We start from the raw sequence: 139,365 nt of genomic DNA, 5'->3' as shown, positions 1-139,365 counted from the left end.
TGGGGATCTAGAAAGCCACATACATACATGTGCAGGGCTGTGAACATGCTCAGAAAAATCCTGTGAAGGCTGTAATCTCTCACCTCTGCTTGACCTTGAGGCTCCATGCAAACAGGGAGTGAAGGCAGAGGCAGTGTTGCAAGCTGCTTGCTAGAGCACTGAAGGCATTTCCCAGATGCCACTCAGAGCCTCTGGGCAGATTGGAAGACTTGTTGGTTCAAGGTATTTAAGGAAATCCCAATCCAATCATTAGCTGACTGCTAAGGTAACCTACTAGAGACTTCAATGGCTACACACCAACTGCAGACTTTACAGGATTCATTTAGGAAAGTCACTAAACAAACAGTAACAGTAACAACAAACAACAACAAAAAAACACTCTGGAATGGAAGGAGGGGGATCATGTGAGAGAATTAAAATTTAAAATAAAACTAAAGAATATAAAATGGAGAATTTCACTCATGTGCCCTCAGAAAGACAAAAGTTAAGGATTAAGATATTGATTCCTGTAAATGCCTGATTTACAGAAAACTGATAGTGTTGGAATTTTCTTGAATGGTGAGAGGGTGATCAGAGGTTGTCTTATATCAGGGTCTCTGGGTGGTTTTGTCGGTTAAGCATCTGCCTTTGGCTCAGGTCATGATCTCAGGGTTCTGGGAGGGAGCACGTGTCAGTTTCCCTCCTCAGCAAGGAGTCTGCTTCTCCCTTTCCCTCTACCCCCTCCCACCTGCTCATGCCCATTGTCCCTCTCCCTTTCTTTCTCTCTCATAAATAAATAAAATCTTAAGAAAAATAAGAAGTTGTCTTATATCAACCTTGGGAAGTTTTTCCAGAGGCATGAATGGGGGATGACCCAGGTCAGATTGATCTCACACAGTGGGCTGAATTGAGTTTTGTGTATTTGACTGGACTGATTCTGGCTATTTGGGAAATTTTCAAGGCTGGTCTCCATTTGTTTTTGATTTTTAACTGACTCTAAGTGAACTGTTCCTTTACATTCCCTACCTTAGCAGACTCACCAATAGCTTGCTACAGTTCACCTGTTCTGAATTGCAATTCCTCTGCAATTCCCATATAAACTCATCTCTTTGAGTTTGCCTCAGTTTACCTCCTTATTTAGGTCAGCACCAATTTCCAGAGTTGACATAGTATATTACTTATATGTTCAATTTTCAACAACAACAACAAAAACTGGGAGGAATGCAAAGAAACAGGAAAGTGTAGTCTGTACACAGGGAAAAAAATAGCAGTCAATAGTAACCCTGAGGAATACCAGATGTTGGAATTACTGGACAAGGAGTTTAAATCAACTAGTATAAATATTTTTAAAGAACTACAGACAACTGTTTAAAGAACTAAAGGAGAATATGAGAAAAATGCTCAACAAATAGTGAACATTAATAAAGAGAAAATATAAAAAGGAATGAAAACAGGAAGAGAGCAAATGTGTTCTTTAAGAAATACTAAAAGAAGTCAGTCTTTCAGACTGAAATGAAAAGACACTAGACAGTAACTTGAATAAAGAGCATTGGTAAAGACAACCGCATTGGTAAATCTAATGCAGCTTTTGTTCACAAGTCTCTTTCTTCTATCTGATTTAAAAAGCAATTGCATAGAGGCACGTGGGTGGCTCAGTCTTTAAGCATCTGCCTTTGGCTCAGGGTGTGATCCCAGGGTCCTGGGATTGAGCCCCGCATCCACGTCATCGGGCTCTGTGCTCAACGGGGGGTCTGCTTGAGGATTCTCTCTCCCTCTGCCCCTCTCCCTGCTTGCACTCTCTCTCTCAAGTAAATAAATACATCTTTATAAAAAACCGTAAGGAAGAGAAAATGTATTTATAGCACTGTACTGTATTTATAGGAAAAAAATCCATGTATAAGTGGGCCTGCATAGTTCAAACCCATGTTGTTGAAGGGTCAACTATAATTACAAATCTGTACTATGAGCACACAATTATATAAAGATGTAATTTGTATGATGACAATAACAATACTAAGGAAAGTGGAGGAAATGGAGCTGTATAGGAACAGTTTTTGTATAATATTGAAATGAAGTTGGTATTAATTTGAACTACATAGTTATAAATTAAGACATTGTGTATCATTTTCAGGGCAACCACTAAGAAAGTAACTTTTAAGCAATAGTACAAATTTTTAAAAAGGGAATTAATATAGTATACTAGAAAATACTCAACAAAAAGGCAGTAATAGAGGAATAGAGAAACAAAAGACATAAGATGTGGAAAGGAAATACAGCAAAATGACAGACATAAGTCCTGTCTTATTAGTAACTACATGACATGTAAAAGGATTAAACAGTCCAACCAAAGGCAGAGACTGGCAAAACAGACTTTTTTTTTTAAGTTTGGGGAATAATGGCAAAATAAAATTAAACAGATTTCTTCACTTTTCAGAACCTTGAATAAGCTTCAGGGTATGCTGGTCTCCATCATTCTAATGAGTAACAAATCCTATCTTGAAGTCAAATCTCTTGCACTTCTGGTCAATTTTGTGTGAGAAGTTGTTTGTACACAGCATTGCAGATTTTGTTGTCCAAATCTCCTTGGTTTCTCTAACACAGTGATTGGGTTTCTGACTTTCTCCCTTGAGTCTCCCACATTTTGGCCACTAGAAAAAGATTTCCTTGAGTGGAACACAGTATCTCTCTCTTTTTAAAGATTTGTTTATGTATTTGTCAGAGAGAGGGAGAGAGCACTCGTGCAAGCAGGGGAGTGGCAGGCAGAGCAGGCAGGGGGAGAGCAGGCTCCCTACCGAGCAGGGAGCCCGATGTGGGGCTGGATCCCAGAGCCCTGGGATCATGACTTGAGCCGAAGGCAGATGCTTAACCGACTGAGCCCCCTGGGCACCCCACATTCTCTCTTTTAGTTCTCCTAGGTTCTTTCCAGTGGCGTAAATAGGAAGGCAAGGAGTCATTTAACAGTAATACTCCTGATGATGAGAATAACCTGGGGATAATTCTTAACTTTTCATGTCTCTGTTATAAAAAGAGATTTTCACTGTCAGCTATCAAGGTGTGACTCGTACATGCAAACGTTTCTCTCCAGCTCACTGAGACAAGGTATTAGACGAGAAGCCACAACTCTTTTATTCTAATTTTGTTATTTACCAGCTGTCTCCGTTCATTCGGGCTGCTGTAACAAAATACCATGGGCTGGGAACTTTATAAATAACAAAAATGTATTTCTCACCGTTCTGGAGGCCGGATGTCCAAGATAAGAGTGCCAGCCCTCTTCAGGGGTGCAGACTTCTCATTGCGTCCTCACATAAAGGAAGAGGCTGGGGCACTCGGAGGGGTCTCTTTTATAAGAATACTAATCCCACTTGTGAGGTCTCCACCCTCTAGTCACTTCCCAAAGGCCCTACCTTTTAACACCATCACACTGGGCATTATCATTTCAACATGTGAATTTGGGCAGGGGAGTGGAGCACAAAAATTCAGACCATAACACTAACCACGTGACTTTAAGCAATTTACCTAAGCTTGCCGTGCCTCAGTTTCTTTACATAACGGAGATCATCACGGCCTTAAGAACCTCACAGGACAGTTATGAAAGCAAAATCAAATAATACACAAAGCTGCCTTAAATTAGGTTATACTATGCAAATGTAAGGGTTTATTTTTATTGATGATGATAACCATGATGATTAATCACTGATTGGCTACAAATGATTGTTTAGCTTAAGAAAGCATGGTTATTCAAGTGACTTACCCTTTTTTGTTTTTTTAAGATTTTATTTATTTATTTAAGAGAGAGAGGGAGCACAAGGGGGGGGTTAGGGAGGGATAGAGGGAGAGGGAGGGCAGACTACACCCCTCCCCCACCCCACCCCGAGCAGGGAGCCCGACACAGAGCTCCATCCTAGGACCCTGAGATCATGATACAAGCCGAAGGCAGACGCTTAACCAACTGAGCCACCCAGGGGCCCCAAGTGAGTAGTCCTTGATTAAACAGTTTTTTTTTTAAGATTTTATTTATTTATTTGACAGAGAGAGAGACAGCCAGCGAGAGAGGGAACACAAGCAGGGGGAGTGGGAGAGGAAGAAGCAGGCTCCCAGCAGAGGAGCCTGATGTGGGGCTCGATCCCAGAACGCTGGGATCACGCCCTGAGCCGAAGGCAGACGCTTAATGACTGAGCCACCCAGGCGCCCCTTGATTACATAGTTTTAAACCCGGTTCTTGGGGTTACTCATTACCACTGCCATAGAATCATCAGTTATATACTAGGATGGTGGTTCTCAAGCTTCCGTGTGTTTTGGAATCACCTGGAGAACTTGTTGAAACACAGAGGTCAAGACCCCTTCTCCACAGTTTCTGATTCAGAAAGTCTAAACTGTGTTTGAAAGTCTGCATTTCCAATAAGTTCCCAGGAGATACTGATTTTGTTGGTCCAGAGACCGCAATTTGAGAACCATCTTGCGGGATAGGAAATTTTCATTCTTGTTACAAATTGTTACAAGTGCCCTGAAGTAGAATGATAATATGAAAGCATTAAAAAAAGAAACTGGGGCACCTCAGTCAGTTGGGCATCTGACTCTTGATCTTGGCTCAGGTCTTGATCTCAAGGTCTTGGGTTCAAGCCCCATGTTAAAAAATAAATAAAAAGCTGTCCTCGTTTGGAGGGATCCCAGAAGCCTTTGAGAAGGAAAGGGCATTTGAGTTGAAATTAGACATATGGGTGGTAGTTTATCAATGTAGAGGGGTGGGGAGTGGGAGAACTGCTAGCCCCAAGGAAGAGTGTGTCAAAGACTCTGAGGCCTGATAGAGCTTGATGCTGCTGGTGAAGGGAAAGGCCAGCACGCCTGAGTGCAGGGGAGAGGGGAGAGGAGGCGCCAGCTGAAGCTGGGGAGACAGGCACAGGCCAGACCAAGCAGATTCTGAATTTCATCCTAAGAGCAAAGGGAATTCGTTGAAAGATTTTTCTCAAGGGAATGAACAGACCAAGTTTGTATTTTTTAAAGTTCTCTCTGCTCACTGCATGGGCAAATGGTTGCAGGCAGGCAAGGGTAGAAATGCTGTGACCAGCTGGGAAGGTCCTGAAGTTGCCCAAGGGAGCTGGTGGCATGGGCTGAGGCGGTGTAAGTGCAGTGGGGGGAGGCTGTGGCCGGGGTGGGGGGTGGGGTGATGCACTGGATGCAGTGACAGGAGAGAGGGCTGTCAGCATGCCAGCTGGACGATGGTTCTAGTTCACTGCGCTGGGGAGTCCTGGGTGGCAGGGGGCCATTGTGTGATGGTGGTCACAAACAGTTGTGGATACTGGATTCAGTTCTGGGCATATTATATCATAATTTTTAAAAATTGACATACGGTGACGTTCAGGGATTTTTTTTTTGGGGGGAGAATATACGTTTGTTTGTATTTGGGCAAATGCATACGTTCACATAACCACCACTACTATCGGGTTACATACTAATTTCAGCTCCAAAACTTCCTGCTTGCTGTTCTTTGTAGTCAAATCTTTTTCACTCCTAAAACCTGGCAACCCCTGATATAGTCTTGGGTCTTATAATTTTACCTTTTCAAGAATGTCAGATGACTGGAATCATATAGTATACAATCTTTTAGGTCTGGCTTCTTTCAGTTAGCGTAATGCATTTGAGATCCATCCGTGGTGTCATGTATCAATATTTCATTAAAAAAAATCCTTCTTTTTTTACGTAGGCTCTACGCTCAGCATGGAGTCCAGTGCAGGCTTGAACTCACGGCCCTGAGATTAAGATCTGAGCTGAGATCAAGAAGTGGATGTTCAACTGACTGAGCCACCCAGGTGCCCCTAAAAAAATTCATAAGTCGTATTGCACTGTATGGGTTACCACAGTCTGTTTAGCCACTCACCCATCAAAGGACATTTGGGTTTCCAGTGCGGGGCATTTATGAATAATGCTGCAAGAACGATTCGTGTACAGTTTTTTATGTGAATATAGGTTTTCATTTCTCTAGAGTAAATGCCCAGCGTTGGGGTTGCTGGCTAGTATAAGGGTGTGTTTAACTATAAAAAGCTGCTAAGCTATTTTCTAAAATGGTTGTATCATTCTGCATCCCCACTAGTGAAGTATGAGAGTTCTAGTTACACCACATCTCCGTCACTACTCGGTATTGTCATTTTTTGTCTTTTTAAAAATGTGCTCATTCTAATGGGTGTTTAGTGCGGTGCCTTTCATGGCATTGAATGTGTTTTCATGCGTTTATTTACTGTGTCTATCTTCTTTGCTGAAGTGTCTGTTCGGATCTTTGGCCTGATTTTTAATCAGGTTGTTTGTTTTCTTATTGGTGAGTTGGCCATTCCGATGGGCCAACTTTGTGATAGGTGGCTGATGATGCCGCCCATTGGATAGATAAGCTTGGGGTTCAGAGGAGATGTCTGGTCTGAAGATATTCATTTTGGAGTCAGTGGCATATAGTTGCTTGAAAGTCCAACGAGTGCTGATAGAACTCAGTCTTGGGGAAGTCCAGCTCTCAGTGGCCAGGGGAAAAAGCCTGCAAAGGAGACTGAAGACAAGCAGCCGTAGACGCTGAGGGAAACCTGGAGAGTGTGGTGTGAAGGCAGCCAGGTGAGCGTGTTACAAAAAGAAGAGCGAACAACAGAGCTGAGTGCTGGTGAGTGACCATGCAATAACAGACACTACAGAAGGCCCATTTGGCTTACCAGCTCTGCTCACAACCCTTCTGACATCAAGTGTGTGGGTTTTCCATACCATGCATTTCTTGAATTCTCTGTAGACACCAACGGGTTGTCCTGCAATTTAATTCAATTCTGCTAACTACCTGGAGTTAACAGACCCCTCAGGTGAGGGGCTCAGTCCCACACGACTGCCTCACAAGACGCTAATTGCAAGTCTGGGACTCCCCTATTCTGACCAACTGGCTACAAATCAGGGGTTCCTGTGACTCTCTCCTTTGGACTGATAATTTTCTACGATGGCTCACAGACCTCGAGGAAATAACTTACAATTATCAGTTTATTCTAACGCATAGAACTCAGGAGCAGCCAAATGGAGGAAATGCATGGAGCAGGGTAGAGTGTAGGGGCATGGAGTTTCCACGGCCTCTCTGGGCATGCCACCCTCCCAGCAGCTCCAACCTGGAAGCTCTCCCAATCCCATTGTTTAGAATTTTTATGCGAGTTCCAATATTAGGCATGATTGATTACATCACTGGCCATTAGTGATTGACTCAGTCCCCACCTCCTCTGCCACTCCCCAGACATCAGAGTAGGGCTGGAAGTTCCAACCTTCACATCAAATGGTTGGTTTCTCTGGTAACCAGCCCTTATTTTCGGACTCACCTCACTAGCACAGGTGCGGTTGAATGGGACTCAGGAGCACCAAAACACTCGTCCTGTCCTCCTCATCACGCAGGACATTACAAGCTTTTGGGAGCTCTGTCCCAGGAACCAGAGACCAATACCAAGTTTGCATATTTCACAATATCATACCAACTCAGAAGTCACTGGGAAGCTTCGGACTATTTCCGTGTCCCTAAGGGGATAAATGTCAGATTGGAGCATGATGAGAAAGGGAGTGCGAAGTGAGGAAAATGGAGTCGGTGGGTCATTTCTTTAAATAACTTTTTTTAAAATTTGAGTACAGTTGACCCACCATGTTACATTAGTTTCCTGTGTACAACATAGTGCTTCAACTTTTTTTTTTTTAAAGATTTTATTTATTTTTGTGACAGAGAGACAGCCAGCGAGAGAGGGAACACAAGCAGGGGGAGTGGGAGAGGAAGAAGCAGGCTCCCAGCAGAGGAGCCCGATGTGGGACTCGATCCCGGAATGCCGGGATCACGCCCTGAGCCGAAGGCAGACGCTTAACAACTGCGCTACCCAGGTGCCCCAGTGCTTCAACTTCTTTATACATTGTGCCGTGCTCAGCACAAGGGTAGCTCCCATCTGTCACCATACATCACTCTTAAAATACCATTGAAGCAGCTCAGCTTTTGAGATTTGGTTTTGAAGAGGATCAAGGAAACTGTGTTCTTATGCTTTGCCAGAATTTTAGAATTTCTAAATTAAGACTTGACTTTCGATTCACTTACTCAGCATTTCTGAGGTCCTGCTATGTTGCAGGCACAGTGCCGCTGATGCAGGCAGGCTGGGTCCGAGGATCCAGAGGCGGTCCCACAGGACCAGTCCAGAGGGTCTTTGGCTATGTGCAGGATAGAAATCAAACACGAGCCAGCACGAAGTGAGAGCAAGGTTTACTGAAGATAGACAGCAGATACATAGAGAGCATCTGGGAGACGCAAAAAGGAGGAGTGAGTCTCATTTTTGTTTGGGCTCCGGGGTTTTTATGGATGACTGTGCTGCAATGCACGAGTCCTCTCAGTCATCCAGGAGTCAGAACAAGGTCAAGTGCTCAAGAGTCTAGCCCCCTCTGTCACTTATGCTCTGGAGCCCGGGATCTTGGGTCAAGGTGGAAAATGTACATGATGACCTCGCCCAGTCACTCCTTAGATGGTATCTATTATGCTGGAGGACTCCTAAGAGATCACTAACTCCTTGACCTCTACAAGGAAGACCTGCATTTATCCGTACCATAAGCCACATGTGGGGCAGGGTGCAGGTCCTAGCAAGAACGGAAGCAAGAAAAGGAGCAAAAGAGCAGTTTTTTGCTCAACATCATTAGCCATCAGGGAAATACAAATCAAACCCACATTGAGATACCACCTTACACCAGTGAGAATGGCAAACATTAACAAAACAGGAAACAACAAATGTTGGAGAGCATGTGGAGAAAGGGGAACCCTCTTACGTTGTTGGTGGGAATGCAAGCTCATACAGCCACTCTGGAAAACAGTATGGAGGTTCCTAAAGGTGTTAAAAATAAAGCTACCCTATGACCCAGTAATTGCACTACTAGGTATTTACCCCAAAGACATAGATGTAGTGAAAAGAAGGGGTACATGTGCCCCAATGTTCATAGCAGCATTGTCCGTGATAGCCAAACTGTGGAAGAAGCTGAGATGCCCTCCAACAGAAGACTGGATAAAGAAGATGTGGTTTATCTATACAACGGAGTATTAGCCCCACTTGCATCGAATTGATGGAACTGGAGGAGATAATGCTAAGTGAAATAAGTCAAGCAGAGAAAGACAATTATATGGTTGCGCTCATATGTGAAATATAAGGAATAGTGCGGAGTACCATAGGGGATGGGAGGGAAAACTGAAGGGAGGGACATCAGAGAGGGAGACGAACCATGAGAGACTATGGACTCGGGGAACAAAACTGAGGGTTTCAGAGAGGAGGGGGATGGGGGGAGGGGGTAACAGGGTGATGGGTATTAAGGAGGGCACGTGTTGTGATGAGCACTGGGTGTTAAACGCAACTAAATGGATCATTGAACACTATATCAAAAACTAATGATGTACTATACAGTGGCAAACTGAACATAATAAAAACGATTTTTTTTTAAAGAGCAGTTTTTTTTTCAGGGGGTCCCTCCCGCTTCCCTGTCTCACTATTTGCCAAGGAAACAGCTAAATATGATTAAGGTCCCAGGTGACGTGCAACTAGCTGTATAGACGGTGTCCGGACAGAACAGACAGTTCTGTGCACAGCATTAAGGTGTAAGAGCGCTCTTCCTAGCAATGTTTTTCTTGTGTAGAAATCGTGAATTGTCTCTTGCAGGTTTTGAGGTCATAAAATATTGGAGCTGGAAGGGAATGGAGAGATCATCTAATATAACCCCTTCACCTCGCAAATGTAGACATTTGAGTCTCAGAGAGGCTAAAGGGCTTGCCCAAAGACACACGTCTAATAAGTGGCAGATTCAGGGAAAGAGCCCTTATCTGCTGCTTCCCAGATCAGGAAATTTTCCACGACCCCTGCAAGACCATACACACAAGTGTCAATTTCTGCATTTCTGAATTCATATAGCTTAACCATTACTTTAAATGATAATGTTAATGAATTCCATGAGTCGGTACTTATTTTCCATATTCTGCCAATTAATTGTGGTCTGGGGGTAATCCATTCCAAGGCCCTGGATTTTAAAGTGCAGTGTCAGCTGCTTTTTCAAGGTAATTCATTCCAAAACTTGGACCAATTACACCTCATACAGTTGAGAGTTCGCTGAATGTGTTTCTAAATGTCCTTGAATTAAAAATCAATAGTCCTGTTTATTTCCCCAATAGCAAGGCGACAGGGAGCAATTTGCAGCACAGGCTGCGCCCACAAAACCCGGAGAAGAGAATACTCTGGCCGATGTTAAGGGTCAGGCTTGAGGCGGTCCCCCTGCTGGTGGATGATGTGGGGAGTGACTATTCGGGGAGTTGGCCTTTCTTCATTGTTGCAGTCGGAGATGACAGCAGGAAGAACCTATGGTGATTTCTGACCTCGACTCCCCTTCAGCAATCTGGACTGGGCTCTTACCATCTGGGAAGTATCAATTTCCTTTGGAACCAGGAACATCTTCTACCTCGTCTAGAACTGGTTACTCCTCCAGCCAGCAGCATGTCAAAGAGAAATGGGGAAAAAGCATCCATTGTACAAAACAGCCATTTTCATGTCTAAGTAGCGTGGCCTTGGGCAAGTGATACCGTCATTAAATAGCAGAGCTGGAAAGCCTTTCTCAGCTCCCATAATTTGCTAGTACAGACAAGAAGGCCAGGTTTAGACAACTGAAACATTTTACATTATGCTCATTTGTGGTGTGCCTGCCTTCTCTGCTGTCAGCTTCCGCACCTGTAAAATAAGGAGGTTGAACAAGATGACCTCTAACATCCTGTCCTCTGACATTCAATGCTCTGAAAGTCCTTCAGAGCCTTGCTACTTGACATGGGGTTGTGGCCGATCAGCGTTGCGGCGTTGCCGGGGAGACAGACCTGCAGAATCTTGGGTCCCACCCCAGACCTACTGTGCGAGCAGCCAGGTTTGAACAAAACACCTGGGGGATTCACGTACACATGACGGTGGACTTAAAAATCTAGTGGATTTTGACCCTAGACATTTGGTTCTTTCCCTAAGGCTTTCAGTTCCCATTCTCTTGTTAGCCTGAAGATGTCACCAGAGAGCCAACAGTGGTCTGACGGAGAGGAGGGAAATACAGACCGCGTTTCTCTCCCCTTCTCTCCCCGTTTACTTGCTATCTACTCTATATCTACTCTATCCTCCAGCCCATCAGATTCCCTTAAGCTCTTTGGCCTGTTACCCAGTGAGCTACAGAAAAATGGGCTACCAAGGGTATTCTGAAGCTGTCCACACTACAAATTCCTCAGTGTCTGCTTTTCCAGAACAGAACTAGACCCTAGGGGCCCTCTTGTCTTGAGTAGAGTCCCGCAGAGTGATTAAAAAAAACTCAAAATCCTGTATTTGCTTAATAATTCTGGTAAATATGTGATTGATATCACCACGCTAACAATGCAATACAAGGAAATATGGTTTGTTTTGGTCCCGGAATTTATTTATTTAATAAGGCATTTGTATCGTATCGCATTATCCATCAATTCCCTGTAACTTAAATCAGAATGACCACCCTTCCAGTAAACCAAAGGCCAAAGTCTTCCAAGTTATTATATAAATGTCACTATTTGCACAGCCCTTTAGATTCTGTAGAAGACTTGCAATTTAACCTGTCTTGCTTGATCCTCGTAACATAAGGTGTGTAAGAACGTCCTGGCACATAGCTGCCGACCCTGGGGCTGGGGGTTCACTCAGTAAGTTGAGGAACTAAGACTTGGACCCAGGTCTTCTAACTCCATATTCCATAATCTTCCGATTTACCAAATGGCCTCCCTAATTACAATCAAATTTCTGCCCCACGAATGATGTCAAACTGTAGTTATTCACCATTGACATGTTTTATTTGGGAATTTTAACATTTCTGCCTACTGATATTTTTTTCCCAGCAACGCAATTCACCAGTAACAACAGATTAGATAATGGAATTTCTAGAGAAGATCCCATTATGTCTGTGGTTGGGAAGCTGCTACTGGGCAGCATGGACTTTAGAAATAATAATATTCTAAAATACTGTGGGATGGGAGTGTTTCCCCGGAAAGTAAAGCCCACACCGGCTTCTCCCCCTAAACATCCGTCTACCCAGCCCCCAACATACAGTTCTCTTTCTTCTCTCTCTAGTGCAGAAAGATTTGTCCTCCTCCCTCTCCACCTTCCTTTCTTTCTCAGGTAGTGAGCATCCAGTATTTGTCAGGCCCTCTAGCAGGTGCTAATGACACAGTGGAGAACTAGTTCCTGCCCTTGGAATTAGACAGTGCGAATGGGAGCAGTGATATGGAAGGGAAAGAGCAGGGAAGCAGAGTAACTGATTATAAAGGGGGCATACTCTAGGGTGAGGATCAGGGAAGTCTCCCCCAAAGTAGTACATAGGCTGAGACCTGAAGGACAGTACTAGTGAGGGGTAGGAGTGGGGCAGTGGGAGGAAGAACTCTCTCTGCAGAGGCAATGGCATTGGGCCTGTCAGATAGACAGAGTGGAGGGGGGCAGGAGAGTGGGCAGCGGGCCACGATGCAACTAGAGAGATGGCCTGGGGCCACTAGGCCGAGGCTTCATGGGCCCCAACATAGTACTCTGTGCTCCAGAGTGATTGGCGATGGGTCCATCTGTTTAAACATTTCATGGAAGCAATCAGCCACTGTTCATATGTTTTGAGGAACTTAAAAATTAACGCTGGATTCTAATTTTTCATTTTTTTAAAACCTCAGAATTAGGAGTATACCTGAAAGTGAGCAGACATCAGAATGAAGGACTGCACGTTTACCTCTCTTTTTGTCTCCACTTAACTCCCATATTAATTCTAATAAATTGTCCATAGTCTGGGTTTTCTGTGTATGAGATCGTATCATCTGCAAATACCTAGCTTTGTTTCTTTCTTTTCAGTCCTCACACCTTTTATTTCTTTTTCTTTTCTTACTGTGCCGGCCAAGATGTCTGTCGCGTTGCTGAAAGTTCGCAGAGATAGCTGATATTTTTACCTTGTGTTTGATGTTTAAAAGGAAAGGTAGCGATATTTACATTTAAGTATGCATGTTACAGACCTCTGATGAATACTTTTAGGAGAAGGTCCTATCTGTCCTTGTTTGCAGAGAATTCTTTTTATTAACAAATATTGAATTTTCTATCATCTACTGAGATAACCATGTTTTCTCCTTTAATCTGTTGATATGATGATTACATTAATAGATTTTCTAAGGTTGAACGAAGTTTGCATTCCTAGGATAAATCCAACTTGCATGACGTAGAATGCTTTTTACATTCCGCTGGATTCCATCTGCTAATGTGCTGTTAAGGGTATCCGCATCTATGTTGATGGGTGAGATTGGCCTATAATTGTTCCTTTTTCATATATTTTTGTCTTGTTTTTGTCATGAAGGTTGTCCAGGTTTCATCCAGTGAGTTGAGGGAGTGTTCTCTCTTTTTCCATTTCTCTGGAAGTACTTGTGTAAGACTTGCAAGCTCTGTTCTTTGAATGTTTGTCCAAGCTCACCTATTAAACCATGTGCAGATTCTATTTCTTTAGAGATCATTGCACGATTCAAGTTCTTGATGCCTTTTTGGCATTGAAAATTTGTCTTTAATTTCCCTTCGCTTTTCACCTAAATTTCATCCAAGTTTTCCAAAAGCCCTAACACAAAGGCAGAGGAGTCTGTACCACGTGACCGTGGTCTCTCGTTGGCTCCTCTAGCTTGGCTACGGCTGCTTAGACCAAGTAGTGAGTGGCTCGCATGCAACTCTTTAGATGAGCCAGTTAGAGTGGGTCTCTTTTTTGCAATCATTTGAGATCTGGCTGGAGCAGACTGTCTTTTATAACTTATGTCTCCGGAACCCGGTAGAGTGCCTGTCTTAAGGGAAAGCTTCAATAAGCATCTGGAAGTGTTATTTCCAGCTATGGTACAAATTAAGAAACTTGAAAGCAGGCCATCATTCAGTTTCTTAATATAAATTAGGCTCTTAATATAAATTAGGCACAACATAGGCTGTTTGGGGGAAGGAAGGAGAAGAAAAGAAGGGTAAGGGTCAATTAACTAGGTGGAAGAGATCTAGGGAGCCCTTGTTGTATACTTTGAGTAGATACCTATGTGGCCTTGAATGTACTTGTTCGGAAGACTGCTCATTTACTAACGGGCCTGCCTCGCCTATGGAGCTCAGAAGGGCTTCTAATGCAGGGTGGGGTTTTCAGCACCTCCATTCCCTAATTCCTCCCTACTTTCCCTTCTGGCAGGGAGGGGATCATTTCACATCGTACCAGCATTATGCTCTGAGAGGCAGTCAAGATAAACGACAGAGATTTGTTGGTATTCGAACTCCCTGCAAACATAAGTAGTGAGCATGGCCATCCAAGAGAGTCTCGGTCCATGCAGCACCAATTGGATGAAGTGAAGACAGGCTTTGCAGCAATACTTGGATTCGGGGTGTATTCATGATAGGTTCTGAGTTAGAGTGGGATGGACATACCATAGGTTGATAGACATACTATTCACTAGTGAAAAAGGAGATTTCGAAAAGAAGCAAGGAAGTCCAGCTAAGAGAGTCTTTATAAAAATAAGGTCAGGAGGCCATACGGGAAGAAGAATTTATGCACATCCTCATAGGAAGATCTATGAACTTCTAGAACTTTTGAGCCAGCCACAAGCCCTCAGCCTGGACTTGACTTCCTCCTTACCCTGGCAATCAGATCATCCCCATTCTTTACTCAGAAAGGGATCAGTTCACTTTCACAAGCTTCAGTCCCTCATTTGCATATTAGCCCAGCCAACCGCACTTCAATCCCTGTTTTATGTAGCAGACCTGAGCGAGAAGTACTCTTGTAACCTTTTGCCTTTATTACTCTGCCTCTCTCTGGCTTCCTCAGAAACAGTTTAGGTTTCTACCTGACTCTGTGTCTCCTGAAATACAATTCTGATTGCCTAAATAAACGCCGTTTGCATACATTTTCGGAGAGTTCTTTTTTAATCTATATTTCAAAGCACTGAGGAACAGGGGCACCTGGGTGGCTCAGTCAGTTAAGTGTGTGCCTTCGGCTCAGGTCAAGATCCCAGGGTCCTGGGACCTTCTTCTCCCTCTGCCTGCTGCTCCCCCTGCTTGTGCGATCTCTCTCTCTCTGACAAATAAATAAATAAAACCTTAAAAAAAAAAAAAGCACCAAAGGACAGACTAGGTTCCCCCCTTCTAACGTGGTAACATGAATGTCAGTAAGAGAATGAATCTAATTTTCTTACCCTAAGGAATTCCTGTCTCCTTTCTTTGTAAGCATCAGCAGTGTGTCCGAGACACCCATGAGGCACAAGACGGTTGGTCTATAAACTTCTTATCTTTCATTTCACTTTATGGAGAGCTGGAAGCATCCAAGAGTAAGCATCGTTTCCTAAATCTCTGAAGTCCAACATCTTGTCTCCAGGCCTGTGGCCCTGGCCTTAGTCTAGACAGGAGCTTAAACCCCAACTCTACCCCTTAAGAGCTGTATGACACTAGGCAAGTTACTTAACTCCTCTGGACTGCAGTTTTTACATCCGTAAAATGGGAATAATAATCGTTTACTCGTCATGGGGTAGCCGTGAGGATTAAAGAAGTCAATGTAAGTGAAACATGTGGCACTCTGTCTGGCACTCTTAGGGATCCAATAATATAATCTCCTTTCCTTCCTCGATGTTTTCTGTTTCTTTTCTTTCCCCCTCACATCGCACATTCTTGTTATTCCGTAGAGTCAAGTACCAACTGCTAAAGAAGAGCTGGGAATGACATGTTTGTGCAAGGATCACCGTCCCTAACACCAGCCAGAAGAAAGGTCCATACTCACTCCATCGCAATTTCCCCCACTCCTTGGGCTTGCACTCATTAAGACCACATTGGCATTATCTTGTCTTTCCCACTAGACTGAGAGCTTTCTGGAGGCAAAGAAGGCCGCTTTCTTCATTATTAAGACCGGCTTTCCTGTGTTCTAGAACTGCACCCTATGTCTTCAGTTTGAATTAACTCATCTCCCTGCCTTTGTCAAGGGTGGCTATCTTCAAAGGAGGGAGTCCCTGGCAATGATTTTTTTAAGCTTCGATTGCTGTTATCAATCAGGGTCCCGCCAGAAGGCAAAGCCACACCAGTTATTTGAGAGAACATTCAACATAAAGAGCTGTTAACTAGAAAACTGAAAATGCAAAAGGGGAATTCTATGAGACCACGGTGGTAGCAATTGTAGGAAGCAAGCACCATCCCTGTAGCTGGGAGAACCAGGGGAACTAAGGGGGAGCCTCAGAGAAAGGTCCTGGGGAGCTGCAGCACAGAGTCCTAGGCGGGATGCCGGTGGCCGGTGCCGGTGTCTCTGGGAAGGGGGCATGATGAGGCTGCTTCTACAAGGGTTGGGGAAACTGCAGTCTGGATCCAGCTGAAGCTACAGGAAGGCACCTCAGATGCTACGAGATGATGTCCTGCTGGGGTGATGCTTACAGAAACCTCAAGCAAGCAAGAAAAGCTCACAGAGGGAACAGCTTTCTCCCTGGAGCGGCAGAGAGGAGCAGACAACATCAAGCCCTTCTCTGTCCTCCGCCTCGCAGCCTCCCTCTGGTGCTGCCCACGTGAAGAGTGCAACGGGGAGCCCACGGAGCAGAAGGACAGTCTGCAGAGTATCGCAGAGTATCACAAAGCTGAGCATCAGGATGGATTTGCAGTTGAGAGACGATGAACTTGATCACGGACACACACGTTCAGAGCGGCCATCGCAAAGTACCAAGGGCTTTGGATGCCAAGCTGGTCTTAGCCCAGGACCACGGGTTCAGGGCTTTGGACTCCAAAAGAAGCGAGGAATGACGATGGAATCTGCGCAGAAGGTTAGAGTTTGAACTGCCATTACGCCACACAGACAGAAGTAGGTACTTCCCTGGACAGTTCATCCAATTGTTACGGTCACCATTTTAGTAAAATGAGCAGATATTGTATGTAACTGTCGTAATGAAGCCTACTGGTTTGACGTTTACTGGAATGAGTAGAAAGTTAATGGTGCTGGATTTTATCCTGCCAGTGTCGTTCCAACGAAAGCGCATACGAATGCATCTGAAGGGAGACGACTCTAAACCAAGGCACGTGCCTGAGGAGGCTGGTCAGCTAAGTATGCGGAACCACCACCAAGTGACGGGCTCCAACATCCTGTTTCTTACACGAGGACTCTTGCCATCAGAAGATACTGCTGCCTGGAATTGTAGAGAAGAAGTTGATTACAGGAGAGCGACCCCCGCTATTTGTAATAAGAGCCCTGATTCTAATTGCTTTTCCCTGGGTTTGTTTGTATCACAGAACCTGAAGTTTCTGATTCCCAACTTGAAACTCTAATTCTTCATAAAAAGCTCGGAAAAGTTGGTTTTGTCATTTCTTTTTTTTTAATAATAATTTTTTAATTATGTTATGTTAGTCACCGTACAGTGCATCCTTAGTTTCCGTGATTCATTATTTGGTTTCGTCATTTCTAACAAACCCAACTCCTGTCCTGATTCTCCTACTGTAAGTCACCTTTATCCCACACCACTTTTTTTTAAAAAGATTTTATTTATTTGAGAGAAAGAGAGAGAGAGCATGAGCAGGGGGAGGGGAAGAGGGAGAAGCAGACTCCCCGCAGAACAGGGAGCCCGATGTGGGACTCGATCCCAGGACCTTAAGATGACGACCTGAGTCAAAGGCAGACGCTTAACTGAATAAGCCACCCGGGTACCCTTCCCCCCACCGTTTAACCTCATGTTCTAGTCTGACCCCACTCCCTTCTGACACGCCCTCGCTCTGTAAATGGGGAGACATCCCACCTGCCCTTTGCCTTCTATTGCTCAGTAATAAGCTACTGTGAAGGATCTCAAAAGACTGTCCTTTAAGAAAGATTTCTCAACTTTCTGGTTTCCTATGCTCATGTGTAGCTCTGTCTCAGAAACACGGGGAAGAAATAAGATATTTGTCTGACTGGAGCTGGATAGCTCAGGAAATCTGTTCCGCATAAATAGTAAATGGCTCTTAATCTTGATTCGGGAAATGTTACCCCATTTGCTATGTTTAGCATGTGCTGTGGTGGGACCTGCCTGACATTCTTCTTTGCGTAAAGTTATACAGCTACGAATGTCAAACAACTTCCTCTTCAGTCTGATTTGTGATACAAGAATAAATAAATATGTCAAATGATTTTAAAGAGGGAGGATATGATACTCAAAAATGATTTGGGTTGAAATCCTTTGCTTACAAGGGAAGATTTTAGGAATCATTTCAGAGAGACTAAAGGTGCTGAGTAGAATGGGAAGAGAAAGAGAGACACTCAAAGTATTTTGGACCAACAGAAGGACTCCTTTATGATGTAGCAGAAGAGAGCCTAGGGGCTCCATAACTTCACTCTTGACCGACTCCTTCGAATGCTCTGAAAAGCTGAGATCTTCCACAATCGGCCAGGAAGGGGGAGTCTCCAGCCTCTTGAGAGAGTCCGTTGGGGGTCAGAGGGAGAATGTGATTGTTCTGTGCTGGTTGGTCTTTGTTAAAGGGCTTGCTGTGGGTTCCCTCTATAGGCGATGTGTGTGGATCCTTTCAGCGTAGGTAACCCAATACGGACTCTTTACTTCAGTAAGCAGGTTAACAGGACTCAAGGGCTGGAATACTGTGTATTCGTAACTGCTCTAGGATCTCCATTTCCCCCTTCTTCAGATTAACCTCTTCGAATTCTAGTACAATGCCTGCTTGTGTCACATAGGGTGCTGTGTTTAAGATTTCTTGGATTCAAGTCCAAACTTTTCCAAGGGGTGATGCTCCCAGGACCTCAGTCTCCCCTCCACTCCCAGAGAATTGGGATGATTAGAACAGAACCAGGGCTTATAAAAATTTAGGGAGTTCATTCTTGTAAAGCCCTGAGAGTCTGTCGCATGGTAAATGCTCCAGGGAGGTTAGCTGTGGTTTCTCTCATATGATTTCTGCTTATCTGCTATGATTTTGAACGCATGGCCATGTCTACTTACCGTTAAATCGTCCCCATTTCCTACTGATGGATGTTTGTATAAGCAGCTCCACCTGTGCTACTGTTCTCTCACTAGCAAGGAAGATGATTTTTTAAACAATTGAGCTATTTGTGTTTGCGTAAATAGCTTGGCAAGCAACCGCCGTCCCTTTCACCTGTAGACTTCTTATTGCGGGACATTATTATTCTTGTGTGGTTAATGTCAGGCCGGAAGCCTGTAAAAAGGATTAAAGCTAGAATGCTAGTAAGCTCCATGAGGGTAGGAACCAAATGGGTCTGGTCCACCGCTGTTACCTCCTGCACCTAGGACAGGGCCTTGCCCATGGGAGACAGTCAGGAAATACCTATTCAATGAACATGCATGCGAAGGAAGACCTTTGTCACGACTGTTCTCCTGTGGGCAGAGCGTGAGTTTCCTCAGAGAGGAAGGGGATTCTCTGTGCCTGTTAAAACTGATCTGAAGCCATCAGTTATGGGAGGGAGAGGTCTTTCCCCCAGACCTAGAACAAGTTCCCCGTGACTGGAGGCCTCGTAGGCATCAGAGCCAGCACACCCTTCTGCTCATCGAGCAGAACACAAGACGGGGTTTGTGGACATAGGTGGGGCTGAGAGGGAAGTGGGCCATGCCAGGAGCCAGGCACTGTTTCCCAGCTCTCTGGGACTACAACTCAAGTAGTTATTGAAGGGTCCAAGACTTCTGTTTTAGAGACTTGTCTGTTTTAAGGCTGTTGGCTATTTTTCTGGAATCATTGCTTTGTTGCTCCTCCTCACTTAACTGGGCCAGTACTAGGAAGAGCCCTCATGGAGGAGGGCTGTGGTCCCTCTATTTCTGCCCTGTCTAATGTCTCTAAGGCACCACTATTGTCCTCATCTCAAATGCTGGTGAGAAACCAACCTCTGGGGCTTACGTGTGCTGTAGTTAAGCCAGCCACTCTAGTGGACTCGATATGTGGAAAGGAGCCCAACCTTTCTCCACCATAAGCATCCCTTAGTTTCTCCAGTTGCATTGTTTTAGGACAGTCATGCTCACATGTCTATAAAATGTCAAATGTGTGAATCATTTGTCTTTTTCTTGGAATGGTTCTCCCTTCAACCCTCCATAGAATACCCCTCTCCCTTCCCTCCTTTACTTCTCCTTCCCTCCACTTTCCACTCCTTTTTGGAGTGGAGATGGGGTTTTGACTGCAGCTTTGTTATTTCTCCCTCTCCACCAGCTCACCCCGCTCCCTGAATTAGAACAGGCTAAAGAGCTTTCAAGGACTTTCAGTCCCCTAGGTAATTCTCCCACTCAGCCTGGAAGGAACTCAAATGATTCTCAGCTCTGCCTGAGCTCTGATAATGGCACTTTCCTCAGAGGTTGTTTTAGCTTGCCTCATGGACTTCATGCAGATTGTTATTCAGCTGACAACTCAAGGGAACCTCTATGAACCTTTCTGGAACTTTCTCTGTATTGTTCTCTACCCGTGAACACTGCGCCCTGCAAATTCCAACCACCTTGGCCTCCCCTATCTCCAGTCTTTGTTTCTTCACCTTAGTGAGATTCCTGGATTCAGGGCTCCCCTCAGCTGTGCCACAGTCAGACAGAGAGCCTAAGCCAGGGTGGGCTCACCTCACTAGTTGCCTTATCTCAAGGATCACAGTCTTGTGTTACATGTTGTCCAATGTTTGCAATTATATGTCTCAAGCACTTTGGCCAATGTTGCGGTTATGACAGAGGGAAGATCATTATAGTAAGTACCCTTTCATTCCCAAGTAAGAACTCTGGGGGCGCCTGGGTGTCTCAGTCGGTTAAGCATCTGCCTTCAGCTTGGGTCATGGTCCCAGCGCCCTGGGATTGAGCCCTGCATCAGGCTCCCTGGTGAGCCTGATTCTCCCTTACCCTCTGCTGCTCCACCCCCCGCCCCGGTCAAATAAATAAATAAAGTCTTAAAAAAGCAAACAAACAGACAAACAAAAAACCAGAAAACCAAGTAAGAACTCTGGAGATGTGAGGAAATAGATAGGTGTTCTTTCCTTGATTGAATAAAAATGCACATCTCCTATAAACTGGGCCTTGACTCTTCTGTTGCCTGGGACCCTTACCTTAGTTTACCTACTAAGACTTGAGATGTCATGTTCCACCGTGTTCTTGGTCTAGACTGTGTTTATTGTCTTCCAGAAGTATGAAGACAACTCTCTCTCCCTCTTAAGAGAGTGATAGAGAGTGAGCGGGGGAAAGGGGAAAGAGGAAGAGAGAGATTCCTGAGCTGGCTCCACACGCAGAGCAGAGCCTGACATGAGGCTAGATCTCACAACCCTGAAATCATGACCTGAGCTGAAACCAAGAGTCAGACGCTTAACTGACTAAGCCACCCAGGCGCCCCTGAAGGCAGCTTCTCATAGCTGCCCATTCTACAAATCCTCAGTAAGAAATAACCTGACCATCCGGTTTTTACCAGTCCTTCCCATGCTCGCCAGAATTTCAGGAGAAAGAATGTGACACAAAACTTGTTAGTGACATGTTCTTAGCTTTATTGAAATTCTTTCTTACAAAAGGTCTGATGTATTTTAGGCCAGGCCTAATGTCTTTTAGTCCCTGAAATCCAGGTCCATGGTTATTTCCATGTCCTCTTAAGTAAATATGTAAACTAGTAGACTTTTTGATTAAGGATCAAACACTTATCATTGTGATTTTTATTTGATGTAAGACAAGACTTGCATTTCCCCAAATGGAAAGACCAAGTAAGAAAGTTATGTGGGTCTTCATCGATGGGATAACTGGTTTCTTTGCCAGAACTGACTTGGATTTTATTTTGTTCAATGTGACATCTTTCCACCTTCCGTATTTTCTTTTTTTAATGCAAACTTTGCAATGCTCTGAGCTATGAGTAAAGAGTGCCATGTTTATATATGCATACATATATTGATTCTGGAAAAAGATGCATGAGTACATGCGTGTTATGTAAACATAGCAATTGACCAGGAGAGCCTCTGATCATTAGGACATTAATGGATAACAAGCATATTGTAAGCCAAAAACCACCAATAGCATATATTGGTTTAGTTGTCAGCCAGGAACTTTGCTGGTCCTACACCTGGAGGGTCCCAGGTGTCACTTTCCCCAGCCAAGCTGATGCTCACCCCATGTGACAGGTGTTTGTGTATCCAAGGCCTGACCTCAGTCTATGACTTCCCAAGGGAGGTGAGTCTGTGCTCGCTTACTCCCGTGTAGCTTCCCTACTCCTAGAACATGTCTATGGCCTGGTTTGACCTCCTCCTCCTGTCAAAAGCAGAATATGATCTCCCTGTCCCTGGGAGAGGGGTGAAGATTGAGGACTGGCAGAGCCCCAGGGCTCCCTCTTCTGCCAGAGGTTCTAGGGAATCCTCATTTCCCTACGGGACCCATCAGGACACGTGTTCTGATCACAGGAGCACACCCAAAGAGTCCTGGAAGGTTCAATATCATTACCTCCAAACAGCTCCGAGACACAAGTAACCCTGACTGCCAGATGAGCGAGTGTTGGTCTCAGGTTAACCCAGACAGCCCCCATGTCACCCTCCAAATCAGCTTTCCTATGTGGGTGGTTGGCCTGGAAGCCAGTCCGTGTCTGATCTTATCCTCTGTAGGTTAGAAGTATGGAACCCCGTAGTCCCACATGCCTTGCACCCGAGCTCCCTGCTCAAGCCCAGGAAAGACACGCTAAGATTCAGGTAGAAACAATGGTTACAGTCATTCTCAATCTTCCGGCTTACTGGCCAGGTGAATGGGTCTGCTGAGTGCTACCTGGAGGTAAGCTCTTACCCCGGCTAACAAGCCTTGTAGGAATGCTGCAAAGGGGATAAATGAGTTTAGCATCCAAGATGCTAAGTAGTACACACGGTAGTCACTCGATGGATGTCAGTTTCACTCCCCTTCTCCAAAGCCAGGCTGTCTCCTGCAGGGGCTGCGCATTTCCCGCTCACTCCTACAGCGGGCCGGCCTCTATGTCACTTCCCCAAACTAACGGTGTGCAGAGGCAGAGTAAAGAGGGAAGAACGAATCATTTGGTATTGTCTCTTGGTGGGAAGGAAGACGTCAAAACTCTTGGCCTAACTAAGGGAATTCTCTGAAGGGTAAATGACCTGTTGATCCCATCTCCACCTGCAGCATTTCTCTCCAGCAGACTCTCAGCACTTAACCGACGCACCAAAGGTGAGCGTGGCTATTGAGTCCTGACGCGTGGTGCTTGGAAGGCTGGGCAAAATGACGATCCAGTGCACCAGGGCTTCACCTGCAGGGACCCTAGTAGAAGGGAGAGACAGGCAGTAGATCCCAGAATTGCACTTTGGAGTTGATGTCCAACAGGAGAATGACGACAGGCCACCATGGTCCTGGGACAGGGATATGGGGGCTGGGGGGGTGCTGGGCTGGGCAGGGCAGAGGCGAGGTCCTGCGCGATGCTCCCACCGCAGGAACGCAGGAAGGAGGCTCGGCAGCAGGGCCTGGACTGTGGACCGTGCCCATTTTCAGTATCTGTTGCAGGTTACCCCAGCATCCTCAGCGTGCCCGCAGTTTGTCACCCCCCATTTGGAGAAGCTGCAGCGGAAGATGGACTCTTCGGTGCCCTTGCAGGCGACATCGTCCATCCAAATCCTCCCTGTGCCTGTGGGGACAAGTCAACACGGTTTCTTAGCAGACGTGCAGGAGAGCAGGACAGAAGACAAACAGAGCACTGCTGTGTCTGTTCTTGGCCAGGCTGTCCTGGGCTCTGCTGGCCCCTCACCCCACCAAGACCAAACACACAGTTGCTTGAGGCCAGGACAACAATGACTGTGGTGATGGCAGTATTTATTGGTACTTCCTACGTGTCAGACGTCTCACGCGTATGACCTTCCTCCACCCTCACCATGGCGCTGTGAGATAGACATTAATACACCCATTTTATAGATGGAGGCCTGAGGCTCAGGATGCAGTCAGTGCAAGGCTGCTCAGCTCGTAAGTGGCAGAGTCTGAACTCAAGATCAGGTTGGTGTGGGCCTACACTTAATAGGCGACACCTCATGGCTTTTGAGATATAATCTCTTGCAGTCTTTGTTGATGAGACCTCAAGCACGGCCTAATCCGAGGGACAATGTCGGACAGACCCTGGATGGGACAGATGCAGTGCCCCATAACCGAGTAGGTCAGTGCCAACATTACCTCTAATCTTTTGAAATTTAAAGCAGATGGTTCCATCCTACAAGCCCAAAATAGTGGTGCTAGAAGGGCAGGGGACCCCCGAATTTAACATGATAGATAGATAGATAGATAAATAAATATATTTAATAATAGGCAGGAGCATCCCTAATCATAAGTAATTAGGTTAGTTCCCAAAGTCTAAGGTCCCTAAGACAATCTACTAGAGTTTTCCCCAGACCTTAAAGGGACAAACCTGCTGGTCTGATAGCACACTTTGGTTGGCTTTCCCAGGAATGTCCCGGAGCCTTGGCAGGCACAAACTTCGCATTGAAGTTCTTCAATGAATGTCAGAGCAATAGGGCAGCTAGCTGGGTGTGGCTCCAGGAGGGAATAGAGAGGGCTTGTCTGGGGTCAGAGGGGTCAGTGGAGGGAGGAGTGGGCTGCACCACAAGTCACCCGGAGCCCCACTGGTCAACTGGCAGGACCATCGCACTCATGGTTCTGGTGTGTTCTCTGTGCTGATGGCCATGCCAGGCCCCAGATGATGGGAGCCCATTTGGGAGCCCTCTGGAAACCTGAGTGAGCTTCAGGACACCCACAAAAGCGGTGGCTTAGAGCCTTGTTACTACAAGTATGGTCCTGAACCGGCAGCACCAGCATCACCCAGAGCTTATTAGAAATGCAGACCTTCGGGTCTCACCTAGGACTACTGAACCAGAGTCTACCTTTTAACTGAGAGGTTATGCACTGAAGTTTGACAAGCACCGATGAAGCAGAGGAAGTAGGGATTTACAACAAGTAGGACAGGTCTTGATTCCACTCCCAGCCCCACTGGGGGACCAGTTCAGTTTTAAAACAATGTGAGGATGTGAGAATTTCGGTGCTAAAACCAGGCACCTTCTGGATAAGCCAGGAGTGTTGGTCACTCCAGGACCCTAGCTTGTTAGGTCTATGAGCTGGCCTCAAAGAGCATGAGGTTAAAGGTCATGAACTAGCTGTGTCACCCTGGCGAGTCAGATGAGGCAATAAATTGTTCCTGATTTTTAAGGGGCTTTGAAATCTACCAAAACCCTATAGAAAATCTACCAAAACCCAATCCTCAGGGATTGGCACCACACCCTGACCCTAGCCCTGTCTCCTGTCCCATCTCTCAGTGTCCAGACAACTTCTCCTTTCAGAGGAATTGTCGGGACAACTATAAAAACCTTCAAACCACCACTCGCTCTTGACCTGCCTGGGAGAATTCTCTTTACGAAGAATGCCCACGAAACATCAAAACCATTTTGCTGCCCACAAAGTCTACTGCATGAGCTGTGTGGTTGAGACATATTTTCGTTTTGCAGGGTTTTCAGCGTCTGTTGCCACAGCATGGCCGAACGGTGAATGTGGGGACAGAGCTGGGAGGAGGAGAGGCCTCCTTCCGCTGGCTTGGCCTTTGCTTCTTCACGAGAGTCTCTGCCCTGGCCCGGATACCCTGTGCGTCTTACACAATAAGCCCTTTGAGGCCGAGCAATAATTCGCAGATTAAATGTCTCCTGGAAAACACATCAGTTTACAAATTACCCAGGAAAAGCCTGCAGGCCCAAGAGCTCTGTGGGATTAGTCACACCCAAAACAAGTTAAGACGCCAGTAAATGGAACTGACAAACACAGAACAGGCCCAAGGTAACCAGCTCGAATACGTATAGAAGCTCGCCAGCCTCCAAAGTCTAGTGCGTGTTTTTGCCAGGGAGTTCGGGCTATTGTTCAGTCATGGAAGAGCTAATAAGTAAGAATAGGGTCATTTAATCAGCAGTGCCGGATAGCTGCGGTCCTACAGCATCGTGGGGCATCGCTGAGCAGCCGGTCAACCCATGAACCAGCCCAGCTGCTCGCCACGTCAGAGAGCCTAGAACTCCCACTCTATGCACCAATCATCACTTTAGCTTTCAAACTGACATCTGAGGACTCAACGTGGGGCCCCAAGACCAGGAGCGTCAGCATGACCTGGGAGCTTGTTAGAAATCCAGAGGCCTGCATCCGCCCAGACTTGAATCAGAATGTGCATTTTAAGAAGATCTCCGTGATTCATATGCACATTCAAGTCTGAGGAGCCCTTCTCTAGATCAGGTCTGTACTTGCACAAAGCTATCTCGGCCAGCTCCCTAACAAAGCCCTGGGACAACTAAGCAGGGTAGGTATTCCGCTTCCCGCTGTTCGGATCAGAAAAAGGAAGCAATAGGGTGACGCTTTATCTTGTGGTGGCAAAACTGGGACCAGAGGCCAGGTCTTCTGACACTCAGACAGTAGGGGCTGCTTGAAGGTGATATTGTTGGGAATGAGTAAGTGGAGATTTTATTTTATCTTCCTCATTCATTCAGTTGTTCATTCATTCATTCAACATATATTTGAGGGCCCATTCCATGCTCAGCGCTATTCTGGGTGTTTGGACTACATCAACGGACCAAAAAAATGATGAAACGCCAACAAGAATCTCTGCCTCACGGAGCTAACGTTTGAGCTTCTCCATGTTTATTTGGAGTAATATTAATAGAATAAGTTACACTGAATCCTCCAGGCTCCCCTCAGAGCCTCACGCAGAGGTAACCAGGACAGTTTATCAAATAGATATTTGAGAGATGGGAAAACTTGGAAAGATTAAGTGACTTGTCCCATAACGACTAAGGGACAAGAGACCATGACCCAGGCCTCGGACGTGCAGGCAGTCCAGGACTGGTGCCTTCCGGGGACGCAGTGCACAGCATGAACACCAGGCCAGGGGTGGCAAACTGTGTGCCAATTGGGCCCACTGTCTGCTTTCGTAAATAAAATTTATTGGAACGCAGCCCCACTGGTTGATTATGTTTTGTCTATGGTTGCTTTCGTGCTACAAGAGCAGGGTTGAGTAGTGAGATTAACCTTTGGCCCACAAAGCCTAAAATATATACTGCCTGGCCCTTTCATGTTTGCTGACTCGTGCACAATGCCACCTTCCAGTATTTGGAGTTTATCTTAGAGGTTATAATAATATGATTAGAAGTGAACACTCCCAGTTCCATCCCTCGTACTCTCACCTACAAATCTGTCTGCATTTGTACCCATCCTCACCTTCTTCTGTCTGTCTGTCTCCCAGAGAGATCTTCCCTGCGGATCCAAGGCTACCTCCCAGCTGGGCTACATTTGGCTCCCTCCCCTCTTCCTAGACTTCCTTCCACCCATCACCCACCATCTGCTCCATCTGCGTTTCCTCCCTCTCCAACAGCTCTTGGACCCATTTAAAATTGAAAAACACCTTTAAGTCTCTCCCATTTGGCGCTTTCCTTGCTTTTTTCCCAGAGAAACAGATACTTTGATGATTGAGCCCTGTCCAGGGAAACTTTTGTGGTGCCAGACCCCTAAGAGAACTGCCAAGGATTGGAAGTTTCTTGTATTCTACCGGGGGAGGACTCAGGTTAGGTGGGTACAGAAGTTCCTTCCTTCTTTCCTCCTTCCCTTGTCCCCTCCATCCCCCCTTCCTCCCTCCCTCCCTTCCCTCTCACATTTAGTTGGTACCTATGAAGTCCCAGGCACAGTCCTGGGTTTTGGAGCTGTGAAGGTAAAGCCCTCGAGATATTCACACACACATCAGAGCTCAGGAGCGCGTGAGACGTGCCATGATAGAGATACCACACCAGGGGAGCTCGGAATGGGGTGGGGATGGAAGCTGCCAGCAAAGCCCCCTCAGGAGCTGATAATTGAGCTGACTTTAAAAGCTGAATAGGAATTAGCTAGTTGAAGAAAGAGGAAGACCATTCCAGACCGAACTTAAGAAGACACGGAAACGAAAAACAGCCATGGGAGCTCAGAGAACCCAAGGGTCCGCTGGTGGCTGAAGGGTGAGAGGGAGGTGGGAGGAAGAGTGGGAGGGGTCTCGTCTCAGAAAGAACTCTGGCAGCCACAAGGAGGAAGGGGATGGGAGCCAGGCTGGAGGTGGAGGTGAGGAAGTGGCTCATGGAGGGTCATGGCCACCACCGCACCCGCACCCACGTTGACTGGCAGCCGACCTCCACCCAACGTGCAACGGAGGAGTGAACACACCAGGGCCGGCCCCAAGTTTACTGCTTGGCACATGTGATCTCATTTAGCGAATGCCATCATCCTTCAAACGTGGAAGGACTCAAGCTAGGGGAGGTGATAAAATCTACTCCGGGCCACCAGCTAGAAGTGGCAGATTGAAGACTCTAACTCGGGTTGGACCCACAGCCTGAGCTCCTAACCACTGCTCTACTCTGCTCGCGCTCCTAAGGCAAGAGCAGTGAGAACAAAGAGGAAGGGACAGAATCAAGGGACACCAGAGAGTAGACACTGGTAAAATCTGTGGGACCCGGGGACAGGCCAGATGAAGAGAGGGGGAGGGGGAGAGGGCGGGGTGCGGGACAGGCTGGCAGTCCCCGGCCAGTGGGGTGGGAAGCACATCCAGAGGGCACAGAGAGAAGCCAAGCCATGGAGGGAGGGACCGGGGCGTGGGAGACTGAGGCTGGGGATGGGCCGACCGGGATTAGGAGTCGGGTCCTAGTGGGGAAGGGGGCTGTGGTCAGACGGGTGTCCCGATCTGAGGCACAACCCTACTGCTGCCCGGGGAGGCGGCATCCCCTCCCCTCTGCCCCCATAGCCACCACCTTCCCATGCTGTTTAGAATCGGTAAACACGCCTGCCTTTCCCACTACGCTGAACCTGTTGAGGCTGGAGACGAGGGTTCCTGGACTCTGTGTCCCAGCACTGAGCCTAGTGCCCACCGACGGGCAGTGCCTAGATGCTGCTGAGGAAGCAGGCAGTGCAGCCCGGCTTAGGAGCAAGGGCTCAGAGAAGGCTCGGCTGGGTCAGCCCCTTCTCTTACCCCTGTGAGCCCGTTCGTAACGCCTGGCTGGCCTACCTGTCGAGGTCTCCCATATCACATAAGATGCTAGACCGCAATGGAAAATGACAGTGCCGATGTGGTATGTACGGGGAAGGGAGGCGGGTTTTGCACTGATGGTTTAAAGTGATGATTTCAGGGGCATCTGGGTGGCTGAGTCGGTTGAGCGGCTGACTTGGTTTGGCACAGGTCATGATCTCAGGGTCCTGAGATCCAGCCCTGCATCGGACTCCTCGGTCAGCGGGAATTCTGCTTGAGATTCTCTCTCTCTCACTCTCTCCTTCTGCCCCTCCCCCCTCAAATAAATAAATCTTTAAAAAAATAAAGTGGCAATTTCAGAGCTTCCCCACATGTCACATGTTACAAAAATCAAGGGGGAGTAAAAGAGGCCACGGAGTCTCAGTTTGAGACGAACTCTGCCCATGGCATTCAAGCAACTTGTTTTGGCTTCTCTAAGTTTCTGATTATTTTTTCCCCACAAGGTTTTACTTCCCCTCACTAGGAGTCCTCCCTGAAGCCAAGGATGGAAGAGCAAGGGCTGTTCCTCCAGTCCCTGCTTCTCCTGTGAACAGAAACGGCGTTTTCCTTGAAGAGAGCAGGCTCAAATCCGGCCCGACGCTTGGAGCCGGAGCAAAGCGCTCTGCCCCGGTGGGCTGCCCTCCCGGGAGCTGGACTCTCCGAACTCCCCATGCGGCCGGCCTTCGGTGGAGAGGCCAGGACGGGCGGGGTCGGGCAGCTGCTCTCTGCCGGCTGTCACAACAGATTTCCTCCGGAGTCACTTTCCGCCACTGGGATCGTCATCGCTGCTCAGATGGCTGGAACAAAGTACCATTGACTGGAGGCTTCTAAACAACAGGCACTTCTCGCTCTCAGCTCCCGAGGCTGGGAGTCCGAGATCAGGGTGCCCGCAAGGCGGGGTTCTGAGGACAGCTCTCTTTTGGGTTGGAGACCACCTACTTCTCTGGGTATCCTCAGGGAAAGTGGAAGAGGGAACTCTTTGGGGTCCCTTTTGTAAGAGCACGAGTCCCATCATGTCATGACCTGATCGCCTCCCAAAGACACCACCTCATCCTGTCACGCTGGGGTTAGGATTTCAATATATGAATTCGGGGGCGACACAAGCACTCCGTCTGTACAGTGCCTGAGGTCTAAGGGCCGAGATTCTGAATCAGCTGGTGGGATGAGGTGAAGAGTGACTGAGCAGTGGAGGGTGCCACGGGCATGTGACCTGCCTCTGTTTCTCTCTCTGGAGAGGCTGTGTCAGCCCCTCCTCTCACGCCACACCGTGAGTCTTTCAGCCACGCAGCACGGTGGGTCAGGCAGCCACGGTGTCAGGCGGACCGTGAACATGCCTGGCTCCCCTCCATGACACAAGGAGCCCCCACAGCCGGGCCAGCTGCTCCCCTGCAGGTCACAAGGGGGACCTGGCAGCTGGGTGTGAGTGGATCGGTCCAAACCCCTCCCCACACCTGTCAGAACTTGGGTCCTCATGACAGGTGTGCAGGAACATTCCAGATCCCAGGGGCTCAAGCGGGAAGACACATCACAGAGTCTGCAAGCCCTTTTAAGTTACAGACAGAGGCGCCAAGACCCACAGTGAAGCAGCCACAAGATCACACGGCCGGGTCAGCCCGCCCTCCTGCGGGTGTGGGGGGCCTGTGTTGGTGCAAGTGGACTGTTGTTTCAGTTGTGAGTCAACACAGGTTTCTTCAAGGTCTGATGGAGGGAAAAGCGTGTGTGAACGTGAATTTTGTATTTGAGTGTGAAAGTGTATGTGGGGCCACGGATGTGTAGCCCATGTCGGTAGGTGTGTAATGAGTGACCCCATTTTGTGTGTCGCTTGGGCGGTGGTCACAGCAAGCATGCCACGGGATAGCGAGTGCTCTGTGCTGAATTGTGCTCCCTCAAAGTACTGCGCTGAAGTCCTAAGCCCTGGCACCCCGGAATGTCACTGTTTGGAGGTGATTAAGGTAAAGCGAGGCCATGGGGAGGGAGCCCTAATCCAAGATGACTGTGTCCTTAGAAGAAGAGGAGACACAGAGACACACAGAGGGAACACAAGGAGAAGACGGCCACGTACAAGCTGAGGACAGAGGCCTCGGGAGAAAACCAAAGCCGCTGACACCTTGGTTGTGGACCCTCCAGCTTTTAGAACTGTGAGAAAACAAATTTCTGTTGCTTCAGCCCCACAGGTCTGTGTTATTTGTTACAGCGGCCGAGCGGACTGATGCAAAGAGCCAGCCTGAGGGACAGACACAGCTGTGGATGGGGACTGGAGCCGGGGCAGAGCTAGCCTCCTCGAAGCAGGAAAGGGATACGTGGTTCACATCAGCCATCTGCCCAGAGGAGGCCTTCACCCCTCCCTCACACTGTCTCGTACCATCTGCAGGAAGGGAGGTGGGCTGGAGCATGCTGGAAGGAAAGCAACCAAAATGGTGAAGGCTGTTGAAATCCTGTCACATGAAGATGAGATGGAGTTCCTGGAAATATCCACCTGAAGAAGAAAAGCCTCAGAGAGGGTCAGGGACAGCTTGCAGAATGGATGAGAGCCTGGCCTCCTAAGCCACCTGCTAGCGTCCGAACCCAGGCTCTGCCATTTGCTAGCTGTGTCACCTTGGGCAAGTTATTCAACCTCTCTGTGCCTCTGTTTCCTCATTTGGAAAATGGGGATGATAGCTGTATGTACTTCCTAGCATTGTAAGGGTTAAATGAGTGCATATCTGTAACGTGTTTAGAACCGAGCCCGCACACAATGGGCGCTATGTAAGTGTCCAGCCCTCGCTGTGCTCCATCAGGAAAATGTAAGAGCGTTAAGTGGGAGTGGGTTTGTGCCTGAGACGCAGGGCTGAGAACGAGAGCCCACAGGGGAATCCGACAGGACTCAAGAAACAAAAGGAAGTCAATTCCAGGAACGGAAGAATGTTCTAATAACCACAGCTGCGTGAGGACATGCCAGCCTGTCTGGGGGACAGTGAGCCTCCCACTGCAGGAAGTACAGGGGGCAGAGGCCAGGTGACCCTGGCGGGACTGCTGTGAGGGGGCCTCGTGCTCTGGGGAGGAGACCTGACGAGGATTCCTGGGCGCTCGCCCGGGTCCCTTTCCCCCAGGGGGCTTACCTTGCCCAAATCGAGCTGTCCGGTACACCTCCTCCACACCGCGGAAGCCCAGCATGCGGCACACCACGTCGCCATCCTTCTTGTCCCAGCCGTCGTCGCACACGGTGCCCCAGCGCCGCTCGTGGTACACCTCCACGCGTCCCTCGTGCGGCCCGGAGCCGTTCACCAGCCTGACCATCACGGCCTCCACGCTCCCTGCTGGCAGCAGCCCACAGTCACTGCTGTGCGCTGGGCTCGCCGCGGCCGCCCGGGGACCTGCCCTGACCTTCCTCTGCCCCCCACCGCACCCCCGCACGGGGCAGAAGGGGCCCGGACCATGAACAGCAGAAACCCTGGGGTCTCACCCCTGCCCTTGAGCAGCCTGGTCTCTCTACCTTGTCTTTTTGTTTTCTTTTAATAGACTTTATTCTGGGGGGGGGGGGCGCCTAAGTGGCTCAGTCGGTTAACCCCCAACTCTTGGTATCGGCTCAGGTTGTGATCTCAGGGTGGTGAGATCGAGCCCCGTGTGGGGCTCTGTGATCAGCGCAGAGTCTGCTCGAGATTCTCCCCCTCTCCCTGGCCCTCCCCTTCTGCCCTCTCCCTGCTTTGGCTGGCATGCTACCTCTCTCTCAAATAAATAAATAAATAAATAAATAAATAAATAAATAAATAAATAAATAACATCTTTAAAAAAAGATAGACTTCATTTTTCAGAGCCAGTTCAAGTTCACAGAAAAATTTCCTATAGCCCCTTTGAGCCTGCACAGCACAGCCTCCCGCACTGTTAACAGCCCGCCGCAGAGTGTTGTATTGTTATCAGGGGTGAACCTACACTGACACGTCATCACCACCCAGAGTCCACCGTCTACCTTAGGGCTCCTTCTTGGCGTACATTCCACGGGTTTGGACAAACGTCTACTGACACGTATCCATCATTACAGTACCCTACACAGTAGTTTAACTGCCTAAAAATCCTCCGTGCTCCTCCTAGTCCTCCCTCCCACTTCCCAGCTCCTGGGGACCTCTGGTCTTCTTACTGTCTCCATAGTTTTGCCTTTTCCAGAATGCCATGCCGTTGGAATCATACTGTATGTAACCTTTCCAGATGGGCTTCTTTTACCCAGTAATATGCATTTAAGTTTCCTCCATGTCTTTTTGTGGCCTGATAGCTCATTTCTTTAGAGCACTGAAGAATATTCCATTGTCCAGGTATGCCCCACTTTATTCACTTCCTACAGGACACGTGCCTCCAAGTCTTGGCAATTACGGATAAAGTGCTATAAACCCTCCTGCGCAGGGTTTTGTGTGGACATCAGTTTTTAACTCATTTGGGTAAATCCCAAAGGAGTGTGATTGCCTGATTTCTCTCCACCTTTTGGGACCTGGTGACCAGCAGTCATACCTGCCAGGGAGGCGGGGGGAGGGGCAACGCAGAAAACCAAGCAAGGATCTGACTCTCCCAGCAGGTGGCCTTGCTGAGCAGCTCGATAGGTGGGGGAGGTGCCTCGGGAGTGTCTCAGCCCTGAGTTTAGAGTTCCTGCCGACTTTCCCACGGGGCTGTGAGCACGAAAGTGTGAAGCCAGACAGACCTGGGTGTGAATTCTCTCTGCCACTCACTGTCTGTGAGTAGTTCATCAAATCTAAGATGCTACTTTTTGTAAGGCACATCGCTATCTTATGTGCTGCTAAGAAGGAAAAAGTTCTGCCAGTGACAGTGGCAAATTACGTCAATCGCAAGATGCTTCCAGACTTCAGAGATGTGAAATTGTGTGTCACAGAATCAGGGAGATGCGGCAATCCATGAAGAGCTTAGAACAGTACCTGGTACATAGAAGGCTCTTCTCTCTACCTGAATGAACTTAAGAGAGACTCACAGCCTCTCTAAGGGTATGTCCCCAACTGTGACATGGGGACAACACGTGGGGCTATTATGCAGACTACACGAAATCATGTGGGGAACCTGGGTGGTTCAGTCAGTTGAGCGTCTGACTTGATTTTGGCTCGGGTCATGATCTCAGGGTCGTGGATTGAGCCCCACATAGGGTGCTCAGCACGAAGTTTGCTTGTCCCTCTCTCTCAGCTCCTCCTCCCGCTCATGCTCTCTCTTATTTTTTTTTATTTTATTTAAATTCAATGAATTAACATATAGTGTATTATTAGTTGCAGAGGTAGAGGTCAGTGATTCATCAGTTTTGTATAACACCCAGTGCTCATTACATCACGTGCCCTCCTTAATGCCCATTACCCAGTTACCCCATCCCCCATCCACCTCCCCTCTCTCTCTCTCTTAAAATAAATACATACAATCTTTTTAAAAAATGAAATCATGTGTATAAGGCTCCGAGCATGGTGCCTGGCACACTGTGGACCCTCAGCAAATCCAGGGCTGCTCCTCCTTCTCTCACGGCTGAAACTCTATCACATTCATCTCTAAGCTCCATTTAGCACAGAGCCTGGCTCTAAGAAATGAACAGTAAATGTGCTGCACAGCTGAATGAATGAAGATTCATTCCCTTGCAGTACAAAGCATTGCGTTATTTCTCCAAGGGGATATTTTGGGGACTCAAAGAACACGGGAGCAGCTGAAACAAGCCTTAAGATCATCTCAAAGCCAGGGCCCGGCTGGGAAGTCACAGTGTGGGGCCATACACGCTGTTAGTGTCAGAGGGGGAGTGAGAGCTTGGGTCCCCTCATGTGTGTTCTAAGGTCCTCTCACCATCCAGGGGTTGGGTAACAATCTTTGTCCCTTGGGGACCAGAACTTCCTCACTTGACAAGATATTGGAGTGGTCGTTGGGGCTTAATCTGGTCACACCTCAAAATCATTAGGCATGCCTGTGAAATGCCGATTCCTGGGCCTACTCGGACCTACTGGATCAGAGTCTTGGTGACTCGAATCAGGGATCTGTATTTTTTACAAGCGTCCCACACGATGTCAAAGTAATACATAAATGTCAACAGGCATTTGGGAGTGACGGGAGTAGATGCTCTCCAAGGTTTTTGCCAGCTCCAGTGTTCAGTGAGTCCAAGGCCAGGGAAGAGGTGGAAGAAGTCAAAGGTGTCTCTTTTTTGTTTTTCTTTTTGCAGCCAGAAACCACCTGGGACATGTAGGGTGGTGGTGAAATCACTGTACTGTGACATGGTGACACGTGAGTGACATGATGCAGAAAAGACCTTTATGTGAACTGCCAGAGAAAACAAACAAATCTGATCAAGTTCTGTGCCCAGTAAGTACTGTACTCTTGGACAACTTTTTTCTTCATTTTTTGGCCAAGTGGGCTGGGGCATCCCCCTTACAATGACTGTGACCTTCACAGGCCCCTGGAAGAGATGGCAGGATTGATAAACCCCACATCTGTACCACATGAGAAAGGAGAGGAGTTAGAATTGGCCACACGTCTGTGATGTGCTGCTTGGGCTGGGGAAACCCCAGAATATTCTGTACTGGGGAACCAAAGAAGTCACCAGAAAACCACACCATTCCCGAAGCGCTAAAAGATCACAGATGGATGACTCTGAAAGGCTTCTTGAAATGTTAAATGGCATTTTCCACACATCCTTCATTCCTGACCGTTCTCTTCATATGGATTTGCTGAAAACACAAGCTCATACCAGGCTGTCTGGCTGGGGATGAGCAAGAGAACACAGGAATCCTGGAGAAGGAAAACACGGAGAGAAGCTGGAAGGCAGAGACTGGGTCTGAGACAGAGAAACTCCTCAGGGAGTGGAAATGACAAGCTAACCTGGAGCCAGCAGCAGCAAATGAGGCCTGGCCCCTGGCTGGGGGCTTGCCCTGGGTGGGTTGGCCGAAGCTGAGATGTCAGCCCTGATTTCTCACAGACCTGCCTTGCCTCTGTCAGCAGCCTGTCATGGTGGCAGTGGGCCACACCAGGCCAGCCTCCAACAGAAGCCTCAGTGTGGGGTCGTAAGTAGAGAGAGAGGTGACAGGAGAATGTTGTGGGTCCCAGAGCAGGCCAGGCAGAGTTCAGGGTGTCAGGTCAAAACAATAGGAAGAGGCTGGCTGTGACCCAGGAAGCCAAGGCTGACGTTCAGAGATTCCCTCATATCCTCCCTGCTCGGGCCAGCCTGAACTCACTTCATTCATGTCTTTGTTTAGCAAAATAAGTGACTAGCCATCTGTTAAAGGCCTGGTCCTGTTCTAGGAGCTATGGATACGTCCATGAACAAAGTCTCTGCCCTCAGGGACAGGTATTTTAGTGGAGAGACTAGCAGTAAAGCTAGGAAACAAAAATTTAACTATGGCCAGGTAGTGATGAGTGCATAGACAGGAACAGAAGCACAGAAAGGGAAGAGAGACTGAGAGGAGGTGCCATCTTAGATGAGGAGACAAGCAAGGAAATGGAGAGTGAGGGGAAATGCCATCTTAGATGAGGAGATAAAGTGAATGAAGAGTGAGGGAAGGTGCCATCCTGAGCAGGGACACAAGGAAGGGAATGGAGAGTGAGGAGATGTGCCTTCTTGGAGAGAGAGACAGGGAAGGGAATGAAGAATGAGGGAAGATGCTATCTGAGAGAGAAAGAGAGACAAGGAAGGGAACAGAGAGTGAGGGAAGGTGCCGTCTTGGAGAGAGACAAGGAAGGGAATAGAGAGTGAATGGAGGCACCATCTTGGATGGGAGGGAAGGAGGAAGACCTCAAGCAGAAACCTGAATGAGCCAGAGGAGTACTCCAGAGATGGACTCCCCCATCTCAAAAAAACCCCTCTTTGTATTCCGGCCTAAGGTTTTCTTGTCCTTTAAATCGCAGCTTACATGTCCCATCCCCCCAAAGGCCTCCCCATATCCCCCACACCTGGCCAGGGCCTCTTCTTTGGACGTATGTATCACTTCATCTAGTAATAGCCTATCTGTCTTCTCTGGACGCCATGAGCATTCCAGGGACAGATCCACGGCCTGACACAGTGCCAGTACCTCGAGATGCCCAAGCTGTGCAAAACGAAGGCATGCACGAATGGAGGAACTCGGACAACACAGACCTGGGTGGACGGTCCTGCCTCTCGGACATAGCTCCTGAGAGCCTCCAGCTTTGGTATGAGCCTGGAGAATCAGCCATCGGGCATCCCACGGTTCCAACACCCCCTTTATGACATCAGAGCCTCTTCTACTCACTCATTCACTGATGGCTTCTTTTGATGGAATGGTCCTGGGTTCTGGAGCCCAGGGCGAGGCTCTTGGTACAATGACCATACATTCCAAATGAGAAAATAGGGATGTGGTCTGTCATATGATATGGTGGGTCCTGCAAGAAATCTGGAAAATGTCATCTGGATGCTGAAATATTGGAATTCCCAGGAGGCTTCGATGTATATGGAAGTGGGAAAAGAATATTTGGAAACAGGACAACTTCTAAAAATTGGACACATATGGTAACCACAATTACGAGACTCACAGCATCAGTTTCATCTGGTTTATGTCCCATGATGCCCATAAACCCAGCAAAGCTGTGGCCCCCAGGACTACCCCGCTCCCAGACTCTAGGTTGGCTCACTGAACAGAGGAACCTGTTCCTTGTAACTTGTTCCCAGATCCTCCAGATTTAGGATTTCTCCTCAGGATGGAGGCTGAACATGGTCACCTGCTCATGGGGTGCTGCGTGCCCCAGGAGAATTTAAATGACCTCCCCTGGACTCATCCAAACGACATGGCACATTCTGTCTTAGTTCTATCTTACAGACCCTGCCACTCAGGCTGGCTTTTGTATCCTTTGCTCTCCGCGTAATAAAAGCTCAACTCTGTGGATAATTCCCTTGGGAAAACCATAGGCTGAGATTTGATCTGATTATGATGCAAAGGGGCGCACAGTATCTCCAGCCTTCGGAGGAGCGGCGGGGGAGGCCATGGGCAGGCATTGCCACAGGCCTGAGCAGCGACGCCACCTCCCGCATCGCATTTGGGGAATCGCCAAATGACTGCAACAGTGCCCCCCTCTCTGGCCTGGGAAGGATGTCATGACTCGGTAAGAGTTTGGGGTTTCTGTGGGCAGAGGGTTTAAACTGTGCTTTTTCCCAGCAGCTTCGGCCCCAGGGCAAAGCTTTCCCACCAAGCAACCAGCCACCGCTCTGAAACGCTCTCACCCCACAGATGGTGTCAGCACCGCCAGATGCGGTGCCTGAGGGGGGTTTTCAGCCTCGTTTGTGACCCTCCCTCCACCCCTTCCAGAACACTTCTTGTAAGTCCAGGGAGCGTCTTCCTCAGACACCCGCCCAGAGTGGTTCCCGAGGAGCGCGTGGGTCACTTGAGGTCAAGGCGATAGCTCTCTGCACATGACAGGAAAGGAGAATGGCAGGCAGAGATTTGGGACTGCACAAAACTCAGGCATGCTAGACCAACAGAAGGAGGGCTGGCCTGCTGGGAGGGCAAAGGGCAAGAGTGCTCATGGTGACCTCAGGGTTTTGTAACGGCATGTGACTGCCCTTAATAACTGCTTTTGCATTGTCTGACAGGCCCCTTGACCGATCTTTCTTTCTTTCTTTCTTTCTTTCTTTCTTTCTTTCTTTCTTTCTTTCTTTCTTTCTTTCTTCTTTCTTTCTTTCTTTCTTTCTTTCTTTCTTTCTTTCTTTCCCTTTCTTTCTTTCTTTCTTTCTTTCTTTCTTTCTTTCTTTCTTTCTTTCTTAAGATTTTCTATTATTTATTTGAGAGAGAGAGTGAGCATGAGCAGGGGGAGGGCCAGAGGGCGAGGGAGAAGCAGACTTCCCACTGAGCAGAGAGCCTGATATGAGCCTCAATCCCAGGACCCAGGGATCAAGGCCTGAGCCGAAGGGTGACGCTTAGCCAACTGAGCCACCCGGGCGTGATTCCCCCCACCCCTCGCCCACCCTACCACCACCCTTTACCTCTTTCTTTGCATCCCACCTCCATGGGCCCTGGAAAATCCTTCCGGAGCAAAATGAAAATCAGCAACCCTGCTAAAAACCCTGCCCCCCCCCACCAATCCCCATGTGGATATCCGATTTTGATTCATAAAGGGAACCCTCTAAGTCAAGAGAATATCAAACTCATTCTCTTGTTCTGGGGTCTCTACCTGCAGCCTGGGATCCACTGGACAGGTGCCCATGGCTTGCAAGTAGAGAGGGCAGTACTGACCACAAGGCTGGCCCCCACCCAGCTCTTTGCAAAAGGAGCCCTCTCTGGAAGATTCGAGGTTAAGGGAAATACCAAGGAACTGTTCCTCATCAAAAACATGGAGGAAAACCTGGAGAGTTTTCTGACTTGACAGCTTGGCCCAATCCCTGGCCCAGTCAATCTTGAGCAGAGCTTCTCCTAGTACTCTCCCATAGCAGTGACATCCAGATGTTTACAGGATCAGGCCTCTGTGTCTTTTGGCCCTGCTGCCCAGATTTGGGATCAGAGGGGCTCTCCTTTTATACAGAGAAGCAGACAGAGAAGAGTCCTTTCAAAAAAGGCTCACATTGGAAGTGGCGACTTCCTTGTCTGGCTGGGTAACCCTAGGGGAGGAAGTGGATGAACGGGAACCCAGGGCAGAAGACCGGCCCTCTCCAGCTGGGTAGCCTCCCCGCCCTCTCCCAGATCGAAAGGATCAAGCGTTTCACCACCAAATTTTCCATCAGTGGTTCTAATCTCTGCTTGGAGCTTTCTGCCTAGCCACAGCGCCAGACCACAGAACCCACGTCCTCAATCCCTGACCTGCTCTACAGACCCTGCCCATTACCCAGGCCACTGCTGGGACCGACCACCAGACCCTCATTCACCCTCTTGCGGGAGGACCCCAGACCCACTCCAGTCCTGGCCTGGCCCCTCCGTAAAGAGGGTGGGGCTGAGGCACAGATGGGGTCCGAGCGTGGAGAAGAACAAGGCATGGTGTCCGGAGTAGGAACTTTTACATTTTCTGGGGTTTTCTCTAGTAACGACTTCCTCAAGCTTAGCAGGGGCTACAGACATCACCATTACTTACTGCATAGAGCTACTTTTAGTCACATAGTCTTTAGGCTTTTCTAATCATCACAAATGGTGGAGAAGCCTAGAATTTGCCAGCTGCCAGGGACGTGGAGATCACATAGTGCCAACTGTTCATGTGATACTTGAGGATACAGAGGCTCGGAGAGGTGATAGATAAATCTTGTCCACGGTCATCCCACAGTTAGGAGTAAGTAGAAGAGCTGGGACCTGACCTTGAGATTTAACCCTTGAGCCAATTCTCCATCTATACCTTTCTTTCGTCATTTTGCATAAGATCCCTCATTCTTTATGAGCTCTCTGGGCAGGGCCCACTGGTTCTGCTTCACGACTCTGATGCAAGATGCCTTTTGATGGAGTAGTCACATTAAAAATAATTACTTTCACCTTTGAACTTCTACCCTCAATTCATAGAAACAGCTTGGCTTCTCCTAAGTCTTTATGGGAGGACCGAGAATGCAGTGATGCCTTGTGAAGCATGGCTGTTGCTGAGTTTGTATTTGAAAATGAACGCGTCTCTGTTTCCGGGCAGGGGAAAGATAAACCAGCCTTAGCTTTTGAGAACAGTGCTACTATGTACTGAAGTCCAGGGTGATTCTACCGTCTGTGCACAGATTTGGGGTGCTGAAGATGCATTCTCTTTATTACTTCTTTATACATATCTTGATCAATGTATGTATTTCTCTTTTTTTTTTTTTTTTTAAAGATTTTATTTATTTATTCGACAGAGATAGAGACAGCCAGCGAGAGAGGGAACACAAGCAGGGGGAGTGGGAGAGAAAGAAGCAGGCTCATAGCGGAGGAGCCTGATGTGGGGCTCGATCCCATGACGCCGGGATCACGCCCTGAGCCGAAGGCAGACGCTCAACCGCTGTGCCACCCAGGCGCCCCTGTATTTCTCTTTTTAATTATTCATTTACTTATCCAACCAGATGCACTTCTGGAATCCTACCACATTCCAGAATTGTACTAGGGGCTAAGGATGAATAAGTGTCATCTTTGCCCTCAAAGCTGTCTAATGAACTGACGGCCTACAATGGATAAGAACACAGAACGTCAGAGCTGGCAGAGGCCTCCCCCAGGTCCAAACTCTCATCTAGAGATGAGAGAACTGAAGTTCCAAGAGAGGAAGGAACCAGCAGTCACTGGAACACCAGCTCCCTTTCTTTCTAGACCACCGCTCCTTCCAATGCAGGCCACCTTCAGTACCTCCTAAGCCACAACACAGAGTTAAGCTGGTCTGAGGTTAAACCAGTAGAAGCCAAGATGGCGGCAGGCGGGTGCTCCCCAGACCGGGGCACTGTTGAGAGAGCTCAAGCAAAGCTCTCGATCTCTGAGAGTTATAGAAACATATCCCATGTTCCCCTGGGCAGAGAAATGGTGTTTGTTTGTTCATGATCTCTCAATACTTAATATTGTGCCTGGTTGGCTGAAGATGCTGATTCAATGTTGGATGGGATGGAGGGCAGATGGGTGGATGGATGCATGTCTCTGTTAGTGAGTATGATTGGAATCCCCAGCTGAATGCCTCATGTTTCCTGTATCTCTCGGGATCTTTCCTGTATCTCTGGTTCCAGTCTTAACCTTCAGTGCCTGACTGTTCAGAATGGGCACTGTGCCCATCCACTGATCCCACCAGCTCAGGCAGGAATGGTGCTGTCTCAGGATGGAGGCCATGCACTCTCTGTGCACACAGTGACTGGGGGCCCTGACTCTCGGTTGCATCTACTTGGGCTGTCTTTCTGTAGTTCATTCCAGACTCCCCATTGCTGCTTGATCTCTAAACAAGTATCGACCCAGTCCTGGTGACAAAGAGGTTTATAACCGTGCTTCTCCTCGGGACACAAAAATGCTATGAAGCAATTCCAGGCCATCCCCACCAAGCACCACAAGAAGAGATCCAAGGCAGGTGGTGTGGCCTGGTGAGGAGTAGGAGGGGCCTAGTGGGAGCTGGTCAAGACATAGTGCCAGTGTTCTTAAGTCTTCTTTACTTGTCATACTCACTTCCCAGAGTTGTTGAGGGGATCAGTGACAAAGATTCTCTGCTTGATCAAACCCTAGCCAGGCTCCAGAGCCCTCTCAATGAGGCCTCAACTTTGACCCATAAAGTCTTGAACAAAACATAACATAATTTCTAACTGTTCAAGGCCATATGCCTAGAATGACCCTCGCCTCCCTTAACATACCTGTCTGAGAAAACTCAAGGCTGCCAAAGGATTTACTGTTTGCTCCAGCCAACACCTGAAGATAGGGCCCTGTCTCCCAGCCTCTGTGGGAGGGAAGGAGCCTAACTTGGATAAGAACCAGTTAGCAAACCCAGATGGGTTTCCTAGGGACCAAACCCCTCCTGCTTTTTATCATTTTTCACTTTCCTGACTCTACTGAATCCCCACTCACTCCCCTCCCTCTTCCCTCATTCTCCCTTTAAAACAGCCAGGCACCTCTGTGCAAATGGAAGTTGAATTCGGTTCACACTGGCCTCTTTTCCCTATTGCAAGAGTATGCTACTAATTTAAGATCTAGCATCCAGCTTTGTTTATCTCTGACATCAGATGTCATAAGACCAGCATTAGACAAGGTCAAGGTGTACGCCATGCTCCCAGCCTGTGAGCCCTTCCTTACACATGGGTAATGCCATGAATGATTGGTTTGGCTCGAGACCTCAAACCACGATGATGGTGATTAGCAGGATCACCCAGATTCCCTTAGGAATGTGAGTTGGGGGCAATATGGAGATAACTGAGCAGAAGCTTCCTCAAAAAGAGGCAGGGACAGTGAAATTAACAAGGCATGTTGGAGAGGAGACACTAGACTGAAGCCACGAACCCCAACTGCTATGGCCCCCAGAACTGCCTTGGATTCTGGATGACATTCGCATTCCAGGCTCAGTGAGGCCCATTTGTATTATGACTCCTGATCTTCCAAAGTCTTCCCCGGTGTCCTTACGATAAGCCCCCATTACTCGAAGTGACCCAATGAGCCTCTGGTCCTTGCTACCAAAAATGCCCAAAGAGAGTACCTGGGAAGGCCAACCATCAGTCTAAGGGCTGGCTAGCTACTTGCTTCTTGGGTGCTGGGTGGATTTGGGAATTAGGATGTAGGAAAACACAGTGGTGATAATCCCTGTGGGGAGGCGATGGCAGAAAGTAGAAAGAGCCTGGTTCTAGACTCAGGAATAGGGTTCAAATTCTGGCTCCACTATTGGCCAGATTCAACCTCTCCACACCTACTTTCTTCTTAAAATGGGTATAATGGTGGTGGTTGGGAGCATTAGCACATGTCAAGGACTTGGTACATCAGGGGCACCCATCGCTGTGAGCTCCCCCCACCCTGGCTTTCTCCAGCATTTCGTCCAGCAAACTGTGGGTCAACTCTGAGAGGTCTCCATGGGTTGCTGAGGATGGCTGGTAGACAGTGGCCTGAGCAGGGATCAAATCCTTGAAAGCTTCTTTGCAAAGTAATCCTGCTGTGTGCGGAGGGGGGCAGGGGGGCTCACCCCTCCAATTGGATTAATCTCCTGACTTCCTCTGCTCTCCCTGGAGCACAGTTCCTGGCTTCTTAATATATTAAGGGAGAGGGACAGGGGCGTCAGCAGCAGGCTGCCTCCTGCTGTCAGCAACTTTCTGCTCACTCATGCGAGCTGAATATGACCCTCCAAGCAAAGCAGCTCCAGAATGGTCCAGGAATGTAGTGCTCTGGCTGAGGCCTCTCTGGGGCTGCTACCACAGACCTTACAAATCTAATATGTGGGGTTTCTCTTCTTGAAACAAATGTTTCTTTGCTCTCTTTGCCTTGTAAAAATATGCGTATGAAAAGCAAGGTCCCATACAAAGAAGGCTGGGTCTAGACCAGATTCCCCTGGCCCTGAACCCCTGAACCCCAGAACTGGAAGGAGGCCTGGATGTCAGTCTTGAACCCCCCATCCCACTTTAAACACAGGAATCCTCTCCACTCTGTACCATCCCTGACAGTTGCTCGTCCTGCCTCCTGTGGGAACCCATTCCAGGAGTTCACAGCCAGCATCTGGTTTCATTTACAGGGTGCTGGCATCTCTGGACGGCTCCAGGGGTTCTCATCCAATTATTCCCTACCTTGTTTTTACTCTATAGGCTTCAGGTTTCACAGTTACTGGGAAGCAAGAGCCAGAATATCTTCCTCTTTCTCCATCATCTCGTGGGAGCACAAACAAGGGAGGGGCTTCATCCCTGGGTCCCTCAGCGGGTCTGAGGGGACAGCTTCATGGCCAGTGGCTACCACCTCATAACCGGTTTCCAGGGCTGGATTAGCCTTAGAACTGTCTACTGCCCGTGGACCTTGTCCACCTCTGGCTCAGAACTGCCCCAAACCCAACTACAGCCAAGCCATGCTCTGGACACCATCCAGGAGATCTCAAGTCAAGGACGGGCGCTGAAGGGAACTAATGTATACTCAGTTCCTCTGCCACACCAGACGCGTGCGAAGTGATTCATACATGCATTCTCTCATGATTCTTCACGACAGATCCATGAGTGTAGTTATTATAGATCTCACTTAACGGAGAAGAAAATGGGCCCAGAGAAGTCAAGCAATTTGCCCAGGGTCACACAGCTGCTACCAGGTAGAGCCAGGGAGAAGAGCAAAGGTCTTTCACTTTCAAACCACAGAGCCGACTATCAGACTGAATACTTGAGACAAATATTTAATAATGGCTCCCTTCATACAAAAAGTGTCTTTCACCTACTGCCCAACAGCCCTGCAGCGTCTGCAGGAATTTGTGTCTTTAAAAGTAAGGGAAGGAGCCTTGGTGTTAAGATGGTTCTCGGGCCTGGGCTGCAGCTAGGAATCTCAGGGCGGGGGGGTGCTTTAAAATCTAGCCCTGCAGGGGGCACAGCTTTGAACAGTTCAAGGGTGATGTCAATGCACCTTGGGGTGGAGAAGGTCTCCATGAAGGGACCGATCGGGGATCAAGCCCCGGGCAACACAACTTACCAGGTGTTGGACCTTGTAAGATATGTAGGGATCACCTCCTCTGGCAGGGTTTCCTGATCTGTCGTCCCAACAAGCACTCCCCACATATGAGAAATATTATACCATCATTCCCTCTTTCAGGTCTGTGTGTACTCATCAGGGTAAGCTCCGTGAAAGCGAAAGCCATTCGGCACCCTTGTGGTCCCCATCTGTGGGAAATGTGGTCGGTCCTCACTTGCCGGCAGTCTGGCGCATTGCAGTGCTTAACCCATTGTACCGAGTGAGTGAGTGATCGGACGTATGAATGGGATTCACAGCCTTCTGCTGGGGCTCTAGGAACAGAACGGATCCCTCAATATACCAGACCCGGCTTGGCTGTGCAACAGAAGGGCCCCCGAGCCCAGGGCACTTTGCTTCTAAGACTAGGAGAGGAGGGAAACCCAGCCTAAGCCCGAAACATCACAGCTCCCCTCGATTTGTTTATCCTGCCTTCCAGGCCAAAGCAAAACAAGTTAAAAGAAAGGAGGTTGTGTAGAATAGAAATAAACACATGGGGCTGGGAAAATAGGCTCTGATTTTCTGCAGCTGCAGAGTAGAGCCCGGGGGATAATTTGGACCATCTGCCCATTAAGGAAGTTGAACTTTTCATTCTCTTGTGAAGAAAGAACTCCCCGTGGCCCCCGCTGGCCCGCAGCACAGGGGCTCTGCACCCCACCTCCCCGAAGTGGGGGACGCTGGGCTCCAGCCTTCTCTAGACATGACACTTCTCTCTTCCCTGACATCTGTGGGAAATGTGGTCCGTATGGGAGGGACAGAAGCCATCCCACAAGCAAACTAAGGAATTTCTGGTCAGGCTCTGCTGGAGGGCATCGTTTTTAAAATGTGGTCTGGCCTGTGGGTGCGTTTTATAAAATGCTACTTCCCAATGGTAATCTGCTCTTAACTTAATATGGTGCTTTGTGCCTCCTTCAAAGCACTTTTGTTCCTGTGGTTTCCTTTTGATCTTTGTAGCCCTCCTCTTGAATGGGTGGTACTTATTATACCCATTTTACAGGTGGGGAAGCTGAGAGCAGAGAAGGAAGGGTTACATGATAAATTGGCCATACTAGGGTCCATCTCCAGCCCCAGGGGCCACTGTCCTGTGTCTCTGATCGGGGCTCACATGGGGTGATTGGTCCTTTGCTGGGTAGAAAGAGCAGCACAAATACCTCCCAAGTTAGGACTGAACTTAGCACGCTGGGTTGTTGTTGTTGTTGTTGTTGTTTTTTACTGTTTTCAACGTTGGTCCCCCCAACTCTGTTGCCTATTCTTTTGGAAACTGGGATTTAGTCTTATCTGATTTTGTTTCTCTAATGCCTTAGTCGTGGTTTCCCTGCTCCTTGTAGAGGCTCGATATGATGTGTCTGATCACATTATAAATGCTTTCCCTGCCCAGCCCTGAACCAGGAGCCCATCCCATTGCAGTGGGAAGATATTGCTCATGTCCAGAGCTCGATTTGTGGGAATTTACTGGGCAGCCCAGTGGAGAGGGGTAGTCCTTTGCCTTGCTTTGCTCTTGGGCTTCTCAAAGGCCAGTGAGGGGTCAGTGAGTGGCAACAGGCCTTTAGGAGGAGAAAGAAATGCAGTTGAGAAAGGAGACAGCCACCGAACTCTCATTTAACACGCCTGCAGCTGTAAGAGGCTCTAAAGTTTATATGGCAACGCTCTAAAGTCTTTGTGGACCTGCCGCCTTTACCTCCTAGTCCCCTGTCCAGGATGGGTGGCCTTTGTTAAGAGGGTACTTTCACCTTCTGCCCTCACCCACACTGTCCTCACCCTGCCCTGTCTCCTCTCTCAGTTCCATTCTCCTTCAAGTTCAGGGTCTGAGAGTCCTTGGCTGGGAAGCATCGTATTATAACTTCTTGAAGGCAGGACCCGCCTCTAACACCAAGTACACCACTTTCTAGATCTGTGACCTTGGGTGATTGATTTCACCTCTCAGCAGAGTTTCTCCATCTGTTAAGTGGGATAATGACACACGCCTCAGAGAGGTATTTGGAAATATGGGTGAGCTCCATGACCGGGGTGGTCGGTTCTCAAGAAATAGTGTTGAACTCAACCTAAGCCCCAAGGATCGTGCTGGGGGGTTGGGGGACCGAGGCACTGCGGCAAGGGACTGGCCCAGTATTTGACTCAGTGAGGAAACCAGCCATGAACCCCCCACCACAGCATCCACAAGACCTCCCAGGATGTCCACAGGCTTGGCCTCCTGCTTTCATCTTCTCTTTCTCCCATTAGAGCTCTACAACAGCGCCCTTTGTGAGACAGGCAGAAGTCCAGCACTCGGGGGAGTCGGTCCCTCTCCATAACTGGTTCCAACTGGTTCCAAGGACACCCCCAACGGTGTTTGCCATTGTCTAAGGGCAGGACGGAAAGGGAGCCATGCATTGAATGCAGTCCTAGCCAAAGCTGATCCAGGTCGTCACAGAGGCCCCGCAGGGCCTCCCGGGTTCAATCTGCAGTGCCTCCAGCATGTTTTACCCCCAACACCAGAGGAGGGAGCGCAGAGTGGTGGGGAGTAAGAACAACGCCTAAGTTGGAGCTGCTCTCTCAATAAACAGTTTAACCACGCCTGGTTTTAATGTACGTCTCAACTGAAAACTTTCTTCATACGAAACCCACATCAAAGACCAGAACTTCAATTCTTCGGTGGTTCCAAGGTGTTGTTTTCATAGGAAATTCCCTGTTCACCTTCAGCATGAGTTGTTATCACTAAAAGAGTTTTCTTCAGGGGCGCCTGGGTGGCTCAGTTGGTGAAGCGTCTGCCTTTGGCTCAGGTCGTGATCCCAGGATCCCAGGATCCGGCTCCCTGCTTCTCCCTCTCCCTCTGCCCTCCCCCATGCTCTCTCTCTCTCTCTCTCAAATAAATAAAATCTTAAAAAAAAAAAAAAAAGAATTTTCTTCAGGGCAAATCCCAGAAGCCACCATGTGTTTGCCAGGGAACTGGGAATGCCATCCTTGTGGGGGTCGCTTCTAGACTCCTCTTGGAAGGGTGAGGACAGCAGTGTCAGCTAAATGTGGGCAATGAGAGAAACAAAGGCTCAGCATGTGACCCACTCCCTGGCTCACTCACCGTGAGAAGAGTAGGTGCCTAGGGACCACACCGGTTACCTCTGCTCACAGTGTGAAAGCGCCCCGCACACAGATGGTCAAAAGAAGCAAACCTTCCCAAGTTTCACTTACATACCTCACCCCAACTTTTTTTTTTTTTTTTAAGATTTTATTTATTTATTCGACAGAGAGAGAGACAGCCAGCGAGAGAGGGAACACAAGCAGGGGGAGTGGGAGAGGAAGAAGCAGGCTCATAGCGGAGGAGCCTGATGTGGGGCTCGATCCCATAACGCCGGGATCACGCCCTGAGCCGAAGGCAGACGCTCAACCGCTGTGCCACCCAGGCACCCCTCACCCCAAATTCTTAACACTCGCTCCAAACACGGGCTTGCTTCTGTTCCAGCTCGCCCTTGGCATGGGCCCTCAGTTGGCTCCTGCTTTCACTTAGCACACATGCAGAATCGGGGTACAGTTGACCCTTGAATCGCGTGGGTTCACTTATACGCAGATTTTTTTCCCCTAAATACAGTACCATTCCATGTATATATATGTTTATTCTCTTCCTTATGATTTTCCTAATAACATTTCCTTTTCTCTAACTTACTTTGTTGTAAGAATAGAGCATATAGGGGTCCTGCTAATGACCTCTTAGCACCCCCCTGCCTCTGGGAGAGCACCCATCCCCCATGGGGGCTCTGCTCCTCCTCACCTAAGCAGGTTTTCCTCACCAGGCCCACACAGCAGCCCTTACTCTCTTCCCTTTTAGAAGATACCAGCAGCTCCCACACCTAGCACTCTCAGGCAGCTGCCCCACCCCCACCACACCCCCCACTCTACCACCTGGCTTCTTAAAGCAGCCAGGTCTTTGGTTTTTTCCAGGCCCTCTTGAATCTATTTTAAGCCGCCACACCAAGGGCAGCACAGATTAATCAGAGCTGAACTGCTTTCTGCACATAGCGATTTAAAGCTCTCCTGGAAAGGGGTCACTAGGAAGCTTTCAGGGAAAGTCAGTAGATTTGTTTTTGGAAGGCTTAAGATAAACTCTTGGCAAACCAGAATGTCTGGTGGGCCAGATCCCATCCTCTGCACAGAACAGGAGGTAAAAATAAGAGGAAATTGCAGCAGGGGAGGCTGAGGGCCTGGCCTCCGTGCCGCCTTGCCAGCAGGGTCAGAGGGGACGTGGGTCTCAGGCTCGCTACTCCACAGCCCGTGCTGCTTCTCTAGAGCTCACATCTCCTCTTCTTCTCAGGAGGACTTTCTAGAAGGGGGGCAGCTCAGCCAAGAGAAGAAGCAGGAGCAGCCGAGAAACGTGGACTTGGAATGTGGACCCTTCTAGGGGGAGGGAGAGTCTGCCTACCATGTGCCTGGCCTTGGTCTCAGAGCTGGGGCTCACCAGGGATGGCTGAGGCTCTGTTTTCATGAGCTTGGCTGCTCACCCCTTGCTCCCGGCTCCAGCCTGCTTCTCCCCCTGGTCAATCACCTCCTGTCGCGGCTGTGTCACTCCCTGCTGACAGCCCATCCTGGCTTCCCAGTGCCCAGAGGTCAACCCTAGATTCCTGGCCATTCACCCCCCCTCCCCCCGGCCGTCTACCTCGCTGGCTGTATTGTTTTTGTTTCTTATATCCCCAAACCTCATCATGCCAAACTATTTGGGTTTATTGTTCTCTTTACCTGGGACACCTCTGCCTTCCACACCCACCTGTCGGACATCATTTTGTCAAAGACATCTCGTCAAGTGACTCCCACCGGGACAGGCAAAATTCGCCCCTGTACACACGTCTACGATAGCCTACGCCACACTCCACTGTGATCCTGTGTCTATGTGTCTTTCTCACCTGCTAGACAGTGAGCTCCCCAAGATGAGGCCTGACTCATCTTTGGTTCCCCAGCTATCAGCCAGTACCTCAACACCAGCGTGCCAAAGAAGAGAATAAAGCAACGCTCTCCTCCCTAAACGTTTTCCTTCCTGCCACATTTCTGTCTTTGCTTGATGACAGAAGTGAGGGAGGCCAATCTGTCTCGCCTCTCCCCTTCCACGGCCAGCTCCATGCCAGCCCCGGCTTCTGACCCATGGGCTCTTGGCCTTTGCTGTCTCTGCTGTTTCTATCCATTCCCACGTGCCTAGTCTATCCACGTCCTGGCTGCTCATTGCTGGCTCTCCGGCACCTCCCACTCTCCTCCAGCCCGGACTGGAAGCAGCGTTTGCCACGGGACAACTTTTCAAGGGAACTCTGTGTCCCTGTGTATTTTCTGTCACTAGACATAAACTCAGGGGAAGAGACACTTGAACACTTGACCATCTCCGCACACCCTTTAGGGATCTCATCTGTCTGTCCGCACTGTGTGAGGATAAAGAGAAGGAACCAAGGATTGGACGAACTGAACAAGTGTGTGAGCGAACACGGCCAGCTGTGTGCGGGTGCTGCCGCGGGCATTACCTCGGTCAAGCCCATGGGCTTGGGTGACCCAGTCCCAGAGAACGGGGGAGGCAGGCCAGGGCACGGCTCCGCTGGTAGGTGCAGAACAGTGGCCAAGTCGTCCAAGGCCAGAGAGAATAAAAGATAGTCCCAGGATGTAGCGAAGGAGGGAGAGTGGGCTCAAGGCCAGACAGGCCTGACTTGGAGCCTTGACCCTGCCCCTTATGTACTCTGATGACCGTGGGCACCTTTCTTCTCCTCCACCATTAGCTTCCCCCTCTCTCGAAGGGGACATAGCCATACCTCTCGAATGGTCCTGTGAGAATTTAGTAAAATAATGTGCACAGAAACTTGACTCCTTACAGCACCAGCTACGTACGCGGTTGCTAGTAGTAGTATGTGAGTGGTTAATTTTTCTTAGAAGTATGGTTTCCTTTTACAGCGTGTTGTTGCTGGGGTATTAAGGTTGTATAAGGAATTATATATACACAGTTACGTTAATAAAGGAATATATTTGCATGTAAAAAGTCCAGTAGCTCTGTCTCTCCAGGCCTACAAGAATGCTAATTTCTGGCACCAAACGGATTCCCGGGGCGCCCCGGTGCAGCTAACTGTAAGTGCAGGGATGGAGAAAGGGAATTCATGCACTCTGAAGGACTCTTTGCATTCCTTCCTCTAACACAGAGATAGAAACATTTCAGCAGCGATGGGGAAAACACCCTCTAGAAATCACCCCCCTGATAATTTCTTTTGAGCTTACACTACACGACAGGGTGCCCACTGCTCTTCCCCCCTACAAACTTACTTCCCTAACTATTGAAAACACACACAAGGTGTTAAACGTTTTTCAAGTTTTCTGAGATGCCACTGAAAACCCTCAACAAGCACTGACTTAGAATTTACCCCTGGGTCATTCTGCATATTTTTTTCCACGTGAAACCAAATTGAGGAAAAGGTTTTAAACAATCTGAACTTATACCCTGCTTTAAATTCATGCTGTGGGACTTAAACAAAACCGGATCCTTTACCCGCCCCTGAGCTGCAAAAATACTATTTATTTTTCCTGCAAATGGACCATATATGAGAGTAAAACAAATGTCTTTCTGTCTTGAGATATGTACATGTAACTTTTTTTTCCTGGCCTAACTCCCAAAAGCCAAACATCTAACAGAAAGACTGATATCACCCTTGCCTAAAAAGAAAAGAAAAGAAAACTTTATCTCTTGTTAAGCAGAAATCAGGAGATCTGGATTCTAGACTCGGTTTGAACCATGACCTGGCCGTGGGACGTGGGGATTCTCTCCAGCTCTCTGTTCTTGGTCCCTGTTCAATGAACTGGGGGTGAGAGGGTGGGGGGCTCAGGAATGGGAGAGGAGTTGGCCTGAAACCCCATTTGGCTCTAGAATCGTATGACTCCAGATCAAAGCATGGGTAAACAATTGCAAGATCCTATTCTGAAAAATATTTTAATATTGACTCAAAACACAGGTCCCAAGAAATTCTCTGTAACGCCCTCTTTCAAAGGAAAGCCCCCAGCTGCTAATTCTGACCTGAGGGGTGTGTAACTTGGGTCCCTCATCAATTCCTTTATGTAGTAATATCCCCACCTGCTGGAACTTCAGGTTTTTGCTGCTAAAGGTGGGGGGTGTTTGGTAAATGTTCCCCAAGCTGAGGAAGGTTCTTTTCCACAGTGTTGCTTTGTGGAGGAGGGCAGAGCTCTGGTGCTGAGTCCTTTCTCCCACCCGTTAGATCTTATGGTGGGACTGCCCTGTGCTCTGGGAATGACAGAACCTCCCAGAAGCGGTCACTCTATGCTCATCAGAATTTCCACACTTTTCTGAAAGATGATCCTTGGCTTCCTCCTCAGAGTCTGGGTCCCAGGGATCCAGTCAACGCCTCTTGGACTGGAGCTCCTTAAAAACTGAACCCGGAGTCTGACCATAGCTTGAGTTTGGTGTGGTCAGAGGCAGGCCAGGGGGTGGAGGCCGTGGGAAAGAAGCCCCCTGCATGGGGCCACACCGAATTGCTTCAATGGTTTCCTTAAATCCGTATCTCCAGGTGAGGGACTCACTAGGGGTTTTAAGGAGCCCAGGCTGACTCTTCAAGATGGGGGGCTCAAGATCTCATTCCAGAGTTAGAGAAGCCAGAGTCCTGGGTTTTCTGTTCTGCCTCTGCTCCTGCCTTGGGAGAGTCCGCCTTCCACTGAAAGCCTCTGAAAACAGGAGATAGATGGATGGCCCACCAGTCATGGCCTACGATTCCTTTGTGTCTCCCGTGTTTCTCTGCACGCCTAGTAAAGCCTCCCATCTGTGGAGCTGTCTCTCCTGAGCCAGCGTACTTTCCAGGTCCATCACCCGTGAAGTTATTCTTTGGGTCCCGTCAGGAGACTGCAATGAAAAGCTCAGAGCTTTGTGTCAAGGCCACCGTCTGAGCTCTGGGCTCCTGGGAGGGTGTAGCCTCTTCAGGGCAGGAAAGAACGCTGTCATTCCCTGGGGAGGGGCTGTCCCGAGCTGACATCAGCCTCTTGCGGTGCGGTCCGGAGACTCCAGGACCAAGTAGATGCGATGCGTTTCTCCCAAGCTCCCCACCCACGCCTGTGGGAACCCCACACCACTGTGGCTCAGCCCCCCATACTGTGCCCTCAACCTCGCAGCCCAGTCCCACTGCAGAGCCCAGCCCGCCGGGCCCACAGAAGCAAGGGAAACAGTAATGAAAGTGTCCTTTTTTGGATTAATGGTGACTGGCAACCCCCACCTCTTCCCAGGCTAGCAGAGACCTCCTCTCTCCTCTCAAGTTGGCTGAGCAATAGTTGCCAAAGAGTTCTTGACAAGAACCCCCTGGTATGTGGGCAGCATTTCCAATCTCCCTCTCAAAGGTCATCTTTCCACAGTTCCTCCCTTCCTGCCACCCCGTCAGGAATTTTTTATTTCACAGAGCTAAATGCCACAGTCCTCCTCAGCTACGTTGGCAGCCTTCCATCAGAAAGCAGTCAACACGCAGAGCCGAAGGCAGCACCCCAAAAACAAAGTACAGTGCCCAGTCCATTAGATAAGTGTGACTCAGATCTGTCACAGATGTCCTAGATCATAGCCAGACTCCCTTCTTCGGTCTTCGAAACTCTCCTTTTGGCTCCTAGCAAAGTCCACCAGGTCTCCTCAGCTAGCCAGGACACTCCCGGTTAAACCCTCGGCTGCCCTAGAAAGGGACTAAGGACAATGCTAGAAAGACTGCACCACATACGTTGTTTTGTGGATTCGAGTGTCTAAGGCGAAGTGGACGTAGCGAGTCCAGGGTAAGCACAGGCATATCTCGTCCTCAGGTACGGCCACCACTTTAGAGTGACAAAGTGCCGTCACATACATTTTTCCTGTTTGATCTTTTTTTTTTTTTTTTGAAGATTTTATTTATTTATTTGGGGGAGAGAGAGCACGAGCAGGGGCGGGGGAGGGGCAGAGGGAGAGGAAGAAGCAGACTCCCTGCTGAGCAGGGAGCATGACCTCAATCTCAGATCACGACCTGAGCCAAAGGCAGACACTGCATTGACTGAGCCACCCAGGCACCCCTCCTGTTTGATCCTGAATCCTACCCTGGGAAAGAGAAGTCCAGAGGAGGCAGGAGACAAGTTCAAGTTTCAGGAGACCTTGGAAAAGGGTGCTACTTAGGAGAGAGGTCTCCTTCTTGGTCCTGCATGATTGGGATGGAAGTATCATTTTACTACTAGAACCAAAGATCAGCCTTAGGGAAACCCTTGGTCTGGGTCCAATGTGTGAATGTGCAGTGGTGTTGGTCCCTGAATGTCAGCAGCAGAACATGGGTGCAGGTGCTCTTTCCCCAGGCCCAGTCTTCCTCGAGAGCCAGGACTGGAGCAGATGCCCTAGAAGGGGAAAATCTGCTCATGGCTTCACATGGAACGGCAGCAGTTCAGAGCCCAGCAAACACTGTACACTAGTATTTTGTTGAAACTTGGCTAGGAGACTCACTCTTCTCTGACAACGTCTCTAAGCTTCTACATGTAGCCCTTGGGGGATAGGGGGTAGAAACCCTAGAAAAGAGAATCATAACTAGATAGGCTGGCTTCCCTTGTCAACATGTTAGGGAGGACCCTTGTTGGTAAGGCTGCCATTTCTAGACTTGGTGCTCTGCCCAAAAATGAGATCCCCAGCATTACTGCTCAGTTCATGGCAAAGGAGGAAAACAAAACGGATTCTGCTCTGTCTCTGCACCTTTGCACATGTCAGCATATCTGAACTAATGTATCACACAGAATAACAATATTCGACACTTACTGAGTCCTAACCACAGTCCAGGAACTGTGATAAGCACTTTATGTGAATTAACTCATTTAATTCTCACAATGACCCTGTGAGGTAAGGATTCCTCTCATCCCCATTCTACAGATGAGAAAATTGAGGCACAGAGATTATTTAGCTAGCTCGTGAGGCAGCCAGGAGGGAGCACAGGCAGTCTGCCTCCAGATCATTCCATACAACCACTGGGCTTATACCACATCTGGGAGGGCCGATTGTGCCCCTGGAGTCTAGCTCTCTCTTGCTGAGCCAGCAGAGCCTTGGAACAGGAAGGGAGTTCCTCTGACACGGGAAACCTGGCCCATGGCTCCAGACTCTGGCCCCTCAAACATGTGGGGCTGCTCGGATGCCAGCTGCCACAGATTCCAGTGACCCCGGTAGATTGTCCTTACCGGCATCCCCCGCTCTGTCCCCTTTGTCTCCTTTCTCTCCTTTTGGGCCTCGGTCACCTGGCACAGAGGAGGAAAACTGGCATTAGAAGCGGAAACAAATCCTGACCATGAATAAAATATTACCTGCAGGAGATGTATCAACCCAACACCCAAGAAACTCTCAGCAGGAGCCCCCAGCACCGGAGGGCCTGGCAGGGCAGGAAAGATAAGAGCTTGAGTCAATTATGCTGCATGTTTTGGTCACCCCAGGAAGGAGGTCAGGAGGTCCAGCTGAGAAGTTTCGTTCCCTCCTAATTAAAGTGTAGAAGAGCAGGGTCTGCCAGCACAGACTAGAGTACGTGGTATTCAACAGGAAGAAGACGGGGCAAAGATATTCCTAGTAAGTAGTCAAGGTTTTAGAAGTGCACGGCCAAGTTTGCTCTAATAAGCACATGAGGAAAAGATGGGGGAGGGGCTTTGGTTACTTAGGGAGGACAAAGGTTATATGTCAGGCAGATTTACTTGCGGGGGGGGGGGGGGGTTTGAGGGAGACTATGAAACATGAAGGAGAGCTTTCGGGGAAATTGTAGAATTTCCTTCTCAGGATACGGTGGAAAGAACAGAGCTCTTTTTCCAGCCAGCATCTCGCGCTTCAAAGAAGTAGAATGTCCTGACACCACTCAAGGAGGCACTAAAAGGACCAGGGGATTCTATTCCAAGTACTTCCGGAAAGATATCTGCAAGTCAAAAGCCTATGGCGTTTTCTGGTGCAAAGAGCAAGCCAGCAAGTTCCAGGGAAGGATGCTTAATGTGATCCAAGTTTTGAAAAAAAAAAAAAAAAAACACACACAAAAAAACCAAGGCAATCATATACGTAAATATGAATATGCTTAGAAAAAGATCTGGCAGGATGTGCCCCAAAGTGTTTACAGTAGTTCCTCTAAAGAGTAATAGCATAAGGGACTAAAGGGGAGGGGAATCTCTTTTTAGTTTATACCTTACGTACTTCTGTATTGTCAAATTTTTTCAACAAGCATGTGCTGCTTTTGTAGTCTGTTTTAAAATAATTTTTAAAAAAAATGATAAAAGGGAGGAAAACCTCAGCCTGTTTAATCACTAGAAAGTAGCCTGAAAGTTCCCAGCAACCTAAGACGCAGAGACCATCCTAGACACGGGATGGGAATGATTAATAGTACTTTGTCTTTGTTTTCATTTTCACAAGTGAGGAGGTTAACACTGGGGAACCAGCACCAGATTTCCTCATCTTGCCTGCAGTTATGGTAGAAGTCTGCACGCTCTTGAAGGGAATGCAGAAAGCCAGGGACTGACTAATAACGTGGATGTCCTTAACGATGAACAAGGTGACTGCTAGCAGAAAGAAAACCAATGTAGGAGGAACACTAACGGCAACGTAAATCTGAGAACCGAATTAAAGTTTCAAATACTGGGGGAGTCAAAAGCATGGGATGGACTGTGGGGAATCTGGGGGTCTAGGAAGGAGGTGGCTGTCCTGGGTCCGCAGCCCCTGTTTCTCCCTGCCAGGCTATTCCACCAGCTTGGCTTCCTCCGGCTACACCACTGAGCCACAACTCCCAGGGACGCTGCCTTGACTTTCTGCAGCCCTGGAGAGTTGACAAAAGGTTTTCACACATCCATGACCCGTGTAATCCTCATGACAGCCCTGCGAAGTGTGGTATCATGAGGATTTCTGGGTTTTGGACAAAGGAACTAAGGTTTAACAAGGCTAAGTGACTTGCCCAAGGTCACTGAGCTAGCTGGTCAGTGGCACAGCCTAAAGGCAAACCCCGCGCATCGACTCCAGTGCCCGCGCTGGTGCCCAGGGGCGGGCGGCGACCGGCGCTACATGGGTGCTCGGAGATTCATTATTACCTTTGAACCCGCGTATGCCCATGGGTCCTGTGGCTCCCATCTGCCCATCATCGCCCTTGGGGCCTGGCAGTCCTGGGGTGCCTCTCTCCCCTGGCAGACCTGGGAAGACAGAGGACAAGTTGTGGAGCGGCAGACTCCGAACTGGAAGGGCCCCTGCGGGTCATTGTCTGGCCCAGCAGTCCGCCTCAACCAGGCGTCCCCCTGCAGCTTTTCCTTCCCGATTCCTTCCGGTTAACTTAAAGATGCTGCAAAGCTGTGTCCTAAAGGTCAGCACAAGCCTTCCCCACTGGCACCTGTTATCCCATTAGGCTGGACCGCTCCCCGCCCCCTGAAAGGTCCAGTCCTACTGTGAGTGATGGTGGTGCCCTCTCCATTAGGGAGATGTCCCTTTACCTCTAGCTATGCTGGGGATTTAAATTCAGCACTCATTATTTTTTTTAAAGATTTTTTTCACTTATTTGACTTAGAGAATGAGAGCACAGGCAGGGGGAGCAGCAGAGGGAGAAGGAGAAGCAGGCTCTCTGCTGAGCAGGGAGCCTGATGTGGGGCTTGACCTCAGGACCCTGGGATCATGACCCAAGCCAAAGGCAGATGCTTAACCAACTGAGCCACCCAGGTGCCCCCATTTTTTTTTCTTTTGAGTACTTTCTGTGTCAGACACTGTTCTGGAGTCTTCTCATTAAGTATCTCATTTTATCCTCACAATAAACTGAGGTATTATTTCACCTATGTTACAAAGGAAGAATCTGAGGCCCAGAGAGGTTAAGTAACCTGCCCACGGTCACACAGCAGAGAGGGTGTTGGGGGCGGGATCTGAGCCCTGGCCTTCCTGGACGGAAAGCCTGTGGTCAGTCAGCTTCATCTCAAGCTGGATGAAAAGAGCTTACTGGTATTTAGGGTAGGAGGAAGATGAGACAGCCCCCCATCCTCTTTAAGAAAAAAGCCACGAAGATGGCTTCCAAGCTGTACGTCCGGGGAGGTATAGCAAAGGGGATGGTGGGCTGAGGAGGCGGGAGAAGGTCAGCAAGGCCAGTAAATGGGATGGATGACTTGCTGGCAGATCAGGCCCCAGGGCTCCTGGCCACAAGGCCCCGTGGCCACGGCCGGCATCTCACCATGGAGAGCCAGAGTCAACAAATGCTTTCACCCAGTGAGAGCCCTGTGCCCCCAGAGGCCTGACCTAAGCCCACAGTTATCTCTGTAAAGCAGAGAACTCTTAATTAACTGATTACTTGTTCTTTCCTGCTTTGAATGTGAGTTTGTGAGTTGGCTTTCTCTGCTCTTTTTCCGTGACTTGGAAAAACCTGTCTTCCAGTAATTATTTCTCCAGAGCTAACGTCAAATGTCTGGAAGAGGCTGCGTGGCCCTAGAGGATGGTGGGACCTCAGATAAGGGCTGATTGGTTTCTTTCTTTCTTTTTTTTTTTCTTCCTATTGTAAGGTACCAGTTTGGAGTCCAACAGCCTTGTTGCTGCAGAATTCTAAATCTAGTACGAGCTATGCCCAGAGCACCCCGTCGTATAATCTAATAAGGGAGAAAAAGAGCTTTCACAGCCCTGTGAGTGTCTAGGCATCCTTGGTTCTGAATTTGGGGAGTTCGCCCGGAGGGGAGCCAGGCGTGGAGGCCAGGCCATGGGCTCTCCTTCTACTAGCTTCTGCCCCCTCTCCTGTTCACAACCTCCTCGAGATTTAGGAAGGGGATGGTTTAGAGATATAATTCCTGACATAAACAGACATCTTCCCCAAATAAACTTCCCCTTTTCTTACATCGTTTAGAAGGTTTTGCACTCTTCTAGAAAAATGCTGCTCACAGCAGAGGCTCAGAAGTGAACAGACTGCAATGCCAAGTTTGATAAAGTCACAGAACGGGAACTTCTGAGACAATGAGTCAAAAAAGAACACCCTCTTTCCGGAAGGCCAGAAGTTACCCTCCCCAGCAGCCCCTGGCTCTTCTGAGCTGTCACTAGCGTATTCATTGATCTGGGCAGAATCAGCAAGGAGGACAGAGCATCAGGTGTCTGGTGACCCGGGAAACACTGAAGAGGAAAAACAGACCTGTGGGACACCCTCCATTCCTTCTGAAGGCCTTGTCATGTGAACCCTGACTGCTGGGGTGAGAAGTGGCTTCAGGGAGCTGGGAGCCTCTCACGCACCCTTTTCCTTCAGATCCTGGTACTTTCTGGGAAGAAGTATTTGCTCCATCCTATTGTTATGCCTACAACCTATCAGTCTCTTGACAGAACGGGGCATTTGAAGATAGGCTGACTGGGCACTCTCCCAGGGAGCCCCATCACCAGTATCAATAAGCAAATACAGGGTGAGCGGTGGATTAGGGGCACCCCCCCCTTCTTGGTATGCCCAGCTTCCTCCTGGGGCTTCCCAGTTACCTCGAAGTCCAGGTAATCCAGGGATCCCAGGTTCTCCTTCCTTTCCTTCATCTCCCGGATCACCTTTGGGGCCCGGTGGTCCTGAAAGGGTTACAAATGGTACCAAAGTTAGAAGGTAGCTTTCTGGAACATGACACCTGTAGAGAAAAGAAAAACTCCCTCTTAAAGAGAGGAAGGGTCAGCATTATGCTTTGGGAGCACACAGGGCTGCACCTAGCCCAGTCTTGTATGTGTGGAGGGGCAATCAGGGAAAGCTTCCTGGAGGAAGTGATATCTAAAGTGAAATCTTAAGGAGTAACAGAAGGCAGCTAAGCCAAGGGAGGACTGAATATATCTGACCCACCCCCCCACCCCCCCAACAAATGCACATGCCATGGCCCTAATTCTCAATGTGATGGTATTTGGAGGTGGCCTTTGGAAGTGATCAGGTTTAGATGAAGTCATGGGGATAGAGCCCCCAATAAGAGACACCAGACAGTACTCTTGCTCCTTCCTTCCCTCCCTTGTCGTGCTTGGGGTGGTCTTTCTCCGTCACCCTCTCCCTCTCCCTGTGCCATGTGAGGACACAGCAAGGAAGTAGCCACCTCTAAGCCAGGAAGAGGGCTCTCCTCAGAACCCGACCATGCTGGCACCTGATCTCAGACTGCCAGCCTCCAGAAGTGAGGCATAAAGTTCTGCTGTTTAAGCTGCCCCGGGGCCATGGTATTTTGTTACAGCAGCCTGGACTGATTGAGACAGAATGAAAGGGAGAGCGCTGGGCAGAGGGAACAATCCCTGCAAGAACTTAAAGAAAGAGATATGTGAGCCCCAGTGGGATTAGAAGCTGGGGCACATAATAGGACGAGAAGGGGAGCAAGTGGGAGTCTTGGAGGCCTGGCCCAGGTGTTGGACTTGACCCTGAGGCACCCGAAGCGGCAGCAGGGCCTGAGGGAAACAAGAGTGTGATTAGATCTGCACACGAGGAAGACGGCTCAGGCTGCCATGTTGGAAAATGGCTCAGGATGGGAGGGAGCGCAGAGGCAGGGAGGCTGTGGGTGGGAGGCGGTGCAATCCTGAATTAGGGAAATGGTGGTCGGAGGGACGTGAGTGGCTGTGTGGAGGCAGAACAGACAGACTGGCTAAACGTAGGTGAAGGTGGGGAGAAGACCAGGATCATGTTCAGATTTCTGGCTTGAGCACCTGAGGGAAAGATGGGCTGTCTAACTGCTCCTGAGTGGGGTTTTCTTCCACGGCCAGGCTCCACTGTGGCAGGGATTCCAGTCTCTGTGACTGGATTCAGTCCCACAGCGAGGCTGGGTATCGAAGCCGCTTGTCTGAGGCCATACAACCAGGTAGAGAGAAAAGGAGCGCAGCTTCCAACTCTGGTCTGTCTGGCCCCATCCCTGCTGCCTCACTTGTCACACGAGATGGCTCCCCGTTCCCAAAATGCAGTTAGACCTTTCTGCCCTCCAGCCTGCTGCCCACCGGGTCAATCTCTTATGCTTTCCTGTCCCCACCCCCACCCCAGTTGGCTCATGGCTGCCCTCCTGGCCAGAGCTTCTCTGAGCCAACGCTCCTGCTAAGGATGGGCATGGCCCATCAGAAGGGACATACATGGTGCCATCTGACACTTATCTCGCACTGCCTTGTCCTCGACTCATAGCTGTACGTGTTCTCTCTTTCCTAACAAAATCGCCAGCTCTGTCCTTGACATCCCTGCCCCAGCTGTGAAGATCCAGACTCCAAGCTCCCCACTCCTGCTGCCTTGTGACAGAAAAGGAAGACCAAGGAAAATGCCAAAACCATATTGTAGTGAATTGAAGAGCGTCCCTTCAAAATTCATGACCACTTGATATCTCAGAATGTGACCCTATTTGGAAATAGGGTCATTTGCAGATGTAATTTGTTAAGAGGGGGTGATCCTAGAGTGCGGTGGGTCCTAACCCAATGGTCGGGGTTCTTAGAAGAAGATAAAGCACAGACAGACACACAGGGAGAAGGCTATGCGACAAGGGAGGCTGAGTGTCTACAAGCCAAGGAATGCCAAGGATTGTCAGCAACCATCAGAAGTTAGGAAGAGGCCAAGAAGAACTGTGTCCTAGAGCTTACAGAGGGAACATGACCCGGTGGACACCTCGACTTCAGACTTCCAGCCTCCAGCATGGTGAGAGAATCAGTTTCTGTTGTTCTAAGCCACCCAGTTTGTGGTCCTTTGTTATGGCAGCCCTAGGAAACCAAAACATGTACGCTCACAGCATTTCAGCAATGGATTGCACAATAAATATTTGATGAATGAATGAGATCAGAGGCTGTTAATACATACAAAACAACCAGCCAAGATCGAGATGTACTGATACATTCCAAAAGTTGGCACCGTCCTCAGACCCTAACCCAAGTTGACAGCTGTTTAATGATTCAATGGCACATACACAGGGAGAAGGCAATCAACAACTTAAAAATGCACGCGTGACACACAAATCATTTAAAGGGGACCGGGTTCTGTGGCCATCTTCCTCTCCTCTGTGAAGAAAAGCAAAGTGCGCCTGGCTGTAGTGATCCCAGTTTTCAGACGACAGCATTAAGACACAGAACCAGCTGAGAACACACCTCAGCTTCCACAGCAAAGGAAAGGCGTGGTGCAAGGAGGAGACGAGCTTTCCACCCCCATTCCGGCAATCTGTCAGGTCGAGGGCTGCCTGGATGTCTGCGCTCCACGAGCTGTTCCTGGGAAGGACCTCCTTCTCCCGGTGCCCTGTCACTCTTCTCTGTCGCTCCGTCCTCCCCACGTGGAACTCAGTGCTTCTAGAACCGGGCAGGGTCGAGGAGGCCATGGACTGAACACTCGAATTTGTTCTATTTGCTCTCGTGTGGGCGTGACTCAACGTATGGATCTTCCCAAGAGTAATTCTCGCAAAGGGAGGATGCTGCGCAGGGAATGGCCCTGGTGGCGGGGCATCAGGGTGGCAGACATCATCTGGAAGGTAGGGGTTGAGTATGGATATGGAGTGTCTTGGGCTCAGATCCTGGTTCTATAAAATCTAAGTTAAAGTTCCTTCCCCAGACATCTGAGGACTAAGTGGATTACATGACACGCTGGATATAAAGGGGCTTAGTAACCTTTGAGTGGCAAGGCCGTCCTGACCATCTGTCCCCCACCCCCTTTCATAATGCTTCATCGGGACTATTCCAAGATCACCATGGATAGTCATTCTGAGCTGCCCCTGAAATTGCCTTGCCAAGCTTGGCTGGCTCATTCAGGGAGACGCAGGTCTGGAAACATCCTACACGTGGGTTCTTAAAAAAGACACAGATAAGTGGGTTATAGAAGGCCTTTACTGGAGATGAACTGGGAGGAAGGTGGCGGGGACAGTAGAGGTGGGCGCTGATTTCCAAGCCTTAGTCATACCCTCATCTGGCACTAGCCCCTAAGGCTCAGAAGGACCTAAACAGTGGCCAGTGCGAGTCTCATGGGTCCGGGCTGCCGGGGGCTCCGACTACCAAGCGCTTCTTCGAGACCCTGCTGCCTGTGGGTAATGCACACCTGGGGTCTGACTTTTTATCATTTTCCCAGGAATCCAGGCCAGAAATCTTGAGCTTGCTTTGACTCCTCCCTTTTCTCTGTTCCCCACACCCCCTTGCTCACCACGGCTCATAGTCGAGGTGATTCCCATATCACGTCTCCTCCGCTTTCCTCACGACTCCCACGCTCATCCAGGTCTTACTCCCAGCGTTTTTAAAGACCTCCCTGTCTGCAGTCTCTCTGAAACCCATTAATCTCATCAGAGTCTAGTGATCTCACAGTCTCTGAGGGCCCTCATAGCACAAGGGGCCACAGCCCCCCATCAGAGACCCCTGCAGACCATTCCCCACCTGACTCCTTCCGCAAACTCACAGTCTGATGCTTCTGGACACAAGCTCTCTTTCACCTCAGAAAAACATTCTCATGTGTCCCCAAGCATCTGCCAGATCTTTTCCTTTTCAAGAGCCCCGTCCCTCAGGCCTGACCCTCACCTCCATGCATACCATTCTGATCTCTCTGGGCCCCTCGCAGAACCCCCAGATCTGAGAACTGGAAGGTCCTCAGACATGACTGCACAAAGTCCTCATGGGAGCACCCCAGAACCTGGGCAGGCCCCCATCGGCCCACTCACTGGGCCCTGTCACTCATCCTGCACCGTGGTCCCCAAGGAGGACAGGCCCTGTCTCTGCCACCCTGTGCCTCACACACCGTAGACATTCTACGAATGACTTCTGGGCAGTCATAGAAGCTGTTACAGTATCAGTGGTCCTAATGGTACCCAGCTGAGCTTTTTAAGTTCGACTCTCTACATTTTGACTTGCTCATCTTTTCTGTCCCTTGAGCAGGCCAGAGCGTGGAGGTGGTCTGGGACAGGGAGGAGCGGGGCCTACTTCTCCTCCACTGGGAAAGCGTGTCCAGAACCCCCTCTACTCTACTTCCAGTCTGTGGTGCCAGCTTCTCCGTCAGCCCACCTCCTACATGGGGTATGGGGAGGAGAAGGAGGGAGAGAACCCTCCGGCCCTGTGCCCTGTGCCCGGGGTCCCCTCTCAGAGCCTGCCCACCAGTCCAGTCCTGTCCTCCCACACTGCCCCCAGTACAGCTCTGCCCCCGAGGGGGCTGCCCCGGAGCTGCACCAGCTGCAAACATCTCCAGAACAGAGATGCACTGGGTTCTCCTGGGACCCAGCCAACAGGGAGGGAGAAGCAATCCCTTCTCCCTTCTAGGATCCTGGCAGGAGCGATGGGGTGGGGGACCCGCCTGTGCTGGAAACAGGACAGGGACAGCCAATGAAGTGGGCCTGAAGCCAGCAGAATAGCGACCCAAATCGTAATATAGACACCACCCCCTGCACCACACTCATCCCAGCGAGGCTGACCAAGGTGGAGCCCCTCAGTTAATTGCCCTCCTTCCCTGCTTGACGTCACTGGGGCCCTGGGCTGTCAGCTTCCCCTCTATAGTTTTGCACGCTCTCCCACTTCCTTCACTGTGTGTGTGGGGCAGGGACTGCCAGCTGCGTTGCCCAGCCTGGGGGACACTCGGCCCAGAGCTGTAGGGGCTCCGCCCGGCTCTGGCCCACCCTGCCAGGCCAGCTTTCCTGGGAGCCTCCTGGGCTGAAGGGCAGTGGGCCAGGCTTGTGCCACTGCTCTTTTTCAGGGCATGCTCTCCACTCCCTTCCCAGCAGAGAGGCTAATGTGGAAGGTGACAGGACAGAGTGCCCTCCGGCCCAGGGAGCCGCCCGCCCAATCTCGGTTTCCCATGCCTCGGTGGGGCAGAAACACTATTTACATATGGCCCCATTCACAGACATGCTTGACCCCTCCCACACGTCCCTATGCACTAGAGGCCAGAGTTGGACCGAGCCTCCCTCTGTCAAATCAGCCCATCATAAACACTGCTGGGCTCTCCACTGCGCGGTGTGCTCGCTTGAAAAGCAGCTCACAGATAGATCTGCCCTGCCAACTTGTTTTCGTGAACTGAGAGCTGGATTTCAGAGTCCCAGATCGGCCAACAGCTTGGGATTTGACTGGGCAAGTCATAGCCCCTCTCTGGGCCTTGAGTCCTCAACTGTAAAACAAGAGGAGGGGACTAGCTGATTGCAGAGCCTGTTATTACCAAAACATTGCGTGATTCTGGAACCGTCCATCTAGCAAATAGGCCATCCGAATATGGCAGAAAGTCCTGCCTTCCTGCCTGGCTCACACATTCCCCCTCCTGTATGCCTTCCCTCTCGGGTTATCTCCCCGCTCCTGGTATGCTTCCCCTTTGGTTATCTCCCCCCTCCTGGATGCCTTCTCTCTGGTTATCTCCCCTCTCCTGGTATGCCCCCTCCCTAGTTATCTTCCCCCTCCTGGTATGCTCCCCCTTTGGTTATCTCCCCCCTCCTGGATGCCTTCTCTCTGGTTATCTCCCCTCTCCTGTTATGCCCCCTCCCTGGTTATCTTCCCCCTCCTGGTATGCTCCCCCTTTGGTTATCTCCCCCCTCCTGGATGCCTTCTCTCTGGTTATTTCCCCCCTCCTGGTATGCCCCCCCCCCCGGTTATCTCCCCCCTCCTGGTATGCCCCCCCCCCGGTTATCTCCCCCCTCCTGGTATGCTCCCCCTCTGGTTATCTTCCCCCTCCTGGTAAGCCTCCCTGCCTCCCCCCTCTGCTTATCTCCCCTCTCCTGGATGCCTTCTCTCTGGTTATCTCCCCCCTCCTGGTATGCTCCCCCTTTGGTTATCTCCCCCCTCCTGGTGCCTTCTCTCTGGTTATCTCCCCCCTCCTGGTATGCCCCCCCTCTGGTTATCTCCCCCCTCCTGGTATGCCCCTCCTCTCTGGTTATCTCCTCCCTCCTGGATGCCTTCTCTCTCTGATTATCTAAGTTCTCTGCTTCTTTCAAACCACAGACAGATTTCAACAGACATGATTAATACTGAAAATCCAAAGCAGAAAACAGAAAGCACTGCTGTGAGTGTACACAAAAGACAAGCTGGAGACAAAATTCATAGAAAACTGTATAACGAAGTGAGAGAATGAAAACCATTCGGGGTCAAGCCCCAGAATAACATAAATAAGGCCATGTTTGACAAATACTCATAGTTGAGTATTTGTGGATCTACACCAGCCAAGGGCAAAGAGTGGAAGAGTGTGAGTGTGAGTGTGTGTGAGTGTGAATGTGAGTGTGCGTGTGTTTAAACACTAAGACAGGAACTGGACAAAGTTAGGGCAGAAAGGCCATTCCAGAGAGCAGAATGGAAATGCACAGAAACTCCCTTATCCAAAAGCCAGCGTAGAGTTTTGTCTCATTAAAGTTGAACGGCAGTTACATCAGATATGCCAAACAGAATCCTCAGGAATCATACCATTTGGGTCCCTGGAAACGAGAGAGGGAGGTGGGAAAGGGAACCCCCAGGCAGCCAAAGGGACTGGGGAACGTTCATCCCCAAATCCCACAGCCCATCGAGAACAAAAAACTCTGGGACTGGAAGGCAGTCCTGGGCAGGACTGAGGTGAAACTTCCAACTCCAGGGAACACAGTGTGAATCTTAGTTTAAGAACCAAAGAAACACTACTTGGAGGATCCCACTGGAAGAACTTTCACGAATGGATGCCCCGAGCAGCTTCAGTCCAAGCCAAGGAGAGGGCACTTGCAAACTATGGAAGCAGGCAGGCTGTGAGCCGCACTGAGAGGCCCAGGAGGAGGCACCAGCAGGAGGCATGGTGATGTCTGCTGACTTACAGAGGAAGGAAGTGGGGAGGGGCTACCTCCAAGGACCCCCCCAAATGGAGTCCAAATTTTTCCCTTCATTGCTCAGAGCTGGCGACTTTCCACGCTAGGAGGCAGGATGGTCAGAACATGGGTTCTGAACCAGAAAGACCCACATTCAGACCTTGACTTTGCCACCTGCAACTGGGTAAGAAACAGTGGGAAAGTTATCCAAGTTTCTCATCTATAAAATGGGGACAATAATACCATTTTGCAGGATGTGAGGATTAGTAGTCTTTAATGGCTATTTAGAGAATTAATGTCAACACAATGTCTGGCCCAGAGTGGGTCATAATTCAGTACTGTTGCTATTATTTGTAACTACCTGATACACTGCTGTGGGCAGGGGACGCCAAGGAAGAAAGGAGATGGGAAAAACTAAAATCCCAGGGGTGTGGATCTGGAAGAATACATTCTACCTCTTGTCCTCGTTGATTTCTGGGGAGTGAGAGCCCGAGGGACCCAGGACAAGAGCACCAATGCTCTGACTGTCCAGGTTCAAGATCTAACAGTCGCTTCACCAACATTTACAGGGTCTCCGTTCTGTGCACCGCACTGTCAGGCGCTGGGGGGAGCAGGGGGGAGCAGGGAGGACACAGGGGAGTGGGGCGGGGTGGACTGCTGTGTGGTGAGCACTGGGCACTGGGCTCAACATCCTGGCCTGATCATTGAATTATACACTTCAATGGGTGAACGCCACAGCATATAAATTATACCTTATTAAAACTGTTTGAAAACAAAAAGTCCTAGGTCAGATCATTACCAGCTGTGTGGCCTTGTGTAAATCAGGCATTTCATCCGGGAGTCTCCGTTGTTTTTTGGCAGGAATCCTACCCTGCCCTCAATAACAAAGCCTGCCTTCAACCAACCTCACAGTCGGTTGTAGGAACTCACTTTAAACCAAAATAATGCACCCAAAGCACTCTGTGGACTGGAAAGGACGATGCAAATGGAAGGTTCCATCATTCCTACTTTCTGTTCTGATAATGGAGAGGCTCAGAGGAGGGAGGCTGCAGTGAGCTAGAGGGGCTGGCGGGATTCTTGCAGGAGGCGGGTTTGAGGGAGATCTGAACGATCAGTGAGATCTGGATGATGAGAAGGAAGAGGAAGGAGGCACTACAGTAGGAGGAATAGCTTGAGTAAAGCTAGGGTGGTGGGAAGAGCAGGCTGTGTCTCCAGGGCAGTGATAAGATGTGTCCCCCTGGACCAGATGCTTCCCACACGGGGCAGGGGGGTGAAAACTGGCTGTTTATGGACCACATACAACCCACAGAATTAGACAAATAAAAATTTCTAGAACATTCCATGTTTCTGGTTCCTTGTGAAAAATGGGAAGACTTTGTCAATGCCAGGCCCATATTCCAGCCTGGCCAAAGTGGGGTGGACCTGCCATAGCCCCTACTATGCCCCTGACACCAAGGTCACTTTATGCATGGACATTGCTTAACTTGCCCTTACAGACTGTTCCGTTTGTAACCTCTGGTGGGGGAAACAGTCAGAGGAGAAGGTGGGGAAGACAGGCTGGGATCAGGTGTGTGATAGAGAGCACACCAGCTCTGGGATCAGAAAAGCTTTGGTCCAGGGGTGCCTGGGTAGCGCAGTCATTAAGCTTCTGCCTTCGGCTCAGGGCGTGATCCTGGCGTTCCCGGATCGAGTCCCACATCGGGCTCCTCCCTCGCTGGGAGCCTGCTTCTTCCTCTCCCTCTCCCCTGCTGTGTTCCCTCTCTCGCTGGCTGTCTCTCTGTCACATAAATAAATAAAATCTTTAAAAAAAAAAAAAGGAAGAAAAGCTTGGGTCCAAATCCTGGCTCGGTCACCTCCTGGCTTGAGGCTGTGAGCAGCCTCCTGAATTAGTACACTCACTGTTGTTTTTAGAAGACATTATATGGCAGTAGATACACTCGTAGAGAACAGAGCATAAGGTATCGAAGTATCTAATCGCTATGTTGTACACCTGAAACTAATGTAACATTGCGTGTCAACTATACTTCAGTAAAAATGTACAAATAAAAGGCATCATACAAGGCATGCTTCCTATAAGGCACGGTACCTGACATGGTTGGTGTTCACCGTGGTATTATTATTGCCTACTGTCAGGCTAAGGAGTGTGTATTGAATCTGGCAGAACTTGGGGAGCCATGGTGGAGTTCTGAGCGGCGGGGCGGGGGGGTGCTGACGTGGGAGAAGTGCGTTTTACGAAAGGTGCCTTTCACGGTGATGTGCAGTGCAGGCAGTAGCAGGAAGGCATGGGGGGGGGGCAGTTAGGTGTGGAAAAGAGGGCAGCTGGCTCTAAAGGCTCTAGGGCCTCTAGGCCTGGGGCAAGAACACCAGTGGAGGCCTACACATTTTTGCCCTTATATTTAAGAGTTATAAAGAAGCTAACAAATCGTTAAATAAAATGTGTTCTTCTGCCTGAATGAATATACGTCATAACAGCCTAGAAGGTCACGTTCAGATTTGGGGTTCTCCAGTTCCTTGTAGCTCTAGGCATTGAAACACCATGACCCTGGAGGAGCGCCTCCGGGTTCCCGGTCTGAGCCTGCAGACTGACCCCCTGCTTTTCTGCAGCCAGAAACACCTGGAGGCCCCTGTGGGCACATCCAAGCTCTGACTACCCAGTTCCCCATTAGCCACCCTTGGCCAATCTCATGCGGGGAAGGGGGGGGGCGGGGATGTGGATGCTGAGTGTACTCTGGGAGGTAGAAGGGAGGTCAGGGTTATTCAGGGGAGAGACCTACACAGGCTGGGAAATGGGCACAGGCCATTTGGGCAGAAAATTTCGGGGTCCTGTAGGGCAAGATTTAATAGAGGGACATCGACTCCTGATGGCAAGTGGATTGGGGAAGTGGGGTGACTCCCGGGCCCTTGGGGAGGGGCGCGCAGGAAGAAGGCCCAGATGGGCAGGGCCCAGGCAGGCACTGTGGGCTTGGGTGGGCCAGGTGGCTACCTTTGGCGAGGGAGATGTTCCTCAGCGCGATGGAATGCTCCCAGTCCTTGAGGCGCAGGTCCTCGGTGACCGCGTTGAGCATGGCCAGCTCCTGCTTGAGCTGCAGCTCCATGCCCCTGTGCACCAGCCGCAGGCGGCGGGTGTCCTCGCTGGCGTTGCTCACCAGCACCTGCAGGTCCTGCAGCCGCGTGGTGTGCAGCGCCACGTCGTAGGACAGGCTGTGGTTGAGGCCGCGCAGCGCGCCGCCCACGTCGGCCAGCTCCTCGCCCAGGACGCCCACCCTGCGCGCCAGCCCGTCGAGCAGGCCCGCGTGGCGCCGCAGGAGCAGCTGGCTGCGGTTGCTCTCCACCTGCAGCTGGTACAGCTCCAGCTGCGCCGCGTCGCTCTGCTGGCCCGTGCGGTCCCGCAGCAGGGCCACCGCCTGCTCGGTCTGCGCTGCCTGCGCCTGCAGCCCCCACAGCGCGCCCTCCAGACGCTGCACGGCGCCCGCCAGCGCCAGCAGCGAGTCCGACTGGTTCTGCAGCGCGTCCTGCGCCTTCCACACCTGCTCCGTCAGGTCCGCCTGCAGCGGAGCCTGCGGCAGTCGCAGCTGCAAATCCCGGAAGCTCTCGTTCAGCCGGTTCACGTTGCGAGTCAGCGCCTTCAGGTCGTCCGGGGAGCTCCGGGGCCTGGACACTGCAGAGGGGGGAGGGGAGAGGTCAGCGTTCCGGGTCCCAAGAGGCAGGCCTGGCCAGAGCCTGGCATGCAGTAGGCGCTCAATAAAGAACAGATGAAGGGAAAGCAGAGGGTGACTCTGAGCGCCTTAATAGATCCCCGGCACTGTGCTAAGCCGGTGGTTCCCAAACTTGTCTGCCCAGTAGACTCACCTGGTGAGGTGTCCTGCCCACAGAAATTGTGACTGAATTGGTCTGGGTGTGACCTGGGCTTTGGCTTTTTGAAAAGAGCCCAAGATAATTCTAAGGGGCGGACTAGTTGTACTCATCTCCCCTTTATGTCTGAGGTCGATCCCTATGCTATTGTCATGTCTGTATGTTGAACATGACTGGAAATCAGCAGTTTCACGTGGCTAGCCCTAAGATATTGAGTGCTAGCCTCTCAACGTTAGGAGGCAGGTACCATTCTTTTTTTTTTTTTTTTAAGATTTTATTTATTTATTTGACAGGGAGAGAGACAGCCAGCGAGAGAGGGAACACAAGCAGGGGGAGTGGGAGAGGAAGAAGCAGGCTTCCAGTGGAGAGCAGGGAGCCTAATGCGGGGCTCGTTCCCAGGACCCTAGGATCATGCCCTGAGCAGAAGGCAGACCCAGGCGCGCCGGCAGGTACCATTCTTATCCCCCTTTAGGGAGCGAGCTGTTAAAGTGGCCCAAGGTAGCACAGCAAGTAAGTCAGGGAGCCAGGATTCCACCCCCACGGGGCTTGCTTGCTCCAGAACCGGGGTGCTCCCCTACGAGTCGGCTCCAGAATTGTTTGAAGGAGCCACTCCAGCAGCGGACTCAGCCAGCTCTGGGCAACTTGTACTTCCCAGCCTCCTGAGCTCAGGGTCCCACCCCCATCCCCTCCCTTGCTGGGGTGAGGGCCCCTCTGTGCAGGTATAGTTGTTTTTATATTCATCACCTCCCTTCTCTGCCCCCTCCAACCCTTTTTCTAAATCATCTATCTCCCCTCTTAAGCAAAGAACCCATCTCAGTTGACTTTTCGCCCTTTCCTCTTGGAGACGTTGCCTTTTCTTGGTGAGAAGCAGCTATATTGCAATACTAAGGGGGAGGGATGTGCATCTTAATAATTGCAATCTGGTGTCTCCTCCTGGAAGCTTGTGGACTGCGCTGACTCAGGTATACCAGAAACCCTCATGCTAGGAGTCGAGAGATGCTTGTGGTCTGTTTGCTGCGCACTGGCCAGGGCTGTACCCACGTCTGCTCTGCACACTAGAGAAATGGAAACTACTATAGAGGTGGGACAGAGTAGGAGTTGGGGGGCAGATGAGGCCCAGAGGGAATTCTGACTTGGAAATCTTGGAATGGGGAAAGCAGAAAACTTTGTCCACAGCCTGATGGAACAATGAAAAATTGGGATAGGATAGCTCTCTCCCAGAACCTCAGGTTGGGAAGGGGGCAGGTAGTCGTGTGGGTGCTTAAGCCCCATGAAGACCAGCTGCCACCATGCTTCTGGGGGAAGTTAAGTCATTTCAGATTAGATTCAGAGGCCCATAGCGCTTGGTGGAGCCTCGAAGTCCCCATCTCAGCTTCTCCCTCACCCGGAACTTTAATCTCCAAGAAAACCACATGCCAAGTGGTCACCCAGCCTCTGCTTATACCTGCTTCTCTGCCTTCAATTACTTCTAACTGTTGGAATGTTCTGCATTCTTTCAGACTGGAAATTTGCCTTCCTGTAGTTTCTATCCACCGACATTTGGGGGGTCATACAGAGATAGTGAAATATTTTTTCCACAAGATAGCTCTTCAGAATTTCAAAACTTCTGTTGAAAATCTGCATTTCCTTCATCTCTTCTCTCCCGACTAGGTTCTAAACCTCCATACATCCCGGCCGCCCTCCTCTGCACATACTTCAGTGTGTCCACATCCCCTTAGAGGTGGTGCTTGAACTAACTGTGGTTTTCCAAGATGTGGACAGACTGGACAGAGTATGGTAGAAGGATCATCTCCTTCATTCTGGGCATGAGACTTCTCATGTGGCCAAAACTGGGCGCTGTTCAGCTTCATCTGTCTGGCTTTTCAGACTTTGGCCATTGGATTTGGGTCTATGCAGTCTGCTGAAAATTTTCCCCAATTTCCGGTGAAAACACTGAGGCCAAGAGAGGATAAGTGAACTGCCTAATGGCATGCTTTCTGCCTCCTGGTCCAATGGTTCCCGCCACTGCTCCATACTCTGAAAGCTTAGCTGAAGAGTTGTCAATAAAAGTAGAGGTTCTGGGGAAATGAATCCATGACCCAATCACAACCTAAGTAACCACAGGAATTGTCTGCTGAAGAAATCATCATAGGCCAGGATTTGATTTTAAAACCAGTGTGTTTGTCCAATATTTAACCCAGATTGGTTGGCAAGTATTAGAGACAGGGCAGTTGGAAAACAGAAAGCCCGATAATTAAGTTCTAATCTCTGCCCATGATGCCCTGGAGTTCAAAGAGACACTGCAGCTTATCGGACACAGTAAATGGGCTTTGCAAGTTCTGGTTTGAAACCTGGGATTTGTGAGTGACTAAGGGGAACAGGGCAACCCTACTTGCTTTAAGTTCCAGGCCTGCCAGAGGCAACACCACGAAGCAAGCAATCTCCCTTACCCACCCCCCCGCTGGCTCCCCGCTCCCTCCTTCCCTCTGCAGGGGGTGCCCACGCCTGACTGGTGCTCTGTGCCCTCAGAAGGCCCTGGCCTTGCCCCCCTCTCAGAACCTGCCAGTTCTGGGGCCCCCTCTCTCTGTGCAGGAAACTGGGCTGACACTTGCCCATGTGGTAATGATTGACAGTCGGCTACCCCTTCCCTGAGAGTTCATTTGGGTCTTTTATTATTGTTCATTGCGTAACCAGTATTAACATACACCCAAATAAAATAAAGAAAAAATTCTTCCACAATCCCACAACCTCCAACAAAGCACACTGGTTTTCTTTTTCTTGCTCTATCCACATGCATCCCCAATCTTTACAAGTTGATTTTGGAGGGTTTTTTCCCCTAATATGATTATTTCATAAACATGTTCCCGTCCTTCTCTCTGTCTTTATAATTATAATTTTGGTGGCCCCATAGAGTCCATCAAGGGGATGTGTTGTAATTTACCCATTCTCTTACCATTGAATTTTTTTTCAATCATAGACAATAAATGCAGAAAGATCTCTCCTTGTTTTGAAAATGTTCCTAACGATAAATTCCCAGAAGTTAAATTAGTAGATCAAAGGGTATAAACGTTTTTGTGATTCTAAAAAACTCCAGCCAAACCACTTCCCCAAAGTAACAGCTATTTATGTGCCCATCCTAGATGTTCTGGGGTGCCAGCTGAAACAGGCTGATACTCAGCAAAGCTGAGTGCCCCAACCCTCGTATTGTTAATTTCACAGATATAAAACGGTACCTTGTTATTTTTTATGTTAGTGTATTTGCATTTGAGAAGTGGCCTTTTGAAGGTAATGCATTAGCTCAAAGGAATGGTTTCGACATTTTAGGTACCCCGGCTAATCAGAACAGAAATTGCTTGGAGGGGTAAATAGTCTCTGGGCATCAAATCATGCTGTATAAACCCAGAGCAGCCTCCCTTTTTTTTGGGATCACTTACCCACCCCCAAAATGAATTATCTCTTTCCAACAGTCACAGTATGTTCTCAGCCCACACCACCACCACCACCCACCCTCTTCCCCCATTTAATTCCTTCCAGATGTTTGCTGTCCTCAACAGGGAACAATTCTTCCTTGAGTGTGACTCTCCTAATTCATGTTTATGTAAACAGTTCATTTATCTCTCCGCCTGGCATAATTTCTTTTAATGTGCTTTCGTTATTCTTCAACTTTTATACTTTCACAAAGGGGACAAGAAATCATAGAGTAACAATCATAACGCATTTCCCGAGCACTTTCTATGTGCTTTTCACATGAATACACTTGATCACCTAACAACGCTATGAGATAAGTATTACTAGAAGCCTCATATTGCGAACGAGGAACCTGAGGCACACAGAGGTTAAGTGACTCACGAGGTCACACAGCCGGGACAGGGAGGAGACTGACTTTGGGTCCCGGGCCGTGTGGTTCCAGAGCTCCTGGCTCTCAAACCCTCTGAGGTACCCCTAAAGGATGGAAGGCACAGAACCATTTTTTTAACAGAGACATGCAAATATGGAATAAGCTTTGAAGGTAGTGAGTTCCCATCGTAAACCCAGGCTGGGGTCAGGCCGCTCGGCCGGAATGATGTAGACATTCAAATTGGGATTCTGATTCGGTATTGAGTGCTAAATCCTAACTCATGTGTTCCTGCATGTAATACTATACTAATATATGATGAAAGCACCGGGGGCTGCCTCAGGCCGTGCCCGGGGCTAGGAGGCTTGCTCACACACATCTCTTGCAGCCCTCCTACCTGCGCAGCGGTTCAGCCTTGCCTTCCCACCCATGCCCCAGGCCCGAGTCAGCCCCCTGTCCCATAGCTGTCCTTTATATTGATGAAAACAAAAAATCACATGCTGGTTAAGTGAAGGTGCTCCAGATGTGACTGACCACAGGGGTTGTCTTCCCCAAATGCCTCTGGGACACCTGTAATGCCAGCAAGGCAGAGGATCCGGGTGTGGGCGGGCAAGAAGAAGGCCAGGCATTCTGTTTGATGCTTAGCGGCCCAAACCTTGGGCAGTGGTGTTAATAACCCTTTCTCTTGGTCTGAAAGCTCACATCCATCACCTCACTTAATTCTCAACATAACTCACCTTGGGAGGTAGGCAGGGCAAGTATTCATAATTTCATGTAAGGATGAAAACAAAGGGGCTCAGAGAAGCCAAGAGATTGTGGGGAGTATAAAATACAGAAGAATCGGGGTCCCTTAATCCAGCACGCTGTCCTCTACACCTGCTGCTGGGATAGTCAATCACATGCTGAACCCCCAAATCTATATGGGAAAGCAGGGCAGTAGATGACATTTATTAAGCACCTGCTGCATGCCAAACTCAGCTCTTATCTCTTAGAGGAGATTCTCTCTTCGAGACAACCTTACGAAGTTGGAATTACTATGCCCATTTCCAGATGAAGAAGCTCTGGAAGGTGGCAGAACTCGAAAGCAGGCTCAGGCTGCTCAGTCTCTGAAGGCCCTGCGGGCTTTCCCACTTTTCCTTCCTTGCACAAAACGGCACAGGGCATCTGTCCCCTGTCTTTCCAGGGAGCGCTGTTGGAGGGCTCTGGAGGCCACCTGAGCAGAGGCCCTACTCCAGCCCACGAGGCAGGAGGACTAGATAGAGGCTCGGGAGGGCACCAAGTGAAGTGGCAACTGAGCAGGCTGAGGGAGGGTGGCCCGTGTTGGGGGGTGGGGGTGGGGGGCAGGTGCTAGAACACTGCTGAACGCCATGCAGTTCTCCTGTCATCCTCCCAAGCCTGAGGAAGATAATATCACCGTTTTGTAGAAGAAAACACCGACACTAGAGATATGAAGTCACGAGCACAAGGCCACCCACTCCCGCCCCAGGGGCCCCGGCCACCCTCTCTTCTGCCCCCATGGGGATGTCAGTGTCCAGTCAGTTCCCATGAGGATCTGTAATATGCCTGAGAGTCTTCGTGCCTATTATTGTCATTGTAAACAGCAAATAAAAACCAATGTGACAGGTGGTGAAACAACAGAAGAAAAGAAACAGTTTTTTTCCCAAGAACAGGGAACCCTGTGTTTTCATTGTTCACTGGGCCCCGTGAATTTTGTAGCTGGTCCTGGAGAAAACTAACAACCGTTCATCCTCTGGGGCCCGTATAGCAACCCTGAATAGGCAGATCCCAGGCAGGTCTGTCTCAGCTGGCTCGGGCTACCGTAACAGAATACCGGAGCCTGGGTGGCTTAAACCACAGACATTTATTTCTCACAGTTCTGGAGGCTGGAAGTCTAAGATCAAGGTGCCAGAAGGGTTGGGTTCTCCTGAGACCTCTCTCCTTGGCTGGCAGACGTCTGTCTTCTGCTTATTTCCTCATGCGGTTTTTTCTCTGTGTGTGCGTCCCTGCGGTCTCTTCCTTCTTGTCAGGACACTGGTCCTATTGGATTAGGGCCCCACCCTTATGACCTCATTTAACCTTAATGACCTCCTTAAAGGTCCTATCTCCAAATGCAGTCACACTGGGGGTTAAGGCTTTGATATATGAATCGGGCAGGGGGTAATTCAGGCCATAATGGTGTCCTTCCACACCCAGTTACCAGGAGCTGCGCAGGCATAGAGAATGGGTTTCTGCTGCCCTCTTGGGGGTACAGAGAATAATATTTAGGACTAGCATATGTAATCTACTCTTCCAAGCAGTTGTGCAGTGAGAAGCGACCAGAACAGGGAGGATTTGTAAGGTGACTTTTGAGGGGAGCAGGTTTGGTTCATACTGTTTGAAGTTCCTAAGGTCCCTCCAGGCAGAGATGTCCACAAAGCTGTTGGAAATGGGCCCCAACCAGGAGAGAGTTTGAGGCTGCACGTGCAGATTTTGGAATCACCAGCCGTACATAATTGCTGATGTCGTGGAAATCAATGAGGGCAACCATGATGAGACCACAGGTCTTGGGGTGGGGTTGGTGCCCTGAGGGGAGAGGAGAAGGCCTGGCCCTACTGATGAGCATAAACAGATATTCGGGAATGTCACCTCAGACAATGAGCTCCCTCTGTGCGAGGGAGGCACGTGGTCTCTCAGTCTTCTCCATGTCTGAGCCCTGAGTTTAAAGCACTCTGTGAAGGTTTGTGCACCAACGCTGGAGACAGCCACGTAGGTTGGTCAAATAATTGTCCTCACATTTGTGGTTGGCAAAGAGAGAGCTGGGCCAGGAAACAATGCTCGGCCTTCCTAGGGGCTCTGCATGGCTCTCCTTCAGTGGGCCATCTGCCAGGGGTCAACCACTTACAGATAGATGGGGGAACTTCCTGGCAGCCCCAACCCAGACACCAGGTGAGCTGTTTACTTTTGTGGGAAAACTGCAAGGTCCTGTAAGAGATCCTGAAAGGATCGCCTCAAGAATTATGATCAAATTGGCCCCTCTTCTTAGAATGCCTTGTCTTTCCATAACTACTTGTCTTAATCATCATTCAGTTCACACTTCTTCTGAGAAGCTCTCCCAGGGCCTTCTCCACTCCCAGCTGGATAGAATTGTCGCTTTTATCTCTAGTATACAAACAGTCACCATAAAAGGCAATGCCAGAGCTAACCATACCCACCAGCCTCTCGTGTTACCCTGAGAGCCCCAGGAGGGCAGGCACCTTATCTATTCATACACCCTAGGCACTTGTTCAAGGAATCGAGGGGGCCATCTACAGGCAGGATTTAAAACAAAATAACTCTTTTTTTAGTATAACTTAAAATTAGAGTACTGTAGTGGGTCGAATAGTGTTCTCTTAAATTTATGTTCACTTGGAGCCTCAGAACGTAACCTTATTTGGACCTTATCTGAAGATGTAATTAGTATAGGTGAGGTCTTCCTGGATTAGGGTGGGTTCTAAGCCCAGGGACCAGTGTCCTTATAAAGGAAGAGGACACACAGACGCAACATGGAGAAGGTGGCCTTGGGAAGATGGAGGCATAGATTGGAGTGATGCAGGCACAAGAGGAAGAACACTAAGGACCGCCGACAGCTACCGGAAGTTTGGAGAGATGCCCGAAATAGATTCTCCCTCAGAACCTGCAGAAGAACACAACCCTGCTGGCGCGTTGATCTCACACTTCTAGCCTCCTGAACTGTGAGAAAGTGTGGTACTTTGTCCGGTGGCCACAGGAAATGAATACAGGTGTTCAAGGCTTGTCAGTTTCCTTGGTGTCAAGGAACAGATCGGGGCAAGGAGTGAGGTGTCACTGAAGTAGAGAGAAGCACAAATTAGGCTGTTTGGTGGTGACTGAGGAACGGTCAATAGGAGGTGTACCAAGAGAAGAGGACATGGGCTGCTATGGACTGAATGTTTGTGTCCCCCGCAGAATTCAAGTGGAAGCCCTAATCCTCAATGTGATGTGGCATTTGGAGGCGGGGGCTTTGGGAGGTGATTAGGTTTAGATGAGGTCCATGAGGGTGGGGACCTCATGCTGGGCTTAGTGTCCTTATAAGGAAAGAAAGAAACCCCATGAGAACCCAGCAAGAAGATGGCCGTCTGCAAACCAGGAAGAGAGCTCTCACCAGAACCCAACCATACTGGCACCTTGAGCTCAGCCTTCCAGCCTCCAGAAGCATGAGAAATAAATGTGTGTGGTTTAAGCTGCCCAGTCCATGGTATTTTGTTATGGCAGCCTGAGCAGAGTGAGCCAGGGCCCTCAGTGGGTGGTCTGAGTGCAGCAGCGGGGCCACCAGGCAGGATCAGTCTTGAACTAGTCACATGGGTGTCATCCAAAAGGACCACCTGCAGGATGAGGACATCTCAGCCATGCGACGAGTCAGCGAGCAGGACTAGGGCTTAGCCACGAGGGGAAGAGCTGGGAAGGGCAGGCATGATGCAAGCACCGAAGCTGAAGCCAGTCCTGGGGCTAGGGGCACAAAGGAATGGATCCCGCTGAGGCTAAGAGAGCGTGAGGGGCTCAGGATCCCAAGACAGCTGGCAGCACAGAGTCAGAGCGAGCCCCAAGGGCCACATCTGGATTCTAGACCCAGCCATTCACCAGATGGTGGGGGTGGGTTTCTCAACACCACCTTCCCTCGGCTGCATGTGGGCATGGGGAAGGACTGAGGCAGGGGAAGTGAAGCAGATGGGGAAGGGGGGTATTGGGGGACATTTATAAGGACCCAGAGAGGAGTATTAGGGGACATTCATAAGGACCCAAAGACATTCATAAGGACCCAGCAGATCAATAAATTTTGGGTAAGCCCACCTTATCTCTCTCTTTCTCTCTCTCTCTCTAAGTATCATACACCTTTGTTTCTGGCTCAGCAGGATGCCTGGGATAAATATGTACAGGTTGGACGTGAAATTCTTCTTTGCTGGCGGCCACCCCCAGCCCTAGCAATACACAGGAGGGAGCCAGGAGCTTCGAGCTGTGGCTCAGAGCAATATGGGGCCCCTTGAGAAAGAGACCGGACACACTCTCTGTCTTTGTGCAGGTGGCCTGTGTTTTCTGATGCCCTGTCAGGTTGGGGACTCCTCAACCAGTGGCTCCCAGGGTGACCAGCTTTGCCTGCTGAGGTCTGGTGTCCCGAATGCTTACCTGTACTGCCTTTTTTTTTTTTAAAGGTTTTATTTATTTGTGAGAGAGAGCCAGAGAGAGCGAGAGAGAGTGAGCGAGAGAGAGAGAGAGAGAGAGAGTATGCTTGAGTGGGAGGGGCAGAGTGAGAGAGAGAGAATCCCAGACAGACTCTGTGCTGAGCTCAGAGCCCGATGTGGGGCTTGATCCCACGACCATGAGATCACCACCCAAACCAAAACCAAGACTCGGTCGCTCCACTGACTGCACCACCCAGACACTCCCACTTCAGATTTTCTAACATTAAACCATTCTTGCATTTCTCCCATAATCTAATGTGATTATTGGATATTATCATTTTCATATCATTGGCTTGCTGTTTTTAAGGAATTTTACATCTATGCTCATAAGAAAGCTGAGCCTGTAACCTTCCTTTCTCACACTGTCCTTGCCTGGTTTTGTAGTAAGTTTGCACTGACCTCATAGAAAGTGCTGAATAGTAGCCCCTATTAATCAATTCTGCGGAAAGTTTTGTGTAAGGTAAAGATAACTAGTTACTTGAATCCTTAATTTCCTTTTTTTTTTCTTCTTGCACAAATATACTCACTTGCACCTTGTTGTTTTCATTTAACAATATATCCTGAGAATTACCCTAAGGCAGTTCATGGCAATTTCCCCCCTTTTTATAACTGCATCCTATACCGCGACGAGCACACAAACTTAGTCGTTCTGCCAATCTCCTTTACATACTGCCTTTATCAGCTTATCCACGGGCAGGTGTCTCTAACGGAGCAAGCAAAGGTAGCCGATTCTGAGTCTCATATGCAAGGTCCGTCAAATAGGCAAACGACGAGGATCACCTGCCCCCTGGAATTGGCTGCAACCCACACATGCAGCCTTTGCAAAAGCATCCTGTCTCTGGCACTTTGCTGAGCCCAAACTGCGAACTGGAGGACGCATGGGGCACGCTGGCTAGTGGCCAGCTGACAGCCTCAGACGCTTATGTGGGGATGGCCTGGCACAACCTCAGAGGAAGAAAAACCCTACCAATATATTTATTACTTTCAGCAGAGGTGTGGCTGGATACTCTGTGCTCCTGGCACAAGTATTCCCTTTGATGGTCCAAGCAGATGGAGTCTCTGCTAATTCCCTGCACATTACCGTGGAAACGAGATCCAAGATGAATTATAAATCAAAAGGCCCCTATTGAGGACACTGTCACCAGGATTCCCATTTCAAGACTAGAGCATCTGAAATCATGACCAGCGATGTCAGGAAACTCAGTGTTTCAATGGCACGCATACATCTCATAGGAAAGAGACTCTTTGTGAATTCACAAGTGGAATCAGGGACTTGTTATTTAGACAAACGCGGTGCCTAACAGAACTTTGAACCTGGTAAGTGGTCAGTGAATAAGTTGTCAATGACTAAGTGAATGACTCAAAATGGAGAACATCTGCATGCATCTCTTCTCAGAAACAGAAGGGCTTGGATGAGCAGAGATGGACGGAGCAGCCCTTGGGCCCTGCCTCACACTCTCAGCCTACATTTGATCCACCCAGAGCCACAATGACCCACTTCCAGGTAGGTGAAATCTGGCAGCACCTGTCTTCATCCACGCTCCCATCTCTTGCTTTCTCTCCCAGGGCTTCTATGACTTCTCAGAATCGTAAAAATCACCTGGACGTCACCCATGCATGGCCTTGGTCCTCAGGGGAAACCTGCCCTATGGGGTCAGGGGCTGGTGGATAAATTCTCTGCAGAGACAGGCAATTCTGCAGCTCTTACTACACATCTCATTAGAAATCCTAGAAGGACTGATCCCCCAGTGGCCACGGTGGAGACCAACTCAAGGACGCATCCTTGTGTTTGCTTTAACCTTCTTTCTGATCTTCCCTATCCCCGACTCCTGCTTGCCAGGATCACTTCTCACAATCAGCTTCCAAGCATATCTTGGGCTTGGATGTCCATACCCCAGGCTAAGACAGAGGTATCCCTTTCTTCCTTGGCCCTAAGGGGCTGGCTCTCTTCCCATCTTCTTTTTTTGCTCTTTGCCTCTTGGTTCCCTGTTGTCCCAAGAGACCACAGATAAGTTTGAAATTAGGATATCCATTTTTTCATTCATGCAATAGGTCAGCCAATACATGTGTGTGAGGTACTGACTCACTATACGGGTCTGGGTGATAATAAATACAGAGAAGTCCAGAATACAAGCTTTGCTATCAAAAAACTTATCATATACCTAGGGAGAAAACTCCACAACAAAAGAAACCTATTTAAAACTCTTCTGATCTGATGTGTTTCAAAATGTTCATTGGGAACAGAACATGTTAAACCCAACATGAGGATTATCTGAAGAAGATGGATACAATTAGTGTAATCAGTGGACATTCTTCCATAGCTGGCAGCGGGGCGGGGGGGACTTCTGTTTACATTTTTGTCAGATGCCCCCATCAGCAATGTAGAGAATGAATTGGGAAGGTCAGGAACTCAAGGAGGAAAGCGGGGTAAGGAGGCTGTGGTCCTGGTGATAGAAGAAGGTCTAGAAGCAAGACCATGCCTGACAGGATGGAGAGGAGGGGCACACACAAGGCATGATGAAGAAATAACGTTGTCAGAACTCGGTGGCCTCTTGGAACTGGAGGTTGGCAAAGAGAAAGCCTTCGATACCACTGAATGGCTTGGCATCTGGTGACATGCAATTCTCAGCCCTGTTGAGTCAATACGCAACTAATGACCAATAGCAGATGACCAAAGCTGGCAAGAGTAATGTTGCAGATGATAAAATGAAAATTCAAAATTACCATAATAGATGTGAAATCTCAGCTGATTACATCTAACAGATGATTACATATAACAGAGACAAATGTGGTATTTTGCCTTTACAGTCAGACTCTCAAAGAGTCTGGATTCCACATTAGTCAATTTGTATTTGTCAGATTTCTACCTATACCTCAGACACTCCATACACCCCATGCCACTTAATCCTCAAAACGACCTGTGAAATAGGCATTGTTATCCCTATTTTAAAGATGGCGTAGCTAAAGCTTACAGAAATTAAGTCAATCTTTCAAGGTCTCAGAGCCAGGGAGGGACGAACCCAAGACTGGGAGCCTGGCTGTTCTGACCGCCAGCTCCAGAGTCTCTCTTTCCACCAGACTCTCCTTTTGGCTTCACATCATGGTGGGGGGAAAACAAAAAGGCATTGTGAAACAAAAAAATGTGGGACAATGTTATAACCAAGTGTTGTAAATAAGATGACTGTTTGTGGTTTTCCTAAATTGCACCTGAAAGCCCCTTGCAAGCTTCGGTGGGTCATCCAGGGACAGGCAGGTCTACTAAACATTCTCCCCATGGATGATTTGGTTGTTGTTTCCTTTTCTCTCTATCTCTCTGGTCTTTGTTTATTTTATTTATTTATTTTTTGGCGGGGAAGATATGTTTTTGGAAACACAAGTGGTGTCTTAGTCTGCTTGGGCCACCATCACAAAATACCACAGGCTGGGTGAGACACTGTCTCACAGTGCTGGAGGCTGGAAGTCTGGGATCAAGGTGTCTACAGGGTTGATTTCTCCCGAGGCCTCTCTTTTTGGCTTAGAGATGGCCGGGTTCACCCTGGGTCCTTACCTGATCTTCAGTTTCTGAGTGTTAGTGTCTTAATCTCCTCTTCTTATAAGGACACTAGTCATATTGGACTAGGGCCCATCCTAGTGATTTTATTTAAAGACTGTATCTCCAAATAGAGTTATATTCTGAGGTCCTGGGGCTTAGGGCTTCAACAGAATTATTCTGAGGGAAACACAATTTAACCTATAACAAGTGGTGAGTGAGGCCCTTTACTGGAGATGAACTGGGAGGAAGGTGGGGTGGACAGTAGAGGTGGGCGCTGATTTCCAAGCCTTAGTCATACCCTCATCTGGCACTAGCCCCTAAGGCTCAGAAGGACCTAAACTGTGGCCAGTGTGAGTCTCATGGGTCCAGGCTGCCGGGGGCTCCAACTACCAAGCGCTTCTTCGAGACCCTGCTGCCTGTGGGTAACGCACACCTGGGGTCTGACAATTCTGTCTAGAAACTTAAAAATCCTCTTGTGGGGAATCCTCTCCACACTTCAGTAGGGCTTGTTGGTCCATTCTTGCAGTTAATGCTTGGAAGTGGCCTTCGGAGACTTTGTCATTGAATATAGTTCCAGAAACAGTAAAAACCTCTCCTGAAAAACTCAAAGCCTGTTCTCAAAGCACACGTGGAAAATGGAGTCCCGTTTAGAGAAAAGTGACTATTTGCCTGTGATACACTAATTTTTCCTAGTGTATCATTTCAGCATTTAAACTAAAGTCCTCATTGATAAACAATATAATCGAGCCCCCCAATCTGTAAGGACACGTTACAAGAATGAGGGGTGTAAATACCACTCTTCCAGAGCCCAGAGTTGCTCTCACCCTTGGCAGTTTTCATCCTATTTGAAAAATTACGGGGGGGGGGGCGCCTGGGTGGCTCAGATGGTTAAGCATCTGCCTTCAGCTCAGGTCATGATCCTAGGGTCCTGGGATCGAGCCCCACAATGGGCTCCCTGCTCAGCGGAGAGCCTGCTTCTCCCTCTCTCTCTACTGTTCCCCCTGTTCCCCCTGCTTGTGCTCTCTCTTGCTCTCTCTGTCAAATAAATAAATAAATAAATAAAATCTTAAAAAAAAAAAAAAAAAGAAAAAGAAAAATTACGGGGGGAAAAAAAAACCCTAGCTTGCTGGATTTCACTTCATGCACAACGCTTCTATACAGACGCGGTTCCTACCCATCACAAAGCCAAAGCTCCTTTCTAGAATCTCATCTCATCACTGAGCTAGCAAATTGACCATTTACGTATTTTTAGAAACAAACAAATGGCTTGAACTTTATTAAGAACAGACATGAGATAATTTCAGCACTTATTGCAGAAATATCCTCTGCTTGTGTAATAATCCAACCCAAAATAATTAATAAGAGGGGAAACTTTCGCTGATTTAGCACTTACTTATCATCAGGCATTGTGCTGGACACTCCATCATGTACGGAATATCTGATACACACCCAGCTCTTTCAATTTTTATAGCAGTCCTCAGAGATAGATGTCATGGGGAAACTTAGGGGTTTTCATCTACAGGACTGATACTCACATCAATGTGAAAATTATATGTATGGGGGCGCCTGGGTGGCTCAGTCAATTGAGCATCTCACTCTTGCTTTTGGCTCAGGTCATGATCTCAGGGTCATGAGATCGAGGCCCACGTCAGGCTCCGCACTTAGCACAGAGTCTGCTTGAGATGCTCACTCTCCCTCTGATCTCTTTCTAAATAAATAAACAAATAAATAAATAAAATCTTTTTGGAAAATGATATGTATGTGGTGGAACAGGCATTTTTTTTTGTGTTCCACTACCTTAAACAGCATGTCCCTTCTCCCTGCCTCACCCAAGTCCAGGTCCATGGTTGGACATTGGAGAGATTACTTGGGTGGCTCTACAAAGACTATCCAGGGCAGGCCACTGTGTTGGAGCTGAGGTCTGTGCTTTCGTGGTGTGGGCAATCCCTTTCTCAATCTAATGACATCGTTCCAACCTCCAGGCTCCCTTTGCCGCGTCCCCCAGGGGGACCTCTTGTCCCCACTCTTCCTACCCACAAATTTGCATTGCAGCTCCCGGCAGGAATCAGACAAGCAAGGGGCAATGTCAGGCCTGAAAATTACCTTGGCGAGCATCTGGATGCCCCTCCCCACTTCACAGTTAAACGATGGAGTCCTAGACAGAAGAACCCTCTTACCCCAGGTCAAGATAGAGGTATAGACGGCCCATCTGTTGAGCTGGATGGAAGAAGAGAGAAATCCACTATCAATGGGCGTCTACTCAGCATCAGACCATGGGCTGGGTGTGGTCATGTATTTTACCTCCTGTGATGCTCTGAGATCATTGTTCATATGTCCAGTTTTAGATGAGATGTGTTCTGTATTGAATAATCTATAAAATTAAATATATAATTATATAAAATATAATAATATTATATATGTATAATATCTACATAATAAATATAAATATATATTATAATTATATAAAATTTATGTATAATATATATAATTGTTTCCTGTATATTATATTATGACATGTTAAGAAAACTTTCTAGCTGGGGAGAAACTGCAGCTCGTGGATCTAGCCAATTCTTAGCAATTGCAAAGGGCCCTGCAGGGAGCATGACTTTGATATTCAATCTGGAGTCACGCCTCCTCTATCTGGCCCCAGAAGCAATATTCCTCTGCCTTCATCATCCCAGGACCAAGTACGAGGCAAATAGAGACCACCTCTGTAGCCCAAAGTCCACCAAAATGATTGAAACGAGCCAATCCTAAATTACCTACCCTGCCCCGCCTTGCCTTTCTCACAGAAACCGTAACAAAGGCCTTGCTTTCCTAGTCCCCACCACACCCTTCTTCTGCCTCCTGACCACCCAGGCGCTTCCCCAGGTGGCCTCATGTGGGTGCCATGCCTCCCGTCCCCCGGAACCAGGCGAACACTAAACTTTGCTTTCCTGAGCTTCTCCTCTGTCTCCTTGTGTGGCATCACCTCACTGACCAGTTCAGAAAAAAATACAAAACATGTTCACGAGTCCAGGTTTACAGGGGAAGCTTATAGCGATTGTGTGGCTCATTCAAGACGACATTGCCGGTAGATGGCAGATCTGGCTTTCAAGCCCAGCTGTCCTACTCTCTGCCCTACCCCAGCTCGCAGTCCACCCCCCTTGCTCTAGCAAGAGTCTACTCCAGGAGTTACAGGAGTCTCACTCCAGCTCCCCAGTCTGCCCCCAGCCACAGTCACATGAGGCCCTAATCTGACATCGGTGAGGGCAGCAAGCGTGTTTCTCTGTTTCTATCTTTCTGGACAATTTGTTCCATAAGTGCTTGTTTTCAAACAGCTCAATATCAGTCCCCTAGGGTTTCCATCCGGCTCTTGGTTGGACGATTTTCTCAAATCTATCTTTCTTCGCTTGTTGAGCCTGTCGTAAAGTATTTTAAGGAGGTTAGAAATGATTCTCACTAATAGGCATGTAAGGAATCTGGGCCACACTTGCCAGGAATCTAGGCACTTACTGGGTTTCCTTTTTTCCAAACATGAGGTTGGCAGCCCCCGTGTCAAATCTCTCATGTTGCCATTCTGTAAAAATCAGATTCACAGTGCAGTAAGATGCTTTGAGCTGAAAATGACCTTAATGATCATTTACTTCACATTTTCAGATGAGGAAATGAAGGCTGAGAACGGTGATGTGAAATATTCCAGGCCATCCAGATGGTTGGTGGCAGAACCAGGGCTAGGACTCATATTTCCTGAAACCCAGGCCACATCTCTTTCCATCAGACCACACTGCTCTCCCACCCACCTACTCATCCATCTGTCCATGCAAATCGTCATTGACAATAAGGCAAAAAGCATTTCCACCTAAACAGAGCTTTTCCAATTAAAAACCTTGACACTAAGGGTAAGAGTTACTTTGAAGTATTAATTAGTCCCCAGAGCATCTTGAATTATTAGCTTGGCTATCTGTGGTACTGCAAAAGTGGCATATGAAATCGTGCCAGTGACAATCAGTCACAATGTGATATCACGTGAATTCAGAGCCTTTCTACAATGGGGAAAAATCTTAACGACAACTTTATTTATTTATTTATTTTAAAGATTTTATTTCACAGAGGGAGACACAGCGAGAGAGGGAACACAAGCAGGGGGAGTGGGAGAGGGAGAAGCAGGCTTCCTGCTGAGCAGGGAACCCGATGCGGGGCTCGATCCCAGGACCCTGGGACCATGACCCGAGCCGAAGGCAGACGCTTAACTGACTGAGCCACCCAGGTGCCCCTTAACGACAATTTTAAACACACTGTAATAAAAAACACTGCCTACATGTCATGTTTACAATGTCATCTCAAAAACTGACAGCTTTGTGTGAGCTACAAAAGATTATATAAAAGAAGCGGATATTAGAATTTCATAGATTCTAAAAATTGAATGGACGCTTAGACACCTTAGAATAAAAAGGAATATTGAATTTAGAATCCAAAGAACCCCCATCACTTTACTTGCTACTCTCAGACAAAGGAATTCATCATTCTGGGTCTCTTCCTTTCCACCTCAATAGAATTAACAACATCTACCAGGAAGTTGCTGTGAGGACTACAGAAAAGAATAAGCTTTAATTGAGCCCCTACTATGCACCAGGCACTGAGTTACGTGTTTTATGCAGATATTATCTCATTTGAGGAAAATGTGTGGGAAGAAAGCCCCGCATATATTGCAAAGCCCCGTTCAAATTCAAACCATTGCTGTTCACCTACGCCCTCTACTCCAGCTGCCCTCCCTGTCTTCACTGACTATCGGATTTGTGGGCATTCATACTCATTATGGAACATCAAACAGGGTTACGTTTCACAAAGCACTGCTATGCACTTGATCTTTTTCGTGTTTGTTACTTTCTGGCGACCTGGGCACACAGCTCTTCACCTTCCTCGCCCGCAGGGTCCCCCATTACTCTTCACCCCAGGACCTGTAAACATTTGGTACTTTGAAAAGAGGTCCCAGAACATTGACCCCCACCTCCCTTTTCAAACCACCCCCAAGCTTGTTGGCTTTCTCACTGTCTTCGGTGGGCAGACTGATCCTGGTAACTTGCCCTCCTCCATTTGCTCCCCTCTGGCCATACTTGAATCACTGTTGGTACCTGGATTCAGAGCTGCTTTCCTATGTGCCGGACCTCTGAGGGAGTTTCCCTGCCTCTCTACGCATCAGTGATAAACGCAAGGAAACTGCTTCTACCTCCTTTCTTTGCTTTACCTCGTGGACCGCACAGTACTGCTGAGGAAGTGTGCGGACTTGGCCCATGCTCATGCTGTTTGATTATCCCTGGCGTTCAACTGCTTTGAGTGGGTTGGTGGGCTGGGGGAAAAAAATCCCTTAGCTGTCATTCAAAACCTCCTCCAAGCCCCTTAGTGTCCAAGCCTGCTTTACCCTCACTCTTTGAAGTAAAGCTGTACCTACTTTACCAATACAAAAGCCACTCAGCATGAACCCTATCTCTGTCCTCTGCAGCTCACATCTCTCTGCAGCCAAACTGTTTCCTCTGGGATCAGACAGTGAAGGATCCTGATTCCTTCTCGAGGTAACCTTCAGCCTCTGCATTCTATGCCAACACCCCACCATCCCTGCGAGGTCCCCACAGAAAGCACGTGGGGGGAGATGCCTGGATTCCTTCAAGGACTCACGCACTGGAGTGCCCAGTGGGAGGGAGGACGGGATGTGTTAAGGAGTTACCTCCCAACTAGGGCAGATCCCCACAAGACAGTCATTTCAATATTTGAAGACAGATCTCCTTTCCCTAAGGCTTTTACCCCCTCCACTAACAAAATCATTTTTTGAACGTGTTTCAGCTTGTCTGCATCCAGTGGTAAAGGTTTCACAACTGGTCCTCCAGGGGAACAAAAATCCCGCTTTGTAGCACTTGCCAATTTCTAAGGTGTAAATACTTCCACTACCGCCGATTTCAAGCTCCCGACACAACATCACTAAATATGGAGTTGGAGAAAGCTGCACACGGCTGGAGCCAACTCCAGCACTCCACAGTCTACATGTGTCTATAACCGTGGTGCCCGGACAGGAAAACAACACTGAGGATGGGCAGGAAAAAAACTCACCCTATGACAGAGTCAGGAAAGGATTATCAATGAATGCTAAAATCACTGAGTGAAAAAAAGATGGTTGCTATCTGCACAATATCAGAGTGTCTCCCAAAGATCACTTCTTAATTAGAAAGGGCGTAAAGTTACCTTTACAGTAGATAAAGACCTTAACCAAGTGATCATATTTAACATTACCAATAAAGGAAAAAAATGATACAATATGCCCCCTGATGTGATGCACTGAGCAGGATTTAGGAAGTATTTCCACCAAGAATGTTTAACCTATATCTAATCGTGGGGAAACAATCAGACGCACTCAGACTAGGAACATTATGGCAAGCTGCTGACCCATGTTCTTCAAAAATATCGACGTCATGAGAAACAATGAAAGGCTAGGAGCCATTCTAGATAAAAGAAGACCAAAGAGGCACGATATAACTACGTACTGGATCGGATCTGCAACAGGGTAAAAAAAAGAAAATGCTGTGAAGGACATCACTGGAGCAATCCAAGAAAGTTAATTATGGACTATATGTTTGTAATTATATTGCACCAAAGTTAAATTTCTGAATTCAACAACTATAAGGGGTGATATAAGAGAATTCCCTTGCTCTTGGAAGTAAATACTCAAGTATTTAGGGGTGAAGCTTGCAATTTACTTTCAAACGGTTCCACAATAATAAAAAATAGTAATAACAATGGGTGGGGTAGCTTGGAGAGAGAGAGAGGGAGAGAGGGGAAAATACAGCAAAGTGTTAACAATTGATGGACCAAGATAAAGGGTATATGAGTGCTTATTATATATTTCCAACTTCTCTGTAGGTTTAAAATGTTTTCAAAATAAAAAAAATGGAAAAGAAAAGACAAACACCGAGGAGTTGTGGAGTTGTCTAAACTACAATGGAACTATCACCTCCCTTTTTCTCCATACTATACCTCTATTAATATAAGTTCGACTTGCAATCACTTTTGGAGAGCAGCCACATCATACATTTACTCACACTGCCAACCTCGAACCCCCAACCTTGCTTTAAAAACTGCTATCAAGCGCATCTTCCCTCTGCTGGAGCACGGAATCTCATGCCCATCCATATTAGACGCTAAAGTCTGGGCTAACTCCCTGGGTCTCAGACTTAATTTTGGATTCTGGTTCTGCATTCCTTTGAATTGGATGCAGATCTCTGTGAACCGCAAGGAACATAAACATGTTATCTGGGATTGAACTACATTCAACAAAATCTATTGAGCACAACATGCAATGCAGTGGATCAGGTACAAAGAAATCAGCAATAACTAAATAAGATGTGATCATTGATGGTAGGCTTCTGGAAGGTAAGAACGAGGCCTTCTACTTCCTTGGTCCTCCATAGCACCCAGTGGTAGTGAACAGGTGGTAGATACTTACTATCTGTTTTGGCCTCACGTAGGTAAGCAGGCAAAGGGCTTAAAGAGATAGTTCCCTTAAGAGATGATATAATGAATAATCAAATATGTGAAAAAATTTATGAGGTCATTAGTTACCGAAGAGATATAAAATAAAACAAATGAAATCTCTCTAAAAATAATGGGACAGTGCTACATCATGCTGGCAAGAGTACGGTGAAAACTAGTATGTTTATACATCGTTGATGACAGTGTAAAATGCTTTTGGAAAGCAATTTGGCAAGATGTATCAAGAGCCATAAAAATGTTCACATCCTTTGTGAACATAATCTCACCCCTGGGAGTTTACCCTAAGGAAATAATCCAAAAGAAGGGAAACACTATATAGCACAAAGAAACTCATTGCCCTTTTATTTGTAGAAGTGAAAAATGGAAAAATCATGAATGAACGATTCAAGAATAATTAAATCGTGGGTATATCAGTTAGATGGACTTTGATGAAGCCCTGGAAGCAACAGCTATGAGGTCTATTATGCAACAGTGTGAGAAATGCATATGCTATAATACTGAGCAAGCACGCGTGCACACACACATGGAGGATCAAAAGAAAATTGGGAATACAGGGGCACCTGGGTGACTCAGTGGGTTGAGCATCTGACTCTTGATTTCAGCTCAGGTCAAGATCTCAGGGTCTTGAGATCAAGCCCCCCATACAGCTGGCTCTGTGCTGGGCATGGAGCCTACTTTAGATTCTCCCTCTTTCTTCCTCTGCCCCTCTCCCACCCCGGACTGTGTGTGTGTGTGTGTGTGTGTGTGTGTGTGTGTGTGTGTGCGCGCGCGCGCTCTCTCTCTCTAAAAAAAAGAAAACTGGGATTGTTGAAAATAATTGATTTTTTTAGAGCAGTGGAATTATGAGTAATTTTTACTTTATTTCCTGATGGTATTGCTTTGTTTGAGCAATATAAAGAATTTAAAATAATTAAGAAAGGAATGAAGGAGGAAAGGATTGTGTTATGGGCTAAGGTGTGTACTTCCCTGGCAAAAAAATCTTTGTATATGGAAGTCCCAACCCTCAATACTTCAGCACGTTAACAATATTTGGAGATAAGATTTTAAAGGAGGTGATTAAATTAAAATGAAGTCATTAGGGTGGGCCCTAATCCAATATGACTGGTGTTCTCCTAAGAAGAGTAAAAGACACCAGGCACATGCCGCACAGAGAGGCAGCAATAGATTGGCCATCTGCACACCGAGCAGGAAGGCCTCAGAGGAAATCAAGCACACCAGCACCCTGATCTTGGACTTCAGTCTTTAAAACTGTGCGAAAAATTCAATTTCTATTGCTTAAGCCACCCGTCTGTGGTATTTTGTGATGGTAGCCCCGGCAAACTAATACAGACTATAAAAGTCAACCAAGCCAGGCAGGGCTAACCCAGCTATATCCAAGGATCTGATACCCAGGAGGCTGGATGTGCTGGAGTGCTCATTGCTGACACCCGCAATGTACCCAGGACCAGAGATTCTAATGAGTTCCCTCTTGCTATCCTCATCCCAGTGAGTGGAATGTCCAGTTTTCAGGCAGTGGCTCTAAAGCGTGCTACAAATCAGGAAAGTACCCAACTAACTTAAAGATTATAGCCTTAGAGATTCTGACTCAGGCATGGGTGGGTCGTGGGAATCTGCATTTCCAATAACAACCCTGCCCCATTCCTGTTTTAGTGACTTAGTCCTGTGAGAGCTGTGGGATGATGAGAGTTCATTATCCCCTGACTGAGTTTTCTTCTCTACTCTCTCTACCTCTTTTGTCTCTCCCAGGAAACAGGTCTCAGGTGGTCAGAATGTCCTGTTGGAAGTTCAAGTGTAAGCTGACTTAAAAATCCGAAGGGCAAGCAAGGCCACTTCTGGGTATACATGCAAATGAATTGAAAGCAGGGATTCAAACAGGTATTTGCTCACCTGTGTTCACAGCAGCATTATTCACAAGAGCCGAAAGGTGGAAGCAACCTCGGTAGTTGAACCAACCCATTGACGGATGAATGAATACACAAAATGTGGTCTGTACTCACAAAGGAATATTACTCAGCCCTAAAAAGGAAGGAAAGCCTGTCACAGGCCACAACATGGATGAGCCTTGAAGACATTAATTATGCTAAGTGCAACAAGCCAGTCACAAAAGGAGAAACTCACACGAGGTACCTGGAGTAGCCAAATTCACAGAGACAGAAAATGGAACGGTGGTTGCCAGGGGTCGGAAGGGGGTCGGGAGGAACGGGCAATTGGGGTTTAAAAAAATATGGGGTTTCCATTTGGGAGGATGAAATGCACTCTGGAGATGGATGGGGATGACCCAGCCATGGTATGAATGCGCTTACCACCACTTAACTATACACTTAAAAGTGTGGTTACGATGGTAAGTTTCAGGTCTATTTCACCACAATAAAAAAAATTCCGAAGGGGAACTAAACAGGGGGCTGGGCAGGAAGAAGGACTAAGCCTGGGGCTGGGGCTGGGGCTGGGGACCCCCTAGGGTGAGGGTGGGACTTGGGGAAGAGTCTGACTGGGTCCCGGCAGGCCAACGCTCTGGGCAAGCATTACTCAAGCTCTGCCCGGTCCCACCCAAGGCCACATGATAAATGGGCCCACTGAGAGCCACTCCGGGCAGCCCTGCTCCGCTTTCACAACTGGAGTTTCAGGACCTGGCCTGGGGCCCAGGAGCTGGAATCTTCTTTCCCTTCCCCCACCTTCTCGGCCATCAAATGTCAGGTGGAGAGGCCTGGAACTGGTCCTGCTCTTTGGGGACGTGAGGACTGCCAGCCAGCCTTTTCGGCCACCAGGTGGAAGAGTGCAGCCTAGGGCTCATGTATTTGGGGTTTGTGTGTCTGGGGCTTGAATGCTCTTCAAACTACCCATTCCTATGGGGTTTGGTGGGTAACGTTCCCAAGTCCCTCTCCAAGGAAGAAAAACAAACAGCTGAGAGCTCGTGGTTCCAGCTGTGGGATACTTTCCAAGACAGAGTGGAGGAAAAAAAAATTCCAGCCCCAAATGCCTCGTTAAATCAAAAGCATTGGGCGGCAGAAAGGAATGAGAACTTCTCCACAACCCCCAGTTTTATCAAGGAAATTTAAAAATCCATCCTCGACTTTGTAATGTGCAATGGGGTACCACAGCCCCTTCTGTCGATCTATTTGGATAATATGTACCGTGGAGGCCGACATCATAAAAAGCCACATGGCCAGACTGTGGGAATGAGTACACATGGGTGGAACAGAGAATTGGCTCGGAATTAGCCTTCTTTGTGGAAAATCACCTTTCTTGTCCCTCAGGACCAGGTGCCTCGGTTTCCCTACCTACTTCTTGCCCCGACACCGTGTGGTGTGGCAGACAAAACAGGGAACTTCGGAAGACTTAGTCCCAGGCCCGTTTTGATCATGTGGGAGCAGAGCCCTTCCTGCCTGGCCCAGAGCTTTGGTTTCTAGCTGATCCTCATTCCCTCGGTGGGGGGCAGGTGGAAACCAGGCAGGGGCAGTGGGGGTTCATGGCATGAGCCCTTGACTAGGAAACCAGAGGCTGAGACCCTAGCTACCAGTGCCATTTACATTTAATGAACACCTATTCACCTGTGAGGACTATCTGGCTCTCCGAGCCTTGATCTTCTCACCTGCAAACAGGGCTCCCTGTGTCTAGCTCACAGTATTATGTGAAGATGGAGTGACATAATGAATGTGAACTATAACACCACTGTGATATCATGGTGGAGGTGGGGGTGGGAGTGGGGGACGGCAGCTGCCACCTGTGGGAAGGTGGGGGCCTTGGGGACGGCACATGGGCTGGCTAGGGAATCAGGCCCTGGGGTGCACGAGAACTCAGAGTGGGAGGAAGGCAAGAAGAGTGCAGATTAGCTGTAGTATGTGATTCACCCCCAGCTGACCTCCTTCTGCCTCCACCGCATCCCATTAAAAGCTTTTCCCTGTGGAAACTGCTTTGCTCCCAGCGACTGGAGCCAGATGGGAAAAGCCCCTGCCCGACACACAGCGCTTCGGGTCTGCATCCTCCCCTGCCAGCGGGCTGGGAGAGGACAGGGTTGTGGACACGGGTGTGGCCCTTGAAGAGGAGCTGGGGGCTGCAGAAGGGTGGGGTGCCAGAGAGCCGCTGTCCCAGCCACAGGAAGGAAGCTGCCCAACGTTGTGGGGCTGCAGTGAGCTGGTGCTGCGCAGGAAGGAGGGCGGGCTGCCTCTGGGGGGCGTCTGGGGAGCATGCTTTTGATATGCAAACTAACCAGTGATGAGGCTTCAAAGGGGTCCCTTGCAGCACACCATTGTCCTGCTTCTCCCGGGGTGAGACTTGGGCCAAGAGCAGCGCCACCCATTGGCTGCCTCTGAGTCCTTGCAGCAGGGGAAGTCCAGAGCCCCCAAGGAGGCAAGGGTTTAGCACACTGCCACTGCCAGCTGGAGGCCAGCCATCCCCCCAACCATCTGAGGCAGTGACACCAAACACATTCATTGCCATTCAATGACCCATGTCTGGGCTTCATCGACAGAAGCCAAACCTCAGAGGTGCCAGAAACACGTTATGCCTACCCACAACCTGGTCCAAGCCCCCTCCCGTCCCCCGTGCAGTCCTGTACCACAGTGGGCCTTACGCCCGTGCTTGGGGACACCAAGCATGGTGGCACATCCAAGCTCCATCCCCCTGCCCCCTGACACCTACAAATAGCTCCTGTTTTGCTGCCCTCTGGACCGCAGCGTGATTGGCCCTCAGCAGGATTACCCAGTGCCCTGGAAGACAGCTGGGCCCTCAGAACCCCAGATTCCACAGTGCCAGGTCCCCAGAGTAAGACCCAGAAGAAGGGGGTCACAGGCGCTGGAAAGGCATGTTCTCTTTGTCCCGGGGACTCCTCGCCTTGTGGGATGGGATGTGGCCAGCTGAGAGACTGAGTGGGGACCTCTAAAGTATGGGGAAAGGTAGGGGCTCCAGTCCAGCTGCCTGGGTCTCAAGGCAGCATTAACCTTGTCCACCATTGGGAGCCTCAATGCTGATATTTTTTTTCCCTCAAACATATGTGAGCAGATACCATCTATGCACTCATTCAGTCAAACCCATTGAGATCTGATAGAAAAAGCCTATTTGAGAGCTCAGCTCCATGAGAAAAAATAGGTTAGTATGGACTCAGCCACTTTGTGATGTACTTCCCACCGAGAATGACCGTAAGATTACCTTGGACTGCGATTCCTTTTCAAGAGGAATGGTGGTGCTTGAATCCACTGTCTCATTCAAGGGCCACCATATTCCTCAGAGGATGGCATGAAGTTCCCCACTTTACAGATGAGCAAACTGCAACTCAAAGAGCTTCAGTAATTCGCCCAAAGTCACAGAGTGAAAATGGAACAGTATGGGATTGGAACCCCAGGACTGTGTAATTCCAAAATCTAGGCTAGTGTGGATGATACAAAGGTATTCAAATACGGTCCCCACACTCATGGAGGCCATAGTTTCGTGGGGAGTCAGACATAGAAACCACCGGCCTTTGTACAAGACCAAGATGAAAAATGTGCTAAACACATGCAAAAGGGGAACGCTGCAGGATCAGGTACGAAGGATACTTCCTAGGACCTAGAAATTTCACAGCTGATGGGACTTCAAAAGTCCAGGTCAGAAATTGTCAACCTAGAGTCCCTGTATAACCTCTTAAGAGTAGAAATGGGTTTTGTCTGAGGCCAACAACCGGTAACCACTGATGTGCCAACTGATCAGGTCCTGAGGCTCCCGGAGGCAAGGCCTCCTGCCTGAGGTCACATAGCCCGTGGCAGTGCTGGAACCAAGAGCCAGAGCCTGGACCACCAGGGCAGGGACCTGTCCTCCCTGTGCAGCCACTGACTTTGCCATGGCCACAAGGGAAGGCAGAAGATGAAGTCCCATCTAGAATGTCAGCACGCTGCCAGAATGCCCAGAAGACTGCATTAGTTTATAGGAGCTGGGGACCAAGGGAGCCAGGTCCTTCCTCTTTCCCATGAGAGAGAGTGTATTGGACATATTTTAAGTTTGTTTGTATATGCTAATGTTTTGACATCTTAAAACGCCTTCCTGGCAGGGGAGAGACTGCCTCTCTCTGGGCTAGCCAGTTCTTAGAGATAGCAAAGGGCCCCAGCAGCAGCGTGCTTTTGATATGCAAACTAACCAATCCAGAGCCACCCTTCTTCTGTGGGGCTAGGTGCACCCCAGGAGGTAATTTTCCTCTATCCTAAGCATCAACAGGTCTGGGTCCAGGCAACTGGAGACCACCCAGATAGCCCAGAGCCCACCAGAATGATTCAAACCAGCTAGTCCTGAACTGCTGTTCATCTTCAGCCACCTGCAGAAACGCCGGTGAAGGCCAGGGCCTAACTCCTCCTCTCACTCCTGTCTTCCACCTCCTGACCACCCTGCTGCTTCTCCCTGTGGCCCCGCACTGTGTCCTTAACACTTGTGAGACTCTGTTTTCCTGAGCCTCTCTTCTGCTTCCTCTTGCCACACCTGACTGACCATATCATGAAAGAATACAAAACTGGGAGTTTCCTTGAGATTCTGAAGGAGAAGAGCAAGTCCCAAATGCTTTCTTTCTTTCAAAGCCTTTCACCAGGAAAAGTGTACTTTCATTCCCTGGGGTACTGGATTGACTAGGGCTCCCCCTCCCCCCAAATTCATGTCCACCCAGAACCTGTGGATGTGGCCTTTGCAAAGAGGGTCTTTGCAGATGTAATCCAGTTAAGGTCATACAGGATTAGGGTGGGCCCTAAATCAAATACGACCCAGTGTCCTTACGAAAAGAAGGGAATTTGGATATAGAGACACAGACACACAGGGAGAAAGCCCTGTGAGGACAGAGGCACAGATTATAAAGATGCATCTACAGGTGAAGAAAGACTAAGGGTTGTTGACAAAGCACCAGAAGCTAGAAGAGACAAGGAAGTAGTCTCCCCTAGAGTGTCCAGAGGAAATACAGCTACTTACACCTTGATTTGGGACTTCTTATCTCCAGAACCGTGAGAAAATAAATTTCTATTGTTCTAAGCCACTCAGTTTGGGGTACTTTGTTATGACAGCCCTAGGAAATTAATACATGTGGACAGTCATTTTCTGATCAACCCAAGTTTGAATATGAGGGTCTAGTAGGGATTCCAGTTTGTATGGACCAAGTTCTTGGAAAGGTGGTGAACAGTGACTCTCTTTCTGCCTTTACTGCCACCACCTAAGGGCCTGGGCTGCAGACTCAGCAAAGCACTGCTGACCTTGGCCCCTGAGCCCTCAGGCTGGTGCCCATTTTTGCAGAATACAGTCTGATGCACATAGGTATCTGACCCCCGAAGTTGAACTAGTGAAGAATTTCTTTTCATCCTTGTTATGGACTGAATTTTATACCTCCCTCCACCACCAGCCAATTTCTAGGTTGAAGCCCTAATCCCCACTGTATTTGTGGATAGGGCCTTCGAGGAAGTAATTAAAGTTAAATGAGGTCATAAAGGTGGGGTCCTAATCTAACAGGATGGGGGCCTTATAAGAAGAGAGACGGAGAGACACCAAGGATGCATGTACTGAGAAAAGATCATGTGAGGACATAATTAGAAGGTTGTTGTCTGCAAGCCAAGGAGAGAGGCGTCAGGGGAGAAGTAAACCTGCCGCCATCTTGATCTTGGACTGTGAGGAAATAAGTTTCTGTTTTTAGGCTGCCCGGTTTGTGAGATTTTGTTATAGTAGCTCAAGGAAACTAATACGATCTTGTTCCCTCTTCCTGCAGTCTAATCTGGAGGGAGACCAGATGGCCCAAAGACGATAGCCAGGACCAAAGGCTATGAGGAAGCAGTAGGATGGGAGCAGGTGCGATGGCGGAGTACGTTGCCAAGAGGAGGGATCTAAAAGACCTAGGGGGAGGGGCCCATGGAGCCAGGTAGTCAAGGCAACAGGGAGGTTCCTGCAAGGGTCAGGAAAGGGACCCTTTGAGTGGCCCCAAAGTCCAGAGTGAAAGGGCATGGGTGACATGCTACAGGAACCCTTTCGTCTTTCCACACAGTGGGGACCCAGCAGGCCATTGGACCCTGGGCTAAAAAGGGCAATCTTGCACCCTCCTGGACTCGGCCAACCACAGAACAACATCTTCGTCAACCAACTGTTGTGTCCCGGCCCTCACACCGAGTTGGAAACTCTAGCATCCAACAACAGGGATTTGGTTAAAGAAATGATAATATATCCATAAAACGGACTTGAGTTTGGGTTTGGGTGTGTTGAATCAGAGGTGCTCAAGAGTACTTCACAGGGAGCGCTTGAGAAGGCAGTGGCCCATATGGAAAGAATTAGGAACTTGAAGTCCTCAGAATTCACTCGAGGTGGCAGAAGCTGTAAAAGCAGGTAAGTATTAGGAGACACATGTCACAACACTGAGGTGTGCCCCTAACATGGAATGAAGTGGGCATGTAGGGGGGTGGTCAGAAAAAACAATCTGCCCTGTGCACAGCGGATAAGAATGCAAACTGGTGCAGTCTCTATGGAAAAAAACTTAGGAAGGTTCTTCAAAAAAATTTAAAAATAGAACTACCTTCTGGGCCAACAATCCCACTTCTGGGCACATACCCAGAGGAAATAAAATCAGGAACTTGAAGAGATAGGTCTCTGCAGCCCTATATTCATTGTAGCATTATTCACAATAGCCAAGATGTGGAAACAACCTAAACAGTGTCTGCGGACAGATGAATGGATAAAGAAGATGTGGTACTGACATACAATGGAATATTGTTCAGTCGTAAAAAAGAAGGAGAGCCTGCCATTTGCGACAACACGGATGAACCTGGAGGACATGATGCTGAGGGATGTAAGTCAGACACAGGAAGACATACCGTAGGGTCTCACTTATCGGTGGAAGCTAAAAAACTCAAACTCATAAGAACAGAGAGCAGAGTGCTGACTCCCAGGGGCTTCGAGTGGGGGACACGGGGAGATGTTGGTCAAAGGGTACAAAGGTGCAGTTACCCATGATGAGTAAGTTCTGGAGAGCTAACACACGGCCTGGTGACTATAGTTAACAATATGTAGTGTATACTTGAAATTTACTAAGAGGGTAGATCTGAAGTTTTCTCACCACATGCACAAAAATCGTAAGTATGCAAGGTAATGGTTATGTTCATTAGCTCGATTGTGGTGATCATTTCGTAATCCCTATGTAAACAAAACATCACATCGTACACCTGAAATAGATATAATTTTTATTGATCAATTGTCCCAGCTCAATAAAGCTGGGACAGGGAGCTAAAGACAAAAAGAAAGGAAGAAAGACAAAGAAAACCAGTTTAAAGAGAAACTTGGAGCATTTGACTTTATTCCCATTACCCTGAAATAACGACTTCACCCCCAAAGAAGGTAGAAGTTATTAGAAGAAATAATCAGTTCTCCAAGAACTGAGCTTCAAGACCCAAAGGATGCTCCAGAAAGCGTCTGTCTGGGTGGAGGTGACAGCTGGGACCCCTGAGGAGGGTGCCCGGGAAGACAGAGCCTCCCAGAGGATCAAGAATCTGGGGGTCTCTAGAGCCTGAGACGCAAGTCCCCATCAGCTACAGAGGCAAGGGGAACAAGGAGCAGGACACTTCCCTACCCCCGCCTTGGTCTCATTTACAAAGTTGAGGCCAGGACTAATCCTTTCCAGCTCTGGTTTCCTTTGTCATTTGGCCTCTCCCTTCCTGCGTGCCCCTCGGGCACTTGCCCAGCTTCTCCATCTGTGGCAGGAGTGTCCTCTGGTCATGGACTTGAGGGAACCTCTGCTGGCAGCCCTCCAAACCCAAGTCGGGGCAGCGCATGCACACATTTGGGGAGTAAATGAGGAGATACCCGCCGGCCCCACCTGAGGGTGGGCTGGTGGTTCCACGACAGTCAAAACTATGCTAGGTGCCATGTTCTCAGGGTTACAGAAGGATTCCTGTGGCTTTTTTAAAGGGTGTCTTTATTAAAACACCAACATTAGAGGAAATTGAAAGAGAAGAATGTGTACCAATAAGCCTCTCACGCCACCACAGTGGTTTCCATTCCTCCCAGTCCCCCCTCTGTCCTTCTGTACACATATCTGCTTGCATATTGCACTCCGAGGGCACGCAGGCAAAAGGGCAGTCTGTTTTCCCCTAACATTATTTCATAAACACTCTCCCATGTTGCTTATTAGTTAGCATTTGGAATGGCTATGTAATATTCCTTTGTGTTGTTTTGTCATAATTTAAACAACCCGCTAAGTTTGGACATTTAGGTTTTTTCCAGTTTTGAGTGATCATGAATAACGTTGCTAAGAGTTTTATATACATGTCATTTTCTTTTATTGTAATCATTTCCTTCAGGCCGATGGAGTAGCATTTCTGAGCCAAAGGATCTAAACTGCTTTTATAGATCCTGAAAGGACATTGACTTCCTTAAGGCCATCTGCTTGTTTATTTGTGCTCAGTGACCCCAGCTAATGGTCAGGGGACAAGTGTTAATGGGTAAATAAGAGATGCCTTTCCTCAGACTCCTCCCGGAAAGACGCAGTTTTTCCAAAACTCTGGCAGATAATATGCTGAAACGTTGCACAGAGGACAACTGGCCTTCTCATTGTTGACAACAGCAAGAAGGAGAAACAAAGCGCTGTGCAGAAGAAACCCCTCCCAGGGTGACTCAGGGTGGCTTTATATGAATCCCCTGATTCCCATTCTGGGAACCATCACCGTTGCCTCCTAGGAGTCACTTCAGACACCTTCAATACCCTCCCCACATCCATGCATGTGCTAAGTGGGGGAGGGGGCTCCAAAGACCCATCTTAGAGTTGGGGATCTCTGGGACGAGGGGGGCTGGCTCCAGGTTGCCCTACTAGATGACAGCTGAGCTCAGACAGGTGCTCTCATTAGAGAGAAGCATGGCGAGAGACCACTGGGAGAGACCACCCATGACCCCTGAGCTGGAGCGGAGCCTGGGCCTACCTTTCTTCTTGGATTTCCCAAGGAGGGGAGGCTGTGGGATGGGACTGCAGGAAGGGGTTTCCCACCCACCTACTTAAGTTCCCTATATCCCTTGGATTGCTCTAAAAAGGATCTCGGGGAATGTGGGGCTCTTGCAAAGTTGCTCAAGGAAGGGCAGGAGCCTGGGGATGCGTGGCAGCCAACAGACCGCATGGGGCTGCCAGCTGGAAGGGCAGTTGGGGCCAAGAAGGCAGGCTTCCCATCTCTGAGGGACTTCTCAGAAATGGAAGGCAGCACTGAACCTGGAAGTTATTTTAATGAGACCAAACACCCCATCTATCTGGAGGCCACAGCAATGGGCCACCACCAGCCTCTCCTGCACCAGACAGAGACAGGGAGGGTCATCACCCACCACCACCACCACCACCAGTGTCCCCACAGACTCGAGAGTGGCTGGTTATGTGAGAAACCCTCTGCTTTGCTATCCTTCCTCTTGGGCCTGTAAAATTATTCATCATTTATCTGAAATCAAATTTATCAGGGCATCCTGTATTTTTATTTGGTAACTCTCCACAATTGGGAGGCAGTTGGAGGGGTCCAGGTGAGAGATGATGGGGTCCATCAGGGTTTGCTGATGGGGTGAACATAGGAGGCAGGTGAGAGAAATCTGGAAGGATACCTTGGTGTTTGGTTAATACAACTGGGCAGATCATGGTGTCATTTACAGAGATGGAGAAGAATTGGGGAGAAACAATTTTGGGAGGTAAAATCAAGAGTTCTGTCCACATGTTGAGTTTGAGATGCTTACTAACTAACCAAGTGGGAACAGCACAAGTAGGTAGTCTGAGATTTGGGGCAAAAGTTAGTAGTGAGGACAGAGATGAAATATGATGGAATTTGATGAAGCACACCTGCAAGAGAGCTCAGTCAAAGAAGGGAAGAAGGCCAAGGACTGAGCTCCTAGTTACTCCAAGATTTAGAGGTGAAGCAGGTGGGAGCACAGCGTCATAGGAGACCAATGGATTGCTTCCCTGAATTAAATCAGAACTTCTTTGAATATGTTAGTACCTCTTTTTTGAAATTTACAGGGAAACATTCATTGAGCCCCTGGCATAAGCCAGGCATTGTGAAAGGCACTTTATGTGTTAGCTCAGTGAATCGTCAACAATACTGGCAAGTTATCATTATTGTCCCCATTTTAATGTTTGCTTTTTTTAATGAGGATTAAATAATTTCCCCAGATCACAACGTATAAGTGATCAAGCTGTTGTCTGAATTCAGGTTTGCCTTGTTTTAAACCATCTGTTTTTTGAACTGCACCATGTTTTATAGGGTTGTTTGTTTTTATTTTTTCACATCTGCTCTTCCTGTTGGTAAGACCTTTATGTCAGGGACCTCTCTTTAGTTCTCTTCATATCTCCTGGTGTCTCAGCGCCAGGCACATTACTGGCTCTCGACAAATGCTTGCGGTTTTGGATTTGATGCAAGAGAGCTCTAAGCCCTTGGGCAGGGGCAGAAAATGCACAATGCCTACAAGATCCTAACAGAAATGTTGAGAGTTTATATCTTCTCTCCAACAGGGTGGAGAACAAGAGCTTGTGAGTTGCTCGGCTTCCATCCCAGCCCAAGCTCAAAGCCATCAGTTAGTGACAACATCTACTTGATAGGTCTGGCACATGCAACCAGAAGATAGAACCACAAGGCAGACTGAAAGGCAGGTTTTGAAAGTACAAAGGTTGAGTCATGACGAGGGAAATGTAAGTTGCAGAAGAAAGCAAAAGACTAAATCAAGCCCATTCCCATCTAGTTTTGCTTAAATAAGAAAGTTCATTTTCTTAGCACAATCTGGGTTCACAGTGCCTCTAAAATTTCCTCCAATCCTGGCTCCTTGGACAGAACTCAAAGCAGTTGACAAGTCTCTCTTGATGTTTCCTGTACAGCATGGTGAAATGAGGGCTGGATTATGGTACTGCTGGAGAGAGTTACATTCAGTTATAATCACCTAACAAACACTGATGATTCCTACTACGTGCCACAGCCTATTATAAGTAGTTTCCATGGATGAACTCATTTCATCCTCATCATGACACTTAGAAGTGGGGAGTGTTATCACTTCTGCTTTATAGATGAGGACACTGAGGCTCAGGTAGCTTGAATAACTTGCCCAAGGGCACACAGTAAGTGGGAAAGCCAAGACTTATAAACTGGCAGGCTGACTCCAGTGCCCAGATGCTTTGCCACTGGACCATAGATAATGCCTCTGGCAGGAGACTGGGGTAAGAGAAGTGCTGACTTCACACAATCCTATCATCCGAGGTCCAGGTTCCACTCCCCTGCTGTGGGACCATGAGCCAGCACGCACAACTCCTCTAAGTCTCAGTTTTCTTCAGTGATTCGCTATGAACTCTTTTCTGGATTCCTTCAATTGTTAGGCGAATTAGATGATATATCATATGCAAAAACTCTTTGAAAACCATAAAGCACAATCCAGAGGTGAAAGATTAAAAGGCTACTTAGTGGTCAGTATAAACCTAAAGGCATGCTGGCGAACCTTTTCTGTAGGGCAAGGAAGAAACTATTTTCGGCTTATTAGGCCATGTGGTCTCTGTTTAAACTACTCAACTCTGCCGCTGCAGCACGAGAGCAGCCATAGACAATACATACATGAATGAGCACAGCTGTGTGCCAATAAAACTTTATTGGCAAAAACAGGCAATAGCTAGATTTAGGCCTTTGTCTAGAGGAAGGATTCCAGGGAGATGTAGCTGAGATAGGTCCTCTGCACTGTCCTACCTTATTTTGTAACAGTTTGAATGAAGACCCAGAGAACATAATGTCAAATTCGCAGGGAACTTTCCCTCATGCCCACTTCCGTCACCTTAGGGGTGGTCAGAGGCATCCACGTAAGTAAGAGAGGTATGACAGATTCTTCATCCTGGGTCATGGAATCTTTTGTGGAGAAGTCAGGATGTCAAAATTCTCTTCCTATTTTTCCCTCCCACTAGCCTGGAGCTACGGAGAGTCTGGGGTCCCTTCTTCTGGGGAAGTGCTGATGGCTCGGGAAGGCTCACACAGCCAAGGTGGGATGCGGGGGGGGGGAAAGGTAGTGTCTCAGATGTGTGGGGTCTAGGTTGAAGGAAAAAGGCTGGTGGGGGAGTCTTTGAGGTGATCCCACCTCACAGGACAAAAAAATGTGTGCATGGGCTGGTGTGCCCTTGGTCATATCCTGTACACGTGGCAGCAGGCTATGGAATGGAGACTGCATTGGGATACTGGCTCAGATGTGACCGATGACACAAGCCTGAAAGGGAAAGCTAAATGACAGATGTCCAAATTCAGATTCAAACTGATCCAACAGGCTGCAATACTTGGCAGAACCCGGTGTGATGACATTTACTTGGGATTACTAACAAGATCTGCATTTAAGTTAAGGCAACAACAAAACCAACAAAAGCCAGTTGAACTGCCATGGGATGGAGGAGCCCCCACTAGGCGATATTTCCTTTGAAAGGGATCTGGGGTTGGCGAACGGCCATGATTATTAATGGCTGCATAGTATCCCATCATCTGGATGTGGTGTCGTGTGTTACTGTGAGTCAGCACGAGGAAGGCTCGTGCAAATTTAGGCTACATCAGCATACGTGCAGTGTCCAGATCAAAGATAGCCACAGCCCAGCACACCCTGCCCTGGCCAGATCACACCAACAGTGCTGTGTCTAATTTTGTTTTCCACGAAACCTGGAGCTTGTTTGGTAGGGATGGAGAGGGAGGCTGGCCATGACATGGAGGCCAAACATGAGCTAAGGATGTACTATGTGCAGAGCATTATGTCCGGCACTGGGAGCATGAAGACGAACATGACACGGTACCTTACCACGAAGGCGCTTTGTTTCGGACTACAAAGGGGAGCAGTACATAACCTGATGATTTCAGTATCATGTGGCAAATGTGAAGACAGGCGCGCGTGCACACACACACACACACACGAACGTCTCCTAACCAGATCTAAAGAGCCGCTGTTGAAAGAACGAGGCTTGCTTAGCCTCTTTTCAACTCGCTGAAGAACAGCCATGAGGATGAGGAGGGAGCGTTGTTATGAGCTGTCCTGCAAGAGGAGCGAGAAACAGCCTGCGTGGGATAGTTGAGGAAGATTGGGCAAGAGTTTCTATCACTCGCGGCCGCTCTTCAGTAGATGTGCAATACCTCATCTGTCTGGGAAGTCAGGAGGGACATTCTTGCCCCGGAGGGAGGGAGGTCGTACAGGATGTCCTCTGAGACCCCTTCCAAGTCTAAGCTCCCTGGAGCTGAGGGTGGGAACGGCCCATGGAGCTATCTTGCTCCCTCTCTCCCCTAAGGAGATGCAGTGCTGGAAACCCGATCCTGTTTTTTGGCATACTGAGCCCTGCACTGTCATGGCAAGTCCAGGATCCCTCAGACTCTAGGAAGCTCTAGGCTTCCCCTGTGGGTTTATTAGAAATGTGTGGGCTATGGGCGCACGCCCTCTCACCACACCAAGCACACCAAGTTCTCTGTTTTTAGACAAAACCACTGGGTGCTCAGTCTAAACAAGCAGGCTGCTAACCCTTTGCTGTTCTGACGGCAAAATTCCTCTGATTGTCTAATGATGATGGTAAAAACAATATTGTTAAATAGCAGCAATAATGATGATGATATCTAATATTTACTGAGTACTTCTTATGTGCCAGGCACTAAGAGTTTTCATGAATTCATTAATTTAATCCTTACAACAACCCTACGGGGTAGGTATACCACTGTCATCCCCTTTGATAGATGAGAAAACTGAGGATTTGAGAGGTTGAATTTTTTGCCCCAAGATTATAGAACCAGTCAGTGGCACAGGCCAGATGTGAACCCAGAAGTTTCCCCTCAAAGCCTTTATCTGTAGCTGTTTACTTAGAATGGTTAAAAGATACACAGAGCCCGTTGTTTTTCAGACTATGAATTGTATCTTATCTGCAGATCATGACATGAACATATGGGTTATGAATATTTTTTTAAAAAAATGAATAGTATAGAATAGACTAGAAAATCATCAGCATCCATCACACATTTAGGATTAGTTAGGTTATGAGTGGATGTGTGAACTAGTTGTGATGTGAAATTCATTCATGTAGGTCATGGTTAAAAAGTCTGGGAAACACTCACCTAGTCAAACCTGCTCACTTTACAAAGGAGTGTACTAAGGTTCAGACTGATTTTTCCCAAGATTACGGAGTGTTAATGGGCGAGCTGGGACTAAATCCAAGCTTTTCCTGACTCTCAGTTCCCACTATCAAGCTTAATTGACTGCAAACCAGGGAAAAAAACCAAGAGTAATAATACTCATAGTAGTGGTGGTACTCCTGCTATAATAACAGTAGTACTCCTTCTAGCGTGTGTACTGGGTGCCAGGAGCCACTTTTCAAAGCGCTTTCGATATATTAACTTATTTAAATCTCATAACAACCCAATGAGCCAGGCATACTTATTTTCGCCATTTTCAGATGACAAAAGTCAAGTACAGAAAGATCAAGTAACTTGGTCAACGTCTCATAGTTGGTAATGGGAGAAGAGGGGATTCAAACCCAGCCAGGTTGTCTTCAAAGTCCATGGCATTACTCAGTATACGGTACTGCATGGTGCTGCCTGCCTTACTATTCTCCCTAAATGCTATAATGCCAACACAGTATATACTATGATGTATGTGTAATAATATAATTAATTATACACTTACTTCTTCCACCAGTCACATGTCCTTGAATGGTGATTCCGTATTTACCATGCCATTTAGAGACTTGACTAAACCTAAAATAATCCTATTTTCCCCCACAATTAAGATCCCCCTCCAAGATTCCATGTCTTTGTCATCATTCATTCATTCGTTCATTCACTTATCATTTGCATATTTTAAAACATCATGCATTTGCAGAATTGAAGAGAGTAGGCAGAATTTTTTTTTAAATTATGTGTAATGCCCTTCCTTGTTCCAAAAAGAATTAAGGCAGTTTACACGGATACAGAAAATACAGTAACAGTAGATGCAAACAAGATAAAAGAAGAACGGGTGAGAGATGCTAAATGGAGGTGGGAAGGAGTCTAACAGAAAAATGCTTTCTGGAAATTCTATACAGTAGCTACGGGTGGACCACAGATCTGTCTCCAGGTTTTCATTTTAATTACCTTCAAATTCATACATCTTGCAATGGGATGACAGCTCACTCTCAATTTGCATTAATTGCCTCTTGAAAACAACTTTAATTACTTTCAGATTCACAGACTCCTTAAGGTGAAAACAAACTAATTCTTCAAGGCAAGCATACCTCCTTCGGCAACTAAGACAGAAAATGATTTCTGCATGTGTCGACGTTGTGTAATAGAATGGACAAAGTCCTCAACAGCACCCCTACAATGAGCACAGGGGGGAATTTCATGGCACTGTTTCCAAACAGGTGGTCCCAACAAAGTCCAAGGGCATCACGCTCTTAATTCCGAGATGCATAATGAAATCAGTAAACTGCCATATAAATGCATATGGTCTCTGAGCACACTGTTCCCTGATTGCAGAGTCAAAGAACTGTTTGGAATGAGGTGATCAAAAAAAAGGGTGCTTGGTTCAAATGACATTTGGATCACTTGGTGTTCGGCTCTGTCCAGCCACTCCAGCTCTTGGGAGTCAGACCCTCTGCGTAAGCAGACGCTCCTCTGGCACGTGGCATTAGCTACATCACACTGTCCTAATGTGTATGTGTGCTTATGACTTTAAGCCCTCCCAGAGTAGGAATCACATCTCATGATTCTTTTTATTCCCATGCTATGGACTGAATATTTGTGTCCTCCCAAATTCATATGTTGAAATCCTAACCCACAATACCTAACCTAACCCATTTCACAGGAACTCTCTCTGTTCCAGTTCTGTAGTCTATGTTGCCATAAAACTCCAGCTTCCCACAAAATCAGAGACCGAGATGTTTGCACTTCCCTTTTCTGCTGTTATGTTTTCACAGCAGGAATTAAAATTCCTGAGTAATGTCTTGACAGGAGAAGGGTAGACATTGTTGTTCTTCATGACCACCCTTTATCACCACAGTGATGTCCCAGAATAGTCATGTATAACAGTGAACCTCCTCTAACACTTTCACTCCATCACATCTACCCTAAAGTGCTGGACCAAGGACCTCATAACCCCATGACCATCCAATCTCAACTGTCTTGTTCATGAACTTAAGCCTGATGGTCGATACTGTCCAAAACTGGAACAGAACAAAAACATAATATGGAACCATCAGCCCAGGTAATAAACCATGGGTTGAAGAAACAGAAAGTCTTAGAGGAATGTGGGGGTGGGAAGAAGGGATGGGTGCAGCCTCCTTGAGAGATGTTGGGAAGCTGTGTGCATAGAACCTGGCGATATTGTGGGAATATCAGGAAAGTGCCTAAGAGGATGTTGGTCAGGAATGGGTGGGTAGGTGGTGGGTAGAAAGCCCAACTGAGAAAATAATTTAAATCCCGATGGCTGGGTCAGAGAGGGGAAGCCAGGATGATGCATAAACACGAGGTACAGTATTTGCTTTTTATTTCAAATACTTGGATAAAGAGAGGAACTGAGAGAAGTCTCATGTGAGGTTTTATAAGAGTAAAATTGTTATGTAGTTAGATTATAATTTCATAATATTGAAACACGTAAGAGCATGCATGTGTCCCCCGGTCATTTTTTACTAGTCAGTTATTCAGACATGGCACTTGGCTGCAGTGGATGATTTTGTCATCCAGTTGTAGGATGCATGAGCTCTGTGTCGACAAGGAGGTTTGAAGTCTGAGAGGGGTTCAGACAGAACTCCTCCTGTCTCAGTCAGGGCTCTAGTCAGTCTGGGCTACTATAACAAAATACCACGGACTGGGTGGTGTAAACAACAGACGTTTATCTGTCACAGTTGTGGAGACTGGGAAGTCCAAGAGCAAGGTGTGGGCTGATTGAGTTGTTGGTAAGGGCTGTTTTCCTGGCTTGCAGATGACCCCTTTTCTCTGTGTTCTCACACAGCAGATCTCTCTCTCTCTTTCTCTCTCTCCCTCTCCTCTCCCTCTCCCTTCCCTGTCTCTTCTAATAAGGGCACTCATCTCATCATAAGGGCCCTACTCTCATGACCTAATAATCTCCCAAAGGCCCCACCTGCAAATACCATCAGACTGAAGGATAGGGCTTCAACATATAAATTGGAAGAGGGGGGCACGATTCAGTCCTTAGCACCTCTCTTGCAAGGTGACCTCAGCAGGTAAAGAAGAACATGTTCTGTCCAAGATGGGGAAGCAGCCACAGCAGAACTCCTAACAGAAGGCCAGGCGAGCTCTGGTTTACACTGAATCGTGAATCTCCCCATTGTATCGGTATTTTCATAAAAGGAGAATCACTGGAGGTCTTCAGTCAGGGTAATCTGAAGAAACTTCCTACCTAAGGTCAGGCAGGGGCTCCTTAAAAAACCATAGACTTGCATGGTGCACTGGGTGTTATACTCAACTAAGGAATCATCGAACTTTACATCAGAAACCAGGGATGTACTTACGGTGACTAACAATATAATAAAAAAACATTAAAAAAAAAAGAACTATATCCTAAGCTGAAAAAAAAAAAAACCCATAGACTTGTCTATCACATTCCTAAGTCCCCTCCCTAGGGGAGAGGCAGCTGGTGACTATATTTTTCATTGGCCACCCTCACTGAACCCCTCCCAGAGGCCCACATGATTTTCCAGACAAGAACCTGAGGAGGGGACAGTGGCCATGGCACAGAGCCAAGAGACAAAGTATGATGCTCTGTTTCATCAGATTAATTCTATCCACCCCAAACTGTCATACCACACAGGCAATCTGGTACCCAGAAACTTCAGGCTCAAAGGTGGTCATAATGACCAATATCGTCCCCAGGTTTCCACACAGAACAGCTCAGGAAGCATGGCAACATTTTGGTTAGATTGGAAAACCATGTTCCATCCACCCTTCTGAAACGTCCAGGCTGTCATCATAAATCCCATTCAACCTCCAAGCTGACTAACCCGGAAGAAAAGTCTTTCTGCGTCATGCCAGGGAGCACTACTTGTTAGGAACTCTCCTCTGTTTTGAACGGGAATCTGTCTCCTTACAAAATCCGCCCATTGGTCTACTTCTACCCTCTGAGGCCACACAGAACATGCCTGTTCTTTTCCATATGGCAACCCTCCAGGCACCAGAAGAGAACCTTCCTTCCCTGGCAGGTCTTCTCTTCCCAAGGGATGATGCATGTCCAGGCCTTCCAGGCTCCAGAGACCTGCCCCAGGGTCCCCATCTGTCTGGCTCTCTCTTCCAGACCCTCTTCTGTCACCTAAAAGTTCCTATTCAGCAGAGAGATTGTAATACCATAGCCTAGCTTTCCTGCTGGGCTGAAACAGTTTCCAAAAATTCTGGAAATTTGTTATGGTTGCGGCTGCCAAGACCACAAAACCCAGATCCCAATCTCCCACTGAGCAGCCCAAGAACATGTTCAAATCATCCTCTGGCTGGATATTATCCCTGGGTCCTTGAGATGACTCATGATTTTCTCTCATTGTTGCTGTTGGCCGCCCCCCCCCCAACCCCCAGGTCAATGGATGGTGGGACAGACACCACCCCTAATGATGCCCTTTGCCCTGCGTGTAGAACCCTGAAGGTGAAGGCAGCATTGAACATCCCATCACGGGCCCAGCTGACTATGCTCACTTGACAGAAAGTGAGACAAGACCAGTGAGGTCCTGGGCATCCGCCTCACGATTTCCAGCAAAGGGTCATCTGCAAGTGCTTAACCTCCAGATCCCTGTCCTAGAGTTAACTCAAGGACCCCACCCTTGACACTCTAAGTCATCTCAGCCTGGCCAGCAGCCTTGCTCTGACCAACCCCCCTCCAAGCCACACCCACTTCCACTGCGTGCGCCTCTTCTAGATTACCACAGCGTTTGTTGTGTCAACACACAGTCCCCGTCATCATCCCTATCACATTCTACCTTAGGACAGGGTTCTATCTGTGTGCCTCCGCTTTGTCTCCCAACTGGGAGTTCCTTGAAAGAAGCCCATGGTCTTATTTAGCTGTGACTCCACTCCTAGCATGAAACCTGACACAAAGTAGGGCACTCATGTAGGACAGGTGAGGCTGAAATAAACGGATCCCTTGGCTTTCCTTTGTCAACACATACATACCTACATTGAGAAAGGTGAGAATTGTGCATCTCTCCCTCTGGGTGGGAGTCAGGAGAGACCACCACAACCTCTGTCCCTATCTGTTTCACCACCTCTATCACAGTGGAGTAACCTGTGAGTGGTGAGCTGGGCTGCTCAAAGCATGGGGGTCCTCCATTTGATCCCTTTCTAAGTTCATGAGCTCTGCATCTTCTTGCTAGTGAATGTGCTCCCAACTCCAGCATATGACCAGCCTGTCTTGCAGATGGAAACTGGGGAGAAGAACCCAGCTGGACTGGGGCAAACCCATCCCACCCCCAGTAACTGCAAAAGGGCAGCAGGTTTATTATGACTGAGTAGCCTCAGGAGCAAAATGTCTCATGACCATTTTCATCACCCCAGGAAAAGGGTCTTAGCCTGCTCTATGCAAACCACAGCACAGAGCTCCAGGGAGGGCCAGTGAGATGCGCAAGTCACACAATGATGTGGGAAAAGTAAGAAGCCACTGGGAGCAGCTAGGTCTTTGCTCCTAGACTCAGAGATTTCCCAAGATCACATAGCCCCTGCCAACTCCTCATCCCACATGAAATGGACAATGCTGCCAAGAGTTGTGCTGGTCTAAAAGACCAGCCAGCTTCCTCCTTCATGGTTTCCACGGTGACAGAGGCAGTGTTTGGGCTTATGACTGTGGAAATGAAGAGCAGAGGCTCCAGCTCTCCAGTTCTCATCTGCTCTAGCCCTCTACACACCTCCTGCTGCATCCTTAAAGACTACGACAGGAAAGGGTGAGCTTACCTGCTAAGATGAAGATGCCCACGAGAATCAGGAACACCAGCAGGTAGAGCCCGAGGACAGCATGCTTCAGGGCTGACAGGGAGCCCAGCTGAGTGCAGCAGCCACCCGTTCGTCGCTTGTGGCATGGACCTAGACAATAAGGGTAAGAAGAAGAGGGGAAAATAAAACACTTGAAAACCCCACAGCATGTTTTTTTTCTTTTGGTCTCATCTTTCCTGATGCATGGAGATGTTCACATGGAACCTCTCATACACCTTCTGCACATCTGTAATGCAGCTGTAACGATGGGGAACTTTCCAGAACATGACAAGCTTTTGAGCTTCTGGCTCTCCTCCCACCTTCTGCATTCATAAACAAGCCAGATAGGCATATCCACAGTTCACGTGCCCAACAAACCCACCCTCCTGGAGCCAGTCCAAGCAGCAGAGAAAGCGCAAATAGGCTGAAATATGTGTCCTTTACAAAGCATCATTGTCCTGTGGGACTCAGAGAATATGGAGAAAATTTAAAACAGGGGTTGCAAACTTTAACTTCTAGGGTGGCCAGGAAGGGATGGAAATGAGCAAAATGGGCCATGTGTGCCTGGGGAACCTAACGGCACATGCCCAATGTGGAAGAGGTTGCGATGCAGGAGTAAGGGCCAGGTGTTGCCAGGCACAGAATTTTCAAGACAAGCCAGAAGCGATTTTGAGAAATTACTCTATTTTTAAAGTGTTGACAACAACTAATAAGAATAATAGAAGACAAAAAACTTACAAAACACTAGGGAGTGTAAACAAAACACACTTACGCGCCAGATCTGACCACCAGTTAGCAACCACAGGTTAAGATTAACAGAAAGCCATAGTCACTTCATTCTGTGAAACTACACCAGGCTCACAGGGTCCTGGCCAGTACGGGACAGCAAAACATCAGTGTTCTACTGGACCTTGTGGATCTTTTAGTCCAACCTCTTCAGTTTACAGATAAAGGATGCCAAATGTTAGTGGCAAACCCTAGGTGAGGACAGGGGTACCCTGACTTCTGGTCATCTTTCAGCTGGACTCCTCCTTCAAGGCAGGCTTCTCAGATGGTCTGTGCAGAGGCCGGAAGCAACTAACCTCCATCTGCTAAGTCAACTGACAGTGGAAAGGAAGAGATGCTGTCCTGCCCTGACTCCCAGCAGGGCAGGTAGCAATCGATAAAGGGCATTTTTTTCAAAACATGCATGCCCCTATTATGCTTATTCTCCTTCTCTATGAGGGACAACATTGCTGAGTAAGTGGAGGGTGCTAGATATGGAGGAAGGTGTGGGAGCAGAAAAGCTTGAAATAATTGATACTCTAAAGTGTTTTAAAGATGGCGCAATGTTTGTAATTCCTTGGCAACTGTGGGTTTGCAAGCAAGATGTTTCAGGGGCAACTCATTACCTCTCAGGTACTGTGACCATCTCTGGGGCCTTCAGGAGGTTTGGTTACTGGGAGGGAGAGGACGAGCAACCACCTTGGTGTCCTGGCTCCCCAGAGGTAGTGTTGAGTGAAGAACATTTTCCCACTCATTTACTCCATTTCACTGAAAATACTGCTGCTAAAACAGCTAAGTAGAACTATTGTGTAATATTTCCTTAAAACATCAGGTACAATTTGGAGCAAAGACATACAAAGTCAAACAGCATTCTCATCAACCCTTAACTGTTAGCAAATTTTGAAAAGTTAACCTGCTTTTCCAGTAAGACTTGAGCAGAGTATATCTTTTCAATTTCCCCTAAGTCTCCTTTTCTAGGATGTTCTATCCCTTTTACACAATAGAATCTGAAGGCTTCTTATTGCGTCTCACCTTTTGTTGCTGTTGTTCTCATGAGAGCTGCTAGCTCCCTGATTGCAAATGAGTAGAGACAAGGCTGTTTTCCTAGAGAGTCAGAATGGTAGGCACAGCATGGGATACTACACAAATATGAGTTCTTGTTATCCTGACGGTTGTCCCGGCTCTCCTGCTCTACGCCCTGCTTCCTCTTTAGATGATGACAGTGCTGCTGCCGATGACAGTGGCCACCTAACTGCCATGAAGCATCAGAAGATGCCCATGCTGAAATGCCATTATCCTTATGTTTATCCCCAGACAGTCTTGGGCTCTTCCTTCATGGCCTTTGTTGGGGCAAACTGCAATGATACAGCCCTATTTTTTCCCATCAAGAAAGAAGAGTTCCCTTCCCCTTTATCTGAGGCTTCTGTTTAACAGCCAGCACCCACTGGTGACAGGTCCCTTCCTCAGCTAACACACAACACAACTCTTCTTCTTAGAGAGATTCGTGCGTTTTGTTGTTGTTGTTTGCTTTGTTTTTTAGCAAGACTCAACTTTGTACATTAAACAAAATCTGCCTTCGGTAGTACATATAAGAATTTCAAACAGAGGTTTTCCACAAATGCATTAGACAAGCAGAAAATGAATGATCCTGGCAAGATAGCTAGAGAATGTGATTGTAAGGGAAAAAAGACAATTTAGGAGAAAGACAAGTTACTAAGTCTGCTTAAAACATATTTACTGGTTCATTCCCCCTTCTGTTATGGACTCTGGGAAACAAACTGAGGGCTTCAGGGGGAGGGGGGTGGGGGATTGGGATACGCCAGTGATGGGTATTAAGGAGGGCACGTATTATATGGAGCACTGGGTGTTATATGCAAACAATGAATCATGGAACACTACATTAAAAACTAAGGATGTACTGTATGGTGACTAACATAACATAATAAAAAATTTTTAAAAATAAAATAAAATGAAATAAAAAATAAATAAAAACATATTTACTGACTTTTTAATTTAATGTGGCAGCAGCATGTTAGCTGGGTAAACCATTCAAATTATTTAGGCTTAGTGGAAGATTAAAAACACTCCAAAATGATACAGTCAGTAAAACCAAGGCAAAAAGTATGCTCACTAATTTGTTTAAAAAAAAAAAAGAAAGAAAGAAAAGAAAAAAAAAAGGAAAGGAAAGAAAAGAAAAGAAAAGACAAAACATGGAGGATGCTTACATGCATATTACTAAGTAAAAGAGGCCAACCTGAAAAGGCCACAGGCTGTATGCATCAACATCACATTCTGGAAGAGGAAGGGGTTAGAGGGGAGGAGGGGTGAATAGGAGGAGCACACAGGATTTTTAGGGTGGTGAAACTACTCCATATTATACTATAATGATGGATACATATCATTGTCTGTTTGTCTAAACCCATTGAATACACAACACCAAGGGTGAACACTAAGGTCGACTATGGACTTTGGGTGCTAGTGATGTGTCAGTGTAAGTTCATCGGTTCTAACAAACGTACCACGCTGGTGGGGCATGTTGCTCTTGAGGGACCCTGTGCATGTGTGGAGGCAGGGAGTATATGGGAATGCTCTGTACTTCCTGCTTAATTTTGTTGTAAACCTGAAACTACTCTAAAAAATAAAGTCTATTTAAAAAAAAAAGTAGTGCTGACTTATGGATTATCGGGGTAAAAACTTTCACAAGCATTTATCGACCACGCACTATCTATTGCCCTACTGTAGTAGCCAGCCTTCAAGATGGCCCCCGACGATCCCTGTCCCCTTATGCAGTCTCCTTCTGCACTGCGCCACCAGGATTCGGTTGGTGTGACCCATAGAAGTGATAGTGTGTCACTTCTGAGATTACACAAAAGCCACAGTGGCTTCTCCTTACTCACTTTCCCTCTCCTGGAACACCCATTCAGGGGAAAGCCGGTACTATGTCATGAACACCCTATGAAGAAGCTACATGATAAGGAACTGAGACTGTCAGCCTACAGCCAAGTGAGTGAGCCTGGGAGCAGATGCACCATCAAATCAAGCCTTCAGATAACCACACTCTGGCCAAGATCTTGCCAGCAGTCTCGTGAGAGCCCATGGGCCAGAACCAAGCTGAGTTACTCCCAGATTCCTGCCAGATCATATTATATGTAAACACATATATACATAAACATATAATTTTGATCTCAAAATGTAGACAAAATCTTGGCTTTCCCTGCACACCCATGGCTTCCTCAGAAACTGGGAAGATGATAAATCTTTGTTGTTTTAAGCTGCTAAGTTTTGGGGCAATTTGTTATGCAGCAATAGATAACTAATACACTTAGGATAGACAGTATAAAGGGCAAAGACGACAAGCTGCACGAGGGAGAGACAGTGAAGGCCTGGTTGCCTCCTCCTTCCCAGTTCCTAGCCCTGTGCCTGGCATGCAGTAGGCATTTAAAATATTTGTTGAATGAGAAGTCAAAATGGCCGCAGCCCTTCAGATGCTTACATCTGAGGGGAAGACACATCAACAGGCATCCGTTCCACAGGTGTGAGTGAAGCAGGTATGGAATAGAGAGACCGCACGAGTACAGTGTTGCATGGCAGAGACAGTGTTTCATTCTGTGTTGGGACGTGGTCCCAGAGTCTGCACAAAGAAGGCAGCCACTCAGCAGGGCTGAGAAGGACAGGCCTTCCTAGATGAGCTAAAATCCAGTTTCTTTCCCGTCAGGGTTGTCTTCTGATTTACAGCTACTACAAATTTAAAAACTGTGACTTTAAGAAGAAAAATTTCTCCCTCCATGTGAGAACAGTTATGAGCAAAGCACCAGGCGAAGCTGTTAGTTATTAAACAGAGCTGTTGTTTGCAGACATGGTCGCACACAAGACCGGATCGAGGGAGAAAATGGCACACACACAAAACAAACAAACAAAAAACTCTTCCAAGATCTAGAGGAATCAAGCGAAAGGTTTTTCCATCTTGCAGTGGCCTCCAGAAGTGAGGGTGGCTTGGCAGGAGATGGGAAAGCCAAAAGAAGGGGGCTTGGAGAGGGCATGGCCAGTGGCTCCAAGGAAACAAATAGAGACTAAAAAATAAATGCAAAGTGACTTGCCGAGTGGGCCCCTGAGTGCCAGGCTGGAAGATGTTGTGCATCTCAGCATGGGGCCTATGGTTTCCTGATCATCTGGGAGCAGAGAGATGGTTTCCCCACCTGCAGACATTCGGCCTGCATGTTGCCTGCACGATTCTGCCACAGCCCAGTATCTCCGGGCTATTATTTAATTCGTCACTCATTTTTTTTTTAACTTTTATTTGTGAAGGAAATTTCATATCATGGTAAGTGGAAAATTAGTATCTTCCTATTCCACATTAAAACAAATCCCTAGCTATTAAAATAACAAACTTACATCTGTATATCATTTAAAGTCCTCCTGAGTATGACTGTACTGTAGATAGCCACATTCTGAGGAACGCTGACTTCAGTAAGAGTAATTAAATCACAATATGACAACCTGCAAGACGAATTTGATTTCATTTATATAGAAGGAGATTTCATTTATAGAGAAGAAAAACCAAATTTTTTAGACATTCAAGATTAAGAATACTCTAGGGGGGCCTGGGTGGCTCAGTTGGTTAAGCGGTTGACTCTTGATTTTGGCTCAGGTCATGATCTCAGGGTCCTGGGACTGAGCCCCACATTGGGCTCCCAGTCAGAGGACTTGAGGACTTGAGGACTCTCCCTCTCTCTCTGCCGCTCCCCTTGCTTGCACTATTTCTCTCTCTCTCTCTCATAAATAAATCTTTTTTAAAAAAAGAATACTCTAGAAGGTAGAACATTAGGGATTAGGTGCCACTGAAAGAACGATGTCAGAACCTTGCACACATTGCTACACTAACCTTATTATTCACAATTGTCTATTTACACCTGTTTGCCAACTTGTCTAAAAAGTCCTCTGGGGGCAAGGTGTATCTCATTGACTGCTCTCTACCCATCAACCAGCACACAGCAGAACCACAATACGGTTCTTTGCAGAAATGAAGACACGTGTAAGGCATTCATTTTTGCTGCAAAGTTCCTGTCTTATGAGAATACTCAATACATTTCCGTTGGTTGTAAAAACATATTTTTGAGCAAAATTTTGATCTTAAAATTAAACGATATTTTGGCTTTCCTTGCTCACCCATGACGTCAGATTGCCACGTAGTGCCCACATAGGTAAATTTGTGAGAGCAATTCATTAGGGTTGAACTGACGCTAATCCTGGCTGAGAAGTATAATCATGCATGGAACTTCTTAGCCATCCTGGGGCCTAAGCCCCACCCGTGGACCTTCTGATTCTGATTCTAGATGAGATCACACACCCATGCCTCAGAGATACACAGTTCTAGAGTAAGGCATTTGTCATATCAAAAGAGAATGTGAAGACACATTCTTGGAAAATCAACGAAAAGACTTACTATTATAAGAGCTTAGTTTAGATTTTTAATTTTGATTTCTTTTTAATAAGACACATTCAAATGAGGTCCTCTCAAACAACTTTATTATTCCCAGATTAAAATTGTGAAGGGTTCCTTTTGATCATGGGAATGAGAGTCTCCCCTTCCCCAGCTCCCCCCTCAAAGAGTTTTGGCTAAAGTACTATCTGCTGAGGGTGGGGAGGTGCATGGGAGCAACAGTTAAAGAACAGAAAAGGAAAATTTATCTCTAAGCCACTCAACCCCAGACAGCTGAGCCGAGAACGCCTCAGGAGACAGTCCCTGGTGTCAGGGACACACTAGGATGGGAGCCTTGGCAACTCTGGTCCCCATTTCCTCACACACTCACCGGGGGGAAAGCATGAGGTTGGGGCTCTGTAGGGGTAGGTTCAAAGCCTGCCTCCATCTCCTGTTAACTGTGAGACGTGGGAAAACATTCTGAGCTATCCCCATCATCAGTTTAACCTTTCCTCGAAAAAAATAAGTTTTCAATGTCTTAATCATAAGTTTAGAGCATTCAGGGAGTTATGGGTTTGAATTATTTTCCTCCCATTTAAAAAAAAATACAAATTGATAAAAACGAGTATTTACTTCTTTTCAAAGAACCGGGTTCTAAACAACATAAAAAACAGGATGCAAGTGATTCAATGGTCACCTGCTTCGGTTTTACCAACAACGAACACTTAGTCATTTTCCTTTTGTTCTCTTTGGTCCCGCAGCTCATAAATAGTAGGTGGAAATAAGGGTTGATTGCTGGGAGGGACCTTGGGGCTCATCTCATCCAAGGATCTTGTTAAAAACCACCCAAGGCTGACTTCATCCTCACTCTGGTTACTCACCACTCACATTGTTCATTGTAACAGGCAGCCCCAAATAACCTCTGTCTTTGAAGCTGCCGTCCCTTTCTGGCTTTAATGGGCACTACTGTTTACTTTCCCTTGGTGAAGGGAAGAAGAGGGTGTGAGGCAGAGATATTGTGGGGGACAGCCATGCACCTGCACTTGAACCTGACCTAAGTCTGGAGGGTCCTGAACCACCAGCTGCGGTACAGTGAACACCAGTCACCTGTGCCCGGTGGAACCACAGACCTGAGTCCCTGAGGCAGATGACCCAGTGAGGGTGGCAGGCAAAGGTGACCATGGTCTTTTGCGTGATCAGATGAGTCTGAGACTTTCACGTCTATTTCTAGGAAAGAGAGCCGTGTGGAAGGCAGGATGGCCAGAGCTAATTCTGTTTAGATGTTTTGATGAACTAGGACAGTTTCTTCTGGTACTTCTAGAGTTATCTTGTAATTTTGCAATGTCCCTGCAATATTTGTTATTCTTCTCAGCCCCTATCTATTTCCCAAGTCACTCTGCATAAAGATTCTTGAAAACAATTAAGGGCTTGTGTGCTTATTTTCAGCAGGAGGCAAGTGGGAGGAGGAAGGGACTCTGGCTGGGGTGCATATTATTTTGCAGTTGGGCTGAGGAATGGAGAGAGAAAGCCAGGTGGGAGGGGAGATGAGGGCAGTCAAGGTGAGCTGGTGGGTCACGGGGACCCAGGAGGAAGGGAGGGGCCATGGAGTCCCCAGGAAGCAGAAGTGGGTCCTGGGCCAGTAGAAGATGCCCCCACTCTTGCCTAGCACGACAGTGCGTGGATTGGAAGGAATGTTGTCAATGCAGTCACTCAAACAGCAGGCTCAGGGTTCTGCCTAAATTCCAGCCACAAAAGACACTCTTCTTACAGAGTGGCTCTGGGTCCCTCTTGAAAAGATTCCCAATTCTTCTCCTGGCCCCTTGTCATAAATAAATCATCTGATGATGTGTTTGCAACGTGGGAGCCAGGGCTCAGCTCTGTTAGGTTTTAAGTCACTACTCTTCCCAGGTCACTAGTGGAACCTCCCTCCCACTGCCTGGTTGCCTCGGTCTGGTGAATTGGTCCAGCCTCAGGGCAGGAATGGATACATTTAACACCCCCTGTCTCATTCCCCCAACTCCCCCAGTTGAGCTGGGAGGGCCATCTGGGTGTCTGGTTTAGAAGAGGAAGGCCACCTGTACAGGACTGAGCTGGAAGTGTCCCCGAAGCCTCTGTGGCCTCTGCTGGAAAACAGAGCTAGCTGAGCCCCAGAAGGGGGTTCAGTGGATCTGAGTGAAGATGTTGGACCTCAGATCCACTCACCCTTGTCACCAGGTAAGGCCTGGAACCAGCAAAGGTTATCATGCATAGAGCTTTGTTGGGAAACTGACCAATTATGGTACAGGTACTAATGTGAACAGAATCGTATCCATAAATCAATGAACCAAAATACAGAGGGTCAGCTCTTGGAGAGCAGGGTCTGTGATTCATTTCTGTATCCCACAGGTCCTAGCCTATATAGCACGTGCTCAATTAACATCTATTGGCTATTTGTAGTTAAATGAGACTAATAAACTAAATGCAGACTTGCTGGGTAGCTCAAACCATTATGTAGGCTTTTTTAATAACCATATTTTCTAGTTTCTACGTTTGACACATCAACATCTTAGGGCCTTGCTGACTCTGGAGACTGCCCCTCCCAGGGATGGCCCAAATAAAGAAACTCGCCTGCAAGCAAGACTTTCATCTGCAGATCACCCACTCAACTGCCATATGACCACTACCTCCTTTACCACTTCCTCCCTCCAGGCCACTATCCTGAGATCATGACCTGAGCCGAAATCAAGAGCCAGACGCTTAAGCAGCTGACCCATCGAGGCCCCACAAACCATCTTTTCAATGGCAGTCCTACCCTGACATGAATAATAACAAAGCCTTCATTTTATTTTATTTTTTTAAAAGATTTTACTTATTCCTGACCACAAAACAGAACTCTTTTACCAGGAGGACCATGGGCAGAGGGCAGGGAAAGGGCATGCTCAACAAACCAAAGGTTCCACAGGGGGCCCTGGGCATCTGCAAGGCAGGCGGGCGGGCCCTTCTCACGGCCACATCCATCCACTGGCAAGACAGCGCCCTTCTTATCTTTATCCGTCAACACCCTTCAGGGACCCCCAATATAAGCTGACATGTTAAAACCAACTCCCCCTGGACACCCTGGAAATGCTACATACGTTACATTTACATCCCTTTTTTTTTTTTAAGATTTTAAAGATTTTGTTTATTTATTTGACAGAGAGAGACAGCCAGCAAGAGAGGGAACACAAGCAGGGGGAGTGGGAGAGGAAGAAGCAGGCTCCCAGCAAAGGAGCCTGATGTGGGGCTCGATCGCAGAACGCTGGGATCATGCCCTGAGCCGAAGGCAGACGCCCAACGACTGCGCCACCCAGGCGCCCCAAGACGTTACATTTACATCTTAATAGGTGTTCTTAAGTCAAGGCTGTGGGGTCATCATAATTCTGGAGGGAAGAAATGAATTCCCACACCTGGCAGAGTATGCGGAGGTCGAACGGGACTGGAGGACCAAGACGCCAAGTACAACTCACCGGGCAAGGAGGACAAGGTCAGGCTCACTTTTACTTGTGGACAAACCATGAGATCACCTTCAAACAGAGACACTTTTTAAGAGCGAATTGTGCTCTATTAACCACTATGCAGAAAGAGCGGGCATAAACCCAGACTGTTGGAGCAAACTGGGGTGTATGGCCGTCATCGGGAAAGCTTGTCCTCAGTTTCCCTTGCCCTTAGTAATTCTCTTCAGTCTGCCCCTCCTGATCTGATGCTGCCTCTGCCCCCTTTGGGTCTCTAGTATGTTCTCTCTTCCTAGTCCCTCCTCCACCACTTAGATTCCCTGTGCTCCCCAAGGTGACAGCTGGATGATAGAAACTAACCTACACCCAGGTGTCAGGAGAAGCCAGCAGCCAGCTCCCTCCTTGAAGCCTCCTCTCTTAACAGGACTTTCTAAAGACAAGGCTTCTGTGCGGGCACTAGGAACACCTTGGGTTTCTTGACTTGAATGGATCCCAAGCCAGAAAGCAGAAGTGGGAAGGCACGGGGGCTGGGACCATCACACGCCCCCGTCAGCTTCGGGAGCCTTCTGTTAATCAGCAACCACGTCTGCAGGGCTGGGCCTCGTCCTCACAGCTGTGTTCATATCTTCCAACCCCCATGGCGGAATCTGCACACGGAGCTTAGACTCCAGGCCAGAAGTCCCACGAGGTAGTGGGGGCAGGGGCGCTGGGGAGGGCAGGGCACTTCTCCGACCCTAGGTCCGCCTTGAGGTTCGTGTCCCTGTGCTCTCGTCCAAGCCTATTTGCATTTATCTCTATTTCCTGCCAGTGTCACCTCTTGGAATAATGCATTCCATCTGTTTCCTGCATCGCTGCCATTTATTCCCATGGCCCCACCCTGGCTTCGTCATCACCCTGAATGTCTCCACCTCTGAAACCTTAAGCTCTAAAAATCCACAGTCCTAGCCCTCACTGCCACCAGCAAGGCTCTGGATATTACAGGGGCCCCAAGGCCTGGAGCAGGAGGGAATGGGATGAGCTGCATGGAGGGGTGGGGTTTAAGGACCCAATAGCCGGCGTGTATTTGAATCTAGGCTCCGCCTCTGACTGGCTGGGTGACCTTGGGAAATTGACCTCACCGAAGACCTCACCTTCTCACCCACAAACTGGGGATAATAATATAGACTGAGGTTGAATGGAGACAATATCCTGAGGCCCCGAGCACAGAGCCTGCCTGTGCCACATGCTCACCCAAGGGGGGCCACCGTATGATCACTCCGCTATGACCACTTCTCACCACCCGGCCACCTCCCCGGCCTCCCCTGGCTTCCTCGCCTCCACAGGAGCTAAAATGAACTCCAGAGCTCCTGATGCTGCAGGACGAGGCCCCCACCCCAGCCCACAGACCACCCTGGCGGGCAGAGAGTTTGTCCGAGGACTGTGTGTGCTGCCGGCAAGACCCCTCCTACAAACACCGCCTCACCATCCGTTTCGCCCTGAAACCAGCAGGATGAGTCTCACCGAGCCCTGGGTCCTGGCTTCCAGCAGCGCCACAGAAGCCCCAGAACCCTCAGGACTTTCCATCACCCACGAAAATCCCCAAACAGCCTTTGTTACCCTCCTTTGACCATTTCCCTGCCCAGTTACTTCCCACAGTGCAGCCCTGGACCTCCCAGCCAGTCACCTAAAAAAAATCTCTAATTTTGTCACCCTCTGCTCTGGACAGTTCTTTCACTTTCTTCTTTTTGTTCTAATTGAAACCTGTTTCCCTTGTCTTCCCAAGTGTGGCTTTCTCCCTCCCCTTCTCATACAATTGGCCTAAGGGTTCAGTAAGTGTTTTTCTTTGCTCCTCACTGCTATTTCCAGAATATTCTCTCTCTCGTTTCCCCTCCCTATCTTAGACTCTCACATCACAACGGCACTCTTCTCGTTGCTAAGGGACATCTGCTCACCCTTCCCCTCTTTGCGTTCACTCTTGCTCTCTTGATCTCCATTTCAAACTCCTCCTGACCTCCTTTCCTCTCTTGATTTTAACCTCCGCCCTGACGCACTTGAAATGTGGCTGGGCCAGACTGAGCTGGGCTTGAAATGCAAAATACACACTGGACCGTGAAGGCTCAGCATGGAAAAAAAAACAGAAATACTTCAATCGCTTTTGTATAGTGATTACATATCAAAATGATAATATTTTGGATATATTAGAGCAAATAGAATATATTACTGTATCTAAATTACTTTCATCTGTGTCTCCACCTTTTTGTGTGGCTACTAGAAAGTTTAAAATTGCATATGAGGCTCACATTTCATTTCCACTGGTTTTATCAATAATCAAAACTCTGTATTAATCTCCATTTCAAATGTCCCATGTTATTACCACCTCTCCTGTCTTCCTGAGGGGGGCTCCCTCAAGAACTTCGACTCTGGCACTCCCTGACTGCACCCTGGACCCTACTGCCTTCCCATACCCTAACCCCCCTAACCCCCCCAACCCCCCCCCCTACGTCTCCCCACTCAGTCGTTCCTTCCCTCCTTGTCCTACTTACATTACATGATTTGCGCTATTCACCTGCTAGACACACCCTCAATCCCCTTGCCCCTGTCTGGCGTCCTCACACTTGGCAAAACTGAATCTGGTTAGAGCTCACTCTGTGACTCTGCACTCCCATCCACATAGCTGAGCATAGGCGGAAACGGAAAACCACGCCACCATGCTTGCTGGGCTGACTTTAAGCTCATGACCACTAGACCCAAGTGGGCCCTGATGTGATCCAGGGGGCTTGCTCCTGTTCCAAGGCCATCCACACACTCATCCCTGGACACCCGTCTCACACTTCCTCCTCTATCTTCACTTTTGCTTTCCCAGTTGAGAAAACAGAAGTAATGAGAAGCGAGCTTTCCTTAAGCTCCCTCCATACTGTAACCACTGACCTGGGTCCAGGCTCTAGCACTTTGCTTTTCCTTTTGTCACTGTAGTCGAACCATCTGTGCTTTTGCCTGAGCCAACTCCCCTGACTCACATCAGATTCCTTCTCATACTTACTCAAGGATGTCATTCCAGCACGTCTACTTAGCCAGTGTTTCCCTCTGCACTGTATCACTCCATCAGCATAAACCATACTATTTCTTCCATCTTAAAATAAAAGTCTTTCTTGACCTCCATTCCCCTCCATTTCCCTGTCCTCTTGTACAGCAGAACTTCTTGGAAGAATCGCAGGTACCCACTGCATCCAGTTCTCTTCCTCCTGTTCTGTTCTGAACCCACTGCACTTAGCTTCCTCCCATCCTCGAAAGCAGAGTCTGCATGGGGTGTTCACCCTCTCTTTCAAGACAGACATAATCACTGCGCTTTGGCTTCTCTCCCACTCCACTGAAATGGCTCAGAGAGGTAATTGCTGAAAAATCGAATGTCCTACTGCAGCTAGAGGGACCGTCTTAAAATGGACATCAGACCTCATCCTTTCACTGCTTTGAAACCCTTTGCTGGCTTCCCATTGCCTCTAGACACCCAAATTCCTATGGATGTGACAGAAGACCTTCCATGACTTGGCTTTAGCTTCAATATAATTAAGAGTCTGGGCTGTAGAGTCAGTTAATCCTGACTCCGATCACTGTGTATTGAATGTTTGTATCCCCCCAAATTCAGATGCTGCAGCCAACATGATGATAATTGGAGGTAAGGCCTGGGGGAGGTGATCAGGTCATGAGGGTAGAGACGTCATGAATGGGATCCGTGCTGTCATAGAAGAGACCCCAGAGAGCTCCCTCTGCCCTTCCACTATGTGAGGACAGTAAGAAGATGGCCATCTATGAAGAGCCCATCTAAGAGAGTCTTCACCAGACACGGAATCTGCCTGTGCCTTGAACTTGGCCTTCTCACCTCTAGAACTGTGAGAAACAAATGTCTGTTGTTTCGAGGCCACCCAGTCTGGGGTAGTGTCTTAGCAGCCCCAGTGAACAAAGACACCAATCCCTCCTAACTGTGAGCTCAGGCAAGTTAGCAGGTCTCTGAGCCTTGGTTTCCTCATGTATTACTTGGCTATAATAACGGGACTCATCTCACTAGTTGATGTAAGGATCAGATGAGCTCAGACTTGTCAAATGCTTAGAGCAGTGCCTGGCCTAGCAGAGCTCCAAAAGTGAACATTCATGGCCTCCCACCGCTACCCGGCCTCAGCCTGAGCTCTGCGCTACCTCCCTTGACTGGGAAACCCTTCTCTGCCCTTTCTAGCAGGCACACTGCTGTCTGCCCTTCCATATTTCACTCCAGTGGCGATCCCTGCAGGATGCCTTCCTTCCTCCCCAGGGCAGACTTAGGGTTCCTTCTTCTCCCCTCTATCTACACTTTGCACCCAATTCCATTAGAGCATGAATCAACTTATAATGCAGGATTGGTCTCCCTGTCTGTGTCTTCAGGGTACTTTAAGTGCCTTGAGGGCAGGCACCATGACTTTTAATTTCTGCATACAGCAGCAGCCCCATAAAACCTGTCATCTTTGCATGAATGAAGTCACAGTTGCTTTTGTCTTAAACTCACATCTTGAAGCATTCCTTTACCTGGTACTTACGGATTTGGTGAGCAAGAATGTGTGCATTCATTCAGCGTCGTGCCTGCTGTGTTCAAGACACAGTGCTAGGTGTTAGGAATATTCAGATGAATCCAAGGCAGACAGCATTTGCACACGAGGGGCTTGCCATCCAGAGGGACTCAAGTGCACACAGCTGCAGCTGAGTGTGAACTGAGGGGCTGACAAGGACCAAGGAGCCCAGGCCAAAGGCCTGGGAAAGAGACAGAAGCCGGGGCTCTAGACTCAGAGGGCAGCTGTCATGCTGCTTATTGTCTGACACCAGGAATCAACACCAGACAAACTTGGGAACAAGGTAGGAATGAAGCTCACCGTCCTAGAGACTGAGAACTGAGAATGTGGAGGAAGTAGGGTGCCTTGGGCAGGCCCCAGGGTGGAAGCAGAAGAACAGAGGGATGCAACCATACTTCTCCTAAGATCAAACTTGGATGGAGTGCTCAGTATGTATCAGGCACTGTTACAGGGACTGGAAGTGGAGTAACTCAGGTAGCCCTACCATAGCCCTGAGTCGATCGTATAGAGGAGGGCAAGCCAAGGCTAAGAACCGGTTCAGGGTTTCCCAGCCAGCACACAACAGAGCTGGAGCTGGAATCCAGCCCGTCTGGCCTCAGAGCCTGTGGTTTCACCACCATGCAATGCCATCCTCACAACGGAGAAGACAAGGCCATGAAGGATGTTAAGTTTGGACTAAGGTACCTGGGGCGAGCGAGGCTGTATGTGCTCTGAATGTCTTTCCCACCGGATCACCTCTAGGTAAGTGAACTTTGCATGTGGACCAATGTCGTGCTGGTCTACCGTGGGGAGGGCAGGGGGGAGAGCAGGGGACAGACTAACCACAGTGACAGTGAAATGACAGAGGGCAGGGCCATGTCTCATGCCTCCTGGCCCCTCTCCCTGTATGTAGTCAGTGCAAAGCCCCTGTAGACGGCCTGCAACGCACCTTCTTATTGAAAGATGAGGATGAAAAAATGAATGAATAAATGCATGAATGAATGAACAAAGGAATAAAGGTCAAGAACCACCTGAGCAGGGTCCCTGGGTGGGAAGAAGTGGGTGATGTGATGAGGAATAGCCATGCCCTGACTCAGCACCCCTCCACTCCCTTCCCACCAATGGTGCTGCTGTCACCGCAGACCTCCTCCCAGCAGCCCCGCTCCGGAGTGTGAGGGGCCAGGGGTCAGGTCCATGCCATTGACCTCAGAGCCATCCTCACTGCCCTCACTCCCTAGAGTAATGCCACATGAAATGTGCTGTGGTGAGGGGCTGGGGGCTTGCGTGAAGGAAGGGAGCAGAGGCTCATGTCGGAAGGAGCCCTTGGGGCATCTGGGTGCCTCTCACTCTTCCCTCCATGAGACACTAGCCTTCACCGAGAGACAATGAACTCATCCCTTGACGCTTCTGGTGGCACACCACAGGAAGGCCCTTGGGAGCCTACTGCCTCTGATCAGGGTGGGGAATGGACAGACTCACATATGCCCCAGAACTAGCGGCCCTCAGGATCTAGAACATTCCTTACAGATTCATCTAGCTGGGGACCAGGACTAAAAGACTTGGTTTGATTTCCCTGAAAATCTAGGCTTCATGAGGGAGCCCACTAACCAAAACTCTGCTTTCTTCAGCAGAAGGTAAGAACCAGCCTTAAGATACCCTGAGAAGTGATGTGGGTGTTTCCTGGGAGACCGTGGGGGGACTGCAGTTGCTCCTGATCCCGTCCCCTTTCGCTCTCCTTCTTCCTCGCTCCCCCAGGAATTCTAAGGGACTCCGCAAAGGGCAGGGACGTGAAGTGTGTATCTAGACTGTACTGTGCACAAGGTGCTTTACCTGGGTTACGTCACCCGATTCTACCAGGGCTCCTGTGAGGTAACATTATTCCCATTTTGCAGATGGGGACACTGAGGATTAGAAAGTCAAGGCCCCAGTGAAACCGGTGGCCCAGTCAAAATACAACACTTTGTAGGATTTAATCAAGAAATATATGCAAAGTGCAGCCAGGGTGTGAAATGCCCACGAAGGCTAGAGTGGTGCCATCTGGATGCAACCACCTCAGCCCCTGGGGTCAAGGAGGGGAACAACTGCTAGAACCTGTAAGGAGAAAACCCTGGGGAAAGGGTGGCTTATAAGGGGCTGTGACCTTGGGTGGAAGGACACAGGCAGCCGAAGATGTCCCGTTAAGGCAGGACCTGGGGGGAATAAATACTCCACCCTCCCGGTCTTCCAACCTTCCACCTCCTGCCAGGGCTGCCCCCCTCCCCCACTCCATGGCCAAACCAGCGAGGTAGAGAGCAGGGTGAATGGTGGCCTGTGGGAATGGGGGAGGGGGGCTCAAACACAAGACACCCTTGCGCGGAGCCCAGACCCGCCAAACTGCAATGTCCAGACTCTTGTCACCTCCCCAGGCTGTTCCCCATCTTACAGAGGGACAGCCCATTGGCCAAGAGAGACCCAGGACCCAGACCCAGCCTGGCCACCCGATGACCACAGACGGATGGAGCAGCGCTTTGCTCTGTGCTTTGGGGCACAACCCCGAGAGCACCGCGGCGCCGCACCAGTTAATACCTCGGCTCTCCTCCTGCTCCAGTGCCTGATTCTCCAACCTGTAGAGGGCGGTGACCCTCGGGGAGGCCCCAGCCACACCCGCCCAGGAAACCCACCCCTGCCCTTGGGCTGCTTCCCGGCAGCCCTGAGCTGCGCCAAGATGAACCAGGGCGATCTGATTGATGAGAAGGCAGATGAGGGGGTTCCCCGAGGAGAATAATTTAATTTTATGGGGAAGGAACGCCGGAACGGGGGGCTCAGGCCCTACACTCAGCCAGCAGCCTGGCTACAGGCGTCCCGGCGCAGCCAGGAGCATGTGTAACTCATTACCTCCGCGAGCCTCCCATTTGCGGCCGCAGGATGACGCCGCGAGCGTGGTGGAGTGCCTGAGGCCGCGGGGTGAGCATGACTACAGTATTTTTCTGACACTAACACCTCTCTCTGGCCCTCAGGAAGGGCCGCGGAGGAGCCAGCCCCAGCCAAACACCACCCCCACCCCGCCCTCCGCCTTCGCCTCCTGGCGCCAGATGAAGAGGCCTACAGCTACGCAGGCAGGAAAAGAAAGGCCGCACCACGGAAGGTGAGAGCAGGGGGGAAGAGGAAGGGAAGGGGGGGAGAGGGGCAAGCAGGTCCAGCTGGCCCCCATTTGGGTTTCTGTTCAAAGGGAGGTAGAAGCGGTCATGGAGGTCACAGGAGGCTGGGCTCCAGGACCTTGGAGGTCACCTTCTGCCATCAGCCCTTCCATGCAATTCTAGCAAGACAGGTGGAACCGAAGCTATTCCCCTTGGTGGCACAGAGGGGAGGCCGCCCTGCCCTTGGGGCCTGCCCATCAACTGGGGGGCTCCGTTGGGGATGCCGACAGCTCAGACCCAAGGGAGGAGACAGGGTCCTGAGACAAGGCCCAAGAAGGGGTGCAGAGGGGTAGAGGTCCCAAGACGTGGGGAGCAAGGGGTGTGGGCGTGCACCTTGAAGGCTGTGGGGATGCACCGTGCAGGAACTGGGTGAGATGGCCTCTTATGGAGGGCCCCTCCCCCTCCCTTCCTACCTGCTACAGGGAAAGAGGGGGAGAGATAAAGACAGGGTGGGAGGGAAAGAGAAGACAAGTTAGGAAAGGACAGGGGGGTGGGGGAGGGATAGGAGAGGAGGGGATTCTCAGTGCATCACCTCTGAAATAACAGTTTACACCCTAATGTCTTTCAAGTCCCGCCTGCATTCAAGTCTGAGTCACACCTTAATATCCGGGCTGCATTTCTGCGACTTCGCTTCCCCAGATCCTAATAACCCCAGAGCCAAGAGTAGCACCACCCCTCCTCCCCATCTCCTTTCCTTCAAGGGGAAAATCCTGGAGCAAGGCCTACCAGACATTGCTGTTTAAATCTACTCAGGGCCCATGGGGCGGCTCGGGCCTCCCTCCCTTTCCCCATCTCTGTCCACCCTGTGCTTTCCTAACAGCCTCCTCCCCCCCACAGCCCTTCCTCTCCCTCTCCAGTTACACTCTCCAGAGATGAGGATCAAAGAACGAAATCTTGGGGAAACAGATCAAATCTGGCTTGAATTTCCCCAAGTCAGAGCTCACCGATTTCCTCTTAGAAATGAAAGGGAAGGGGGAAAAAGTCAAACCAGAAACCCACAAGCTTAGGTGGCTGATTTCATCTCAACACTCTGGTGTCTCTGGGGTCCTCATGCCATCCCCGCGCCCATGCCTGGAGGCCAGATCATTCAAGAGTGGGGAAGACCACACAATTTAGAGATCAGGCTTAGAATATATTTGTTTTGCCACCTTTAGATTTCAAGGACCCAATGTTCGTTCATTCATTCATTCATTCATTCATTCATCCAATAAATAATTAGTGAGCACCTACTATGTGCCAGGCTTAAGAGACACCATTGAACAAAACAGAGGTGCCTGCCCTTGTCAAGTCTATATTCCTCCCTCAAGGAACAGACAGTAAATGATAAACATAATAAATAAGAATTACATAGTGCCTTAGGGGAAACAGAACTATGGCATACAGGAAAAAGAGAAACAAGGAAAGGGGCCGTGAGTGCAAGGGGACAGGAAACCTAATGGGGAAGGTGATATTTGAGCAAAGACTGGAAGAGGTGGAAGAGCAACCTTCTGGGGAGCAGAGGCCCCAGGTGAGTATGCCAGCAGGGTCAAGGTGAATGTCAGCAGCCTCCTTGGCCACTGTCAGCACCTGGGTTTTTATTCTCCTTGAGACGGGATGCTTTGTGGGCTTTGCTCAGGGCAGCACCACGTTCCAACTTAGCTTTTCAAAGGACCACACCCCGAATGCAATGACCAGGTCTGTTTCAATGCACAGAATTCTAGAACTGGACAGAACCTCACAGAGACCTCCCCTCTACCATGCCCCCATTTGGTAGAGGAAGACATTGAGGCCCAGAGAGGGATGTGACCCAGTCCGGTCACAAGGCCCTGGAGGAGTGAGTCAGCCTCCACCTCACATCTTCCAACTTGTGCCCACTTCAGGGGTGCCAGGCCTCAGGGGACCCCTGAGGACTCTTCCTGGCAGGGCTCTAAAACTGTCCTCTGATCAGCTCTCCTCCCCACCGGGGGCCTAGAAAGCACAGTGGCTGAGATTACTGTTATTTTCAGTCCCTCTGGTTCAAATGTTCTTTTTAAATCTGGGGTTCAGAAAAAGAGACAGCAAGATGATGGAAGGGGTATGAGGCCTGGTGACACTTCGCACCCTTGGCCTCTCCCTGCCCTGGGGTCCCTGCCCTGCCCCGACTTGCACCCCAGGCTGGCCCTGGTGCTCCTCCAGGCTCCCCCACCATGCTATACCCCAGTTCTTTCTTGCCAAGCCAGTCCTCTCCTGAGGGGCTGATAGGGAGAAGGCGGGATCAGTTGTGCGAAAGCCAAGTTGGCCTGTGCTGACAGTGGAGTGCTGAGCACTGGCCAGTGACCCAGCCCTCCCAGGTGCCAGTAACCTGACAGAAGCACTGGCCCGGCTTGGTGTGACACAGCTGATGACACCTTTCCCCACCCTCCTCTTCTCTTACAAAATTGTGTTCAGTCTTTAAAGCCTTTTCTGGAATGGCTTCTCCTAACTCCAGTACAGTAGTCCCCCCCCTTATCCATGGGGGATACTTCCAAGACCCCCAGTGGATGCCTGAAACCACGGAGAGCACAAACCCTATATGTACTGTGTTCTTCCCTATATACACACACTGTGATAAAGTTTATTTATAGATCAGGCATAGCAGGAGATTAACAACAATAATAACAAACAGAACATTCATAACAATATGCTGTAATAAAAGTTATGTGAATGTGGTCTCTCTCTCTCTCCCTCAAAATATCGTATTGCACCGTGCTCACCCATCTTCTGGTGACGTGAGATCAAATGGCTGTGTGATGAGAGGAGCTGAGGTGAGTGACACAAGGCTGAGACTGGCCTTCTGATAATAGGTCAGAAGCAGGATCATCTGCTTCCAGACCACAGTTCAGTGCAGAGAACAGACCGTGGAAAGCGAAACCACAGATAAGGGGGGACTACCATGCTCGCACGTATTTTTGCCCACTTTATGTTATGGGTCGTTGTCCCCAGGCCAGTCCCTTCCACTGAGATCATAGCCCTTTCAGGACAAGGATGGTTCGATTTCTCTTTGGAACATCCTTGACCCCCCACCCAGAGCTTGACACACTGAAGAGCCTCAAAATATGTTTGTTGAATGGAATTCAGAGGAAGAGCTACAATGGTGGGCAGTTTACTAGGGCAGCTGGTGGGGGCTTATCGGTCAGGAGCCCAGATCTTGTCTCCTCTCCCTGCTGAGACTGTCCCTGACCCCTACATCTCTGAGCTACCCAACATTCCTTCCAGCACTCAGCACCTTGTGGGAGGAGAGACATGGTTAGAGCCGGATGGGGAGGCATTTCGCTCTTTGAGTAATTTTGAGACAAAGGCAGCTAGCAGAGTGGAGGGAAAATATGGTGTTTGAAAGAGCCTTGAATGAAGGCCTGCATGGTGGTTAATTTCTGTCAACTTGACCAGTCACGGGTGCCAGGGGAAACATCATTTCTGGGTGTTTCCAGATGAGATCAGCATTTGAATTGGGGACTCAATAGAGCAGATTGCCCTCCCCGGTGGGAGTGGGTCTCGTCCAATCAGTTGAGGGCCTGAGTAGAGCAAAAGGCAAAGGAATTTGCTTTTGCTTCCTGCCTGCCCACAGAGCTGGGACATAGCCTCTCATCTTCTCCAGCCCTCAAACTGTGGTTTCCACCGTCAGCTCCTCTTGTTCTTGGGCCTTCTGACTTAGATCGAATTCCACCACCCACTTTCATGGGTCTCCAGCCTGAAGCTGCAGATTGTAGGACTCCTCAGCCTCCATTATCCTGTAAGCCAATTCCTCGTAATAAATCTTTTACATACGTATATATCGCTCTGTTTCTGTTTCTCCGGAGAACTCTATCATAGCCTGTCTCTGCCTAATTGGCCATAAGTCTTTATGAGACTCTTCTGCAAACTTCATTCTATTCAGCTTTAAAGTGGGGACAATGCTCTCCTCCCCTAAGCTCACTGCAAAAAGGAGTGTGCTCATTCATGTAGCAAGCATTTATTAAGCACCTACTAAGGGTCAAGCTCTGTACTGGATACACAGGATTCAGTCTGTTGGCAAGGTGCTTTGGGCTCCTTTGGAGGAAGCATCAGTTGAATTTTCAGTTTTGGCAAATGACCAGTTCCCAAGGACGCAGGCCATCTGGGTCACCGGGATGAGGAACTCCTTCCCATGGCATGATCTGGGGCCTCTGAGCCAGGGGGAGGAGGAGCACCTTGATGAGTATGCTCTCTCCTCACAAATGCTTTGAGAAATGGCTCGGGGGTGCCTCATCTGAGAAGGTCTGGGCTCACTGGCTCACACGCCTTTGCCTGACCCCAGCCTGACTCACCCAGAGGAGAGGAAGGCAAAGAGGCAAAAAGCCTGCCCCAGGAGTCAGGAGACTCAGTGCTGGAACGCCTCTGGGACTGACGAGCTCTATGATCCTTAATGCGTTCTCAGCCTCCACCAGCTCATCTGTGAAATGGAGACACATCTTGCAGGTCACACAGATTTGTAAGGATGCGTGAATTCAAAGACCTTTCAAAGCATGAAGCTGCATATAAGAAGTGTTAGAGGGGCGGTCACCACTGCCCTGGGGCAATGCCCAAGGTTGGATAGGGAGACAGGGCTGGTCCCACAGTGCAAGACGAAGCCAGAGGCACTCACCATCCTCACACAGGTTCAGCTTGGACAGGCTCCTGCCATCAAAGGGCTCCTCAAAGACGGAGCTGGTGTCCCGGTCGCTCACTGTGTGCAGGTACATGGCCTTGTTCTCCATTCTGACCTGCAGCAGCAGCAGGAAGGATGGCGAGGGGAGAGGAGAGGGAGGAGGGAGGCAGGGGAAAGAGACAATAAGCTATAGGCGGACACAGAAATGAATGCACGGAACAAGGCGCCCATCCCCACAGCCCGGAGCCTGACACCAGCCGCCTCTCATCAACAGGTGCTGTCCACTACATCCTCGGGATCCCGAGTCCCCACCCAACTTCCTCAGCTCTTGGGAAGGCCGAGGCCCTTTGGACCCTTCTGATCACGGGACCCATCCATTTGTCTTAACAGCCCTTGGTTAGGGCCAGAGCCGGAGCCAGAGGGGCCCTGAGGGCCATGCTTGGTGGAGACTGGAGGACCTGACCCTCCTGACCCCAATGGAGTGACTTCCCAGCCTCTAGAGTTTTGGGCACATTAGAGAGACTTGGGCTCCTGCCCCATGTTGGAAATGTGCTGACCGGGCTGGCATGTTCCATAGGGGCTGGGTGCAGTGGGACCACAGCAGGGATTCATCTGGACCCGTGGCCTTGGTGGGGTCCCCCGACACTAAGACCTGGGCAGCCTGAGACTAGGGGAGGGGCCAGTGTCTGTGTCTGCATGGCCTCCTGAAGCCGGATCGCTGGGGCTCTGGATCTGCCCCATGGCGCTCCAGGAATGTACCCAGTGACACGGGAAAACGGCATGCTATTTGAGGTAAACCAGCACCATTTCCGTAAGTGTGTACAACACTATCCCGTTTTGTAATATATACACGTGTCCTGAGTCCGTGACAAGCAAGGTTCCATTTGGAGATGTTCTGGGTTGCTCTGTATCAGAAGACTCTGGTGGGGATTGTGGGGATTTTGTGCTTATTTTTATTTGCTGGATATTCTGGGTTTTCTACAACGTGTTTGCATTCTTTGTGTAACAAGAAAAACCTACATTTTGAGCCAAATTACAAAGTGTTTATTTACATAAAACACTCGCTATTCTCTTTCTTTCATATATGCTTGGTGATTTGACAAATTACTTTCTAATTTCAGCTCCGTTCCAGCCATAAGTTTAGCTTGACCTTCGGTCCTGATGCTCTTGGACTATCTGGTTATTGAACCAAAAATCCACTTTTAAAGAGCAAATTCTTTGGAAGATAAAAGCCCCTGGGAGGATGGATGGGTCCCAGGCCCAGTGTGGAGCGAACTCGACTCTGAGTCCCAGAGAGCCCAGCTAGGGGTCTACCACCTGGGAGGGAATGACAAGGTCCTGGCAGGTGGCATGGGATGGGGGGGCACAATGCCTGCTGCCTGAAGGCAATCAGTTCCTCTTCGGAGGCAGAAGGAAAGGAGCCATCGGCACTGTGGCAGTAAATAGGGATAATGAAGGAGGAGCCTGGCTGAACCGCTCCGGCAGGCAGAGCAAAACCTAAACCCTTTATATTCATGGCTTGACCTTTGTCTCCAGAGACTTTTGACTTCAGGGCTGAGAAGAGGTAGGAACGGCCAGTTGCCATACAGCTGTCCTTCCGATGGCCCAGGAAGGACGGACAGGGGCTTCTTGCTCTTGTCACTTCAAGTAATGAGACGCCACATGCCATGCACACAGGTGCGCACATGTGCACACACACACATGCATGCTTGCACGGGCAGGGTGATCACAGCCTCTGCGGGCCTTTCTTCCAGCCTGCGCGAGAGGGGGGCCAGCAGGAGCCCACAGCTCTGCCAGGATCTCCCCTCCCTGCCCCAGGGGTTCCCGGGAGCCCACAAACCGCTCCCACCCAGCTTCTCTGTGCTGCGGTTATGTCCGGTTTGCTACCCTCCCAACACCCATGCTCCGTCCAAGTCCTCCACCCACTATGAGCCTCTAGGTGGGGCCTCCTGAGCAGCTCCACGGCTGCTAAGCTGCAGGGGACCCTCCCTTGTTTCACAAGCACTAAGTGCAGCACCCCTCCCTCTGGCCTCCATCCTGGGGAGCTGCAAAGCAGGAGGTCAGTGTCTCTTCTGCAAGCGATAATCCTCTCTCTGCCAAAGGCAACAGGCGCTGCTGCCCAGAGGTCACGCAGACCTCGATGGGGTGCTGCCATGCTGGCGGTGGGGGTGTGGCCATGAGCTTGGGCCAGGTTAGCCCCATCTTCATTTCCACCTTCCCCTCTGCGGATCAGCTCCTGGACTAGAGCTGGAATGCAAGGCTTGTTATCTGGAATGTGTCTATAGGGCGGCCCCTCCTCTACCCCCTCCCCACCCCTGGGCTGGTGGAGCAGGAGCCCTGGGGAGTCTGTTGAGTAGAGAGGCCGGGGCGGAGCAGAGGCCAGATGTGAGTGAGATGAGATTGGAAGTGCTCAGCCAGCTCTGCTCATGTTTGTTACTTGGGAAAGAAACCTAAGAATGTTCTGTCTGCCCCAGGTTTTATTTTGAGCTATTTTTCTTTCTTTGGAAATGAGGGGCAGGAATTTGAACCCTTCGATCACTGGCCTTACAGCCTTTGGGGCCAAGTTCGTGCTCTCAGGCAAGGTGCAAACTCATTGCCAAGCGTGGTGATAAAAGAGGGGATATGCACCCCTTGCGTGTGCCCATGCCCCAGGAGGTACAGACCATTCGCCATCCGGGATCTCTCTGCCCTCCCAGGGCCACTGTGAGGGGGGCAGGTAGCATCAGTGTGTCGTTCCCACTTTAAAGATAAGCCAGTCTCGGCCCCAAGAGGCAAGAGTCAATGATGTCAGGCAAGGGTGAGGCACCAGGGAAAGGCGTCCCACCCAGGGCACTGACCCAGCCACAAGGCTGCTTCGTCCAGAAAGCCTGTTTCAGTCCCTCTCAGGAGCCACCCTTAGGGTCCCAAACCCAGCAGTGAAGAGGGTCAGTGAAGAGGGGCCCTGGGGCCAAGGAGAGGCTCTGGGAGCTGGAAGGGAGGGGACGAGGACTGTGGAAACATGAGCAGGGTGTGGACGCCAAAGTGACATATGGAGAAAGTTTGAGGAGACTGGACTTTTGTGTGTCTAGTCAAAGAATGGGGCCTTGCTCCCCCAGGGACGGGACATCTTACTGGCCTCTTAGGGATGTCTGGATGCTACATTTTAGGGCTAAAGCCCTCAGACATCCGTAGCTCCACCCAAGGCAGCTCCAGGCAGGCCTGCACGGGGTGGGGAGCTCAGAGGACACGGGTTCCTGTCCTGGAGCCACTTCTACACGGGAACCTGGCCCAATCCGCTGAGCTCGTTCAGCCTCAGGTCATCACCTCTCTGAAGGGGAGAAGCACATCTGCCAGCTGCCCAGTTATTTCCAGCCTCCGGTGGAATGGTTCACAGGGAAGCAAGGGTACACAGCGAGCTGGTGCTGCGAGTCAGGAGAGAAACAGCCCCTTCCCCCCCCCCCCCCCCAGCATCTTCTGATCCTGCCAAGCAGTTAGGCGAGGGAGGAGAGGCGCAGTCTCTAGGTTCCTGAGGCTTCCCTCCTGCCAGTCAGGCCACAGTGCTTTTTGGGATTCCCTTTGCAAAAAAGCTATCGTGAATACAGATCAGAGCGAAATCTGGACCCTTACTCGCAAGTCACTCTGGGCAGCAGAAGGACTCGATCGATTCTTCCTGCTGAAGGTGGCATGAGCCTCACTTGTGCAAAGACAGCATGTCTGGGTTCCAGCATCTAACTCTGCAGGGCTCGCATCTTCTCTTTGAATGGCATAGCTTTAAACTCATTGAAACCAAGTAAAAATCCCCATGAATACGGCCCTCTCCTCTAACGGTACTTAGTTAACCTAAATCATAACCCGAAGCTGGAAAAGGGGCGGATGTTAAGCTCTCCCTTCACACATCCCACCAGTGGCACGCGCCATGTACACACACTTCACACATAGAGAGGGACAGTCACCTGCACCGTCGGCTCCCGGCATAGGCTCCCGAGCTGCGGCACGAGCCTGGCAGAGTTGCAACTAAGGCAACAGCTTCCCCAAATGCAGGCTCACAGCAGCTGGATGAGGCCCCCGTGGTCCCCACAGCCAGAACCTTCCCACCTGGCGCTGCACCTCCAGACTCCGCATCCCGAGATGCCCGGACGCAGCGCCCTGCTCCAGCGGCCACATCCGGGTCCCCACACCCGGGGGCAGCTGCTCTGGGACACTGCGCTCAGGTGCTAGGACAGAGTTAGGGCCAAGACTCACCTGAGCGCCCCCGCCGAGGCTGCAGAAGCGCCTGTCCCCTCAGTTCCCGGGGTTCGCCATGGTGACCGAAGAGCTGGCCGCTGTCACCACACTGAGACCCAGGCAGCCCCGCGCGGCGCGTCCCCACAGCCTGCCAAAGCCAGACGGAGTCATAGAAGGAGGCTGCCCCGGTGCTCCGTGCTCAGTGACTCCTCTCGGGGGGCACTTCTCCAGGAGGCTCGGGGCAGGAGGCAAAGACTCAGCCTTAGGCCTGACTCAGGCCTGTGGCTGGGGAGTCCTTGGGTTGGTGCCTCGCCTCAGTCAGCCACAGGCAGCGCTCGGGAGATGTTCTGTGGAGGCACCAGCGGCTCTGCTAGATACTGAGATGTGAACTGCAGCTGCTCTGGCGGCCAGTCTTTATAAATACAAAGTTCTTGGAGCAATCGCGGAAGCTCCCGTGGGGTCTGGAACACATGCCCCCTCTGGTGGCCAATCTTAGCATTACAGCCCCGCCGTTCTCCCGATCCAGTCCAGAGCCAAGTCAGCTCGTCTGGGGACTCCACACACCTCATCTAAAACCCCACGCCAAAGGATTTTTGGAAAGCGTCTACAGGAGTGGCAGCTAGACCTGGCTCAGGAGCCACACAAGCAACCAGTCTTAGAATAAACTTGTCTATAGGACCGAATTTGCGTTGCTCAATTCATCCACCCAACTTGACTTAGAACTGATTTACGTGTTTTTCTGAAGTCACAGCCACCCCCAAAGGACACAGACTGGCCACACTGGAG

General features: G+C 48.9%; 1 protein-coding gene across 2 annotated transcripts; it reads right to left on the bottom strand.

Annotated features, from left to right (window-relative positions):
* Nucleotides 1–21,432: 21,432 nt before the first annotated feature.
* On the bottom strand, nt 21,433–138,979 carry SCARA5 (scavenger receptor class A member 5). Of its 2 annotated transcripts, none has more exons than XM_045774121.2 (9): nt 138,598–138,979; nt 134,374–134,491; nt 112,376–112,504; nt 69,582–70,256; nt 59,391–59,471; nt 57,005–57,103; nt 55,136–55,192; nt 32,072–32,269; nt 21,433–23,567 (listed from the first exon to the last, which is right to left on the bottom strand). In XM_045774121.2, the coding sequence occupies exons 2-9, from the start codon at nt 134,483–134,485 to the stop codon at nt 23,431–23,433; spliced, it is 1,488 nt and encodes a 495-aa protein (XP_045630077.2). In that variant the 5' UTR covers nt 134,486–134,491; nt 138,598–138,979; the 3' UTR covers nt 21,433–23,430. The 2 variants fall into 2 exon arrangements, with proteins under 2 accessions (XP_045630077.2, XP_045630078.2); XM_045774122.2 differs by having other exon boundaries at nt 32,072–32,266.
* Nucleotides 138,980–139,365: the final 386 nt, after the last annotated feature.

Source organism: Ursus americanus, chromosome 13 (assembly GCF_024610735.1).
Source record: "Ursus americanus isolate L20-20 chromosome 13, mUrsAme1.1.p, whole genome shotgun sequence".
NCBI lineage: Eukaryota > Metazoa > Chordata > Mammalia > Carnivora > Ursidae > Ursus > Ursus americanus.
Note: the sequence above shows the minus strand (reverse complement) of the source record. Positions and strands in the feature narration are given on the sequence as shown.

Coding starts and splice junctions, on each gene's coding strand:
- SCARA5 (XM_045774121.2), bottom strand. CDS start 134,485: ATGGAGAACAAGGCCATGTACCTGCACACAGTGAGCGACCGGGACACC. Junction 59,472..69,581: donor GAACATCTCCCTCGCCAAAG/GTAGCCACCTGG, acceptor TAACCCTTTCAG/GACCACCGGGCCCCAAAGGT. Junction 57,104..59,390: donor TGGATTACCTGGACTTCGAG/GTAACTGGGAAG, acceptor CTGTCTTCCCAG/GTCTGCCAGGGGAGAGAGGC.